Source organism: Dasypus novemcinctus, chromosome 20, assembly GCF_030445035.2.
Source record: "Dasypus novemcinctus isolate mDasNov1 chromosome 20, mDasNov1.1.hap2, whole genome shotgun sequence".
NCBI lineage: Eukaryota > Metazoa > Chordata > Mammalia > Cingulata > Dasypodidae > Dasypus > Dasypus novemcinctus.
In genome coordinates, this window is record NC_080692.1 from 161,350 (window position 1) to 305,528 (window position 144,179).

A 144,179-nucleotide genomic window follows, 5' to 3' on the forward strand; every position below is an offset into this window, starting at 1 on the left:
CTTAGAGTTGCATCTTAAACGATCAACCAAGCCTGAAGCCATCTATAGGAAATTATTCTCAGATAACTAAAAGAACTTCATTAATGCCACTTTTGGGAACCTGCACTAAATTCCTGTGACAGTTGACATCCTTCCATCTAAGCTCAGAAGCTTCCTGTGGACTAACAGTATGATGACTGGTCTCTAAAGGTAAGTTAATTCTTAAGCGGAAATACAATGGGTGTTTTAGGCAAAGTCCCCAAGGTGGTGACCCATTTGGGGATGAGACCTTATCCTGGGATTGCCCTTCATATATCTCTGCTTTGGGATCTGGCTTTGGCTGAGAAAATCCTGGGGAGGCCTGTGGAAGTAGGTTGGTAGGGGAAGACCATAAGATGGCCAGCCAGTGGCCACTATATGGGGCTGATGCCACTCTTGACCTGAGAACACAGAGACCACTGATTCCTAGATCTTGGTGAAGGGCAAATGGGAACCATCTGTGATCTTATGTATGCAATTGTCAGGGTTTCTGTTTATTAAGAATTAGTGCTGTATTTTGTCAAATGCTTTTTCTGCATCTGCAGATATGATCATGTGATTTTTTTCCTTCAATCTGTTTATGTGGTGTTTACATTAGTGTATTTTCTTATGTTGAACCATCCTTGCATACGAGGAATGAATTCCTCCTGGTCATGGTGTATAATTCGTTTAATGTGCTGCTGAATATGATTAGTAAGTATTTTGTTGAGGATTTCCACATCTATGTTCATTAGAGAGATTGGTCTGTAATTTTCCTTTCCTGTGGCATCTTTGTTCAGCTTTGATATTAGGGCAATATTGGCATCATAGTATAAGTTAAGCAATGTTCTTCTGTTTCAATTTTTTGGAAGAGTTTCAGCAAGATTGGCATTAGTTCTTTATGGAAAGTTTGGTAGAATTCACCTCTGAAGCCATCTGGCCCAGAACACTTATTAGTTGGGAGGCTTTTAATAACTGATTCTATATCTTTACTTGTGGTTGATTTATTGATAAATTTTCAGAACAGTGAAATTATTCTCTGTTATACTGGGATTGCAGGCATATGACATTATGTATTTTTCAAAACCCATTGAACTTGACAACATCCAAGTTCAAAAATAATCTAACTGTATTGTAAATGCATCAAATGCCCTATCTGAGGGGTATGGGAGTAAAAGATGCTGGATTAGTAATATTGGATATGAACAGTATCTGTAATATGAAATCAATGGGCACTGTACACAGGTATGCTACTCTATTTGATATTGTGTCCCATCAGGGTATGGGTTAACAAATTTTACTTTTATACATGTACACTGGAATTAAGCAATGAAGTAAATGAATGGAATATGGAAAATATGCTTCCCAACATGGTGTGGAAGGATTCAGATAAGCAAGGGGAGGATGTTAGATTGTTCTGTTAATGAGTTAGGGACAGACACATCAGTGTGAATTTGTGTGGAGGTAAATATAGTTACACAGGGTTGCATGTAGAAATATTTGCAGATATGTATATATACATAGAATTGTGTACACACATGTGTGTTCTTGTAATATCCATGGAGATGGCCCAGTAGCAAGGCACATATAGTGTCCAGACTTTAGATATTAAAAGCATTTTTGCAAGAAGAATTTTCTTGGAGAAATAGCTGCCTGCAGGACTAGGTCAAGAAATATACAAAAAGAGTCTGGAGTATCTCTTAGTACCAAAAAGTTAGAATGTGTTAAAATAAAACTGGTAATGTTGGGGATAATTTCAAATAGACACAGGACACAATGTTGCTCTAGGCCTTGTTCTTATTTTAGGCTTATCAGCTCACAAGCATAGTCATTAGTATCAGGGGCTCACTGTTGAACCCTCACTCTCTCCCGGTCCCCTCAAAACACATCTTACAGTCCATCTCCCTTAGTTGTACTACAGGAGCGCTAGTTGAATTTTTTTTTTAAGATTTATTTATTTATTTCTCTCCCCTTCCCCCCCCCCCCCCAGTTTTCTGTGTCTATTTGCTGTGTCTTCTTTGTTCGCTTCTGTTGTTGTCAGGGGCACGGGAATCTGTGTTTCTTTTTGTTGCATCATCTTGTTGTGTCAGCTCTCCGTGTGTGCGGCATCAATCCTGGGCAGACTGCACTTTCTTTCATGCTGGGTGGCTCTCCTTACAGGGCACACTCCTTGCACATGGGGCTCCCCTATGTGGGGGAACCTCCTGCTTAGCAGGGTACTCTTTGCGTGCATCAGCACTGCGCATGGGCCAGCTCCACACAGGTCAATGAGGCCCGGGGGTTTGAACCACAGACCTCCTATGTGGTAGGCAGACACTATAACAACTGGGCCAAGTCTGCTGCCTAGTTGATTTTCTGACTCCACCTTCTCCCAGACCAAATTTCCGATCCCAGCACTTTTAGGTAAATTGGGCTTCCTCGGCAGATTTGCCTTTCCTTTCTTCCCCAGTTTTCCCCAAGCCAGCTGGAATGCTCCTCAGCTCAAAAAAAAAGAGGGGGGGTGTCAGGACCTGAAAATTGAACCCCCATCTCATTTGGCTCCTCTGCACCTCCCACCAAAACCCTCCAACTCACAGAGTCACTCCAAAACTGAACGGCTAGTGTATTCCCTTACGGCAGGGAGCACTGGATTTGGCAGAGCGCTGGATTTGGGAGTGGGAAGTCTGGGATATTGTCCGCTTGGGGCCTGTGGGTCTGTGGAAAGTGGGCTGCGGTGGCTTAGCGGTCATGGACCTGGGGACCATTCTTCTGGGGAACACAGGGCTTGGGAATGTTGCCACACTACTAACAGTTCAGGGAATGCCCTAGGGGGAAGAGTCCCACCTCTCCACAACTTCTGACCTCAGTGTTAGAAACCCACAACTCTACCCTTAGCAAGCACGACTTCTGTTCCAGTCTCTCCAAATCAATGTCCAAACACTTCCTGCCTTGCAAGTCCCCAAAACAGCCCACTGCAGCAAGATTCCAACTGTACTCAGCCGGCCTTTTGCAGGAACAATTATGAAGTGCATTCACTCAGGTGCCATCTTGCCCCACCCATCAGCTATCATCTTTTAATATCTCCATTTGTTCATCCCAGCTTGTCCTTAAAGGGAAAGTACGTCTGCCTCATTATCTAAAAAAGATGAAGAAATGCACTTGCTAGCTGTTCTTTAATCCTCCCCTGGTTAGCCATGTATATCACTTTGGCTGCTTATATCCTCCCGACAGTGAACTCAGACACGTGGCCTTGCTGGATTTGGGCAGGATCAGGTCTCGAACCTAATGCCAGGTTGCCTAAGTTTGTTTTTGCCTTGTTTTTTTCCTCTGGGTGGGTAACAAAAGGAAGCATTTCTACCAACTACAAGGCACAAGGTAGAAAGTACAGTTAAGAGAATGCAGCACATATGCAGAGTATGTTGGAAAACCCAGTAACCCCCAAGCTCACTGACTCCAGGACATCAGACTGGGTGAAAGCAGCTTCAACTTAGTCTCTACAGACCCTTCACACACCTTCCATCCTGTGCAAGACACCTGGTCATTCTGAGAAAGGTGTGAAGATAAGTCAGCCTGGTTGTTGTCCACAGCCACCCTGCTAAGGCCAGCAAGGCAATCCTTAGTATTGTCTTAAAGTTCTTAAGAACTTCAGGGGTGCCATGCTAAAAGAACTTGTCTCACAGCTACTGGAAAATCTGGTGTGCTTGTGCTCCAAGTCACTTTACAGGATGGGGAGGACAGAAAATCTCCCAGTATGGGCTCAGCGCTCCTGCTCACACACCACCACTGGCCAGAACAAGCCCACCACACCTGAGCTTCCTCCCACTGTGGCCTTCAAGCTTGTCCACTTCTGGCATGGTCACAGGGTGCCCTGGTCCACTGTGCCTGTCCACTTCTGGCATGGTCACAGGGTGCCCTGGTCCACTGTAGCCTTCATTCTGTGGAAAGCATCTCCTCCAGTATGGCTCCTACACACCTAGGTTAACAAGAAGCCCAAACCATGGCCAGTGATAAAGTTTTCAGTGTTTGGTACTGTGAAAACTGGATAGCTCTTTGGGTTAAAAATAAACTTGTATTTTCCCACTTCATTGCAGACAAAAGAAAATTCTGGATGGATTTTAAAAGGTAAGTGAAAAAACAGCTCTAAGGGCCTTTTAATCATCAAAGCAATGGGGAGAAATCAAAAAGAAAATATCAAACACTTTGACTATATGCCTTAGTCAACAAAAGGGGTACTGATGCAAAGTACCAGAAATCTGTTGGCATTGACAAAGGGGGTTTATTTTGGGTAGAAGCTTACAGTCACAAGGCCATAAAGTGTAAGTTATTTCCCTCACCAAAGTCTGTTGCCAAAGGCTGCTGGTCTCTGTGAGGATTCAGCCTTCTTCTTCAGACTCCATGGTCCCAGCTTCTTCTGGTCTCAGCTGTAGGCTGGCATAAGGCTTGTCTCTCTGTCTGGGGCTTGTTTCTTTATGGGCTTGGCGGCTCTGGTGTTGCCACAAGGTCAACAGTAGTCCATCAGGTTCTCTCTCTTTCCAGGCCTCTGCCATGTCTATAGAGCCATCTCTGTTCCTCTGTGTTCTTCTCCTCTGTGTTTACTTCCCTGGGATCCAGCATCAAAACTCCAACTACTTCCTTTGCCATGTCATTTTCTTAGTGAGTCCCTGCCCACCAAGGGGGTGAAGACTCAATGTCCTACTGACATGGGCCATTTCAACCCCTGACCATAATTTAACAAAGTAAAAGTGAAACCTCTGAAGTTAATACAATCTATTATGCCCATAGGAAGAGACCAGTTTACAAACATAATCCAATATCTATGTTTGGAATTCATAAACAGTATCAAATGGCTATACTATATAAAAACTAAAGATATTTGAATTAAATCAAATAAAATCCAACATTTTAAGAAACGTAATGCACCAGGGAGAGATCACATTATCTTTAACATACATAACATAGGATGTTGATTGGCTGAGAGTCACCTCTTGCTGGCAGTGTTATGTCCTCTTGAAGGAAACTTTGTAGGTAAACCCCCAGATCAGAAGGCCCTTCAGGAACCCAAGGAAACCCAAGCATTCCACCCACTCTTCTGGGATGATACAAGGTCAATTCTCCAAAGGAGGAACTTGGTCTCCTGTCAGGGAAAGTTCTGGAATCCAGACCCTCCCCTCTGAGGTTCAGAGTTACTGCCCAGCCCACTTGAGGCCAGCTGGAAAGAAAAAAAGATAACATGGTCCCCATCACTCACATCACCTCCATATGCCTAGTAAATTAAGGACTTAGAATGAAGCTGGGCTCCTGATCATTCTGTGCCTTAAGTCCTTCCTGGCCAGCCCACCAGAGGAACACATGTGTGGCTGGAGAAGAGCCACAGGGTCCAACACATAGACCAGGCCTCCAGACACCTGGTGGAAAGGTGGGATGCACCTTCCTCTCTCACACCTGAAAGCCTGGTGCCAAAGGGGACAGGGCAGCAGGGCAGCCAGCAGGGGGCAGTGCTAACAGCAGGGGAACAAGGAAACAGAAGATCCTCATGGAAAAGACTGGGCTTGTGCTTCCTCTGACCCTTCTGAGCTGAGTTAACCCCTAGGGTTCTTATTCTGAGAGAAAGATCCTAAAGGGGAAGGATGGACTCAAGAACAGAACATGCAATCACCCTACACTGAATGTAAGAGCTAATGGCACTTTATTTTGTTCCCTAAGCTGGAGAAAACCAGCATAATAGAGTATGATATGCAACATTATTGAAATATGCCCATTTCTTTTCCTAATGAGTTCTAAAACTCTCTTTCAAGTAAGAATGATGAGTAAGCAGCAATGCCTGTCCCCCAAGCCCTGGATTAGTTACCAGGAGCCTATCACAGCTCAGAATAACTTTCCTTAGCAATGCTGGTGGATGTTATCACAATCTTAGACAGCTCTTCCTCGTGGGGATTTTGCATATTCAGAACTTTTGCAGAACAAAATGAAATTTTCTATCACAGAAAAATAAAGAAAAAAATATTCATCACCAGCCAGCCTCAGTTAGTAACATGACTATCCATTTCCAAAAACTAATCAAACTGAAAAATCTGCTTTTCCTTGATTTGTTTCACCAAGTTTTCTTCTTTCCTCTTTTTTTCTTTCACTACTTTATGGATTGAAGCAGAATGTCATTAATAAAACTGACTCAGATTTACATGCTACCACAAAACGGAGCTTCTGGGTTTATTGGTATTTCATTATTACCATTTCTCAAGGGATTTCTTGTTTCACACAGGATGTTGTTTTTAAAACACAAAGCAAAAAGAACACCACTTACTTTTCTCTCTTGATGTCCATTTGGCCCTTTGTGTTTTGAGTATTATTGAAATTCAGTGTTTTCTGATACTGGTTTGGACCTTGCTGTCTACCATCACTTTTCCCTCAGAAAATAGCTGAGGTGTGAACAAAGTGCAGGGTGACACAGAAGGAGGGTTGCTGAGGTTGTTGGTGCTGGGGTTAGGAAACAGACGTGACAGCGGAGGAGACCTTACTACTGCAGGTAGAGCTGCTGGCTGAGAAAGGGTACTTGGTAGGAGAAGCAAGGGCTTTCCATCAGTGGGAAATGGAGCCAGAGACACAACCCCAGAGCGTTGTTCAGGATCAGCTGAGTGGTAGATGGCACCAATAGCCAATTCTCCTCCACTCCTGGTCACCCACAGGAGTAACCGTCCCTGCTCCTCTGCTAAGTGCTTGCATGTGACCAAGGAGCCATGTGTGACTCTTCAGGCAGAAGCATGTAAGCACCCATGGCCAGGAGCTCCAGAGACTTCACACTGAAAGGACAACAGCCTGAGTGGTGGCCCTCCCTCCACCTGGGTTCCTGAGACTGGACTGGGCAGAGCCTCCCTGCCACATACACCCACACACACACACACACACACACACCTTGGCATGGGAAGTCTATCTTTACTTTTAGCCGCTGTCTCAGTTTGCCAGGGCTAGTCTGACAATGCCCCAGAACTGCTTATTTAAGCCCCCAGGTTGATGGTTCTATCATGTGCCTCTCTGACAGTGGTCAGATCAGGAAGGAAAGGCTTGGCCCAGTGGACCCAGTCCTTAGCAAAAGGGCACTGACCATCACTAGCCAAACCAATTAGTCTATGGGGTGCAGCAGTGCTCCAAAATTCACCAAATACAATGTATTCACCAAATACAATGAATGTGTCACACTAATGAAAGAGGTTGTTGATGTGGGAGGAGTGGAGTGAGGCGGTTGGGGGTATATGGGAACCTCTTATATTTTTTGAATGTAACATTTTTTGTGATCTATGTATCTTCAAAAAATACAACTAATAAATTGATAGGGGTGGGGGTGGGGAGTGGGGTATATGGGAACCTCTTATGTTTTCTAATGTAACATTTTGTGTGATCTATTAACTTTGAAAAAAGATAATTAAAAAATAAAAAAATCAAAACAAAACAGTAATTAGAGCTCCACCGACCCAGGGCTTACTGTGAGCCACTGTATGCGCACTAAGCACATTCATTCTCTTAAGTGGTCCATGAGGTCAGTTCTGTTTGATCTGTCCTAGAATGGCAAAGTGAGACAGAGAGGCTGTGACTTGTGAAGTCTCCACAGCTAGTCACCACAGAGCTGATACTTCCACTTGGGGCTCCTCAGCCTGGGCTGCTAACCAACACACTGACTACTGTTAACTGTGCTCCAAGGAAATTGATTTAGGAAGAATTTGATCAGCTTTAGTACAGAGTTTGATCAGCTATAGTACAGAATTTGCCCTCTTTATGACCAATGATCCCAAGGTCAGAGAAACTGCTCCTGGAGTCCTGGAGCTGATCAGATACCAGTGCCCATAATCCCAATACCATGGTGTGAACATTGGTTCAAATAGAATTTGAAATGCCTTTTGCTGTTCTTGTTGCTTTTAAGGCTCTTTTCTTTAGATTTTAATTAATATTTATTTCAGTTGCATAATTTCCTTTTGGCATGCACAAAGCCCCAGGACTTGAATTTGCCTGTAACCTCAGCTAACCAAAACTGCCCTGAAATGCTTTAAACACATAAAATCCCATTTGAATGCATGCATTCTAAAGACAGTTACCAGACATTGTATGTCCTCCCATGGCCCACTGGGTGGACTGTGGGAGAGTGTGGGCTATAATGGGGACCATTGACCATGAGGTGAAGCGGTGCTCAGAGATGTATTCACCAAATGCAATGAATGTCTCATGATGATGGAGGAGATTGTTGCTATGGGGGGAGGAGAGGGGTGAGGGGAATAGGGGGTATATGGGGACCTCATATTTTTTGAATGTAATATTAAAAAAATAAAGACAAAAATAAATAAATAAATAAAGACATTTCCCATTTTCCAGGAGGGAATAAGGCATTCGAGCAGCAGTCAGGGACTTTCTTTCTGGAGGGCCAGGGGGAAACTCTTCTGGCCCTGTGGGCTCTGCCGTTATCACTCAACCCCAACATCCTGCACAGGAACGTTAGAGAAATAAATGGGTGTGGGTGTGTTCTAATAAAACTTTATCAAAACAGGCAGGCGGCCAGATTTGGCCTGCAGGCCTTAGTTTGCCGACCCTGTCATATAGAAAAGTGTGCTTATGGCTCATTCCTGATGTTACACCAAGAGATAGAGCCCTGGTCACTTCTTACCTCGGGGCCCCTCTCTGGCCCTTGCTCAGTTAGCCCTGGAAGGTGGGGCTATTTATCAGACTGCCAAATTCTGGAAGGAGACACTGAGTCTTCAGGCTCACTCTGCCCTTCTCCCTCTTGGGCATGACCCGCAGGGGGCAGGGGCTCTGCTCTGCTTTTCCACCACATTTAAGCTTCAGAATCCACAAGCCCCACTGTGCAGTATTCAGCGGTACCTTCCATCATTGACATCCCATCGAGGAGCAGTCTATAGTCCACCTTATGGAAAGGGACTCCACAAAGGTACAAACAAAACGGTGTAGTGTGAACTGTCTGTTATTCGGAAAATCCAGATGAAATTTATATTCTCTAGATAAAGAAGATTTGAACAACTTCATACACCAAGAGTCTTGGCTTTTTGACTATTATCTCATGATGGCCACCAACTCACTGGCAGTATCATAGGTACCGTAGACTCAAAATGTAAACCCCACTTAGTAGTGAAACTATTTACAGTTGTTCAAAAGCTATTGCTCACAGGAAGAAAACAGATGAGGTGTGTGTTTACAGAAGGTCAGGAACCCTTCCGTTCCACCCCCCTCCTGTTTTAATGGCCAGCAGAGACAGGTACCTTGTCAGACGGCCCCAGAAGTTCCCTTCCTCCATCCAGTTCTTCCACATGCTAGAAGCCAGGCAGAGGGGTACCTCAGATGCAAGAGACATCCCGGGGGGCAGGCTGAGGGCCATGGTTGCTTCAACCGGAAACTACGCTTCTGTGTGTGAAGTGAAGCTCATGAGACTCAAGGGGCCGCCCATCAGTACTCGAGCGAGAGTTGACCTGAACTGGGGACTCACTGGGCACCACTGATTGTGCGTGGCTAGGAGAAGAGGAAGGAGGCATTTTGTGGGATTATTTTATACACCATTAACTTCCTTTCCAATGGAATCTGTGTTCCACGTTATGGTTTGAGCTGTGTACCCCAAAAAGATACCTTGAAGTCCTAATCCTGGGTACCTGGGAACACGAACTTTTTGCAAAAGCATTATTGCAAGCAGAATCATTTAAATTGAATGAGGCCGACTGCAGTGGGTGGACCCTTAGTCCAGGATGGCTGGTGTCTTTAGAGGGGGGGTGTGGACACACACAAAAGTGGGGGGCGGGAGCACCATGGGAAAAGAGACAGAGCAGGCCATAGGGTGATTGAGGAGGCACTGAAAACCCAAGGCTTGCTGGCCAAGGGACAGGTGCCCCAGTGGCCAGGACTGACCCACCAGCACGGCCCACGCATTTGCGGCTTCAGCTTGCCGGGCTGAGAGAGCCTTTTCTGGTGTTTTTAGCCACCCAGTTCATGGCACTTGTGACAGCAGCCTGAGAAAAGTGAGGTGTCCCTCTTCTGGCAGTCCCATCCCTCCAGGAGGCCTGAGGGATAGCCCAGGTGCCCAGCTGTCCGCCAGGCTGAGGGTCCCCAATCAAGGCTTTTACCTAATCAGATGCCCTGAGGAACACCCTGGGGACAGACAGAAACAATGTTGAAAAGAAAGGAATGGGTGACCTGGACAACTCTGAACACCGTTCTCTTCCTTCCTTCCGCCCTTTCTTGGGGGCTTCGGCTGCTTAGACCCCCGAGGTCTTCCCACCACGCACACCTTCCCAGAGGGGCCGGGCCAGAGGGTGCAGACCTATTCCTGGTTCTCCTTGTCGGTGGGAAGGCGGCCCCAGGGTTCCAGTGGCCCAGGACCTTCCATCAGCCTGGTTGCTTATTCACGGCCCGCGGGAACCACCGCACAAACTGCTCAGGGGGCCGCATCCTGCACACTGGATAGCCTCAGGGCTCCCTTTCTAGACTGTCCCGGCACCACCGGATTGCTGCAAGGCCCCTCCAGCCCGGGGGAGGGGTGCCTCTGTGTCTCGCAGTACTAAAAGCTCTGCTCTTTTGGGTCCAGGCGCCCATTTCACCGACCCTGCCCAGCAGCCCTTGCCCCCTCCACTCCCGGGCGCCCCATCGAGTCTTCCTCCCTGGTGAGCACTCCCTCCTTGCCCGCTCCCCACTTGACCTTCCCGGTAGCCCTTTCCCACTATGATGTCCTGCTCCCACCCCCACAGCAGCATCCCCCACCCTGCCCGGGTTCCGCCCCCACGCCCTTGCTTGGCCCCCAGATCCCTTCCACGCGGTGCCGCTGGGTGTCCAGTCCCCGCTCCGGGTGGGTGGCACAGCCCTGCCCCAGGCCCTCCCTGGCAGGGGAACCCTGCCCCCAGCACCGTCTCACCCCCGCCGCGCGGTGCAGCCCCTCCCGCCTCACCCGGGCCTGGCAGGAGAAGTAGCTGCGCTCCTTGGGGTCCAGGCGCCACTGCGGTAGCTGAAGGCGGACTGCGCAGAGATGGGCGGCGACCCTGGCGTGGCCCGCAGCGTGGCGGCGGTGATCTCCTCCTCATCCGCCAGGCCGCCTGCGTCCAGCTTCTCCGCCCAGGCCATGTCGGTCCCACCAGGCCGGGGGCCCCGCCCGAGTCCACCTCCCTGGCTGCCTGGCGCCCGCGTTCAGCAGTTGCCGGGGAACAGCGGCCTAGCGTCACAAAGCTGGGCCGTGGGCGCAGGGCTGGGGTGCAGGGTGCAGGGCGCAGCTGGGCTGGGGATGGGACCGTGCCCTCCCATCTCCTTGCGGGTCCCTGGAGGGCCCACTTGGGACACAAGGAGTCGCGTCTGCTGGACTGGGGGCCTGCGCCTGCTTGCCCTTGCCCTTGCCCTTGCACTCCCGGAGGGTTCCAAGCGGGCTGTCCGGAAGAAGAGCAGGCCATGGCAGCGCGGCTTCTGAAACCCTCCAGGAGCCGCGGAACACTAGTGGAAGACTCAGGTGGAATTCACTGCCATGGTATATTAACTCAGTGTGTCCGCAGCAGCATCTTGTCAATGTGCAACGACTCGGTTTTCAGCGCCTCGGTCACCACGAGCGGGCACCGCTCACGGTACTGGCAGGTGCTGTTGTGCAGCGGCACAAATCGAATCCATTCAAGTGGTATCTGGCAAAACTGAGCTGTTCCGCAGCGCTCTGCTGTGTCTTGAGTCAAATGCTGGTTCAAGAGGTGTGTTCCTTCTGTCGAAAATTCGCTTAACTCTAAAGCCTGGGATGTGTGTGTATCAGTGAAAAGGAAAAGGAGAACTAAACAGGCCTTGGGAATACTTTAACCAGGGCAGCTCTAGGAAGACTGGCTTGAAACATAAATGATAATGAGGGGCAAGACTTGTGAAATCTGGGGAACAGTCGGTCATTCCAGGCAGAGGGAAGAGCATCTGTGGTGGCCTTGAGGCCAAGCCCATTGATGTGCAGGTGGCAGAAAGGGAGGACAAGGGCGGTGCAGCTTTCAGAAGGGGAAGGCAGTAGGGAGTGCAGGTGGACAGGCAGGCAGGGGAGGGGGCAGTCTCAGGCCCGGACCAAGGAGCACCCCTCTCAGGAGGCTTCTTGCCTGTATGTCCTTGATTCAGGCAGAGGTTTCAGAGATTTTTCAGTACCATGTCCTTGATGCTAATTAACAAAAGCAATAACCACACACTTACAGTGGCACCCCTAGAAGTAGAGCACCCTAGAAATATGGCACCCCTAGAAGTACAGCACACCTAGCAGTAGGGAACCCTAAAATTATGGCACCCCTAGAAGTATGACCCAGCAAGCCAGTCTGTGCTCCTCCTACACCAACTTACACATGGACACAACCATTCTAAGGTCCACAGGATGGAGGAATAGAGTATGGATTGGAGTGGACTTACTGATATTTCTATTCATGAACTATTGTGATTAATAATTGAAGAAAATGTGGCATTGGTGTGGAGAAAGTGTCCATGTTGGCTGCTGGGGTTGGGAGTGGGAGGAAGAAATGTAAATGTGGGGGCATTTTCGGGATTTGGAGTTGTCCTGGGTGTTGCTGCAGGGACAGTTACTGGATATTGTATGTCCTCCCATGGCGCACTGGGTGGACTGTGGGAGAGTGTGGTCTATGGTGTGGACCATTGACCATGAGGTGCAGCGGTGCTCAGAGATGTATTCACCAAATGCAATGAATGTCTCATGATGATGGAAGAGATTGTTGTTATGGGGGTTGGAGTGGGGTGAGGGGGTGGGGGGTATAGGGTGTAACAGCGAGGGTCAAGAGAGCTCACAGAAGGCAGAAGTGACACTGGGCTTGGTCTGGGTACAAAGTGGGACTGTGGAAAGGTTTCCGAGGCATAGTATGATCCAGAATAGTGCTCAGGCCCAAAGCCATGAAATGCTCTAAGAACTGTAAGTGAGACCACTTCACAGGTTTCCCAGAGATGTGAGAATCCTTTTGGCCTGGCCCCCAGGTGAGCGGCAATTCACTTGGGTATATGAACACATCCGAATCGATTGCAGCTCTCTCCTGGTCAATCTTTCATTTGCTTCTATTTGTCTCATTCCTTCTCTGCAAAGAAGCATAAAATTTAAAAGCGAACTTAGAGCTCTAGAACTCATAGAGTTTCAATAACCTATGTTAAAGCTTAAAAAGCCTTAAAAAGTAAAGATAAAGAGATCTAAAATGTTACAGCATGACGGGGTCATGCGATGGTTAATCACCATCCAGTTGGTACCGAGTCATTGGATGATGCAAGCCCTGGCATGCCAGTGTGAGGGCATTCTGTAGGTGGCTTTAGACCATTAGGCAGGTGCAGCTATGGCTGATGACATCCACAAACAAGGGTGACTGCCTTCAGCAAGGACGGGAGTCCCATCACCCCAGCAGCTGGAGGTCTTAAAGCAGCACCAAGGCCCTCAGCAGTGGCAAATCCTTTCTCTCCTTCTCCAGCTTCTCCCAAGGAAGTCATCCCCTGTGCTGTCTCCAATGCATGGCCTGCCCTAGGAAATCTGAACTTGCCTATCCCCAGGGTCACTGAGCCAATTCTACTAACAAATCCCTCCCTATTTACCTATGGACCCATATCCTGTTGGCTGTTTCTTCAGAGAATCCTAATACTGGTAGAAATGCAGACATTACTAGCTAATATGTCCTGTGATTACTTTGTGGTGGGCCTTTTTCTAAATGTTTTTATGTGTATTAACTCATTTCATCCTTATTTTCTGATTAGCCATTTGGAAATGAGGCCCAAGTTCATACAATTTGCAAGAGAGTTTGAAATCAACCCCACGTGCCTGACTCCTGAACACAGATTCTCAGTCCTCTGTTACATTGCTGCTCAGACCAGGTTCAAGTCTCATCTTCACCCGTGGTTCTGTATCCAAGGCAGGCATTGACCATCTGTGAGCTTTGGAGAGGAAACACTGCCCAAGTCCAAGGCCCCATGAAATCATACAAGCCTGTGTTCAAGTGCTTAGCATAGAGCTCAGCACAGAGTGGGTGAAAAGTAATTGGAAGCTCCTTTCCCTGTCCAACGCCCCGGAACTAGCCAGAGGTAGAAACCCAGTCTCCAAACTCTGCAGCCCTTTCCACATCTGCCTGCCTTGTCTCACTTTCCCCTCAAGCTTTAACCTGACCGTAATTGGAGAGTGAAGCATCTGTACTTCACTAAATACAATGTAATTCATGCATGATTTACATTTTAGATTTTCCCCCAATCAAACCTGCCCCCTTACAACCCTACCTAAATTTACTTTACTTCATTGTATATTTTAAAAGAGAATACTCCGGAATATATATATACTTAAAGATTTTATTTTAATTTACCCCTCTCCCCGGTTGTTTGCACTTGCTATCTGCTCATCTTCTTTTTAGGAGGCACTGGGAACTGAACCTGGGGCCTCACATGTGGGAGGGAGGCACCTAATTACTCAAACCATCTCTGCTCCATTTGATATGTCTCATTCTGTTTCTTCACTGTGTCTCTTAGTTACATCACTCACTGCATCATCTGGTTGCATCAGCTCACTGTGTCACCTTGTTGCATCAGCTCACCAAGTCAGCTAGTCCTGTCAGCTTGCTATTTGGCTCATCATCTTTACGAGGCACTGGGAACTGAACCTGGGATCTACCACAGTGTGGGTACGAGTCCAGCTGCTTAAGACACATCCACTTCCCTATATTTTATTAAAGGATTATTTCTGTATAATTCTACAATTATAAATGTTATAGTAATCCAAAGTGCTGTCATCTGTTTTCCCATTGCTCCTCCTCACCATACATTACATCTGCTAACAAAGTACATCAGGAAATGGGAAAAAAAACATTTCTTATATTTGTAGGAGGAGGAAATGAAGGTTTCTAAAAAGCATACTCTTTTCACTTAGCAGATAGCTGTTACAAGATGGCAGATTTAAAAATAGTCATTCATTGTATTCATTTACTGTAATTGATCGATTCTGTTTGACATATAAAATCAAGTATCTATGATACTAATATTAAATTGAACTTTAATTTTAAATCAATCACTGACACTTGATATTCACGGTATAGGGAAAATAAAGGCTCCTTCCATGTCTCTGTAAGATCTAGACAGATCCTTTTCAGATCACCAAATAGTCCATAATTCTGCAAAATGGCTAATTCACAAATAAGGCTCTTTTTATGCTGAGACCCATAAAAACACAACTTCTTTCATGATCTGAGTTCTGAAGTCACTATTCCTTCTTCTCAGCACTGAACCCCGGGGTTCTGAGAAAACAATTTTCTTGATAAAGATTTGACAAATTCAAGCCTTGATTTTAGCATCTCAGCCTCATGAAAATGGATCTGTTAAGGGAAGAATAAAAAAAAAAAGGAACTGGCTAGTATAATCCTTCACAATTGAAATTACCGTGTTGAACTTGTTTGTCTCTAACAACCTGCCCACAAATGCTTGCACACACATAAGAATGGCAGCTCCTCAAGGGCAAAGTCACAGCTATCTTACTTGTGTACTCCCAGAGCCCAGAACAATGCTTAGTACATAATGAGAGCTCAATAAATATTAGTTGCTTAAATAAGAGGGATATTTAAAGGATCAAAGATGATTCCTGTCCTTGAAGACACAATCAATACTAGAAGTATGCAACAAGCCAATGCAGAGTGTGTGAAGAAAATCAACATTCCAGCCCTCAGAGGAGGTCAGGGTTTTAGGTTGTGGGGAAAGAAGAGACCTGAGTGGGGTATTGCTGAATGGACAGAATTTAGTCATGAGGAGATGCTGTCTGGAGGGAGAGGGGACACCTGGTCAAAGGAGCAAGGGGAGAGAGAATGGAGTGGGTTAGGTGGGAGGGAAGAGACCACCAGCTTGAAGACAGATAACAAGGTGCAGCCTCAGGGGATCCCAAAAGTCAGAGCAGAGGAGGTTCTACTGTATCCCGTGAGTAGGAAAGAAACAAGGTTTCTGATCACAGGCTGGCATGCTGAGGGTTTTCAGAAGATTAGTCTGGGGTGTGCAAGATGAACTGGACAAGAGTAAGCCAGAGAGGAAACCAGGGAGCAGACTAGCACCAATACCTTAGAGAAGTTGGGAAATTCATCTACATTCTAGTCACTCATCATCATAATGCCTTATTAAGTAACTTACAAAGGAAACAATAAGGTCTTAGACATTAGGTAGTGATGAAGATACTGGTTTTAGTGAGTCATCCTGTCCATTCTTACACTTACATCAGGGGGAAATTAAAACAGATATTCCAATAATTTAATAACTCTAAAAGCAGAGTTGAGCATATCTTATGAAGAATATAGGCATATTCTGCTTTTGGAAAACTGAAGATCAGAAAATTCTGTATTTCAAGGGAATCAGACTTGGCCCAGTGGTTAATGCATCTGTCTACCACATGGGAAGTCCACGGTTCAAACCCCGGGCCTCCTTGACCCGTGTGGAGCTGGCCCATGCACGGTGCTGATGCACGCAAGGAGTGCTGTGCCATGCAGGGGTGTTCCCCGCATAGGGGAGCCCCACACGCAAGGAGTGCACCCCATACGGAGAGCCGCCCACCATAAAAGAAAGTGCAGCCTGCCCAGGAATGGTGCTGCACACACGGAGAGCTGACACAACAGGATGACGCAACCAAAAGAGATACAGATTCCCATGCCACTGACAACAACAGAAGCAGACAAAGAAGATGCAGCAAATAGACACAGAGAACAGACAACCGGGGTGGGGGTTGGGAGGGGAGAGAAATAAATAAAATAGATAAATCTTAAAAAAAAAAAGAAAAATCTGTATTTCAAAACATAAGCCAAAGATTTATAAAAAATATCAAGTACACTGAAAAGCCTAATTAACAAAGTGGGTACTTCAATTAGAGATATAAGATTCTCACCCACTGTCCTAGCAGACTACTTAGGACCCTGGAAAAAGCAAGTATGAATGAGGGATTACTTTGGGGGGTGGAGGGAATGGACCCATACCTGGACAACTTGATAACCAAGTAAATGGAGTTGCCGTTGTTTAATAGCCTCTTTTCTTAGTAAATTTTTGCTGTTAAAACAAACTCTTTTGGGGCCATTAATGCATAGTGCTACTCTGGAAAAAAAATCAAAGAGAAATAAACTTAGTTTGTATAACAATCCAAAACATTATTTTTATGGCCAAAATTTACTCAAAATGTGGCTTTTCCTAATGGCCAATACTCTCACATCAATCATGAATGTGTTACTCTTTAGTCTACTGAAAAAGTACTTGGCTTAATTAATGATGGTATTAATAAAATATTACAGGGAATTTCCAGAAAACATATCCTGAAATGTAGTTTTAATTTCTGAAATCATCTATTTTTCTCACCTTTTTAAGAAAATGATCCTTTCCTATTCACCTCAACAGGCCTTTTAATATAAAAACTAGATCAATTTCTTTATCTTTTGTGTAAATCTTCATCCACTGTAAAAGGTAATACAAATCCTTCTTTATCTAATTTAATTTCAATATCTAGTGAGAGAAGGAAAAAATTCTTCATGTGATACCCTCACAAACACTATCTTCCTTTACTTCTTTGTTCTGTTTTGATTTCTTCCAAACTGTATTTACCAATAGGACAGAAGGCTGCAAAGTAATGACCACAACCAAATGAGGGTGAGGATGTTCACTCACTCAGCTTCAAGAACAAGCCTGTAAGCCTGAAATTAAGGAGGCTTCCTGGGCTAAAGCAAGGAGTAGGTCCTCAAATTAACAGCGGAAGAGTAGGAACCACACACTTTCTCCTTCTCCTTACAAATGGTGGCACACTTTCAATTCAGACAGTGAAGAAAATGTTCTTATTTCAGCAAAATTAGACAACTAAGCAGCTCAACACATCCCTCTCTTCCATGTCTCCTGACAGCTAATGCAGCCCATGACCATGGCACCCCATGACTGCAATATGTGGCCAAGGGGAGTGGCTGGTGTTCCCTTCCCAGCCCTCTGGTATATGCCATTCCTTCTGTATAAAGGGCCATGAAAGCAGGAGAGGTGGAACATGTGACCATTTGAAGCCTATCAGTGCAGGCCTAGACTATAAGAGTGGCTAAACAGACATGAGCACTTACTGTGTTATTCCCTCATTTATACCCTCTTACCATAAGTGTCTGCGGTCAATATTCTTCTTACTCACATTTTACAGATGAGGAAGCAAACAGAAAAAGGTTAAAAAGGGTAAGTACACTGTGCAAAGACATTCTGCTAATCTGTGGCAAGCTGGATTCAAATACAGTCTATATACTATATTCTACCATCTACACTCTAGAGCCTCATGTGGGGCAGGGAAGATTCCATTTTGCATTCTGTGGCTACTAAGCTCCACCTGTCTCCCAAAGAGATAACAGCCACTAAGGTTCTGTAAATAAATCCCCTGGTACTTACCTACTGTATACCAATAGTTTATTAACATTTTGGAAGCAAAGTAGGATCTTGCTCCTAAAAGGTCGATCAATTCAATTACCAGAGATTTATGAAAGTGAAAATCCACAGGGTTCTCCAGGGAATGGTATGGAGTAAAAAATGATTTCATTTGATATTTAGGAAGGAGTTTGGGATCCTAAAAATCATATATTCAATCATGAGAGAAAAATAAGATACAAAACCAGAGAATAAAGTGAAGGTAGTGAGTTACCTGTGTATAAAAGTTTGATACAAAATTCCTTTAACGAATGATATTTTTCTAGGACTTAGGACTGATATCTTTCTTAACACAGCAATGAAAAATATTCTTGTTATAGTTAAAGTGTAATAGCTCAAAATATTCTTAAAATGTGTCTTAAAAGTAGTCACTGAAAAAAGAACAATAAACATCATGACAATGCTGTCAAATTCAAGAAACATCTCTGAAACTCTCAGAATTGCTTTAAGGACCTGAAGGACACTCAGTTAAAATTTTTAATCCAAGAAGAAATGATAAAACTGACATCTCAATTCAATAAATAAAGGATTGCAATGGAACAACTAGTGCTGGAAAATTAGTTATCTGTCTAGTAAAGAAGAGTTAAACTCCTACCAAACATCAGACTATGAGCATATCTCCTTTTACTGAGTTTTGCTTTATTGTACTTTGCAGATATTGTGTTTGTTTTTTTAAATAAACTGAGGCTTTGTGGCAATCCTGTGTCAAGCAAGTCTATCAGTTCCAGTTTTCCAACAATGTGTGCTTTCTTTATCTGTGTCACGTTTTAATTGAGGTATATACATTTAAAAATAAAAATAATGCTTTTGCATACTGAAAAGGCTATAGTACACGTGCAGTGGGAAACCAAAACATGCATGTAACTCACTTTATTATGGTGGCCTGGATCTCACAGGTGGATTAAAGATCCAATGGGGAAAAATTAGTAAATATTTGCACTAACACATATTTGGTGAAATAATCTTATGCATGATGGAAAAGTCAGGAACCATTAAAAGACAGGTAGATTTGGTCACACAAAACTTAAAAACACAAAGCAATAGAAAGATGAATTAGGGAGCAGGAAGGCAATTCCTAGGAAATACAAATGGCCAATAACATTTAACAAAATGCTCAACTCCATTATGGCTCACTCAAAAGCAATTTAAATACATGACAAGACACCCTTTTCCACTGAACTGAGTGGCAAAAGCTAACAGGACTAAAAAAACACAGCCACGTTCACTCACTGCTGGGGAGGTGTTACATCTCCCATTCAGAGTCACTACCTACTGACGTTACACCACTGGTCCCACTCTTAACATTCTAGTCTGCAGTTTAAAGGAACATGGGTTGCAGTAGAATGACACACAAGGGTGTTTACTACAGCACTGCTGATAGAGACCAAAGTTGGAAAGAACCTGAAAGATCATAAGATGGGAAACTGGTAAGTCCCATAAAATACTGCACCACTTTGAGAAAGAACGTATTTGATCCACACACATTGGCCTTGAGGAAGGTCTATGTATACTGGACATAATGGTAAATTATATGATATACTGGACATAAAGAGAAAAGAAAATTGGTTTATATATTTGTGTATGTTGGGCATAGAAAGCACAGCTACAAATTTGTTATTTCAGGGAAGGGAGGTGTTTGGAGTTAACTAATTTTAGTGTTTATATGCCTTGGCATTGTTAAAAAATTTTAAAAGAAAAGAGTAACGGCTTTCCACTTCTTTACCTTTTACCAGAATATGATCCTGAGTCACGTTTGAAGGACAAAGCAGAAGGTGAGGAGGTCTGTTGGGACTATTTCCAATCACACAAAAAAGGTGTGCTGTGAAGTTTATGAGAGTGAATCTTTATAGCACAGATACCACCTAAAATAAAGTCTACCAGAGAAGAGTGAAATTTCTGACTTGGTTAGAAAACGCACTCAGAAATAATTAGGATTTGTAGAGTTCAGAGATTCAGACTTTTTAATCAAATGGCTATTGTGCGTGCTAAACCCTTTAAAACCCTTGAAGTGAATCAAGGAATATTAAGATTTGTATGCCTTCAACACTTGAAACCATCTAGAAATCTCACACAGCAGGAATTGGTCCTATAGGACAAGACAGAAATGGGGTCAATTTATCAAAGAAAAGGCCAGCTGTTGCACCTAGCTCCAAGTAAATGAAAGTTTTCCCTTTTAATAAAGTTACGGAGACAGGTCAAAAGAGAAAAGACTTAGTTTTCAGAAGTGGCACAAAAAAACTGTTTGCCCTCACTGAAATAATGCCATACACCTTTTGTTTTTACCTTATAGAAAGGATATTCTATGACTGAGAATAAGTAAAGTTGTGTCTGTTGTGCTAGACTCAGTCTGTCCAGATATGATTCTTCACCTGAAATGAAAACATCCCAATCAGTTATGCTTGAATTTTGGTACATGTAATGAAAAAAATCATGAACATCCAGCACTAATACATTCATTCCAGAAGTATGATGGATTTTTAAGTGACACTAGAAAATGAAGTTGTTAGAATTATGCCCTCATGCTTGCTTAACCAGTGACATCTTATTTTGACATCTACAAACCCAAGCTCCTAACTTCTGCCCCTTGTTGGGATTCAGGCAGTTACAGCAGCAGACCCCTGCTAATGGGAGCATCTCGATAATCCCCCACAGGAGCATGAATGGCCCATTGAGGTGCTGATGTCTTCCACCTATAGGAAGCACATCCACCAGCCTATCCAGCCACTGAATCATCACCATGGCAGCGCCAACCACGTGAGGGCTGACTTCTAAGGAAGAACGACATCCCCAGCATCAAGGCTCCTGGCTTTAGGTACTTTTCTCCAGCCTGATGGTCACCCCAGGCCCCAAAGGTCCAGGGGCTCCTTTCACAGGGGGTGGGGAACCTAGGGCCTTATATCCTGGTTCTGCTGACATCTAGAATCTGAAGAGATGCCCCCATCTGGCCTTATGGCGGGTACAATGAAAGACAAGCAGCTTCCATAAGGGGCCTTGGTCAAGAGCCTGGCAGACACCTTTAAGATGTAGGCACATCCAGCAGGTGGACTTTTACATGAGATTACTTCAGATTAAGTGATGCTGGTGACTCATTGACTCCAGGTACCTTCACAACATTAAAAATATCCCCCAACCTTAAGTGACTGGGATTTTTGTTCATGGATTCTCTGTGTTTGTATTTGGGGAGGGGTGTGCAGTTATTTTCCTAATAGTCACAGAAGCCACTACTACTACCTGATATTATCTCTAGTGTACCTAAAACAATGCTTGCATTTTAGTTTCTTCAAGAGGAAATATCAGGAAAGTTACATTTTAGCACAATTGAACTCTATATATACTGCAATGCACTTTCTTCCCAATGATCTGAACTGCAAAAAATGGAATTTTGTTCACTCGAGGACTAAAATCCCTAGGAGGATGGATGGCCCTAGTGGCCAGCATTTTCTGTTGTCACCCTGTAAGTGAGAAGCAGCTGAGGTCATGAGGAAAGCATGGGGCTTGGCATTCACCAGGGTTGGGTAAAATTCTGGCTCTTCCTTTTTCTAGCTCTGAGGTTTAGTGTAAGTCGTGTCATCTCTTTGAGCCTACATTCCCCCATCTTTACATTGGGGGATGCTAACCTCATCTGTCTGAGTCTCGCTGGTTGACTGTGACACATACCATACGCAGCAGGAATTTAGTATCTCAGGTTTTGGAGGCTAGACATCAAATCAAGGGATTAGCAGCCACACGGTCGTGCAGGGGGGCATCCTACTGGTGGCTCAACCTCTGGTCATCACATGGCCATCTGAATCCTGTGGTCTCCACTTCTGCACAGGGGTCCATCTGTCTAGATCCTCTTCTTGTGAGGTCTCCAGTCCTGTAGGACGAAGGCCCTCCTGGCTCAAATTGGTTTTATCTTAAAAGGATCTTTGAGATTCTTCCAAATAGCTCCCACCCACAGCACAAGGGACCAGGATTTGAATGTGTCTTCAGGAATATGAGTCAGTCCCCATCACTAATTCTGCGAGGGGCTTGGTGTGTTCCCAGAGTTGGTCATGAAACAGGTGGCCCTGTGGTACACCACCCTGCTCAACAATCGTGGTGATGATCATCAACTTTGGGTGGTTTTTAAGGCAGTCGCTTTTAACCTCATTTGGAAATGTTTACTTTGGATAGAATATGAGAAATTGTGCGAGTGTTAAGATACTATCTATATTTTTAATGAAGTGATCCCTTGGAAGAGATAATCCCTCATCTTTTGTGATTAAATTCTCCAGTTTAGTAGTTGAAAGGTAGGTGATTTAGTTGATTTCAACCCTGATTCCGCAATCATTGGTTTTATTGTTTTGAAGACCAGGTCATTCTCAAAGGACCCATGACATTGAATGACTGGTAATTTCAAGGCTGAGTGACTTCTAAATATGTCTTTATTAATTTGAAGCCAGCTTTTTTCACAATATGTGCCTTTTATTTTTTTCAAACAATTAACAATATTTTATTCAGAATGCCTTTGGGTCCATGATATCATATTGGTAATGCCATAAAAGAAAATATATAAAGTTTGGGTTATAGACATTTTTATAAATAACTCTTTCTTCAGTCTAGATTACCAAGAAAAACAATGCATCTGTGGGAGATGCCTTCATCTGAAAGTGACAGCAATAAATTAATTTCAAACTTAAGTTATTTTCATTTAGTTTAAATTAGACCTTTAACCTTTTAGTGCTTACTTTTAATAAGCAGTGTTTGAAATGGGCAAGATTTCAAAAGCTCTCATGTTTGTTAGACAGCTAGGGAAATTAAATGTATTTCTGTAGATGAGACATTTTCAACTTAAATGTGTTAAGTTTGCCCATTAAAGCCATATCAAGCAGAAAAATATTCTTAGATTAAAATAATTTGTTTTACTTAATCAGATATCCACCATTAGTCAAAAATGATTTTTCTATTGTTAGACATATCTAGAGCAAGGGGAAGTGGAGTGGTTGCTGGCTTTAAGAATTGCACATTGAGTTTGGAAAAAGAATAATATAGAGGATTCAAGACAAAGCCTAGTCATTTCTAAACAGATGATTTGAAATACTGGAATTTTAAAGGGTGTGGACTTAAAGTGTTTTTGTGTTTTCTAAAGATTTTATTATTTATTTATTTATTCATTTATTTATTTAATTTATCTCTATATTTCTCACCCTCTCATTGTTTGTACTCACTGCCTGCTCTCTATGTCTAGTTTTTTTTTTTTTGGTTTTGGATTTTTTAGGAGGCATCTGGAACAGAACCCAGGATCTCTCATATGGGTGGGAGGTGTTCAGCCACTTGAGATACATCTGCTCCCTGCTTGTAGCATATTTTGTAGTGTTTCCTCATTGTGTTGTCTCATTGTGTCATTTTGTTGTGTCAGCTTGCTGCACCAACACTTTGCATCAGCTCTCTGTATTGTTAGTTTTCTTTAAAAGACACTGGGAACTGAAGCCAGGCTTCCCAAGTGGTGCCCAACTGCTTGAGCCACATCTGCTTCCCCTAAAGTGTTTTTAATGAAAGAATACTTCCTACAAAGCTTAAGGGTTTAGAAGAACTTTGAGTATGGGCATTTTTACTCACTTATGGATGTCATTGTTCATTGGCTTGACAGAAGTGAACTCCAAGGCTTCTGATTTGCATTTTTAGCTCATAGAGTTGTTTTCAGTTGCCTGAAGCTTTGCGTAGGTTTTACTCTGTCTTAGAATTCAGGGAAGAGGCAAATTTCCATTCCATTCTTGCCTCAGCCATTGGCCAACTGTGAAAATTTGGAGAAGTCCCTTATCCTCTCTGCAACTCAGTTTTGTTTTTGTAAAATACAGGGGCTGGTCTAGTGCCTGGACTCTCAGCCACAGGGTCTCAAGATTGACCTTGAATCAGAGTCTCCTGGACAACTGTTAACTAAAACAGCCTGCCCCATCCCTGGAGTTTCTGATTCAGCAGGTCTGGATCTGGGTCTGAGAATTTGCATTTCTAACAAATTCCCAGGTGATGCTGTGACTGCTGGCAGGTGGGTTGGGGGAACCCCTCTCAGCCAGGCCCTTGTATGCACAGAGTTTCATCAGGTAGACTCTGATCATAATGCTGATTGCTTTTAAGGCCTATTGGTTAGAAAGACTGCTGATAAAGCCTCAGGAAAGAAAAATCTTCCTTTTGTGTTCTTTTTGCCATAAAGGCCAAATTGAGATAATCTCATGGGGGTAGATGGGAGGGACCATATTTAAGAGAATTTAGCAATCACTGGCTGTGGACATTTCCATGGGCTAGCAAAGGGGAAGCCTGTGCTACCTCAGGAAGGTCTCTAGGGCATGGGCAATGGGTGGGAGGCTCTTTGTCTCTTCAGAGATAACTTAAACTGTCTGACTTGTGGTGTGAAATGGTAAGAGGCTGCAGTCCTGCCCTTGGTGACAATGGCAATATCTTCAGTACCAGGAAACAGTTTAACAATGCAAGGTCTATAAACTTTAAGTCTTTAGGGGAAATGCAAACCAAAAATGCTAAAAGCTTATCTAGAATGTATGAAGTCCATGCTAAAACCTAACCTAGGATGTGGAAGATATATATGCTAATTCAAGCCTATTGAGAAATGAAACAAAGGGACCATTTAATGTTTCCTCCATATAAAAGGGATTCAAAAATCTTGTTGGGGGCTCAGGATGAAACAAAAAGCTCCTGATTCCAACCAGTCGTCAATAAACCATTTTTCCTTCTCAAAATCATTCCTGATTCCTGGCCTCTCTATACACAAATAATTGAACCTCTCTCAAATTCTACAACAATATGATACTATTTTCTGTCTTTTTACCATTTATTTCACCCTTTGTAATAATCTTCATTTCAACACTATTCTCCAAGTCTCTCTCTTTTTTTTCCCTTTCAGGATGCAGTAGTCCCTTTTTTATCTCTTGTAAGTCTTTTGGTAACATTCTATTAGTGTTCGTTTTTTTTTCCTGTGAAAACTTTGGACTCACCCTCATTTTTGAAGTTCAGCTTTGCCAGATACAAAATTCTTGGCTGATGGATTTTTCTTTTTAAGTACATTAAGGACTTCATACCACTTTCTTCTCTTCTTCATGGTTTCAGATGTGAGGTCAGCACTTAATCTTACTGAGGTTCTATTGCACGTGATTCTTTTCTTTTGCTGCTTTCAGAATTCTTTTTTTCTCTTATGTTTGTCATTCTGAATAGCAGGTGTCTCAGAGTAGGTCTATTTGGATTTACTCTACTCCTTGTGCATTGTCCTTCTTGGATTTTGATATTTATATCCTTCATAAGTGTTGGGAATTTTCCACTTGCTATTCCCTCAAATATTCTTTCTACCCCTTTTCCATTCTCTTCTTCAGGGAAACCAATAGTGTAAATTTGTGCACTTTGCATTGTTTTTTGATTTCTTGAACACTTGTTTCACTTTTTCCACTGTCTTCTCTTTTACTTTCCTGTCTTTTTCAGTTCAGGTGTTCTGTCTTTGAAATTACTAATTCTGTCATTGAACATTGCAAAGCTGCTTTTATTGCCTCTAATGTATTTTTAAATTCATTGAACTATATCACTCATACATAAACATACATAAACAGTAAGTGTATAATAGTTGTAAACTTTCAAAACATATATAACATCAAACAAACATATATAATATCTCACCCTACCACCAATAACTTGTATTATTTTTAAAAATTTTAACCAATAAAAAGTATTGTCAAAATATTACTACTAAACAATTTCCCCCTAACCAATCCAATTATTATCTTTATATCATTCATATATGAGCATACATAAACAATTAAGTGTATAGTATAAGTTGTGAACTTACAAAGCAAACCTGCATAACATCATACAGGGGTCCCATACATCAACCCTCCACCAACACCTTGCACTGTCATGAGACATTTGTTACAAATTATGAAAGAATATTGTCAAAATCTTACTATTAATCATAGTCCTTATGTTACATTTGTTGTGTTTTCCCCCAACCCACCTCATTATTTTTTAAATATTTTCTATGACAGAAGTTGTAACCTTATAAAAAATCATGCACATGTGCAGAATTCCCAAACAACACCCCTCCATCAACACACCACAATGTGGTGTGTCATTTGCTACAGATGAAATAATATCAACTGATTGTTACCATGTCCATAGTGTACACTTGGCTCACTTTTCCTGTACTGCCTCAGTACCAACACAGTACATCTTTCATACAGATGCAAGAATATTATATTATTACTACTAACCACAGTCCATAGCTGACTCCAGCTGTGTTTTTCCCATCCTTCTCCACATTCCCAACACCCTGCAGTAGTGATCTACATTTGTTTTACCTAACAAAGGACACTCTTGCATCTGTATCATCAATCACAATTCTCACCCACCTCTTAGTTTACTATGCTACTTAGTTCCTAGATTATTTCCTAGCATTCTGTCAATTGGCATTTATATAACTAGACTACCATTTTCAGCCACATCCCCATTTATAAACCAGCTGTTACTCACTGTGTGTTACCATCCACTCTATACATTTCCATACCTTTACAGTAAAGCTAATTAAAAATTCTACATACATTAAACATCAGTGCGGTCACCCCTTGGGCTGAAGTGTGGTTTGCTGGCCTGGCGGGGGAGCAGTCGCGGCAGGCCAAGCCGCTGCCCCCATAATAGGGTGGCTGGTTGGACTCACTGCCACCCCTGAAGGAAGCTCGGCATGGGCGCAGAGTGCCCTCGGGTCTCCCCTTCTCGGCAGCCATGCTTCCGCGGCCGCCCCTCCTCCCAGATGGCACCACACGATGCCTATGGGGTGGCACCCTTCTTCTTCTTTCTCCCTGCGCAGGCGCAGGGCTGAAAATTCCAGTCTGCCCTTTACCCTCCCCCGACAGGAACAGCCAGGCGTGGGCAGAAAATTCCAGTCTGCCCTTTTCCCCTCCCCCGACAGCGGCAACAGCCAGGCGTGGGCAGAAAAATCCAGTCTGCCCTCTTCCCTTCCCCCGACAGCAGCAACAGCCAGGCATGGGTGGGAAACTCAAGTCTGCTCTCCACCCCAGCAACAGCAGCCACCAATCCCTAAACCCTGCCCCTTCCCCCAGCAACAGGGACAGCCAATCCCTAACCACCACCCCTCCCCCATCCACTACCGCCCACTGACCTTTCGCCAGCAACCAATCAGAATAGGGTGTGGCTTCGACCAATCAGCCTTCCCCAGCCCCTATAAAACTGTTGCCTCTCCCTCAATAAAGCGGACTTGCGTGTTTACCTTGTCTCCGCGGTAGTTCTTCTGCCGTGCGCCCTCCAGTCCTGAGAGTCCCCGACAAGGGCCTGGCCTCCCTTGTCCCCAGTTCGTCGCCTGCTTCTCCAGGCGACCCCTTCATCGCCTGCTTCTCCGGGCGACCCTTCGTCGCTGGCTTTGCCGGGCGACCCTGTCAGCCGAACCGCGCAACCCCTGTGAGACCGAGCCCTCGTCTGCTGCCAGACCGAACCCTCGTCCCAAGTGAGACCGTCCCCTCGTCCCGAGCGAGACCGACCCCTCGTCCAGAGCTGGACCGACCCCTCGTCTGCAGCCAGACCGCACCTCTACCGACCGAGCAAGCTGCCGCAGTTGGCGCCCAACGTGGGGCAGGGCAACCCCACCTCTACCGACCGAGCAAGCCGTCGCACATCAGTAGTCCACTCAGTCCTTCTCTTATCTCTTCTAAGAATCCACCACCCACCACCAGGTATTGAAGATATTTTCCTAAAATTTCTTCTATAAGTTTTATTGTTCTTGCTTTTATTTTCAGTTTGCGATATATTTTGAGTTAATTTTTGGATAAGGTGTGAGATAGGAGTCCTCTTTCCTATTGTCAGCTATGGATGTCCAATATTTTCAGTGCCTTTTGTTGAGTGGATTGTTCTGTCCAAGGTGTGTGACTTTGTCAGGCTAGTAAAAAATCACTTGAACATATATGTGAGTCTGTTTCTGAACCATAAATTTGATTCCATTGGTCTATTGTGTCTGTCTTTAGGCTAGAACCATGGTATTTTTACCACTATATGTATGTATTATGATTTAAAGTTTGGAGATGAGGGCTTGCTTTTCCTTTTTATGATGTTCCAGCTATTCAGGACTCCTTACCATTCCAAATAAATTTAATAATTGTGTTTTCAATTTTTTCTTTAATGCTGGTGGAATTTTTATTAGGATTGCATTAAGTCTATATATCAACTTGAGTAGAATTGACATCTTGATGATATTTAGTCTTCCAATCCATGAGCATGGAATGTTCTCCCAGTTATTTAGGCCATTTTTTGAATTGTTTTAACACTGAGTTGCAGTTTTCTGAATACAAGTGCTTTGCAACATTGGTTAGGATTATTCCTGACTATTGAGTTTTATCTGTTATATTGTATTTTCACCACTCTTTTGACACTATTAGTTACTTTTATTGATATAATCTTCATTTCTATACTTTCTTCCAGGCCCCTCTCTCCTGTCTTTTCTTTTCAGCCTGTAGCACACCCTTTAGTATTTCCAAAAAATCTGGTGTCTTGCTTAGAAATTCTCTCAGTTTCTGTTCATCTGTGAATATTCTAATCTCACCCTCATTTTTGAATGACAGACTTGCTGGATATAAGATTCTTGGCAGGAAGTTTTTCTCTTGTAGTATCTTAAATATATCAGACTACTGTCTTCTTGCCTCCATGATTTCTGGTGAGAAATCAACACATACTCTTATTGGATATCCCTTATGTGTTATGTATTTTTCTCTTGTTGCTCTCAGAATTCTCTGTCTTTGGCCCTTGACATTTTGATGAGTATGTGTCTCGGAGTTGGTCTATTTGGATATTTTTTTGGATGGAATTACATTGTACTTCTTGGACAGGGATCTGTCTTTCAATAAGGTTGGGAAATTATCTACCATTTTTTCTTCAAATATTTCTTCTGTCCCTTTTGCTGTCATTTCTTTCCCCAAGACCTTGTTCAATTTTTTTTCATTCTTTTCTTCATCTGTTCTTTTGTATGTTCACTTTCAGAGGCCATTTCTTCAAGTTCACCAATCCTTTCTTCTGCCTCCTCAAATCTGCTCTTATATGATTCCAAAGTTTTTTAAATTTCATTGATTGCACCTTTTACTCCCATAAGATCTGCTATTTTTCTATGTATGCTTTCAAATTCTTCTTCATGCTCATCCAGTGTCTTCTTTTTTTTTTATTTTTGTCTTTATTTTTATATTTTAATATTATATTCAAAAAATATGAGGTCCCCATATACCCCCCACTCCCTCACCCCCTCCCCCCATAGTAACAACCTCCTCCATCATCATGAGACATTCATTGCATTTGTAGAACATATCTCTGAGCACCACAGCACCTCATGGTCAATGGTCCACATTATAACCCACACTCTTACACGTTCAATCCAGTGGGCCATGGGAGGACATACAATGTCCAGTAACTTTCCCTGCAGCATCACCCAGGACAACTCCAAGTCCCAAAAACACCTCCACTGTCTTCTTAATATCCTTAATCTCTTGGCCATCTCATTGAATTTATTAAGAAGATCTCTTTGAAAACCTATAATTTGTTGTCTCAACTCCTTTATGTCATCTGGAGGCTTATCTTGTTCCTTTAACTGGGTCTTAGCTTCCTATTTCTTGGTGTGGATTGTACTATTTTTGTTGGTGTCTTGGCATCTGTCTTACTAGAGTATTTATTCTGGGTGCAGTTTTTCTCTTTAGTTTAGGGCTTCCTATAATTTTCCCTTGCTGGTTGAGCAGAAGGAGCCAAGCATGTAGTTGGTGCTGTAAGCTATGGAGGCTCAAGCTGCCCTCATTGTGCCAGGGGCCAATGAAGCTTCTTCCAATTTTCTCCTTTGCCAGGGGTAGGGACAGAGTCACAGCTATGTAGAATAACCCAAGTGCAGGCCTAGACTGTAGTTGCCCAGAGAGACTGATGAAGCTTCATAACTTTTTCTCCCCTGCCTGGGACAGGGATGGAGCTGCAGGTATGGGCAGCAATCTATGCAGTGCAGGTCCAAGATGACTGCAGTTGCCCTGGTAGACTTCTGACTTTTCAGTCTTTTACACCCAAAGTTACCTGCAGTTACCTGTATAGGATGGTGCAGGGCTCCTCAGGCTTCTCCCTGCCAGAGGCAGGGCTGAAAGCCTAGATGGGCTGCAGGCTGATCTGCATGAAAGAAACTGATTCCTGCTAACACTGATAATTTCAGTCAGCCTGGCTTTCACTCAGACTGGAGGTGAAGTCAGAACAGTGGCTACTGGCCTCTTTTTGACTTGGGCTGGTTCACACCCCAGCTGTTCCCAGGGTTATATCTTAGCCAGCTGAGTCTACCAATCAGCAGCCCAAATTGGCAGCCAACTGTCTCCTCCTTCCCTATTTCTGGGAACTGGAGCTTCCAATTCCAGCCACAGAATAGCCTCTGGGGTGGCTCCTGCAGCCAGAGTAGGATAGTCACCAGCCTCCATGGCTTGGCTGGTAATTTCCCAGAGAGGCTGATGCAGGTCTCTGCAGCTTCCTCCCTGCTGGATATGGCACTGGGGCCTAGGCTTGAGCTGTAATATGATCTGGGTGGGAAGAAGCCGGTCCCCACCAGCACTGGGATCCTCGGTCTGCCCCGCTTCCTGCCGTGCCAGGCGCAGAGTTAAGTTGGTGGCTACCCACCTCTTTCTGACTTGAACAGGCTCAAACTTTAGCTGTTCTCAGTATTATACCATAGCACACTGAATTTACTCATCAGTAGCTGAAATTCGTGCCCAACTGACTCTTCCTCCCCCATTTTGGGGAAGTGGAGCTTTCAGTTCAGCCATGGAACAGCTCCCAGGGTGGCTTGAGCCTCCAGTTGATGATAAGCACCGACCTCCGTGGCATGGAATACTCTACTTATGAGTCTTCTCTGAAGATTCATCTTCAGATGAATCTTCTACTCCTTCAAGGACATTGCAGGATGCTCTTCGGGCTTCCTGGAGCACCCAAACAGGTGCTTCAGCTAGCTCCAGAGAGCTCTTTGTGTTTACTAACTGCCCTGTAGCAGGAGCTGACTCTAGGAGCTCCTTACTCTGCCACCATCTTGCTGGTTCCTCTAATATATATTTTATATATATATAAATATTTTAAAGATACATAGATTACACAAAATGTTACATGAAAAAATATGGGAGGTTCCCATATGGCCCACCCCCACATTCCCCACTTTTCCTTCATCAACAACTTCTTTCATTAGTGTGGTGCATTCATTGTATTTGCTGAATACATTTTAGAACACTGCTACACAGCATGAATTATAGTTTATGGTGTGGATTACACTACCCCAGTCCACCTAGTGGGTTATGGCAGGATATAAAATGTCCTTCATCTGTCCCTGCAATATCATTCAGGACAACTCCATGTCCCCAAAATGCCTCATATCACACCTCTTACTCCCTCTCCCTGCCCTCAGTAGCTTCCATGACCACAATCTCCACATCAGTGACATAATTTTCTTCCATTGCTAGAGTCACAGTGGTTCTATAGTAGAATACCAGCAAGCCCATTAAAATCTGTAATATATTCCTCCATCCTGTGCAACTTGGGATGGAGATGTCTACTCCATCTCTAAATCAAGAGGGGGCTTAGATCCCACATGACTGATGGATGCAATTCTCCTGCTTGCAGTTGTAGACATTCTTGGTTGCCTGGTGTGGTGGTTGACCATTATACTTCCCCATCAGTTGATCTGGGTAAGTCCAATGAAACACAGAGTAGGTGTTCCAACTCTGTTGAGGTTCAGGGCCCAGATGACACATGGACCATCCAGAGATTCAAGTCTTCTGAGCATACACAAACTGCAGCATCAGTCACAGGTTCAGTAAAAATGACAGAAGAGTCATATGTAGAGAGGTCACATCTGAGTCCAACTCCATCACAGTAAGGAGCACAAATTCCAAAGTAAGGCCCACTGCAAAGCAATGAATTCCACAGTCATCTGTCATGACTATAGGACCTGTGTGTCTCTGTAGCCCTCAGAAGCACCAGTATCTGGGGTTGTATCTACTTTGGCTGTCTTTCAGATCCTACTGAGATGTGCATAAGTGTAACCCCTCTGATGACCTTCCAATTCATTTTGAAATCTCTTAGCCATATAAATTAATTTGTCTTTACCACTTCCCCCTTTGATTTAAGGAATTTTTCTAGTTGCATCACCAGCAGGTGATTGGTAGCAATCCATCAGCACTAGGTAGGCTCATCCCTGGGTGTCATGTCCCACGCTGGGGAGAAGGCAGTGCATTTACATGCTGAGTTTAACTTAGAGAGTGGCCACATTTGAGCAACATGGAGCCTCTCAGGAGGTAACTCTTAGGCACACTGCAGCTAAAGGCCTAGTTTAAATATCAAGCACAGAAGCTCATAAGCATAGTCATCAGTACAAAGGGCCCATCATTGGACCATTCTTCTTCATGGGTCTTTTCCCTTGCACCTGGGGGATTATGCTCTTCCACTGGGGGATGCAACAGAGCTGCCCAGGATGGGAACTCAGCACTCCCTCAGTTGTCATGTGTAACTCTATTCACTATGACAATATCCAATGAACATCTGAACATATCTATATATCCTATATGCATACCCTGGAGAACTCCCTCCCACCCATGCATTCCCTTTCAATGACACCACTCACCAGTACTCTTGCCCTGTCATAGTGGATCCCCTCTGTGATCCAAAATTTCTTCAAAAATTAAGTCTAATATATTGCCAAATCCAATTAGAAGGATAAAGAAACAGTATTGGCATGCTTATAGATTAGACATAGAATTTATAATAATTTAGAAAAACTAAAATAAAGAAATAAATTGGGGTATTAAAAAATGAAAAATATCATAAAACTTTGTTCCTGATATTCTGTGTTTCATCATTGTAATAGGTGTTGCCCTGCAAGTACAGTGGCAAGGCAATCTCTTCCATTCCTTCTGCAGTATCTACATCATTAAAAAAAATTTTAATTTTAACTTCTAAAGTTTTAGATCACAGTAAAATCATATATACAATTAGGTGACTCCCATATACCCAATATCAAACCCTTTTCCCCCTTCCTCAGCAATGATCTTTTTACATGTGCATGTTGCACTTGCTACAGCTGATGTACCGATATTTAAATATAACTACTAACTGTGATTCCGTTATGGCTTACATTATGGCTTATATTTTAGACTGTATACTTTTTGGTTACTGTATTGTAGCTGAGCGAGAGGGTTTCATCCTCGCTCAGGCCCAAGAGTCAGGGGGCCTTGCTCCTGCTGAACCACCGGTGGGGGGTGCCCCAAGAGGGAGCACCGGTTCTCCAGGCGTGGGGGACGCGCGGTTGGGGAAAAACCACGGAGACCGCTTGAGCGCAAGAACGGGTCTGCTTTATTGCGGAAGTACACTTGGTTATATAGGCAGGGAAGGGGGTGGAGTATGAAGGGGAGGGCAGGGCGGAGGGGTGGCTGCGGATTGGCTAAAACTGGGGAGGCAGACCTCTGGTAATACGCCTTAAGCAGTTACTGGGGAAGAGGGCAGATTGTAGGTTGGTAATATGGGCGGGACTGGTGGGACGGGTGGCGGGGGCTGGAAGGGGAGGAGGGGCGGAGAAAGGTGGCAACACTGTATAGTTTACATTATGTTTTACATTTTTGACTATTCACTTTTATATATTTTTGTTGAAATTTAACAGGGCTTACATCCATTTTTGTAAGATCTTGTGGAACACTTCCATTGCCCTCCAGTAACCCCCACTTCCATCTATTCTATTCCTCTCTCCCACTCCCCTCAAGGCCCACAGTGACAACCAAGCTTCACTGCTTGGAGAACAAGATTCATAGATACTTACAACAATGCTGAGGGCTTGACACTCTAGTCTATCCTCCCCCTTTGGGAACCACCCATGCTCTTGAGAGACACCCTCTCCTCTGTTTGAGAATATCAGGCCTCCCCAGGATGGGGGTACAATAACTTCCCACTCATTGTACATATCTCCACCCACTAATAAAACACAATATGAGAACATGAACCCTCACACACTCCCTAGCATCTGTCCCAGGTACATCCTGTGCCAAATGTTCCCCATCAAACACCTTAAACAAGTATCCTTTCCTTAATATATTTTCTAAAGAGTTTTCTCAACATATAGTTTTAATCACATACCTGACAATCTCCCATGTTTTTCCCCTCACCCAACCCTTCTCCTCAACTACATGGGCCAGCTGACCCACCCTCCCAACCCTAACCCCCCAAGCCTTCAAAGTCCCACCCAATAGTATACCTATGTCATCATCTTATCCCTTCACTCCACAAAAACTTACCCACATTTTATCATAGATTTCTCTCATGTAGACATCAGCTCACACACATACCCTCCCCATTTCCTATAAGCATATCGTCCAGTCTCTAGCTCTCTGAAACAGTCTGATTTGCTTAATTCATGTCAGAGAGGATATATAGTATTTGTCCTTGAATGTCTGGGTTACTTCACTCAACATAAGGTCCTCAAGGTTCATCCATGTTATCCCATGTGTTAGTACTGTATTCTTTCTTACAGATGAGTAGTATTCTGTTGTATGTATATACTACATTTTGTTTATCCATTCATCTTTTGATGGGCATTTGGGTTGATTCCAACTTTTGGCAAAAGTGAATAATGCCACTATGAACATTGGTGTGCATGTATCAGTTTATGTCCTGGTTTTTAGTTCTTCTGGGGATATACCCAGCAGTAAAATTGCTGGTCATATGGCAAATCTATAGCTAGTTTTTGAGGAACTGCCAAACTGCCCTCCAGAATGGCTGGATTCTTCTACATTTCCACCAACTTTGGATAAGGGTTCCCATTCATCTGCATCCTCTCCAATACTTGTAGTTCTTTATTTCTTTAATAGCCTCAAGTCTAATTGGTAAGATGGTATCTCATTGTAGCTTTGCTATGTATTTCTCTAATAGGTAGTGATGTTGAGCATCTTTCATGTGTCTTTTATCCATTTGTACTTCTTCTTTGGAGAAGCATCTGCTCAGATTTCTTGCCCACATTTTGAATGGGTTGTTTGTCTTTTTATTTTTGAGAAATAGGATTTTTTATATATGTTGGATATTAGGATCCTATCAGATATATGATTATTAAATATTTTCTTCCATTGGGCAAGTTGTCTTTTTACTTTCTTGATAATCGCCTTTGAGGTGCAAAATGCTTTAATTTTGAGGAGGTCCCATTTATCTATTTTTTCTTTGACTTTTGTGTTTTGGGTTGAAGTTCATGTAGCAATTTCCTATTACAAGTTCCTGTAGATGCTTCCCTACATTGTCTTCCAAGGTCTTTATGGTCTTGGCTCTTATATTTAGATCTCTCATTTATTTGAGTTGATTTTTGTATAAGGCATGAGTTGGTAATCCTCTCCTTCTTTTGCATATGGATATCCAGTTCTCCAAGGACCATTTGTTTAAGAGGCCATTCTTCCCAGTTTAGTGGGCCTTGTACTTTCTTGAATATCAGATGACTGTATATATGAGGATGTGTGTCTGAACTCTCAATTCAGTTTCATTGGTCAGTGTGTCTATCCTTCTGTCAATACGATGTTGTTTTGACCACTGTAGCTTTATTGTATGATTTAACATCAGGTAATATTTTTCCTCACATTTCATTTTTCGTTTTCAAATGTCTTTGACTGTTTGGGGCCACTTTCCCCTCCAAATAAATTTCATAGTTAGTCTTTCCAGTTCATTAAAAAATTCTGTGTTGATTTTTATTGGGTTTGCACATTAACTGTGTAGATTAGTTTGGATAGGATAGTCATCTTAATGATGTTTATTCTTCCTATTCAAGAACAGGGAGTATTCTTCCATTTATTTAAGTGTTCTTTTATTTCCTTTAACAATGTTGTGTAGTTTTCTCTAATATAAGTCCTTTACATGTTTAAATTTATTCCTACTGATATATGGCTGACAGGGAGCTGTACAGAACATATGTCCAGGGTGCATGGTAATGTTTGGATATACTCATAGTGGCAACAATTAAAAACCACAGCATGGGAGGTACTGGGTTCCTGGCCAGTGGTGCTCTGTCGTGGTCCCTAGGGGAACAGCAGTGGCGGGGACCGGGAGGGAGTGAGGTTTCAACAGTGAGCCCCTGACGCTAATGACTATGCTTGTGAGCTGATAAGCCTAAAATAAGAACAAATCCTAGAGCAGCATTGTGCCTGGGAATTTCCTCCTGTCAGCCATCATGTTACTCAAATGTGGCAGGCTCGAAGCCAAACTCAGCATGTAAATGCAATGCCTTTCCCCCAGCGTGGGACATGACACCCGGGGATGAGCCTCCCTGCACCAAGGGATCACTATCAACTACCAACTGATGATGCAACTGGAAAATGACCTTGTACAGAAGGTTCAATGCGGATCAGCAGAATATCCCTGTCTACATAAAATAACATGACTTTAAAATGCTGTTTGACCTAATGGAAGGGGTAAATGGAAAGGAGAAATGAGTTTATATGGCTATGAGTCTCTAAAAAAGAGTCTGGAGGCTGGCAGAAGGATTGCCCTTATTCACAACTGAGCAGAGTCTAAGAGACAGATAAAGCTGATACAACCCCCAGGGTATTGGTTCCTTTGAGGACTAAAGAGACCCATGGGTGTTATGGTCATGGCAGATGGGGCTAACTACCAGGTCAGATGGCCCCTCTTTGGAAGCGGTGTTTATATGTGATCAATCTGGGCTCAGATGGGAGCTCTCTTCATAAGACTTTCATGCTAATGTCCTGGAGTTGCAGTTAGTGTTGGTGTTTAAGATATATTTAGGGGATTTGAATCTCTGGACTGACAATGTGATAGCCAGGTCCTGAGCCTCAACAGACTCCAGCACCTACAATCTGATTTATTGGACTCAGCACACTCAGCTAAGATGGAGTTGAGGAAGGACAACCACCACACCATGGAGCCTAGAGTGCCTACAACTGAAAGCAGGAGGATTGCATCCAGTATCCATGTGGAATCTGAGCCTCGTCTTGACATAGAGATGCCATGGACATAACCAATCAAAGCTCCACAGAGAAAAGTTGGCATTGGAGTGGAGTGGAAAAAGTGGACAGGGTGGCTGATATGGGTATGGGGAATGGCAGGAAGAGATGAGATGTGGAGGCGCCTTTGGGACTTAGAGTTGCCCTGGATGGTGCTGCAGGGGCAATCACTGGACATTGTAAATCCTGCCAGGGCCCACTGGATGGAATGTGGGAGAGTATGGGCCATGATGTGGACCCTTGACCATGAGGTGCAGTGGTGCCCAAAGATATACTTACCAAATGCAATGGATGTGTCATGATGATGGGAATGAGTGTTGCTGGGGGGGGAGAGGTGGGGTGGGGGTGGTGGGGTTGAATGGGACTTCATATATATATATATAGTTTTAATGTAATATTATTACAAAGTCAATGAAAAAAAATAAATAAATTTATTCCTAGGTATTTGATTTTATAATTGGTATTGCAAATGGTATTTTTTTCTTGATTTCCTCCTCAGATTGTTTAATATTGGTGTAGAGAAATCCTACTGATTTTTACACTTTGGTATTATACACTGTGACTTTACTGAACACATTTATAAATGCTAGAAGCTTTGTTTTAGATTTCTCATGGCTTTCTATGTAGAGAATCATGTCATCTGCAAAGAGTGAAATTTTACCTCTTCCTTTGCAATTTGGATGCCTTTTATATCTGTTACTTGCCTCATGTCTGACAAGGTACTTCTAACACAATTTTAAATGGGAGAGGTGATAATGGGTATTCTTGTCTTGTTCTTAATCTTAGAGGGAAAGATTTTACAATTTCAGCATGTATATGATGTTAGATGTGTGTTTTTCATATATATCCTTTATCCTGTTCAGAAAGTTTCCTTCTATTCTTATCTTTTGCAGTATTTTTATTAGGAAAGGGTGGGTATTTTGTCAAATGCTTTTTTCTACATCTATAGATATGATCATGTGATTTTTATTTTTATTTGACCTGATTATATGGTGTATTACTCTGATTAAGTTTCTTATGTTTAGATTTCATTGCATACCAGGGATGAAATCCACTTTGTCATGGTGGATAATTCATTTGATGTGTTGCTGAATACAATTAGCAAGTATTTTGTTAAGGATTTTAGTATATAGGTTCATTTGAGAGTTTGGTCTGTTAATTTTCTTTCTTGTGGTGTCTTTGTTTGCCTTTGGTATTATGGTAATGTTGACATCAGAGAATGAGTTACACAATGTTTCTTTTATTTCAATTTTTTGTAAGAGTTTAAGCAGAATTGGAGTTAGTTCCTTCCAGATGTTTGGTGGAAGTCACCTGCGAGGCTGTCTGACCCAGGGCTCTCCATAGTTGGGAGGATTTAATGACAGGTTTTTTCTCTTTACTTGTGATTGGTTTGTTGAGATCATCAGTTTCTTCCTTTGTTAATGTCAACTGCTTATGTGTTATTGTTGGTATATAGTTTTTCAAAATATCCTCCTATGATTCTTTTTATTTCTGTGGGTTCAGTGGTGATATCCCCTTTCTCATTTCTTATTTTGTCTATTCACATCTTTGTTCTTTTTTCTGTGTTAAACAAACACAGGAAAAAGCTAAGGGTTTGTCAATTTTATTGGTTTTTTCAAAGAACTAACTCTTTGTTCTGTTTATTTTTTCTAGTGCTTTCTTATTTTCTTTTTCATTTAGTTCTGCTCTGAAATTTGTTCTTTCTTTCTTCATCCTTTAGGGTTATTTATTCTTTCAGTAATTCCTCTAAATGTGCAGTTATTTGTTTGATTTTAGCTATTTTTCTCTTTTTATATATGAATTTATGGCTAAAAATTTCCCTCTCAGTACAGCTTTTGCTGCATCCCATAAGTTTTAATATGTTGTGTTATCATTTTCACTTATTTCAAAGTAGTTGCTGATTTCTTTTGAGATTTCCTCCTGGGCCCACTGTTAGTCTAAGAGTGTGTTGCTTAACTTCTATATCCTTGTGCCTAATCTGGTTCTCCAGCCCTTGCAGACTTTCAGTTTCATCCCACTGTGGTCAGAGAAATTATTTTGTATGATTCCGATCTTTCTGAATTCATTGAGACTTTCTCTGTGGCCTAGCCTGTGGTCTATCTGGGAGAATGATCCATATGCACTTGAGAAGAATATATTTATGCTGTATTTTGTTGTAGTGTTCTGCATATGTCTATTAGGTTCAGATTCTCTAATAAATTATTCAAATCTTTGTTTCTTTATTGATTCTCTGTCAAGATGTTCTGTCTAGTGATGATAATGGTATATTAAAGTCTCCCACAATGATTGTGGAGTCATCTATTCCTCCATTTAGTTTATCCAGTGTTTGCCTCATGTATTTTGAGGCACTCTGATTAGGTGCATAAATATTTATGATTGTTCTTTCTTGATAGATTACCACTTTTACTAATATGTACTGCCCATTTTTGTCTCTCACAATAGTTTTGTTTTTAAAGTCTGCTTTGTCTGATATTAGTATAGTTACTTTTGCCTTTTTTGGTTATTAGTTGCTTGTAATATGATTTTTAAGCTATTTACTTTCAACCTTCTTGAATCACTGGGTCTGTGGTGAATTTCATATAGACAGCATATAGATGGGTCACATTTCCTTATCCATTCTGCCAATCTGTGTCTCTTGACAGGTGAGTTTAATCCATTAACATTCAGTGCTATTACTCACAAGAAATTACTTACATTAGCCATATTTTCTTTGAATTTGTGTGTGTCATATGTTGTTTTTATTTTTTTTTGTCTTTTTTGTTCATCTTAAACTGTCCTCCAAGTCTGACTTCAGTTTTTTTCTTTCAAGCTACAGAATTCCCCTTAGTATTTCTTGAAGAGCACATTCATTATTGGCATACTCTGTTAGTTTCTGTTTATCTGTGAATATTTTGAGCTCTCCATCAACTTTGAATGCCAGTTCTACTCAATAGAGTATTCTTGGCTGGAAAATGTTTTTTTTAGTATCTTGACTATGTCATACCACTGTCTTCTTGCATCCATGGTTTCAGATGAGAAATCAGCATTTATTTCTTACTGAGCCTCCCTTGTGTTCGATGGTTCTCTTTTCTCTTGCTGCTTTCAATATTTTCTCTTTTTCTTGAGCATCAGATAATTTCACAGATATGTTTTGGACTAGGCCTTTTGGGATTTATACTGTTTGGGTTGTGCTGTGATTCCTGGGCATGTACCATCCATCTCCCTCAGTAAGTTTGGGAATTTTTCAGCCATTATTTCCTCCAAAAAACTTTCTGTCCCCTTTCCCTTATCTTCTCCTTCTGAGATATTTGTGCATTTTGTGTTCTCATTCAGATCCCTAAGTCTCTATTGGATTTCTTCTAACTTCTTATCTAATAATTCTACTCTTTCTTTGATTTCAGATTTAATGCTTTCCACCTCAATAATTCTTTCCTCTGCCTATTCAATTCTGCTGTTATTTGCTTAGAGTGTTTTTTTTTTAATTTTTTTTATTTCTTGGATTGTGCCATTCATTACCAACAATTGTTATCTTTTTCCATATGTTTACAATTTCTTCAGTACGCTCTGCAAGTGTTTTCTTAATATCCTTAATCTCTTCTTTCACTTCATTATAATGATCCATGGTATTAGTTTGGACATCTTTGTTTAGTTGTTCAATGTTCTGCTTCTCTTCCTGGTTTTAAGTTTTTTCATTGGTGTGGGCCAAGTCTTCCTGATTATTGGTATGTTTTGTAATTTTTTGTGGCTCTCTGCTCATCATTTTATCTTGATGGGTTTCTTCATTTGTTTATGTCCTCCATGTAGTCTCAGGTTTTATTTAGTTGCTGTTTTTGTAGGTGTATTAAGTTTTCTATTTTACACTTTTTTCTTATTTTATTTCCTTGTTGTTGTCTAAGTTCCCTTGAATGAAAAAGTTTACATCCAGGGGAAGCAAAAGAAGTGAAAAAAAAAGATTTAATAGTAATATTGATAGTAAATGTTAGCAGAAGAATCATATAAGACCTAAGGGATTGGATATTAAACTCATGTAACTGTGTAGAAATACAGGAATAAAAAAGTGGTGCATCTCCAAAGAAATGGGGTACTGAATATCAAAAAGAATATAGTGTGAATTAACAGGTCAGTATGATGAAGAGAGAGGGAAAGAGAAAAGAAAGGATAAAAATAGAAAGTTAATAAAGGATAGAAAACCAAACGGTTAGAATTAAAAAGTCAGAAAAATTGGGGACTAAACAAAGGTAATTGGAATGTAAGGACAACAACAGAAGGTGGAAGTTAGAAAGATGCAGGAGGGAAATGAGACAGCATTGATTGCCAAAATAAGTACACACAGAAATGAGAAAATCAAGAAAGTGGAATCACACCAATCAAGAAACAAGCTGGCAGCATCGAAATGACTCTCAGTCTCTTTGAAAGAGAGCACCCACACCTTGCTGGGAACCCTAAATATGCTCATGGAAGCTTATTAAGCACTTCCTACTGTCCCCCTCCCTTAGAGGAGTTGTACCGGACTAGTTAATTGCCTGGCTCCACCTTCTCCCAGACTAATTTTCCCTATCCCAGGGAGGTTAGGTAAATCAGACTGCCTCAGCAGATTTACCTCTCCAGAGGCCAGCTGGTATACTTCTGAAAGCTAAAAAAAGGGGGGTCCAGATCATAGAACCCACACTCAGGGGACCCCTCTCCACTTTTCACCAGAACCTTCCCACTCTCAGAATTTGTCTCTTCTAGCTGACTGACTGGCAAGAGTCAGGGAATGCTGTGGCTTCCTGCCCTGAGGGAGGGGCTCAGCTGTCCAATAGCTCCTGCATGAAGCATCAGAAACCCATGGTTTCACCTTGCACAATCATTCTTTTTGTTATGCTCTCTGCAGATGGATGCCCTTAAGCCTCCTGCTTTTTGGGTTCCCAAATCAGCTCAGTCAGGAAGGATTTTGCTGCACTCAGTTGTTTTATTTAGGCGAGATGATGTAGGTGTACTTAATCTGTCACCATCTTGCCTCTCTCCATTTTTTTTTTTCTTGATTGAATTCTTTATGCTGTGGCGGCTTGCTCAGTCGGTAGAGGTGGGGTCTGGCTGTGGAAGAGGGGTCGGTCCAGCTCTGGACGAGGGGTCGGTCCCACTTGGGATGAGGGGTCGGTCCGGCAGCAGACGAGGGGTCGGTCTCACAAGGGGTTGCATGGTTTGGCTGACGGGGTCGCCCGGCGAAGCCGGCGAAGAAGGGGTCACCCGGACAAGCAGGCGACGAACTGGGGACAAGGGAGGCCAGGTCCTTGTCAGGGGCTCTCAGGACTGGAGGGCGCACGGCAGAAGAACTACCGCGGAGACAAGGTAAACACGCAAGTCCACTATATTGAGGGAGAGGCAACAGTGTTATAGGGGCTGGGGAAGGCTGATTGGTTGAAGCCATGCCCTGTTCTGATTGGTTGCCGGCGAAAGGTCAGTGGGCACTACTGGATGGGGGAGGGGTGGTGATTAGGGATTGGCTGTTGCTGTTGCGGGGGGAAGTGGCAGGGTTTAGTGATTGGTGGCTGCTGTTGCTGGGGTAGAGGGCAGACTGGATTTTCCCGCCCACGCCTGGCTGTTGCTGCTGTCAGGGGAGGGGAAAAGGGCAGACTGGATTTCTCCACCCATGCCTGGCTGTTGCTGCTTTCGGGGGAGGGGAAAAGGGCAGACTGGAATTTTCCACCCTGCACCTGCATAGGGAGAAGGAAGACGAAGGGTGCCGCCCCACAGGCATCGTGTGGTGCCATCCGGGAGGAGGGGCGGCCGCGGAAGCATGGCTGCCGAGAAGGGGAGACCCGAGGGCACCCTGCGCCCATGATGAGCTCCCTTCAGGGGTGGCGGTGAGTCCAACCAGCCAGCCTATTATGGTGCAGCGGCTTGGCCTGCCGTGGCTGCACCCCCGCCAGGCCAGCAAACCACACTTCAGCCCGAGGGGTGACCGCATTATGCAAAGTCTTTGTTAATTTCAGAAGAATATAAGTTAATATAGGAAGGATGAGAAGTTGGGAAGAGTGCTGGTGAAGGAAGGGATGGGTTAGTGTGAAAGGACCTTTGTGCAGGAATGCCAAACCCAGCAACTAGACAGGGTGAAGGACATGTCACTGCTATTTGATAGGATTTGTCACCTTGTTGGTGAATGAATTGCAATTGCTTAAAGAATTTTATCATATCACAGTTTACATAATGATTTCAAGTACTTTTCACAAGTGAATCAATTTTCTCAGTTTATTCAACTATTTTAAAAGCAGAAACCTGGGAATGATATCTACCCTTTCCCCCCACATACCATCTAACTCTGTAGGGCACAGCTTTCTACTGGGATTCCCTCATTTTTGTCTGGAGCCAGAACCCTCAGCCCAGAAGAGAAGTGGCTCTTCTCATTCAAGACGCCCAGCACTTGCCCTCTGAATTTGAGTCATTTTCTGGTTGCATAGCAAACAGGAAATCTGGTTCTCCTCCCTTGGGTCTGAACAAGGCCACCAGACATTGAGCAGTGGGGCCAGGACTGATGAGACCACAGTAAGCAGTAGCCATGTTTAAGGGTAAAGAAAACATGTTGAGGTCTGGACCTCAGAAATTCAGGGTCACCCCATTCCTCTCTGAACCCCACCTTGGTCTGCAGGCAACATCTTCAGACTATTACACATAGCTTCAGAGAGAGGTAACCTGCCCCATTCCCCACAGACAAAACACCAAAGGTCAGTCCTGAATGTGAAAGAGAGCCCAGTGCTGACCCTGGTTCTCCCTTGCCTCTTCAGGTTTATGGGTCTTGCTCTGTCCCTTTCCTTCACATGGCCTCAGTGTCCCCATCCCTAAATGAGGGCCTAGGACACATATGTCAATTGTAGAATTGGAATAGAGCCTGAGGGAGCTTTTGTTGATTCACTATCTTTTACCTTATTTATCCTTGAATAAGCCAACATAAGCAAATTATGTCTAGAATTAAATTCATGATCATCTTTGGAAATGGTTATTATGAAAAAGAAACTAATATTTTAATCACAGATATTTTTTGGTTTAAAAATTATTTCAAAGCTGTTTTGACTCTTGACCCCTAACTGAAATCCTAAAATGACTGGGCATAAATAAGACATTAACAGAGTAAGGGATTTATTGTTTTTTTATTATTCTCCCAATTACTGTGAACAATTAAAAGAATCAGGGAGTTATTGTTAAGTAAAAACAGTTCAGGAGAGTGACTGTGGCTTACGTATTGAGTGCCTGTCTCCGAAATGGGAGATTCTGGGTTTGGTTCCTGGTGCCTTCTGAAAAACACAACAAAAAAGAAACACCAAGGAAACAAATGAAAAAAAAAAGCCTCAGGGGATAAGTGATGATTTCTCACTTAAAACGTCCCAGGTTCAATCTCTGGCCCTGGGACCTCAAAAAAACCCACCACATCACAAAAATTCAAAGCCCCTTACCTGGCAGATCCAGTCACAGAAATTCCTCTATTGTTTTATTTTTCCATAAATAATATAACACCAGTTTGTTATTTCATTTATGTACCAAACTCTCCTAACTGGCTCTCCTGTTCATAGAAATCCTTTAAATAAAATACATACCAAGAGCTAAAAGCATCTGTAAGTAGTTAAGATTTCTACTTTGAAATCATCATCAGAGCTAACAGGGATGCCTAGGTTTGCCATGACCCTGGACCACCACGTGGCATTAATCTGCATCTTCTGCCCACAGGATCAGAGCTGTGAAAGGGGGGCTGTGTATCTGTGGGTCTGGGGCCCAGGAGGAACAGGACTCAGAGAAGGTGACCACTCAGGGGATGGCTGGTGGGGAAAGACAGAGAATGAGCAGGATTCTGCTGACCAAAAACAGCATTGTTCCTGAGCTTATGGAGGAATGGAAGGGTTAGGGACTACATAAAAAGGACAGGGAGGGGGAAAGGAGTTGTCTTAAATTGTCATGTTTCCATGCAAAAAAAAAATCATGTACAATTGTGTCAAAGCACCTGTAAACAGAGTGATAGAGAGGGTTTATTGCGTACTTTTAAGTTAATATGCATAGACATATCTAAATAGGTAGACATTAATATTGGTGTGAATGTGTCTGTAGGTAAATATAGCCACAGTTAGTTTGGCCCTCACAGGCCCCAGGGCCTATAGTCAGTCTTATTTAGGCAACTGCCTGAGTAGGAAACAGGGTTGTGGTCTGTAGACCAGGACAGAAAGTGGTCATAAGAGACCCAGGTGGGACTTTGCCTTGATTTAGGCATCCCCATGTGAGTTTACTTTAAGAAAGTCAGTTGACATTAAAAAAAGAATCAGGAAGCCATTATAAATGGCATTACATGGCCTAGAATTGTCTCTTAATAAACAAACATCTATCTGCTGTTATAGATTAGTGATATTGACCAGACTCAGACTTTGAATAAAGTTCCAATTGAGAGCTTCATTAGCTGCGCAGTGACTCTCTCATTCTATGCTGAGGAGACAGCAGCCCTGAGTTAAGGGAAGAGGTGTTTTTATAGCCTTTGAGGATGGGGTGGTGGGAGTTACTAGCAAGCAAGCAGGCACGGAAGCAGAACACTGTGGTTAGCTGAAGATAGTGTATCTATTTTTTTCTTTTTTAAAAGCCCTTTCTTGTGAGCAGTCCCATGTTATTTTTTGGCCCTTTTCTTGGGGACAGCCCTAAGTTATTTATTAACACTCTCCTTGGAGACAGCCTAAGTTATTTATTTATCTGAAGGTACTTGCAATTCCTATTGCCTAATGTAGTTCTATTCCTATTGTCTCAATGTGGCCTTACCCTTACACTACCAAGAAATGAAAGACCTTCCAAATGGTGTGTTTGACTCTTATGAGGATTGTCATCCTGTGCAGCAGCCCTTGGGGATGCATCCCTAGGAGGAGGCTTGCCTAGGAATCCCTCCACATTGAAAGCCCTCAGCACAGGGTCAGGGACAAATCATTTGTCAGAGGGGCTTAGCAGTGTTGGGAATGCTGATGAGTCATTTCAGATATAATAGCTTTAAAACTCTCATGACTGGCTTGCCTAGCTGTCACTTTTGCAGAAAATCCTCTTGAGAAAATACCTGTGAAGAAATAAATTTATTTTGAGATCTTTGGGGTGCAGCTAAACTCAAATAATTACACGTATAATTGTCTTAAAATTAGCCCAATAAACATTTTTTAGCCATTTAGCATTAACTGGCTTTGCATAACCCAGGAAATTAGCCCAACATAGGCTCTCAATTTGTAGGTAAGCAGGGATGTTTATATGGTCCCAAGCTGCCTTGGCACTCCTTGCCCTCCTTCACCTTCGGGGACTCCTTCCCACCTGTGGCCTTTGGAAGCTTTTCTGTAGGGGTCCATCCTACAAAACAGTCAACACCATGTCCGATGAATAGATTGTCACTGCCATCTGGTGGTTATGTCTTCTGGGTCAATGACAAAATCCTCCATTTAAATTCCCAACAGTTGCACATCCTTTTAATGTGCTTCCTGTGTTCCCTGAGCATGTGAATTGTGGAATTTCCTTTCTGACCCAAAAAGGGGCTTCACCTGGTGTTCCACTGCTTTTTCTTTAGCTGCCCCAAGGGCAGAGAGGGAAGCTGTGGAAGGGGAGCAGATACCTGGATCCTGGCCCCAGATTTGGACAGGAGTATGTCCCAACTGGGAAACATGTCATGGGGAGTCAAGAAGGAGGAACAGGTGCCAGAGAGCACCCTCCCTTCACTCAGACTCTTCTCTCCATATTTTACCCCAGCTCTAGCTGTCACGCCCAGGCTTCGATTGTAGCACCGGGGACATCTTGATCAGATATATGTGATGTTACACTGGGCCACCATTTCACATCACCCTCCTCCCCCCAGGTGCTTGGCTCCCTCCATGGAGTCCCCATACTCTGAGTCCTCCCTCTCTTATGCCCATCAACTCTCTGCTGTGTCCTTTTAGGAAATGTCCACAGAGATCTAGAAAGTTCATCTGGGTAGAAGCTAAATGTCTGCTTCCATGCCAGTGATTCTCTAATAGGGCTAGGAAAAGTGAGGAATGGGATTTGCCCCAGACTGGGGAGTGTCCCAGAGGCCCTCCAATTTTTACCCTGCCACCTGGGCAGGAGTAGTTGAAAGAAGCCTGTGGCTATATCCCATACTGCATTTACACTGATGCTTCTAGCTTTCAGAATGTCTGCATTTGAAAGAATTGATTGAAATCTGCTATGGGTTTGGGAGCAAAGGTAAGGGATTGTATCATTTTTTTCTATCTGGTTGCACCATCCTCTTTTTGGTGCTTCATTTTGCATGTGGGGGCAGGGGCTGCACCTCACTGCACAGGTCTGGGATGCCTTTATTTTTTAACAGGAGGTTCCAGGAATTGAACCTGAGTCCTACATATGGTAAATGGGAGCTCAATTGCTTGAGACACAGCTGCTTCCTTAGAGTTGCATCTTAAATGATCAACCAAGCCTGAAGCCATCTATAGGAAATTATTCTCATATAATTAACAGAACTTCATTAATGCCACATTTGGGAACCTGCACTAAATTCCGGTGACAGGTGATACCCTTCCATCTAAGCTCAGAAGCTTCCTGTGGACTAACAGTGTGACGACTGGTCTCTAAAGGTAAGTTAATTCTTAAGCGGAAATTCAATGGATGTTTTAGGCAAAGTTCCCAAAGTGGTGACCCATTTGGGTATGAGACCTTATCCTGGGACTGCCCTTCATATATCTCTGCTTTGGGATCTGGCTTTGGCTGAGAAAATCCTGGGGAGGCCTGTGGAAGGAGGTTGGTAGGGGAAGACCATAGGATGGCCAGCCAGTGGCCACTATATGGGGCTGATGCCACCCTTGACCTGAGAACACAGAGACCGCTGATCCCTAGATCTTGGAGAAGGGCAAATGGGAACCATCCGTGATCTTATGTATGCAATTGTCAGGGTTTCTGTTTATTCCAGGCAAGGTGTTAAAACATCAATAACAATACTACGGGAAGTAAGACCAATAGAAATGACTACTAGTCACTGCTCTCGGATAAAAATTGTTCCAATAGTCACAATTCCTCAAGAGGCAGGGGACTGGGCTTTTTATACAGGAGGAGGAGGCAGGGACCCTTCTGTAAAGGGGTGTGTGGACCCATGTAGAGTGGGTGCCTGGGTTTGATCTGTGACTGATGTGTGACCCTCCCTCCTGCTGATAGCTAACCTGGCCCAAGGCTTGCTGGCAGTAGGAGCCTTGGTTGATCCAGATTGCCTGGTAACATGGGCAGAGGGATTTCCTCACAAAAAAATGTTCCATGACTGTGTCAAAGGGGCCTCCCCAAGGCTGGAGATATACTCAGGGTATCTTCTATCACAAGGCTCAAAGAAATTTCTGTCCATAGCATCATCTCCATCTTTTTATGTAAAAACCTGGCCTTATGAATTGTTGGTGGGTATCTGCCTTGTCTATCAGCCAGCTCTGCAGAGATCTGTCTCCCTCCTTTTGCACATAAATAGAGGAGGGCCTCAGAGTCTTTAGTGTTAGGAGTCAATTGCCTCTGTCTCTTTTCTTTTCTTGGATGAGAGGGGCCACTCACACCCCCAATTACACTTACAAGGCTGCCCTTTCCCCTCATTCCCCTATTTTTCACCCTGTTCATGATCATTTTTATTTTTTTTTTTTGAGTTCTTGTGACCAAGAAAACAGCTGCTTAAAGATTTGTGTACAAGATTGTATGTGGAAATATTTTCCATTCTCTTGAGTAAATATGTACAAGTGGGGCTAAAGTACTATTTGTTAAGTGTATGATTTACTTTAGAAGAAACTGATATTATATTCCAAAGTGGCAGTTTTGTTTTGTTTGGTATTCATATGAGTAAAACATATGAGTTCCTGTTGTTCTGCATTCATGCCACTATTTGATATTCTCATTTTATTTCAAAGTAGTGGTAGTGGTGTCTTAGGAGGTTCTAATTTGCATTTCCCTCATGGCTAATATGTAGAACTTTTTTTCATATATTTTTTCCTACCTATGTATTTTTTTAAAAGGTACCATTAGGATCACTTAGGTATTTCTAAAATTAGAATGTTTGTATTCTTTTTTTTTAATTTTTTAATTTTTTATTGACTTTGTAATAATATTACATTAAAAATATATATATATGAGGTCCCATTCCACCCCACCCCCCCACCCCCCCTCTCCTCCCCCCCCAACAACACTCGTTCCCATCATCATGACACATCCATTGGATTTGGTAAGTACATCTTTGGGCACCTCTGTTTGAGGTTTTTTCTAATGGTCAAAGAAGCTTCCTTCCTTCATTTTTCTCCCCATTGAAAGTAACTGTGACATTCAGAACATAGCCTGCTGCAAACACACAATGAGACATTTAATCATGAGCTGTACTAGGTTAGACATGCTTATGATTAACCAGGAAAATAAATTCATGTGTTATGATTCATTGTTAACTCTCCATCAAGGCTAGAAACAGGAGAATATATATGGTTGAGTTTTGAGTATTCTTTGTATATATCTCTAAGGAAGAAATACAAATGGCCAAAAAGCACATGAAAAGATCCACAGTTCTGTGGTAACCACTCTGGTCAAGGGCAGTCTGGGGCACCTCCCTGAAAAAAAACTCTCTTCTGAGTCCCGAGCTTATACCGACCTGCTTAGGTTAAGAGGCGCCTTGTGTTCCCACAAGGGACACAGCTTGGGATGGATGAAACAAAAGGCCGAGTGAGTGTTGTGCAGTGTCAACACACAGAGGAAATGTGGGAAGCACACAAAGTAGGACCCCATTAAGTTATAAGCAGAAAAACTTTCCCTTAGTTTTCTGCAAAGATGTGGCATAAAGTACTAGCCAGGAAATGTTAGAATGCTTTGTGAACTACAATGGCTGGCTTTTGGCATGGGCTGGCCCCAGGAGGGCACCTTTGACCCCGGATCATCTGTAAACTCCATGAGATGTTAACAAGAAAACCAGAGTGCCCAGACCAGTTCCCCTACATTGATGCCTGGCACAGGGACCAGGAGGGAGTGAGGGTTCAACAGTGAGCCCCTGACACTAATGACTATGCTTGTGAGCTGATAAGCCTAAAATAAGAACAAGGCCTAGAGCAGCATTGTGCCTGGGAATTTCCTCCTGTCAGCCTTCATGTTACTCAAATGTGGCCAGTCTCGAAGCCTAACTCAGCATCTAAATGCAACGCCTTCCCCCCAGCATGGGACATGACACCCGGGGATGAGCCTCCCTGGCACCGAGTGACCACTATCAACTACCAACTGATGATGCAACTGGAAAATGACCTTATATGGAAGGTTCAATGCAGATCAGCAGAATATCCCTGTCTACATAAAATAACATGACTTTAAAACGCTGTTTGACCTAATGTAATGGGGAAATGGAAAGGAGAAAAGAGTTTATATGGCTACGAGTCTCTAAAAAAGAGTCTGGAGGCTGTCAGAAGGATTGCCCTTATGCACAACTGAGCAGAGTCTGAGAGACAGATAAAGCAGGTACAACCCCCAGGTATTGGTTCCTTTGAGGGTTAAAGAGACCCATGGGAGTTATGGTCATGGCCGATGGGGTTAACTACCAGGTCAGATGGCCCCTCTTTGGAACTGGTGTTTATGTGTGATGAATCTGGTCTCAGATGGGATCTCTCTTCATAAGACTTTCATGCTAATGTTCTGGAGTTGCAGTTAGTGTTGGGGTTTAAGATATATTTAGGGGATTTGAATCTCTGGACTGACAATGTGATAGCCAGGTCCTGAGCCTCAACAGACTCCAGCACCTACAATCTGATTTATTGGACTCACCACACTCAGATAAGATGGAGTTGAAGAAGGACAACCACCACACCATGGAGCCTAGAGTGATTACAACTGAAAGTGGGAGGATTGCATCCAGCATCCATGTGGAATCTGAGCCTCCTCTTGACATAGAGGTGCAATGGACACAACCAATCCAATGTCCACATAGAAAAGGTGGCATTGGATTGGGAAAAGTGGACATGGTGGCTGATGGGTATGGGGAAAGGCAGGAAGAGATGAGAGGTGGAGGTGTCTTTGGGACATGGAGCTGCCCTGGATGGTGCTTCAGAGGCAATCACCGGACATTGTAAATCCTCACAGGGCCCACTGGATGGAATGGAGGAGAGTATGGGCCATGATGTGGATCATTGATCATGAGGTGCAGAGGTGCCCAAAGATGTACTTACAAAATGCAATGGATGTGTCATGATGATGGGAACGAGTGTTGCTGGGGGGGAGAGGTGGGGTGGGGGTGGTGGGGTTGAATGGGTCCTCATATATATATATTTTTAATGTAATATTATTACAAAGTCAATAAAAAAATTTGCAGTAATTAAAAAAAAATCATTGATGCCTGGCAGGACACTGCGAGTCAAAGTCCGCCCTAGTTAAGGAAATGTACGAGTAAGGAAGCCAGGATTTGCCCACAGGTGCTCTCTCAGGAACCAGGCCAAACAGGTGCCTTGCAAAGGGTCCAGAGAAAGTAAGCCCCAAATCTAGTGACAACCCACCCATTCTAGAAGGGCCACCACCTTATGAGATTGTTCCTACAGTGCCAGTGCCGAGGAGTGAGGATGAGCCAATTTTCCCAAGCAATGCAACCTCGCTGCCCTGACGGCCATCTCCACTGCCGTCCTCCCTGAGCAGTATGACATCGCTACCCTGACAGCTGTCTCCACTGCCATCCTTCCTGAACAGCATGACCTCACTGGCCCCACACCCACCATCCTCCCTGAGCAGCCCTTCCTCGCAGCCATTCCTGCAGCCACTTCCACTGTCATTCCCACAGCCGATTCTGCAGCTGCTTTCTCCAAGCAACACAGCCCAGCTGTTCCTACAACCACTCCCACAGTCCTTTCAACAGCCGGTTCAGTTCCACGGCCGCTTTCTCCAAGAAACAGGAGCCAGCTGCTCCTGCAGCTGTTTCCACAGCCGGTTTCGCAGCTGCTTTCTCCAAGCAACACAGCACAGCTGCTGCTGCAGCTGCTCCCACAGGAGGTTCTGCAGGCAATTTTTCCAAGCAACATGGCCCAGCCACTCCCGCAGCCGCTCCCACAGCCGCTTTCTCCAAACAATGCAGCCTCTGCACCTCTGCAATGGCTGTTTCCACCAATCTTGACCACTGGCCGCATAGTGCTGGCCATCACTCAGGAAGGAGTCCCTGAAAGATGACAACTCAGACCACGAGTAGCCCCAGGGACAGGTGGAGCAGGGAGAAGGGCCACCTTACAACTACCTCTCTCTGAAGCCTGGGCTCCAATTTATTATGATGCTGATGACCATATATAAGGAGGACACTTCACTACTACTGATCTCTTTATCTGGAAAAGTCACACCCCACATACCTGCAGAAGCCTCAGGTCATGATGGACCTCTTCCAGTCCATCATTCAAACCTGCAAACCCACCTGGGCTGACTGCCTGTCCTTATGAGGACTGCAGCTCCTTATGACCTTACTCAACTTCAAGGAGAGAATGTGAGTCACAAAAGGAGTTTTCACCTGGCTCAAGGAGCACCCATCTGGGGGAAGCCTGGACGGGGATCAATATGCCCACACTAAGTTCCCAGGTAAGGACCCCCGATGGGATCCCAATGACATGACCAGGCCCAACTGATTAGAAACTTTCCATTGGGCCTTAGTTGAAGGGTTCAGAGCTGGGAGCCAAAAGGTAGTAAACATGGCAAAGACCACCCAAGTCCTACAGACTCTCGAGGGAAGTTGGCTCAATTCTGACAGGATTGACTCCTGACATTTATTTCAAACTTTGGGGTGTGATACAATACTACTTTTGTTGTTGATTTTCAATTTGTTCTACTTTTTAGCCATGGTAGATCTTTGCAGTGCATCCTATTGCTCTTTACTATAACCCTATCATTGAGGGGTTTATTTTACATCTATTTACTTTTTGGTACTGCAAAATATTCCAGATCCTTCTTGCATATTTGTTTTCTAGAAAGAAAAATTTCTCTAAGAAGGCATTTATTGGAGAATGGTTTTAAAACCTGAAGTCTGGGCATTATCTCTGCTCATTGTTACTGCAGCCTTGAGGGCCTCTCTGCAGAGAGTTTAAGGAAATATATGTTTATATACTAAGATGTGTACATGCACATATCTAGAACAAGAAACCCTCCCTTCAAGAAATTCTAAAGAGAATTCTGCAGGAAGAAAGGAAAAAACAGGACAGGCAGAGTTCGAGGAGAGTGTAAGAGCAACAAAAAAGACAAAAAGACAAGGGACCCAACATGTGGCTCTTCTCTACATGTTATTTACATAAAGCCATGTGTTGGCACTATCCTTGTTAAATACATGAGCCAGAGCATTATGTTTTTGGTCTGTTCATGTGCCAGTTGAACGCTTAATCTAAGCAGTTTCAACACTTACTCTCCAGTTCATTGGACCTATGTAGAACAACTAATAAGGAGATGCTAATGGACAACACCTATCCCAAGGAGCAAAGAATGGCTGCACCTCTAAGTAAGCTAGTTCCACCCATATATCCCAAGGGATCTAAGCCCCCTCTCAGTTAGAAACAGTGGGCATCACCATCACAAAATCCTGAAGATTGGGGAATGAACAATGGACTAAAGTAGACATTATTTTTATATTATAGACTTATTATTCTAGCAATGGAAGAATGTTTATCATTGATATAAAGGCCATGGACACCAGAGATTCTGAGAGGAGGGAGCAGGCAGAATAGGTGTAATATCAGGGCATTTTCAGGACATTGGGATTGTTCTGCATGATATTGCAATGATGGATACAGGCCATTATATGTTTGTCATTACCTAAAATTGTGCAGGACAGGCTCTTAACTATAATATAAACTATAATTCATGGTTAGCAGCATTGTTTCTATATGCGTTCATCAATTGTAGCAAATGTACTATACTAATGAAAGATGTCGTTACTATGGGAAAGAGTGGGAGGGTGAAGGGGTGGGACATATGGGTTCCCTCTATTTTTTATGTAACATTTATGTAATAAAAACCTACTTTAAAATTTTAAAAATTTAAATAAATAAATGAATAAATAAACTCATTAAAAAACTTTTAAAAATTAAACATCATCTGTCATTAGGGAATTGGCAGACTATGAACACGATAATATATGACCACATGCTTGTTAGAAGAGATAAAAACCTAAAAACTGAGAATACCAATTGCTGTTGAGTATATGGAACTATGGAGCAATACATCTCTCATTCACTACTAGTGAGAACACAAAATGGTTCAGCCAGAAGACAGTTTCTTTTAAAACTAAACATTGTCTTACCATACAATCCAGCAGTTTTGCTTTTAGGTATATATATATGATATGAAAATTAGAGTCCATACAAAAGTCCACACATGAACGTTTACAGCAGCTATATTTGTAAGCTCCAAATCTGAAAGCAAACAAAATGTTTGTCAACCACCACAACAGGGAACAGAGAGAGTCCACAACTGCAAGCAGAATTCCATCCATCAGACATGTGGGATCTAAGGCCCCTCTTGATTTAGAGGTGGAGTGGTCATCACCATCCCAAGATCCTCAAGATAGAGGAACAAAATAAGAATTAGAGTGAACTTAATGGTATTCTACTATAGACTTATTGTGACTCTAGCAATGGAAGAAATTGTGTCACTGTCATAGAGACAGTGACCACTGGAGTTGTTGAGTGCAGGGAGAGGGAAGAAGAGGGTGTGATATGGTGGCTTTTTTGGGGACTTGGAGTTGTCCTGAAATATATCACATGGACAGATGCAGGATATTATGTATCCTATCATATCACACTGAATGGACTGGAAGAGAGTGTAAACTAACATGTAAACAATAATCCAAGCTTTGTAGCAATGATCCAGAAGGTATTCATTAAATAAAAGGAATGAGCCACACTGATGAAAGGTTATTAATGTGGGAGGATGGGGAATTTAGGGAGTGGGGTATATGGGATGTCATATTTTAAAATGTAAAATTTAGTGTGATCTATGTATCTTAAAAAAAGAAGACCGTAATAATTTTTGCTAAAGAAATCTCATAGCGAATTTATAAAAACAAACAATAAAAATCTTTACCTCTCAGTGAACATACTCTAATAATGACTGAAGTAATAAATGCACAATTATGTGATTATGGCAAATACAACAAATTTTACATGTCACGGGAATTGTTTGCTTTTTAATATGTATCAATAAAGTTGATTTCTTTTTTAAAGAGAACTATTTTTAAAACCTCACCGCATTATTGACTTCATATTTGTGTCCATGTCATCTCTTCTTCATGTACTTCTATCCTTTTCTCCTTCTGAAATTACTCTAAATCCTCCTTCAAGCCTTATTACAATTAAAATCTCCCTTGTGATGCCTTTACTAACCTCCCCAGGATGAGTTTGTAATTTTTGATCCACTTCAGCAGAATTCCAGAGCCACATATATTGAATGACTAAAAGAAAAAAAAATGATAAACACAGGTAAACAGATAATTTCTACAAGTGTAGAGAAAGAAGAATAAGTGAAACAAGGAAACAATGCTTCTGAGAGAGGGAAGACCCAAGAGTAAGAGATCAGAGGAAACAGATTGGGAAAAAAATCTATTTTAGTTTATCTGCTATTTTCACTCAGGCTTTTTAATAAGACAGAACTTTGTGTTTTAAGCTTTCTCTGTGGTCATAATCTGCTGATTTCCTTAAAGCTTCTACCAATAAAAGGTGTTCATGGAGTCAAAAATATATTCCCCCAGTACCTGTGAAGATTCTGTAAGTCGCTCTGAAATTATCAAGGCAGGGTCTAAGTTCACCAATGCAGGTTCTTCCTTGAATGATGAAAGAAGTTGGAAGCTCTGTTCCCAAGAAGTGAAGTGGGATGGAACGAGTCATAAGGTCTGTAGAAGAAAATTGTGTTTTCTTTGATATAGTGAAGGAGAAGCACTAGATTATCTGAGCAATTAGGGATTCCATTCCCATGAACCACATTAATGAAGTATTCTTTTGTCTCAATCTCCCTGAGATAATTATTTCTCTGGAGATAAGAAAAGAAAACACAATGCAAATTTGCACCAGTTTAGTCCCTTGTGACCGCTTTGGAGCTCCATGTTCATCTCTTATCCCTGTGGACACCTACCTCCCAGGAGGAGGTCACCCTTATTAAGGTGTGGGCTCTAGTCTTGTCAGGTTTCCCATACTGATTTCCCTCTTGTTGCTTCTGGAGAAAGATTCTGAATACACTAAACTGTCTTATTTCCCAATTTTTCTCCTCTGGAGTTGGCTGTCATGAATGGAGACACCCACTCACAAGTGAATTTCCTCTTCTCTCACTGCTTCTCCTTTCTCCCCCATAATTAGCAATATCTGTTCAACCCACACAACCATCTGGTTTCTCAGTCATTCAACAATATTTATTCAGCAATACTGTATGGTAAATCCTAAAGTACATTCTGCGAATGAAGAGAAGACAAAGGTACTGTGTTTCCTAACAAACTGTTCACAATTTTAAAAAGCCAAGAAATGAGCACTCACACAATCCTTAGAAGCCTGCCCCTGGTGCACCTTGTGCCAGATGTCCACCATCCAATACCCTAAAACAGTAACCCTTCCTTACTATATCATCTACAGTGTTTTCTCAAGGATGGATATAAGACATTTAAAATTACACAAAAATATATATAGGGGCTGATAGGCTAAATATAAATCATAATGTAAAACATAAGATAACTAAAAATATAGAAAATTGTATAGTCTAAAATATAAACCACAATGTAAACACAAATGTTACCTTATTTGAAAGCTATTGTCTCATATCTGTACATCAGTTTTAGTAAATATGGTATGAATATGTTAAAAGATTACTGCTGTGGAAGGGAAAAGATATTATGTTGGATATGTGGGATTACTGTATATTGTATATATGAATTACTGTGATCTAAAACTCTTGTGAAGATAAGCTTAATAATTAGAAAAAAGAAAAGAAAAAGATAGGATGTTGCATTTTTCCAAATTAATATGTACTCTATATCTAACCTTTAAACTCATCATTATATTCCATTTTACTATTAAGGGAACCTGGCAATATATTGGGCTTCACTTTTCAGGAAGTTTTGGATCACAGAGAGGTTCAACAATGGCAGGGGAGGAATACTGCTGTGGGATGTTATTGACAGGGGACACATGGTTGACAGGGAATTCTACAGGGCATATATCCAAGGTACATAAAAATGTTTGGATATTTTCATAGTGGAAACAATTAAAAACAACTGAGGGAGTGCTGAGTTCCTAGCCAGGGGAGCTCTATCACAGTCCCTAAAGGAACAGCAACCATCCCCCAAGTGCAACAACAAAGACAAATAAGAATGAAGGTCCAACAATGAGCCCCTGCTACTAATCACTATGCTTGTGAGCCTGTGCACCTGAAATAAGAACAAGGCCTAGAGCAGCAATGTGCCTAAGAGTTACCTCCTGAGAGCCTCCATGTTACGCAAATATGGCCGGTCTTGAAGCCAAACTCAGCATGTAAATTTGTTGCCTTCCCCCCAGTGTGGGACATGAATCCCAGGGATAAGTCTCCCTGGTGCCAAGGGATTAATACCAAGTACCAGCTGATGATGTAACTAGAAAATGACCTTGAATAAAAGGTTCAACTCGGACCAGCAGAATATCTCTGTCTACATATAATGACAGGAGTTAAAATGTTTTTTCACCTAAATTAAGGGGGAAATGGAAAGGGCAAATGAGTTTATATGTCTATGAGTCCAAAAAAGAGCTGGGAGATTATCAGAGGGGTTGCCCTTATGCACAACTCAGCAGAGTCTTAGAGACAGATAAAGTAGATAGAACCCCAGGTATTGTTTCTTCTGAGGGCTACAGAGACCCACAGGTTTTATGGTCATGGCAGATGGAGTTCAGTGCCATATCAGTTGGCCCTTCTTTGGAGTTTGTGTTTCTGTGTGATGGAGCTGGACTCAGATGTGATCTCTTTTCACAAGCCTTTCCTGTTACTTTACCAGAATTGTAGTTGGTGCTGGGGGTTAATATATACCCAGGGGATCTGAATCTCTGGACTGACCATATGATAGCCAGGCCCTGAGCCTCAACAGACTTCAGCTCCTACACTCTGGTTTATTGGACTTACCCCAGTCAGAAGTTGAAGAAGGTCAACCACCACACCATGGAGTCAAGAGTGCCTACAACTGAAAGCAGGAGAATTGCATCCAGCATCCATGTGGAATCTAAGGCCCCTGTTGACATAGATGTGGAATGGACACAACCAATCCAAGGTTCACAGGATGTAGGAATAGAATATGGATTAGAGTGGACTTACTGATATTCTATTCATGAACTATTGTGATTAGTAATTGAAGAAAATGTGGCATTGTTGTGGAGAAATTGGCCATGGTGGCTGCTGGGTGTGGGGAATGGAATGAAGAGATGAGATGTAGAGGCATTTTGGGGACTTGGAGTTGTCCTGGGTGGTGCTGCGGGGACAATTAGCGGACATTGTAGGCCCTCCCATGGCCCACGGAATGGAACATGGGAGAGTGTGGGCTATGATGTGGACCATTCACCATGAGGTTCAGCGATGCTCAGAGATTTATTCACCAAATGCAATGAACGTGTCATGATGATGGAGGAGAATGTTGCTATGGTGGGAGTAGTGGGGTGAGGGGGGTAGGAGGTATATGGGGACCTCGTATTTTTTTAATGTAATATTAAAAAAATGAATAAAGACCAAAAAAAGTGAAAATATAATAAAGATGCAGAATCAGGATTATAGTAAAAAAAAAAGTGTTTTCTCAACATTATAATATCAACCACGCACACATCAATCCTGCGTGTTCACCTTTCCACCCCGAACATACCCACAATTCCATGGACCATCTGACCCAGTGTATTATATTCGTGGGTGTAGAGCAATACAATGAGCAAGAATTGTTGTACACCGATAATGGAGAGGACACATAGATGTTCTCAAATAGAGGAGAGAGTATCTCTCAAGAGCAAGGCTGGCTCCTAATGGGAGAGGATAGACCAGTTTGTCAAGCCCTCAGCACTGTTGCAAGTATCTATGAATCTTGTCCTTCAAGCAATGAAGCTTGGTTGCCAATGTGGTCCCCAAGGAGAGGGAGAGAGAGAGAAAATAGATGGAAGAGGGTGTAACTGGGGGTAAATGGAAGTGTTCTGTATGATCTTGCAATGGTGGATACAGGCCATGATAAATTTCAACAAAAATTTATAAAAGTGTATGGTCTAAATTGTAAACCATATTGTGTACTACTGAGCATGTTTGGTAGCTATCCAATATTTGTACATCGGTTGTAGCAAATGTAACATCCACATGTAAAAACATCATTGGTGAGGAAGAGGGAGGATTTTGGGTATATGGGAGATACCTATATTCTGTGCATGACTTTACTGTGACCTTAAACTTTTTTGAAGATATAATGAAAAATAAAAGAGGCAAGACACTGAGGAAGAAATGGAAGAGATTGCCTTGCCACTATATATACAAGACAACACCTATTAGAGTGATGAAAGGCAAAACCTTAAAAAAAATTTATAAAATTTTTCATTTTTGTTTTCTTTATATGAGGTCCTCATATATCCCCTCTATATGAGGTCCCCATATACCCCCCACACGCTCACCACACTCCTCCCCCCATAACAACAATCTCCTCCATCATCATGAGGCATTCATTGCATTTGATGAATACATCTCTGAGCACCACTGCACCTCATGGTCAGTGGTCCACACCATAGCGCACACTCCCACATTCCACCCAGTGGGCCATGGGAGGACATACAATGTCTGGTAACTGTCCCTGCAGCACCATCCAGGACAACTCCAAGTCCAAAAATCGCCCCCACATCTCATCTCCTCCCACTTCCTATCCCCAGAAGCCACCATGGCCACTTTCTCCACACCAATGCCATATTTTCTTCGATTACTAATCACAATAGTTCATGAACAGAATATCAGTAAGTTCACTCTAATCCATACTCTATTCCTCCATCCTGTGAACCTTAGAACGGTTGTGTCCACTCCACTTCCATATCAAGAGGGGGCTTAGATTCCACATAGATGCCGGATGCACTTCTCCTCCTTTCAGTTGTAGGCTCCCTTGGCTTCCTGGTGTGGTGGTTGACCTTCTTGACCTTCATGTTAGCTGAGTGGGGTAAGTCCAATAAACCAGAGTACAGGGGTTGCAAGTCTGTTGGGGCTCAGTGCCTGGCTATCAGATGGTCAGTCCAGAGATTCAGGTCCTCTGGGTATACACTAAACCCTAGCACCAACTACAGATCCAGTAAAAGCAACAGGAGAGGCTTGTGGACAAAGAACACATCTGAGGTCAGCTCCATCACACAGAAACACAAACTCCAAAGTAGGGCCATCTGACATGGCACTGAACTCCATCTGCCATTACCATAAAACCTGTGGGTCTCTGTAGCCCTCAGAAGAACCAATACCTGGGGTTCTATCTACTTTATCTGTCTCTGGGACTCTGCTGAGGTGTGCGTAAGGGCAACCCCTCTAATAAGCTCTCAGCTACTTTGGAGCCTCATAGCCATATAAACTCATTTGTCCTTTCTATTTCCCCCTTTTATTCAGGTCAAAAAACCTTTTAACTCCTGATATTTTATGTAGACTGATATATTCTGCTGGTCTGAGTTGACCCTTTTATTCAAGGTCATTTTCTAGTTACATCATCAGCTGGTACTTGGTAGTAATCCCTCGGTGCCAGGAAGGCTCATCCCCAGGAGTCATTTCCCACGCTGGGGGGAAGGCAACACATTTACGTGCTGAGTTTGGCTTTGAGACTGGCCACATTTTAGCAACACGGAGGCTCTCAGGAGGTAACTCTTAGGCCCCCTGCAGCTCTAGGCCTTGTTTTTATTTCAGGTGCACAGGCTTAAGAGCATAGTCATTAGTATCAAGGGCTCATTGTTGGACCTTCCTTCTGTTTTGGTCTTTGCCATTACACTTGGGGGATTGCTGCTGTTCCTTTCAGGACTGTGATAGAGCTCCCCTGGCTAGGAACTCAGCACTCCCTCAGTTGTTTTTAATTGTAACCAGTATGAAAATATCCAAACATTTTTATGTACCCTGGATATATGCCCTAGAAAACTCCCTCCCAAACGTGCATCACCTGTCCATAACATCCCACACCAGTATTCCTACCCTGCCATTGTTGAGCTTCTCTGTGATCCAAAACTTCTTCAAAAATGAAGTCCAATATATTGCCAGGTCCATTAATAGTAAAAAGGAACATAGTGATGAGTGTAAAGGTTAGATATAGAATACATATTAATTTAGAAAAAATAACGTACAAATAAATTGGGGAATCAAAAAATTAAAAAATTCAAAGCTTTGTTTTTGATGCTCTGTTTTCCATCACTGCAATAAGTGTTGCCCTGTATGCAAATTGGCAAGGCAACTTCTTCCATCTTTTCCTCACTGTCCATGTCCTTTCTTTTTCTTTTATTTCCTAATTATTAAGCTTACCTTCACAAAAGCTTTAGCGCACAGTAATTCACACATACAATATACAGTACTCTCACATATCCAACATTAAACCCTTTTCCCTTTCACAGCAATAATTTTTTTTACATATTCATACTATATTTACTGAAACTGATGTACAGATATTGACACAATACTTTCAAACAAGGTAACATTTGGGTTTACATTGTGGTTTATATTTTAGACTATACAATTTTCTAAATTTTTAGTTATCTTATGTTTTACATTATGATTTACATTTTAGCCTATCAGCCCCTATACATTTTTGGTGTAATTTAACATGTCTTATATCCATCCTTGTATAATCTTGTGGAACACTTCTATTGCCCACACAGTTATATTGGTTCCATCTATTCAATACTTCTTTCCCCCTCCCATCAGGACCCACAGTGACAATCAATCTTCACTGCTTGAAGGGCCATGTACGGAGATACTTGCAACAGTGTTGAGGGCTTGACATGCTCAACTGCCCTAATGCATTGGGTGCCACCATTTCTCTCAAGAGATACAATTTCTTCTATTTGAGAACATCAGTCCTCCCCAGGATGTGGGTATAACTTTGCTCTCATTATATGGGCCTCTATCCAATGATATAACCCACTATGGCAAAATGAGCACTCACACACTCCCTAGAAGCCTGTTCTGCATCAGATTATCACCTTTGAGCATCTTAAATAGGTAACTTTCCTTATTATATTTTTGAAAAAGTTTTCTCAGCATTGTATTCTCAACCAAATACTTGACAATCTCCTATGTTCCTATGTTCCCCCACCGTCCTCCTAATTTCTTGGGCAATATTACCCATCCTCCCATTGCTAGCCCCCCTCAAGCCCACAAAGCCCTACCCAAATTTAGCCCTATGTCCCATTTTACCCCTTCCTTGTGCAAATATCTTCAGCTTATATAGATTTCTCCCATGTAGGTGTCAGCTTACATCTTTCCTCTACCCCCCAATATTCTTTAAACCTATCATCCAGTCTCTAGCTCTCTGAGGCAGCTTGGTTTACTTATATCATTGAGATCATGTAGCATTTGTCCTTCAATGCTTGGGTTGTTTCACTCACTATAAGGGTCTCAAGATTCATCCATGTTATCACTTGTGTTTGTAGTGTATTCATTCTTAAAGCTGAGTAGTATTCCATTGTATGGATATACCACATTTTATTTATTTATTTAGCCATTCATCTGTTGGTGGGCATTTGGGTTGATTCTAACTTTTGGCAATAGGAAACAATGCTGCTATGAACATTGGTTTGCATATATCGGTTTGTGTCCTTGTATTCAGTTCTACTGGGTATATACCCAGCAGTGGAATTGCTGGGTCATATGGCAAATCTATAGCTAGTTTTTGAGAAACTGCCAAACTGTCCTCCAGAATGGCTGGATCCTTCTGCATTTCCACCAGCAATGGCTGAGTGTTCCCATTCCTCCACATCCTCTCCAGCACTTGTAGTCCTCAGTGTTTTTGATAGCTGCCAGTCTCATGGGAGTAAGACGATATCTCATTGTAATTTTGATTTGCGTTTCCCTAACATCTAGTGATTTTGAGTATTTTTCATGTGCTTTTTAGCCGTTTGTATTTTTTATTTGGAGAAGTGTCTGTTTAAGTCTTGCCACTTTTTAAGATGGGTAGGTTGTCTTTTTATTTTTTGAGATATAGAAGTTCTTTATATTTGAAGGATAGTAATCTCCAATCATATACATGGTTACCAAATATATTTCCCATTGGGTAGGCTCTCTTTTCATTTTCTTGACAAAGTCCTTTGAGGTGCAAAAGGCTCTAATTTTGAAGAAGTCTCATTTATCTATTTGTTCTTTTGCTGCTCTTGTTTTGGGTGTGAAATTCATGAAGCCATTTCCTATTACAAGGTCCTGTAGATGTTTCCCTACATTGCTTTCTAAGGTCCTTATAGTCTTGGCTCTTATATTTAGGTCTTTGATTCACCTTGAGTTGGTTTTTGTATAAGGTGTGAGTTGGTAATTCCCTTTCAGTGTGTTTGGTGGCCTCGGAATATCATGTGTCTGTATCTATGAGGATCTATGTCAGAATTTTCAAATTGGTTCCATTGATCAGTGTGCCTCTCATTGTGCCAATACCATGCTGTTTTCACTAGTGTACTATGTTTTGAAGTCAGGTAGTGTGATTCCTCCAATTTCATTTTTCTTTTTCAATATATCTTTGGATATTCGTGGCCTCTTTCCTTTCCAAATAAATTTCATAGCTAGTTTTTCTAGTTCTTAAAGAATGCTGTGTTGATTTTTATTGGGATTGTATTGAATGTGTAGATCAGTTTTGGTAGGATAGACATCATACGAATATTTAGCCTTCCTATCCATGAACGGGGAGTATTCTTCCTTTTGTTTAAGTTTTCTTTGGTTTCGTTGAATAGTGTTGTGTAGTTTTCTGTGTATAAATTTTTTACATCTTTAGATAAATTTACTCCTAGGTATTTGATTTTTTTATTTACTATTATAAATGGTATTTTTTTCTTGATTGCCTCCTCACTTTTTTCATTATTGGTGTACAGACATGCTACTGATTTTTGCGCATTGATTTTATAGCCTTCAACATTACTGAACTCATTTATAAGTTCTAGAAGTTTCGTTGTAGACTTCTCAAGGTTTTCTATGTATAGGATCATATCATCTGCAAATAGTAAATTTTGACTTCTTCCTTTCCAATTTGAATGCCTTTTATGTCTGATTCTTGCTTCAATGCTCACCCAAGTACTTCTAACAAATATTAAATAGAAGGGGTGATAATGGTTTCCTTGCCTTGTTCCTGATCTTAAAGGAAAGATTTTCAGATTTCAAAATTGTAAATGATGTTAACTGGAGGTTTTTCATACATATCTTTAATTATGTTCAGAAAGTTTTCCTCTACTCCAAACTTTTGCAGTGTTTTTATTAAGAAATAGTGCTGTATTTTGTCAAATGCTTTTCTGCATCTATAGATATAATCATGTGATTTTTTTCCTTCAATCTGTTTATGTGGTTTTTACATTAATGTATTTTCTTATGGTGACCAATCCTTGCACACCAGGAATGAATTCCACCTGGTCATGGAGTATAATTGATTTATGGTGCTGTTGAATATGATTAGTAAGTATTTTGTTGAGGATTTCCACATCTATGTTCATTAGAGAGATTGGTCTGTAATTTTCCTTTCCTGTGGTGTCTTTGTTTGGTTTTCATATTAGGGAAATTTGGCATCATAGTACGAGTTATGCAATGTTCTTCTGTTTCAAATTTTTGGAAGATTTTCAGCAAGATTCGTGTTAGTTCTTTATGGAAAGTTTGGTAGAATTCACCTGTGAAGCCATTTGGCCCAGGGCTCTTAGTTGAGAGGTTTTTAATGACTGATTCTATCTCTTTACTTGTGATTAGTTTGCTGAGATCATCAATTTCTTCTTTCATCAATATAGGCTGGTTATGTATTTCTAGAAATTTATCTATTTCCTCTGAATTGTCATTTTTGTTAGAATATAGTTTTTCAAAGTATCCTCTTATGATAGTCTTTATTTCTGTGGGGCCAGTGGTGATATCTCCTTTGTTATTTCTTATTGTGTGTATTTGCATCTTCTCTCTTTTTTTCTTTGTTAGTCTAGCTAAGGGTTGGTCAATTTTATTGATCTTCTCAAAGACCCATCTCTTGGTTTTGTTTATCGTTTCAAGTGCTTTCTTATTTTCTATTTCACTTAGTTCTGCTCTTATCTTTGTTATTTCCTTCTTTCTTCTTCCGGCGGGGTTACTTTGTTGTTTTTTTTTCTAATTCCTCCAAATGTGCAGTTCGTTCCTCAATTTTCCCTCTTTCTTCTTTTTTGATGTATGAATTTATGGTTATAAGTTTCCCTCTCAGTACTGATTTTGCTGCATCCCATAAGTTTTGGTATGTTGTGTTATAATTTTCATTAGTTTCAAGGTAGTTATTAATTTCTTTTGAGATTTCCTCTTTGACCCACTGTATTTCAAAGAGTGTGCTGTTTAATTTCCATATCTTGGTGTGAAACCTGGGCCTCTGGCCCTTGCAGATTTTCAGCTTGATAGTGGTGTATTAAAGTCCCCCACTATAATTGTAGAGACATCTATTCCTACCCTTAGTTTCTCCAGTGTTTGCCTCAGATATTTGGAGGTACCCTTGTTAGGAGCATAAATGTTTATAACTGTTGTTTCTTTGTGAATGGTTATCCCTTTCACTAATATGTAGTGTCCATATTTGTCTTTCACAATTGTTTCGCCTTTAAAGTCTGTTTTTTTCTGATATTAACATAGTTACTCCTGCCCATTTTTGGTTATTATTTGCTTGTAAGATTCTTTTCCAGCCATTCATTTTGAACCTCCTTGAATCCCTGGGTCTAGATGTTTTTCATGTAGACAACATATAGATGTATCATACTTTCTTATCCAATTTTCCAGTCTGAGTCTCTGGACAGGTGGGTTTAATTTATTGACATTCAGTGTTATCACTTTCAAGGAATTATTTATATTAGACATTTTTTCTTTGGATTTGTATTTGTTATATTTTGTTTTTTTTTTTTTTTGTCTTTTTAATTGTTCTTACACTCTCCTCCAACTCTGTCTCTCCTGTTTTTTTCTTTCCTCCTATAGAATTTCCTTTAGTTTTTCTTGAAGGGCAGGATTCTTGTTGGCATACTTTATTACTTTCTGTTTATCTGTGAATATTTGAACTCTCTATCATATTTGATTGTTAGTTTAGCTGGAAAGAGTATTCTTTTTTGGAAATTTTTTTTCATTTAGTACCTTGACTATGTCATACCACTGCCTTCTTGCCTCTATGGTTTCAGATGAGAAATCAGCATTCAATCTTATGAAGCCTCCTTTGTATGTGTGTTTTTTTTCTCTTGCTGCTTTTAGAATTTTCTCTTTGTCTTGAGCATTGGATAATTTGACAAGTATATGTCTTTGGGTAGGCCTGTTGGGATTTATGCTATTTAGGGTGCATTGTGCTTCCTGGATGTGGATGTTCATCTCCCTCACTAGGTTTGGGAAGTTTTTATCCATTATTTCCTCCAACACCCCTTCTGTTCCCTTTCCCTTCTCTTCTTTTTCTGGGATGCCTATAATGCATATGTTTTCACATTTTGCATTGTCATTCAGGTCCCAAAGTCCGTGTTGAATTTTTTTTCTCTTTTTATCTATCAATTCTACTAACTTTGATTTCAGATGTACTGTCTTCCACATCACTAGTTCCTCTCCCTCTTCAAATGTGCTGTTATTTGCTGAGAGTGTATTTTTTATTTCTTGGATTATACTGTTCCTTCCCATCATATCCGTTGTCCTTTTTTTTTTTTCATGATTGCAATTTCTTCTGCATGCTCTCCAAGTGTTTTCTTCATATTCTTATCTCTTACTTCACCTCATTAAATTGGCCCCTATTAAATGTTTTGAGAGTTTTATTTACTTGTTTGATGTTCTGCTCTTCTTCCTAATTTTAATTTGTTCACTGGATTGGGTCATGTTTTCCTGATTATTGGTTTGGTTTGTAGTTTCTTGTTGCTGTCTGGTCATCATTTTATCTTGTTGGTTTGATTAACTTCTTTGTCTAGTCTCAGGGATAACTAGTTGTTTTTGCGTGTGTGTTAAGTCTTCTCTTTGCCACTTTGTTCTTCTTATTCTATTTCCTTGCTCTTGGCTAAGTTCACTTGAAGGAAAATATTAGGGCAAGTGAAAACAAAACAAGTAAGAAAAGAAAAAAGTAGAATAGTAGTATTGATAGTAAATGTTAGCAGAAGAACCATGTGAGAGCTAGGAGAATGGGTATTAGACTCATGTAAGCTCTGTAGAGTTAGAACAATAAGAAAAATGGAGTATCTATAATGAGACAGTAAACTGAATATGGGGAGAAATATAGTATGAATTAAAAGACCAGTGTGGTCAGGAACGTGGGAAAGACAAAGGAAAAGACAGTAATATAGAGAGTGAATAAAAGACAAAACCACACAAAGGTTTTAGAAATGAAAATTGATGGCTAAATTAAGAGCAGTGGAATGTAAGAGAAACACTAAATGACGGAGGATAAAAAGATGTAGAGGAAAGGGGTTAGCATTGGTAGCCAAAATCAGTACACACAGAAAAGAGGAAATCAAGGATGAGGAAACACAGCAAATGTGAATCAATTCCTGCCACACCTAATATAAAAAAAGAAGAGAAAGGAAAAAAGGGGGGAAAGGGGGGAAAGCTGGGGTGGAAATGCAAGCTAGAAAAACAGAAAGATGAAGAAAAAGAAGAAGAAGAGGAGGAGGAGGGGGAAAGGGCTGTGGGGGTATAAAGAGGAAGGAAAAAATAAACCAATAAAAAATACCAAAATTTCAAGCAAGGAATCCTTTCTGCATTTAAATAAAATGCTTAGGAGTCTGACATTCCCCCTTTCTCCCTTTCTCCCTTCCCTCTCTCCTAGGGCAGCAGGGAAGTTGTGTGAGGTGTCCAGTAGGAGATTCAAGTGGGTCCTTGGTGTACCAAATCACCAGAGAAAACAATGTGTCTTAATTTCCATAGAGAGAGTGCCCCCACCTCAGCAGGAACCCCAAATATGCTAATGGGAGTTTTCAAAACACATCTTAGAGTCTATCTCCCTTAGGTGTGCTACAAGAGGGCTAGTTGATTTTCTGACTCCACCTTCTTCCAGACCAAGTTTCCTAACCCAGCATTTTTAGGTAAATAGGGCTTTCTCAGCAGATTGTCCTCTCCTTTCTTCCCCAGCATTCCCTAAGCCAGCTGGTATGCTCCTCCAAGTTCAAAAAAAAAAAAGGGGGGGGAGGCAGGACCTGAAAATTGAACCCGCACTCATTTTGCCCCTCTGCACCTCCCACCCAAACCCTCCAACTCACAGAGTCAGTCCAAAACTGAAGGGCTAGTGTATTCTTTTACTGCAGGGAGCTCTGGATTTGGGAGTGGGAAGTCTGGGATATTGCAGACTTAGGGTATGTAGGTCTGTGGAACATCAGCTGTGGTGGCTTAGCGGTCATGGACCTCGAGACCATGCTTCTGGGGAACACAGAAGCCACCACACTACTGACAGTCCAGGGAATGCCTAAGGGGGAAGAGTCCCACCTCTCCACAACTTCCGACCTCGGTGCTAGAAACCTACAATTCTACCTTAGCAAGCATGATTTCTGTCTCTCCAAATCAATGTCCAAACACCTCCTGCCTTGCAAGTTTCCAAAACAGCCCACTGCAGCAAGTTTCCAACCCTACTCAGCCACTCTTCTGAGGGCGCAATCATGAAGTGCATTCACTCAGATGCCATCTTGCCCCACCCATCAGCTATCATCTTTTAATATCTCCATTTTTTCACCCCAGCTTGTCCTTAAAGGGAAAGTACATCTGCCTCATTATCTAATAAAAGATGAAGAAATGCACATGCTAGCTGTTCTTTAATCCTCCCCTGGTTAGCCATGTATATCACTCTGGTTGCTTAGATACTCCCAACAGTGAACTCAGACACTTGTTCTTGCTGGATTTCGGAAGTATCGGGTCTCAAACCTAATGCCAGGTTGCCTAAGTTTGTTTTTGCATTACTTTTTTCCTCTGGATAGTAACGCTAGGAAGCATTTCTACCAACTGCAAGGCACAAGGCAGAAAGTACAGTGAACAGAATGCAGCACATATGGAGAATATGTTGGAAAACCCAGTAACACCCATGCTCACTGACTCCAGGAACTCAGACTGGGTGAAAGCAGCTTCAAATGAGCCTCTACAAACCCTTCACACACCTTCCATCCTGTGCAAAACACCTGGTCATTCTGGGAGAGGTGTGAAGATAAGTCAGCCTGGTTGTTGTCCACAGCCACATGCTAAGGCCAAGAAGGCAATCCTTAGTATTGTCTTAAAGTTCTTGAGAATTCCAGGGGTGCCATACTAAAGGAACTTGTCCCACGGCTGCTGGAAATCCTGGTGTGCCTGTGCTCCAAGTCACTTTACAGGATGGGAAAGACAGAAAACCCACAGCATGGGCTCAGGGCTCCTGCTCCCACACCATGGCTAGCCGGAACCAGCCCGCCATACCCGAGCTTCCTCCCACTGCTGCCTTCAAGTTTGTCCACTTCTGGCATGGTCACAGGGTGCCCTGGTCCACTGTGGCCTTGACCTCTGTGGAAAGCATCACCTCCAGTATGGCTCCTACACTCCTAGGTTAACAAGAAGCCCAAACCATGGCCAGTGATAAAGTTTTCAGTGTTTGGTACTGTGAAAGTTGGATAGCTCTTTAGGTTAAAAATAAACTTGTATTTTCCCACTTCATTGTAGACAAAAGAAAATTCTGGTTGGATTTTAAAAGGTGAAAAAACAGCTCTAAGGGTCTTCTAATCATCAAAGCAATGGGGAGAAATCAAAAAAAAAATCAACCACTTTGACTATATGTATTAGTCAACAAAAGGGGTACTGATGCAAAGTACCAGAAAGCTGTTGGTATTTACAAAGAGGGTTTATTTTGGGTAGAAGCTTACAGTCACATGATCATAAAGTGTAAGTTACTTCCCTTACCAAAGTCTGTTGCCACATGTTGGAGCAAGATGGCTGCTGGTCTCTGTGAGGATTCAGGCTTCTTCTTCAGACTTTATGGTCCCAGCTTCTTCTGGTCTCAGATGTAGACTGGCATAAGGCTTGTCTCTCTATCTGGCACTTTTTACTTTATGGGCTTGGCTTCTCTGGTCTCTCCACAAGGTCAGCTGTAGACCCTCAGGTTATCTCTCTTCCCAGGCCTCTGCCATGTCTATGGAGCCATCTCTATTTCTCTGTGTTCTTCTCCTGTGTGTTTACTTCACCAGGTTCCAGCATCAAAACTCCAACTACTTCCCTTGCCATGTCTTTTTCTTGCCGAGTCCCTGCCCACCAAGGGGGTGAAGACTCAATGTCCTACTGACATGCACCATTCAAACCCCTGATCATAATTTAATACGTAAAAATGAAACCTATGAAGTTAATACAATCTATCATGCACAGAGGAACAGACCAGTTTACAAACATAATCCAATATCTATGTTTGGAATTCATTAAACAATATCAAATGGCTACACTATATAAATATTAAAGATATTTGAATTAAATCAAATAAAATCCAACAGTTTAAAAAACGTAATGCACCATGGAGAGATCACATTATCTTTAATATACATAACGTAGGATGTTGATTGGCTGAGAGTCACCTCTAGCTAGCAGTGTTATGTCCTCTAGAAGGAAACTTTGTAGGTAAGCCCCTAGACCAGAAGGCCCTTCAGGAACCCAAGGAAGCCCAAGCACCCCACCCACACTCCTGGGATGATGGAATGTCAATTCTCCAAAGAAGGAACTTGGTCTCCTGTCAGGCAAAGTTCTGGAATCCAGAGGTTCTGAGTTACTGCCCAGCCCACTTGAGGCCAGCTGGCAAGAAAGAAAGATAACATGCTCTCCATCACTCACACCACTTCCATATGCCCAGTAAATTAAGGACTTAGAAGGGAGCTGGGCTCGTGGTCATTTTGTGGCTTAAGTCACTCCTGGCCAGCCCACCAGTGGAACACATATGTGGCTGGAGAACACATAGACCAGGCCTCCAGACAACTGGTGGAGAGGTGGGAGGCACCTTCCTCTCTCACACCTGAAAGCCTGGTGCCAAAGTGGATAGGGCAGCAGGTCAGCCAGATGGGGGCAGCACTAACATCAGGGGAACAGGGAAAGGGAAAATCCTCATGGAAGAGGCTGGGCTTGTGCTTTCCTCTGATCCTTCTGGGCTGAGTAAGCCCCTAGGGTTCTTATTCTGAGAGGGAGATCCTAAAGGGGAAGAAGGGACTCAAGAACAGAACATGCAATCACCCTACACTGAATGTGAGAGCAAATGGCACTTTATTTTGTTCCCTAAGCTGGAGAAAACCAGCATAATAGAGTATAATATGCAACACGACAGAAAAATGCCCATTTCTTCTCCTTCTAATTAGTTCTAAAACTCTCTTTAATGTAAGAATGATAAGAAAGCAGCAATGCCTGCCTCCCAAACTCTGGATTAGTTACCAGGAGCCTATCATAGCTCAGAATAACCTTCCTTAACAATGCTGGTGGATGTTATCAGAATCTTAGACAGCTCTTCTTTGTAGGGATTTCATGTCTTCAGAACTTTTGCAGAACAAAATGAAATTTTTTTATTACAGAAAAATAAAGAAAATAATATTCATCACCAGTCAACTTCAGTTAATAACATGGCTATCCATTTCCAACAACTAATCAAACTGAAAAATCTGCTTTTCCTTGATTTGTGTCATCAATTTTTCTTCTTTCCTCTTTTTTTTTTTTTCACTACTTTATGGATTGAAGCAGAATGTCACTAGTAAAACTGATCCAGATTTAAATGCTACCACAAAACGGAGCTTCTGGGTTTATTGGTATTTCATTATTGCCATTTCTCAAGGGAGTTCTTGTTTCACACAGGATGTTTGCTTTTAAAACACAAAGCAAGGCTATACTCAGGTAAGACGGCGTCTGAGTGAGCACACCTTATAACCGCTCCTGCAAAGAAGCAGCTGAATAGGGTTGGAATTTTGCTGGACCGGGCTGTTTCAGGCATTTGCAGGGCAGGAGGTGTCTGGATATCAAATTGGTGGCACGGTGAAAAAGAAGATTCGTGTATAATGTAGAATTTTGGGTCTCTTTCATGGAGATTGGGGTTGCTCGCACGAAGATTCCCCCTGGGGTGGGCAGTACTGGAGACTTTGCTGCACCAGGGAATTCCCAAGACCTGAGAGGGCTATTCAGGGGCTTGCAGGGAGGGAGGTGTCTGGAAGTCAATTTGGTGAGACAGAGACGGAGGCATTCTTGCGAGACATGGAATTTTGGGTTTCTGACACAGAGATCAGAGCTTCCAGCTAGAGCCCCTCCCACTAGAGCAGACAGCCCATCTGCGGCATCACCAAACTGCTTGGAGTACAGCGGTGCCCCCAGCAGGCTGTTTCAGGGGCTTGCAGGGTGGAAGGTGTCTGGAGGCCAATTAGACAAAGATGGAGATTTTTGCAAGATGTGGAATTTTGGATTTCTGACATGGAGCTCAGAGCTTCCGGCTAGAGCCCTTCTTGTAGGGCTGGTGGCCCATCTGCGGCAGTCCCTGAATTGTCTACAGTACAGTGGCATCCCCAGCAGGCTGTTTCAGGGGCTTGCATGGCAGGAGGTATCCTGAAGTCAACTTGGTGAGACAGTGACAGAAGAGACTCTTGTGAGAGGGGGAATTTTGGGTTTCTGACAGGAGGTCAGAGTTTGTGGGTGTGACCCCTCCCCATAGGGCTGGTGCCCAGCTGCAGGGATCCCTGAAGGCTGTGTTGCACTGTGGTGCTCCCAGGCTCCCTGTTAACTGGATTCGTGGTTCCCAGGTCTGTGCCCCCTAAACCCTGGTGGCTCACACCCCAGAGACTCACACCTCTTGAGTCTGCAATATCACAGACTTCCTATCCCTGAATCCTCCATGCCCTGAGGGCCATCAGATGTCCTTGACTGTCCTAGCCCTCAGCGTTTGTAGGTATTTTTTTTTCCTTTTTTCCTTTTTCTTTTTTTAAATTATCTTGGTTGCTAATATTGCATTATCTCCTGGTCTTTTCTCCCATTGTATCCTCCAAGGTCCTTTTTTGTTTATTGGGGTTTTTTTTCTGTCTTCTTTTTTTTTCTTGCTTGTTTCCCTCTCTTTTCTTTGCCCACCCCCCTTTTTTCCTTCTCTTTTTTTCTTTTCTCTCTTTTCCTTCCTATTTTATATTATTTTATTTACACAATAGGTGCTACAGGGAGCGCTTCACATTTGCTGTGTTTCCTCATCCTCCATTTACTCAGTTCGGTGTGAATTGATTTTGGCCACCTACACTAACCCCTTTCCCCCACATCTTTCTATCCTCCACGATCTACTGTTTCTCTTACATTCCACCTCCATTTCTTTGGTTCCCAAATTGTCTAACTTTTATTTTTTAATACCTTTGTTCTGTTTTCTGTCTTTTATCCACTCTTGATACTATTGTCTTTCTTTTCTCTTTCCTCTCCCATGAAACACTGGCCTTTTAATTCATACTATATTCCCCCCATAATCAGTTGACTGTCTCATTATAGGTACTTTAATTACTGTTATAACTCTACACAACTTACATGAATCTAATATCCATTCTCCCAGATCTCATATTGTTGCTCTGTTAACATTTATTACCAATACTACTTTAAACATTTTCTTCTCTTACACAATTTCCTTTCCCTGGCCCTAATATTTTCCTTCAAAGTGAACTCATCCAGCAACAAGAAATTAGAATAAGAACAAAGTTACAAAGAGAAGATATGACCCTTATGCAAAAACATCAACTAATTAATCCCCTAGACTAGACAAAGAAACTAAGGATGATTAAACTCATGAAGATAAAACGATGGCCAGACAGTGAAAAAAAGATACAAACCAAAAGAATAATCAGGAAAACATGCTGAATCCAATGAACAAACTAAAAACCAGGAAGGGGCAGAACATTGGACAAGTAATTAAAGATATTAAAGATCTCAGAACATATATTAGAGACCAACTTAATGAAGTAAAGGAAGAGTTTAAAAATATGAAGAAAGCACTTGGAGAGGAAATTGCAGACATACACAAAAAGATAACAGATATGATGGGAATGAACACCACAGTTCAAGAAATCAAAAATACACTTGCAGCAAATAGCAGCAGATTAGAAGAGGCAGAGGAGAGAATTAGCAACATGGAAGGCAGTACATTGGAAATCAAACAGGTATTAGAATTCATTGATAAAAAGATAGAAAAAATCCAGCTAGGACTTAGGGACCTGAATGACAATGCAGAATGCACAAACATACGTATTATAGACATCCCAGAAGGAGTAGAGAAGGGGGAGGGGTCAGAAGGGGTGTTGCAGGAAATAATGACTGAAAATTTCACAAATCTACTGAGAGAGACAGATGTACATATCCAGGAAGCACAATGCACTCCAAACATCATAAATCCCAACAGGCCCACCCCAGGACATATACTTGTCATATTATCCAATGCTCAAGACAAAGAGAAAATTCTAAAAGCAGTAAGAGAAAAGAAAACAATCACATACAAGGAGGGTCCATAAGATTAAGTGCTGATTTCTCATCTGAAACCATGGAGGCAAGAAGGCAGTGGTATTCTATAGTCAACGTACTAAAAGAAAAAATTCCAACCCAGAATACTCTACCAAGCTAAACTAGCATTCAAAAATGATGGAGAGTTCAAAATATTCACAGATAAACAGAAATTGAAAGAGTATGCCAACAAGAAACCTCCCCTTCAAGAAATACTAAAGGGAGCGCTGCAGGAAGAAAGGGAAAAACAGGAGAGACAGAGTTTGAGGAGAGTGTAAGAGCAACAAAAAAGACAAAAAGAGAATAAAAAAACAAACAAAATATGACAAACACAAGTCCAATCAAAATATGGCTAACATAAATAATTCCTTGAAAGTAATAACACTGAATGTCAATGGATTAAACTCACCTATCAAAAGATTCAGACTAAGACATTGGATAAGGAAATATGACCCATCTATATGCTGTCTACAAGAAATACATCTTAGACCCAGGGATTCATGGAGGCTGAAAGTGAATAGTTGGAAAACAATCTTACAAGCAAACAATAACCAAAAAAAAAAAAAAAAAGCAGCAGTAGCTATATTTTTATCAGACAAAATGGACTTTAATTGCAAAACAATTGTGAAGAGACAAAGAAGGATACTACATATTAGTGAAAGGGACAATGTCTCAAGAAGAACGAACAATCATAAATATTTATGCTCCTAACAAGGGCGCCTCCAAATACATGAGGCAAACACTGGAAAAACTAAGAGAAAGAATAGATGCCTCTACGACTATAATGGGAGATTTTAATACACCACTATCAACTTTGGACAGAACATTTCAAAACAGAATCACTAAAGAAACAAAATATTTGAACAGTATATTAGAGGAGCTGGATCTAATAGACATATACAGATCATTACACCAGAATACAGCAGGATATACATTTTTCTCAAGGGCACATGGATCATTCTCCAAGACAGCCCATACGCTAGGCCACAAAGAAAGGCTTAATGAGTTCAGAAAGACTGAAATCATACAAAATAATATCTCTGACCACAGTGGAGTAAAGCTGGAAATCTTCAAGGGCCAGAGGCCCAGATTTCACACCAAGATATGGAAATTAAACAGCACACTTAGAAAAACAGTGGGTAAAAGAGGAAATCTCAAAAGAAATTAATATCTACCTTGAAACTAATGATAATGATAACAAAACATCCCAAAATTTATGGGATGCAGCAAAAGCAGTACTGACAGGGAAATTTATAGCCATAAATTCATACATCATAAAAGAAGAAAGAGCAATAATTAAAGAACTAACTGCACATTTGGAGGAATTAGGAAAAAAACAACAAAGTAAACCCATAGGAGAAGAAAGAAAGAAAGAACAAAGATAAGAGCAGAAATAAATGAAATAGAAAATAAGAAAGCACTTGAATAGATAAACAAGACCAAGAGCTGGTTATTTGAGAAGATGAATAAAAATGACAAACCCTTAGCTACTCTAACAAAGAAAAAAATAGAAAATATGCAAATACACAAAATAAGAAATGAGAAAGGAGATATCACCCCTGACCCCACAGAAATAAAGACTATCATAAGAGGATACTTTGAAAAAGTATGTTCCAACAAAAATGACAATTCAGAGGAAATGGAGAAATTCATAGAAACACATAAGCAGCCTATACTGATGAAAGAAGAAATTACTGATCTCAACAAACCAATCACATGTAAAGAAATAGAATCAGTCATTAAAAACCCCCCAACTAAGAAGAGCCCAGGGCCAGACAGCTTCACAGGTGAATTCTACAAAACATTCCGGAAAGAACTAACACCAATCTTGCTAAAACTCTTCCAAAAAACTGAAACAGAAGGAACATTTTCAAACTCATTCTATGATGCCAACAATACCCTAGTACCAAAGCCAAACAAAGACACCACAAGAAAGGAAAATTACAGACCAATTTCTCTAATGAACTTAGACGCAAAAATACTTAACAAATACTTGCTAACCATATTCAACAAAACATTAAACTAATTATACACCATGACCAATTGGGATTCATTCCAGGTATGCAAGGATGGTTCAACATAAGAAAATCCATCAATGTAATACACCATATAAACAGATTGAATGAAAAAAATGACGTGATTATATTTATAGATGCAGAAAAAGCATTTGACAAAATACAGCACACTTTCATGATAAAAACACTGCAAAAGATTGGAATACAAGGAAATTTTTTGAACATGATAAAGAGTATATATGAAAAACCCACAGCCAACATCGTTTACAATGGTGAAATCCTAAAATTCTTCCTCTAAGATCAGGAACAAGACAAGGATGTCCACTATCATATCTTCTATTAAACATTGTCTTAGAAGTACTTGCTCAAGGACTGAGGCAAGAACCAGATATAAAAAGCATTCAAATTGGAAATGAAGAGGTCAAAATTTCATTATTTGCAGATGACATGATCCTATACATAGAAAACCCCGAGAGGTCTACAACAAAGCTTCTAGAACTCATAAATGAGTTTAGTAAAGTCGCAGGTTATAATATCAATGTGCAAAAATCAGTAGCATTTCTGTACACCAATAATGAGCAAGCTCAGGAGGAAATCAAGAAACAAATACCATTTACAATAGTCAATTAAAATATCAAATACCTAGGAATAAACTTAACTAAAGAGGTAAAGAACTTATACACAGAGAACTACACAAGATTGTTCAAGGAAATCAAAGAAGACCTAAATAAATGGAAGAATATTCCCTGTTCATGGATAGGAAGACTAAATATTATTAAGATGTCTATCCCACCAAAACTGATCTACACATTCAATGCAATCCTAATAAAAATCAACACAGCATTCTTTAAGGAACCAGAAAAACTAACTGTGAAATTTATTTGGAAAGGAAAGAGGCCCGGAATAGCCAAAGACATATTGAAAAAGAAAAATGAAATTGGAGGAATCACACTACCTGACTTCAAAACATACTACAAAGCTACAGTAGTGAAAACAGCATGGTATCGGCATAAGGAGAGACACACAGACCAATGGAACCGAACTGAAAGTTCTGACATAGATTCTCATATATATAGCCATATAATATTTGATAAAGCCACCATACACTCTTAACTGGGAGAGAATGGCCTATTCAACAAATGGTGCCTGGAGAACTGGATATCCATATGTAAAAGAATGAAAGAGAATTACCATCTCACACCTTATACAAAGATCAACTCAAGATGGATCAAAGACCTAAATATAAGTGTCAAGTAATAGGAAATGGATTCATGAACTTCACACCAAAAGCACGCACAGCAAAAGAACAAATAGATAAATGGGACTTCCTCAAAATTAAAGCCTTCTGGACCTCAAAGGAGTTTGTCAAGAAAGTAAAAAGGGAGCCTACACAATGGGAGAAAATATTTGGTAACCATATATCGGATAGGAGACTTATAACTTGCATATATAAAGAAATCCTATATCTTGAAAATGAAAAGATAACCCATTTAAAAAATGGGGGAAAGGTTTAAACAGACACTTCTCCAAAGAAGAAATACAAATGGCTAAAAACTACGTGAAAAAATGCTCCAAATCTTTAGCTATCAGGGAAATGCAAATCAAAACTACAATGAGATCCCATCTTACTCCCATAAGATTGGCAGCTATGAAAAAAAACAGAAGAATACAAATGCTGGAGAGGATATGGAGGAATGGGAACACTCATCCACTGCTGGTAGGAATGCAGAAGGATCCAACCATTCTGGAGGACATTTTGGCTGTTGCTCAAAACTAACCATAGATTTGCCATATGACCCAGCAGTTCCACTGCTGGGTATATACACAGCAGAACTGAAAACAAGGACACAAACCGATAGATGCACACCAATGTTCATAGCAGCATTGTTCACTATTGCCAAAAGTTGGAATCAACCCAAATGCCCATCAACAGATGAATGGACCAATAAAATGTAGTATATACATACAATGGAATACTACTTGGCTTTAAGAACAAACACACTACAAACACATGTGATAACATGGATGAATCTTGAGAACCTTATGTTGAGTGAAGCAACCCAGGCATTGAAGGACAAATACTACATGACATTAATGATATGAAATAAGTAAACACAAGGTGCCTTAGAGAGCTAGAAACTGGATGATAGGCTTACAGGAAATCGTGGTGTAGAAGAAGGATGTAAGCTGACATCTACATGGGTGAAATCTGTGATAAGCTGGAGGTAAATATGTGTACCCAGAAGGTATAAAATTGGGGAATAGGGTTACCTTTGGGTGGGGCTTTGTGGGCTTTAGGGGGGCTAGGGATAGGCAAATGGGTAATATTGCCAAGAAATTGGGGGGAGGTTGGGGCAACATACGAACATAGGAGATTGTCAGGTATTTGGTTGAGAGTATAATGCTGAGAAAACCTTTCAAAAGTATAATAAGGAAAGTTACCTGTTTAACATCCTTAAAGGGGATAATCTGATGCAGGAGAGACTCCTAGGGAATATGTGAATTCTCATTTTGCCAGAGAGGGTTATATCACTGGGTAGAGACCCATATAATGTGAGTGAAGGTATACCCACATCCTGGGGAGGACTGATGCCATCAAATAGAGGGAACTGTATCTCTCAAGAGAAATGGTGGCTCCCAGGGCATTAGGGCAGTTGAGCATGTCAAGCCCTCAACACTGTTGCAAGTATCTCTGAACATGGCTCTTCAAGAAATGAAGATGTACTGTCATTGTAGGCCCTAAGGGGAGGGGGAAATAGGTATTGAATAGATGGAACCAACATAACTGTGAGGGCAATAGAAGTGTTTCATAAGAGTACACAAGGATGGATATAAGACATGTAAAATTACACCAAAATTACATAGGGGCTGATAGGCTAAAATGTAACTCATAATGTAAAACATAGGATAACTAAAAATTTAGAAAATCCTATAGCCTAAAGTATACACCACAATGTAAACACAAATGTTACCTTGTTTGAAAGCTATTGTCTCAATGTCTGTACATCATTTTCAGTAAATATAGTATCTATGTTAAAAGATTATTGCTGTGAAAGGGAAAAGGTTTTATGTTGGATATGTGGGAGTACTGTATATTGTATATATGAATTACTGTGATCTAAAACTCTTGTGAAAATAAGTTTAATAATGAGAAAAAAGAAAAGAAAAAGATAGGATGTTGAATTTTTCCAAATTAGTATGTACTCTATATCTAACCTTTAAACTCATTACTATATTCCATTTTACTATTAAGGGAACCTGGCAATATATTGGGCTTCACTTTTCAGGAAGTTTTGGATCACAGAGTAGTTCAACAATGGCAGCAGAGGATTACTGGTGTGGTATGTTATTGACAGGGACATGTGGTTGGCAGGGAGTTCTACAGGGCATATGTTTGGATATTTTCTTAGTGGAAACAATTAAAAATAACAACTGAGGGAGTGCTGAATTCCTAACCAGGGAGCTCTATCACAGTCCCTAAGGGAACAGCAACAATCCCCCAAGTGCAATGGCAAAGACAAAAAAGGAATGAAGTTCCAACAATGAGCCCCTGATACTAATGACTATGCTTGTGAGTCTGTGCACCTGAAATAAGAGCAAGGCCTAAAGCCGTAGTGTGCCTAAGAGTTACCTCCTGAGAGCCTCCGTGTTGCTCAAAAATGGCAAGTCTCGAAGCCAAACTCAGCATGTAAATGCATTGCCTCCCCCCCCCCCCCCAGCATGGGACATGACTCCTGGGGATGAGCCTCCCTCGTGCCGAGGGATCACTACCAAGTACCAGCTGATGATGTAACTAGACAATGACCTTGAGTAAATGGTTCAACTCGGACCAGCAGAATATCCCTGTCTACATATAATAACAGGAGTTAAAAATGCTTTTTGACCTAAATCAAGGGGGAAATGGAAAGGACAAATGAGTTTATATGGCTATGAGTCTCTAAAAAAGAGCCTGGAGGTTATCAGAGGGTTTGCCATTATGCACACCTGAGCAGAGTCTCAGAGACAGATAAAGTAGATACAACCGCAGGTATTGGTTCTTCTGAGGGCTACAGAGACCCACAGGTCTTATGGTCATGGCAGATGCAGTTCAGTGCCATGTCAGTTGGCCCTTCTTTGGAGTTTGTTTCTGTGTGATAGACCTGGACTCAGATGTGATCTCTTTTCACAAGCCTTTCCTGTTACTTTATCAGAATTGTAGTAGGTGTGGGGGTTTAAGATATTTCTAGGGCATCTGAATCTCTGGACTGACTACGTGATAGTCAGGCCCTGAGCCTTAACAGACTTCAGCTCCTACACTCTGGTTTATTGGACTTACCCCAGTCAGATAACATGGAGTTGAAGAAGGTCAACCACCACACCATGGAGCCTAGAGTGCCTACAACTGAAAGCAGGAGGAATGCATCCAGCATCCATGTGGAGTCTGAGCCCCCTGTTGACATAGATGTGGAATGGACACAACCAATCTAAGGTCCACAGGATGGAGGGTTAGAAAATGGATTAGAGTGGACTTACTGATATTCTATTCATGAACTATTGTGGTTAATATTCAAAGAAAATGTGGCATTGGTGTGGAAAAAGTGGCCATGGTGGCTGCTGGGTGTGGGGAATGGGAGGAAGAGATGAGATGTGGAGGCATTTTCGGGACTTGGAGTTGTCCTGGGTGGTGCTGCAGGGACAATTACTGGACATTGTAGATCTTCCCATGGCCCACTGGATGGAACATGGGAGAGTGTGGGCTATGATGTGGACCATTGACCATGATGTGTAGCGATGCTCAGAGATGTATTCACCAAATGCAATGAATGTGTCATGATGATGGAGGAGAATGTTGCTATGGGGGGAGTAGTGGGGTTAGGGGGATGGGGGGTACATGTGGACCTCATATTTTTAATGTAATATTTTAAAAAATGAATTAAAAAAAATAAAAACACAAAGCAATGCAAACTCCATTTACCTTTCTCTCTTGATATCCATTTGGCCCTTTGTGTTTTGAGTATTGTTGAAATTGAGTGTTTCCTGATACTGGTTTGGCCCTTGTTGTGTACCATCAGTTTTCCCTCAGGAAATAGCTGAGGTGTGAACAAAGTGCAGGGTGACACAGAAGGAGGGTTGCTGATGTTGGTGGTGCTGGGGGTAGGAAACAGACGTGACAGTGGAGGAGACCTTGGTACTGCAGGTAGAGCTGCTGGCTGAGGAAGGGCACTTGGTAGGAGAAGCAAGGGCTTTCCAGCAGTGGGAAATGCAGCCAGAGACCCAACCCTGGAGGGCACTTCAGGATCAGCTGAGTGGTAGATGGCACCAATAGCCAATTCTCCTCCACTCCCGGCCACCCACAGGAGTAACCGTCCCTGCTCCTCTCCTAGGTGCTTGCATGTGACCAAGGAGCCATGTGTGACTCTTCAGGCAGAAGCATGTAAGTACCTATGGCCAGGAGCTCCAAAGACTTCACACTGAAAGGACAACAGCCTGACTGGTGACTCGCCCTCCACCTGGGTTCCTGAGACTGGACTGAGCAGAGCCTCCCTGCCACATACACAAACACATACACACACACACACACACACACCTTTTGGCATGGGAAGTCTATCTTTACTTTTAGCCACTGTCTCAGTTTGCCAGGGCTGGTCTGACAATGCCCCAGAACTGCTTATTTAAGCCCCCAGGTTGATGGTTCTATCATGTGCATCTCTGACAGTGGTCAGATCAGGAAGGAAAGGCTTGGCCCTGTGGACCCAATCCTTAGCAAAAGGTCACTGACCATCACTAGCCAAAGACAATTAGTCTATGAGGTGCAGGAGTGCTCCAAAATGTATTCACCAAATACAATGAATGTGCCACACTAATGAAAGAGGTTGATGATGTGGGAGGAGTGGGGTGAGGGGGGTGGGGGTATATGGGAACCTCTTACATTTTTTTAATTTAACTTTTTTTGTGATCTATGTATCTTTAAAAAATACAACTAAAAAATTGATGGGAGTGGGGAGTGGAGTATATGGGAACCTCTTATGTTTTTTAATGTAACTTTTTGTGTGATCTATTAACTTTAAAAAAAGATAATTAAAAAATTAAAAATTAAAAACAAAACAGTAATTAGAGCTCCACTGACCCAGGGCTTACTGTGAGCCACTGTATGCATGCTAATTACATTCATTCTTATAAGTGGTCCATGAGGTCGGTTCTGTTTGATCTGTTCTAGAATGGCAAAGTGAGACAGAGAGGCTATGACTTGTGAAGGCTCCATAGCTAGTCACCGTAGAGCTGATACTTCCACACAGGACTCCTCAGCCTGGGATGCTAACCAACACACTGACTACTGTTAACTGTGCTCCAAGGAAATTGACTTAGGAAGTAATTTGATCAGCTTTGTTAGGGGCTGAAAGTACCTGCAATGAATTTTGGGGCAGTTTGGTCCTTCAGCAAACCTGTAGTACATAATTCACCCTCTTTATGAACAATGATCCCAAGGTCAGAGAAACTGCTCCTGGAGCCCTGCAGTTGATCAGATACCAGTGCCCATAATCCCAGTACCATGGTGTGAACATTGGTACAAATGGACTTTGAAATGCCTTTTGCTGTTCTTGTTGTTTTTAAGGTTCTTTTCTTTAGATTTTTTTATTGACTTTGTAATAATATTACATTAAAAATATATATGTGAGGTCCCATTCAACCCCACACTCCCACCCCCCCTCTCCCCCCCCCCCAACAACACTCGTTCCCATCATCATGACACATCCATTGGATTTGGTAAGTACATCTTTGGGCACCTCTGCACCTCATAGACAATGGTTCACATCATGGCCCATACTCTCCTCCATTCCATCCAGTGGGCCCTGTGAGGATTTACAATGTCCGGTGCTTCCTCTTAATATTTATTTCAGTTGCATCATTTCCTTTTGGCATACACAAAGCCCCAGGACTTGAATTTGCCTGTAACCCCAGCTAATCAAAACGGCCATGAAATGCTTTAAACACATAAAATCCCATTTGAATGAATGTATTCTAAGGACAATTCCCATTTTCCAGGCGGCAGTAAGGCATTAGAGGACGAGTCAGCGACTTTCTCTGTGAAGGGCCAGGTGGGAACTCTCCTGTCCCAGGGGCTCTGCCACTATCACTCAACCCCAACATCGTACACAGGGAGGCTAGAGAAATGAATGGGTGTGGCTATGTTCTAATAAAACTTTATCAAAACTGGCTGGGGGCCAGATTTGGCCCACGGGTTTAGTGTGCCAACAGTGTCATATAGAAAGGCGTGCTTATGGCTCATTCTTGATTTCCCTCCAAGGGGCAGAGCCCCAGTCACTTCCTACCTCCAGGCCCCTCTCCGGCCCTTGTTCAGTCAGCCCTGGAAGGTGGGACTGCTTATCAGACCGGCAAATTCAAAAAGGAGACACTGAGTCTTCAGGCTCACTCTGACCTTCTCCGTCTTCGGCCTGGCCCACAGGGGGCAGGGGTTCTGCTCTGCTCTTCACCACATTTGAGATTCAGAAGCTACAAGCTCCACTGTGCAGTCCTCAGTGGTACTTTCCACCAGTGACACCCTATCAAGGAGCAATCTACAATCCACCTTAGGGTGCTATGGAAAGGGACTCCTCAAAGGTACAAACAAACCGGTGTAGCATGAACTCTCTTTGTTATTCTGAAAAGCCAGATGAATTTTATATTCTCTCGATAAAGAAGCATTGAACAACTTCAGACACCAAGAGTTCTGGCTTTTTCACTATTATCACATGATGGCCATCAACTCACTGGCATTATCATAGGTACCGTGGACTCAAAATGTAAACCCCACTTAATAAGTGAAACTATTTACAGTTGTTCAAAACCTATTGCTTACAGGAAGAAAATAAACGAAGTGTGTGTTGGCAGAAGGTCGGGAACCCTTCCGTTCCACCCCTCTCCTGTTTCAATGGCCAGCAGAGACAGGTACCTTGTCAGATGCTCCCAGAAGTCCCCTTCCTTCCTTCCTCCATCCAGTCCTTCCACATGCTAGAAGCCAGGCAGAGGGGTACCTCGGATTCAAGAGACATCCCGGGGAGCAGGCTGAGGGCCATGGTTGCTTCAACTGGAAACTATGCTTCTATGTGTGAAGTGAAGCTCATGAGACTCAAGAGGCCTCCCACTAGTACTCCAGCAAGAGTTGACCAGAACTGGGGACTCATCTGGGCACCACTGATATTGGGTGGCTAGGAGAAGAGGAAGGAGGCATTTTTTGGGATTATTTTACACACCATTAACTTCCTTTCCAAGGGAATCTGTGTTCCACGTTATGGGTTGAGCTGTGTACCCCAAAAAGATACCTTGAAGTCCTAATCCCAGGTACCTGGGAACATGAACTTTTTGCAAAAGCATTATTGCAAGCAGAATCATTTAAACTGAATGAGGCCGACTGCAGTGGGTGGACCTTTAGTCCAGGATGGCTGGTGTCTTTAGAAGGGGGGTGTGGGCACAGATAGAAGGGGAGGGCGCCATGGGAAGAGAGACTGAGCAGGCCATAGGGTGAATGAGGAGGCACTGAAAACCCAAGGCTTGCTGGCCAAGGGACAGGTGCCCCAGCGGCCAGGACTGACACACCAGCACAGCCCATGCACTTGAAGCTTCAGTCTGCAGGGCTGAGAGAGCGGTTCCTGGTGTTTTTAGCCACCTAGTTCTTGGCACTTTTGACAGCAGCCTGAGAAAAGTGAGGTGTCCCTCTTCTGGCAGTCCCATCCCTCCAGGAGGCCTGAGGGATAGCCCAGGTGCCCAGCTGTCCTCCAGGCTGAGAGTCTCCAACCAAGGCTTTTATCTAATCAGATGCCCTGAGGAACACCCTGGGGACAGACAGAAACAATGTTGAAAAGAAAGGAATGGGTGACCTGGACAACTCTGAACACCCTTCTCTTCCTTCCTTCTGCCCTCTCTTGGGTGCTTCGGCTGCTTAGACCCCAGAGCTCTTCCCACCACGCACACCTTCCCAGAGGGGCCGGGCCAGACGGTGCAGACCTATTCCTGGTTGTCGGTGGGTGGGAAGGCGGCCCAAGGGTTCCCGTGGTGGCACAGGACCGTCCATTAGCCTGGCTGCTTATTCACAGCCCCGGGAACCACCGCACATACTGCTCAGGGGGACGCATCCTGCACGCTCCCTTTCTAGACTCTTCGAGCACCCCCGGATTGCCTCGGGGCCCCTCCAGCTCTGGGGGGAAGGGGTGTCTCTGTGTCTCTCAGTACTAGAAGCTCTGCTCTTTCGGGTCCAGGTGCCCGTCCCAGCGACCCCGCCAAGCAGCCCCTGCCCCCTCCACCCCCGGGCGCCCCATGGAATCTTCCTGGTGAGCACTCCCTCCTTGCCCCCCACCCCCCCACCGTCACTTGACCTCCCCGGTAGCCCTTTCCTACTATGATGTCCTGCTCCCACCCCCACAGAAGCATCCCCCACCCTGCCCGGGCCCCGCCCCCACCCCCTGCCTGGTCCCCAGACCCCTTCCACGCGGTGCCGCTGGGTGTCCAGTCCCCGCTCCGGGTGACACAGCCCCGCCCCAGCCCCTCCCTGGCAGGGGACCCCTGCCCCCAGCCCCGCCTCACCCCCGCCGCTCGATGCCGCCCCTCCCTTCTCACCCTGGCCTGGCGGGAGAAGTAGCTGCCCTCCTCGGGGTCCAGGCGCCGCGGCGGGAAGTAGCTGAAGGCGGACAGCGCCGAGGTGGGCGGCGGCCGGGGCTTGCCCCGCAGCGTGGCGGCGGCGATCTCCTCCTCCCCCAGGCCGCCCCGATCCAGCTTCTCCGCCCAGGCCAGGTCGGTCCCACCCGGCCGGGGGCCCCGCCCGAGTTCGCCTGCCTGGCTGCCCAGCGCCCGCGTTCGGCAGTTGCTGGGAAACCGCAGCCTCACGTCACAAAGCTGGGCGGGGAGCGCAGGGCTGGGGCGCAGGGCTGGGGCGCAGGGAGGGCGCAGCCGGGCTGGGGATGGGACCGTGCCCTCCTGTCTCCCTGCAGTTCCCTGGAGCGCCCACTTGGGACGCGAGGAGCCGCGTCTGCTGGACTGGCGGCCTGCGCCGGCTTGCACTTGCCCTTGCCCTTGAGCTCGGGGAGGGTCCCAAGCCGGCTGTCTGGAAGAAGTGCAGGCCACCCGCGCGCTGCATCTGAAACCCTCCAGGAGCCGCGGAACAGTAGTGGAAGAAACAGGTGGAATTCATTGCCATCGTATATTAACTCTGTGTCCGCAGCAGCATCGTGTCAACGTGCAACGAATCAGTTTTCAGCGCCTCGGTCACCGAGAGGGGTCACCGCTCACGGTACTGGCAGGTGCGGCACGAATCGAATCCAGCCAAGTAATATCTGGGAAAACAGCTGTTCCGCAGCCCTCTGCTGTTTCTTTTTTTTTTTTTTAAAGATTTATTTATTTATTTAATTTCCCCCCCTCCCCTGGTTGTCTGTTCTTGGTGTCTATTTGCTGGGTGTTCTTTCTTTGTCCGCTTCTGTTGTCGTCAGCGGCTTGGGAAGTGTGGGCGGCGCCATTCCTGGGCAGTCTGCTCTTTTCTTTTCACACTGGGCGGCTCTCCTTACGGGGCGCACTCCTTGCGCGTGGGGCTCCCCGACGCGGGGGACACCCTTGCGTGGCAAGGCACTCCGATGGGAGGTCCGCGGTTCAAACCCCGGGCCTCCTTGACCCCTGTGGAGCTGGCCATGCGCAGAGCTGATGCGCGCAAGGAGTGCCTTGCCACGCAAGGGTGTCCCCCGCATCGGGGAGCCCCACGCGCAAGGAGTGCGCCCGTGAGGAAAGCCGCCCAGCGTGAAAAGAAAGAGCAGCTTGCCCAGGAATGGTGCCGCTGACGACAACAGAAGCGGACCATTGACTATGGGGTGCAGTGATGCCCAGAGACGAACTTACCAGGTGCAATGGATGTGTCATGATGATGGGAGAGAGTGTTGCTGTGGGGGGAGTGGGGGGAGTGGGGGGAGTGGGGGGCGGTGGGGTTGAATGGGACCTCATATTTTTCATAATGTAATTTGAAAAATAATAATAAATAATAAAAAAAAATAAAACAAACTGATTGCCAAAAAAAAAAAAAAAAAAAAGAAACAAGACGCAGCAAATAGACACCAAGAACAGACAACCAGGGGAGGGGGGGAAATTAAATAAAATAAATAAATCTTTAAAAAAAAAAAAAAAGAGGTGCGTTCCTTTTGTCGAAAATTCACTTAATTCTAAAGCCTCAAATGTGTGTGTGTGTATCAGTAAAAAGGAAAAGGGGAACAAAACTGGCCTTGGGAATACTTTAACCAGGGCGGCTCTACGAAGACCGGCTTGAAACATAAATGATAATGAGGAGCCAGACTTGTGAAATCTGGGGAACAGTGGGTCATTCCAGACAGAGGGAAGAGCATCTGTGGTGGCCCTGAGGCCGAGCCCATTGATGTGCAGGCGACAGAAAGGGAGGAGAAGGGGTAGGCAGCAGGGAGTGCAGGTGGACAGGCAGGCAGGGGAGGGGTAGCTCTCAGGCCGGGACCAACGAGCACCCCTCTCAAGGGGCTTCTTGCCTGCAGGTCCTTGATTCAGGCAGAGGTTTTAGAGATTTTTCAGTACCATGTCCTTGATGCTAATTAACAAAAACAGTAACCACACATTCACAGTGGCACCCCTAGAAGTAGAGGACCCTAGAAGTATGGTACCCCTAGAAGTACAGCACACTAGCAGAAGGGAACCCTAGAATTATGGCACCCCTAGAAGTATGACCCAGCAAGCCAGTCTGTGCTTCTCCTACCCTTCCTTACATGTACCCTCACCAAAAGCTGTGTCAATAAAATTTGACTGGAAAAGAAAGCACCCTAGCACCTCTATGAGAAGCGACGATAGCACCTGCCATTGACTAAGCATTCCCTTCACTGTTTGCCAGGTGCTGCCCTAAGCAATTCCATGGCATGTTTCATTGACTATCCTACAATATTTAGACTACACTTGTTTGAAATTTTGGGGATATTTCAGCCTCCAGAGGTGCTCAGTTCACCAATGAGCCAAAATCCCTTCTGGATTTGTGGCCCAAGCCCTTGTGGTGTGGAGTATTTTTGGAGGGAACTGACTGCTCTTCTTCCCCAGGACTATCTCAACTACACTGATTTCTGCTCCTCCCTAGTCCTCCTTCCATCTGACAAGCATTCCCCAAGTTCCCTATGCACCAGCCTACGAAGGCTTGGAAGGCAGCAACTTTTAGGACCACACACTCCACAGGCACCTCTCCCAGCAGCACCATCCCTCTGCTTCCAGGCCTGGCTCAGGCAAAGTGCTTCTTCACTGGGAGGAAGGTAAGCAGTGCAAGAGAAACTGCTCCCCTTTTGCTCAGCCGGAACGGTCACTGTACCCTTCTGCAGCTACTGCTCTGCCCAGCAATTACAGGATCCAGGGACCATCCAGAATTTCAAGGGTGGCCAATAAATCTACTAAGTTTTGCTGCCCTCTACTGACCAGAGAATACCTCCATTGCTTAAGAGGTGATGCTCACAAGTACAGCTCTTTTTAATCATTTTCCTTTCTCTGCTTTAATTTTGAAGACTAATGGCAAGAAGATGCTGTGTTCAAAATTATCTTCAAATGCATGGCTCCAATACTTCCCACAGGGACACTGGGAAATGTTTTGCTAATCTCTAACCATTTATGTGAATGTCACCTCAAATTCTTCAGGGTCATCATCAGAGACCAGTGCTACGCAGTGAATACTAAAATGGTTTGAATATTGGTTTCACTTGCTACTAGATGTCACCTGCTTTGTCTAACACCACTACAGAGTTGGTCGGCAGAGTATATGAGGAAGTCAGATGGCCCCAGCATTATCGCCCATTTGGCTTGTGTCTGTAGAAACATTAGAATTAGATATACATGAGGATTCGGGTCGTAAGGACTGGACTTTGAAATCCAACAACTTGTCAAATCCCTCCCCTTGTAGTGGGATGGTTAGTGAATGCAGCAGTCATGTACTCAGTAGCTTAAATTTTTCATAACAAGCACATGCATTCTTGCAGGATGAAACATTTTAAGCAGTTGCAGAGGGATCGCCAGCCCCGTGGCCTGACTTTGCTTCATGCTTTGCACAGTGTGCTGCAGCCGGCGCCATGTCTCAGATGCTCCCCATCCACGGCAGCCTGCAACTCAGGAACCCACCCAAGGGCCTCCTCTCACTCCCTGGGTTGGCCTGAAGTCTCCTGCACTCCCGCAGAGGTTTGCACATGCTTCCAGAATGCTGGCTGCACATCACTGGAATGTGGACTCACTTATCTCTTTGTCCCACACAACTGCTAAGGCAAGCACAGGGGGTCTTTTCTCCTTTACCCTGGAGCACTTAGCACAACACCTGCAAGTGGGAATCCCTTATATGATAGATGTGTGAAGTGGGCAGGGGGAGGCCAGATGAGGCAAGGGCTCCACGGAGGAGGGAACTGAAAGAGCAATGCAGGAAAAGGCCATGATGGATGAGGACCTGAGTGGAGAGGGTGGAGGAATGTTCTAGGCTGCACGTTTTCTTCACAGTATTCACAACCACATTACCAATGTGCATGGCAATGTAGTCAGGTCTCCCCTCTTTAAACTCTAAACTCAGGGTTTACTTTCATACCAAGGGTGAGCTGAGAAACAAGGAGGATGGACTAGAGTTGTGGGGTGGTGGGGGAGGGTTGCAAGGTGAGGCAGAGAAGGACAAGAGAACTCACAGAAGGCAGACGTGACACTGGGCTTGGTCTCGGTAGCAAAGAGGGACTGTGGAAGGGTTTCTGAGGCATAGAATGATCCAGAACAGGGCTCAGGCCCAAAGCCATGAACTGCATGAACTGTAAATAAGTACCGCTAAGAACTGTAAATGAGACCACTTCACATGTTTCCAAGATGTGAGAGTCCTTTCAGCCTGGCCCCCAGGTGAGTGGCAATTCACTTGGGCATATGAACACATCCGAATCGATTGCATCTCTCTCCCGGTCAATCTTTAATTTGCTTCTATATGTCTCACTCCTTCTCTGCAAAGAAGCATAAAATTTTAAAGGGAACTTAGAGCTCTAGAACTCATAGAGTTTCAATAACCTATGCTAAAGATAAAAAAAAAAACCTTAAAAAGTAAAGATAAAGAGATCTAAAAAGTTACATGTGATGGTTAATCACCGTCCAGTTGGTGCCGAGTCATTGGATGATGCAAGCCCTGGCCTGCCACTGTGAGGACATTCTGTTGGTGACTTTAGCTTATTAGGCAGTTGGTTGCATCTAAGGCTGGTTACATCCACAAACAAGGGTGACTGCCTTCAGCAAGGAGGGGAGTCCCATCACCCCAGCAGCTGGAGGTCTTAAAGCAACACCAAGTCTCTCAGCAGTCACAACTCCTTTCTCTAATTCTCCAGCTTCTCCCGAGGAAGTCATCTCCTGTGCTGTTTCCAATGCATGGCCTGCCCTAGGAAATCTGAACTTGCCTATCCCTAGGGTCACTAAGCCAATTCTACTAACAAATCCCTTCCTATTTACATATGGCCCCATATCCTATTGGCTGATTCTTCAGAGAACCCTAATACTGGTAGAAATGCAGATATTACTAGCTAATATGTCCTGTGATTACTTTGTGGTGGGCCTTTTGCTAAATGTTTTTATGTGTATTAACTCATTTCATCCTTATTTTCTGATTAGCCATTTGGAAATGAGGCCCAAGGTTATACAATTTGCAAGAGAGGTTGAAATCAATCCCACGTGCCTGACTCCTGAACACAGATTCGCAGTCCTCTGCTGCATCGCTGCTCAGACCAGGTTCAAGTCTCATCTTCACCCGTGGTTCTATATCCAAGGCAGGCATTGACCATCTCTGAGCTTTGGAGAGGGAACATTGCCCAAGTCCAAGGCCCCTGGAAATCATACAGGCCTGTGTTCAAGTGCTTAGCATGGAGCTCTGCACAGAGCAGGTGCAAAGTAAATGGCAGCTACTTACCCTGTTCAAGGTCCCAGAAATAGCCGGAGGTAGAAACCCAGTCTCCTAACTCTGCAGCCCTTTCCACACCTGCCTGCCTTTTCTCACTCTCCCCTTAAGCTTTAACCTGACCGTAATTGGAGAGTGAAGCATCTGTACTTCACTAAATGCAATGTAATTCACTCATGATTTACGTTTTAGAAGATTTCCCCCACAATCAAACCTGCCCTCTCACAACCCTCCCTAAATTTACTTTACTTCATTGTACATTTAAAATAAAAGCTCCTGAATACATATATACTTAAAGATTTTATTTTAATTGACCCCCCCCCAGGTGTTTGCACTTGCTGTCTGCTCATCTTCTTTTTAGGAGGCACTGGGAACAGAACCTGGGGCCTCCCATGTCGGAGGGAGGCTCCTAATTACTCAAAGCACCTCTGCTCCATTTGATATGTCTCATTGTGTTTCTTCACTGTGTCTCTTAGTTACATCACTCACTGCATCATCTGGTTGCATCAGCTCACTGTGTCACCTTGTTGCATCAGCTCACCAAGTCAGCTCGTCCTGTCAGCTTGTTATTTGGCTCATCCTCTTCAGGAGGCACTGGGAACTGAAAACGGGACCTACCACATTGTGGGTAGGAGTCCAGCTGCTTAAGACACATTCACTTCCCTGTATTTTATTAAAGGATTTTTTTCTGTATCGTTCTATAATTATAAATGTTATAGTAGTCTAAAGGGCAGTCATCTGTTTTCCCATTGCTCCTCCTCACCATACATTATATCTGCTAACAAAGTACAACAGGACATGGGGAAAAAATGTTTCTTATATTTGTAAAAAGAGGAAATGAAGTTCTCTAAAGAGCATACTCTTTTCATTTAGCAGATAACTGTTACAAGATGGCAGATTTAAAAATAGTCATTCATTGTATTCCTTTATTGTACTTGATCAGTTCTGTTTGACATATAAAGTCAAGTATCTATGATACTAATATTAAATTGAACTTTAATTTTAAATCAATCACTGACACTTGGTATACACAGTATAGGGAAAATAAGGGCTCCTTCCATGTCTCTGTAAGATCTGGACAGATCCTTTTCAGATCACCAAATAGTCCATAATTCTGCAAAGTGGCTAATTCACAAATAAGGCTCTTTTTATACTGACTCCCATAAAAACACAACTCCTTTCATGATCTGAGTTCTGAAGTCACTATTCCTTCTTGTCAGCACTGAACCCCAGGGATTTGAGAAAAGAATTTTCTTGATAAATATTTGACAAATTCAAGCCTTGATTTTACCATCTCAGCCCCATGAAAATGGATCAGTTATGAGAAGAAGAAAGAAAAAAGGAACTGGCTAGTATAATCCTTCATAACTGAAATTACCATGTTGAACTTGTTTGTCTCTAACAACCTGCCCACCAACACTTGCACACACATAAGAATGGAAGCTCCTTGAAGGCAAAGTCACAGTTTTCTTACTTGTTTACTCCCAGAGACCAGAACAATGCCTGGCACATAATAAGAGCTCAATAAATATTTGTTGGTTAAATAAGAGGGATATTTAAAGAAGGATCAAACATGATTCCTGTCCTCAAAGACACAATCAATACTAGAATTATGCAACAAGCCAAAGCAGAGTGTGTGATGAAAATCAGCATTCCAGCACTCAGAGGAGTTCAGGGTTTTAGTTTGTGGGGAAAGAAGAGTCCTGAGTTGGGTGCTAATGAATGGACAGAATTTAGTCACAGGGAGATGCTGTCTGGAGGGAGAGGGAGCACTGGGCAAAGGAGCAAGGCAAGAGAGAATGGAGTGGATTAGGTGGGAGGGAAGAGACCACCAGCTTGGACCTAGGTAACAAGGTGCATCCTGCAGGGGTCACAAAAGTCAGAGCAGAGGAGGTTCTACTGTATCCTGTGAGTAGGAAAGAGACAAGGTTTTTGATAACAGGCTGGCATGCTGAGGGTTTTCAGAAGATTAGTCTGGGGTGTGCAAGATGAACTGGACAAGAGTAAGCCAGAGAGGAAACCGGGGAGCAGACTAGCACCGATACCTTAGAGAACTTGGGAAACTCATCTACATTCTAGTCACTCATCATCATAATGCCTTATTAAGTAACTTACAAAGGAAACAATAATGTCTTAGGCATTAGGGAGTGATGAAGATATTGGTTTTAGTGAGTCATCTTGTCCATTCTTTCCCTTATACCAGGGGGAAATTAAAACAGATATTCCAATAATTTAATAACTCTAAACACAGAGTTGAGCATAGCTTATGAAGAATATAGGCATGTTCTGCTTTTGGAAAACTGAAGGTAAGAAAATTCCATATTTCAAAACAGAAGCCAAAGATTTATAAAAAATATCCAGTACCCAGAAAAGCCTAATTAACAAAGTGGGTATTTAAATTAGAGATATGAGATTCTTAGACCACTGGGCTAGCAGACTACTTAGGACCCTGGAAAAAGCAAGTTTGAATTAGGGATTACTTTGGGGGTGGGGGAAATGGAACCATACAAGGACAACTTGATAATCAAGTAACTGGAAGTGGCATTGTTTAATAGCCTCTTTTCCTAGTAAATTTTTGCTGTTAAAATCTTTTGAGGCCATTAATGCGTAGTGCTACACTGAAAAAAAATCAAAAAATAAACTTATTTTTTATAACAATCCAAAACATTCTTAATATTTTTTGGCCAGTGTTTACTCAAGATTTGGCTTTTCCTAATGGCCAATACTTTCACGTCAATCACAAATCTGTTACTCTTTAGTCTACTGAAAATGTACTCGGCTTTATTAATGATGCTATTTATAAAATATTATAAGGAATTTCAAAAAGAAATATCCTGAGAAGTAGTTTTAATTTCTGAAATCATCTATTTTTCTCACCCTTTTAAGAAAATAATCCTTGCCTATTCACTTCAACAGGCCTTGTAACGTAAAAACCACAATAGTTTCTTTATCTTTTGTGTACATCTTCATCAACTGTAAAAGGTAATACAAATCCTTCTTTATCTAATTTAATTTCAATATCTGGTGAGAGAAGGAAAAAAGTCTTCATGTGATACCCTCACAAACACTATCTTCCTTTACTACTTTGTTCCATTTTGATTTCTTCCAAACTATTTATCAATAGGACAGAAGGCTGCAAAGAAATGACCACAACCAAATGAGGATGTTCACTCACTCAGCTTCAAGAACAAGCCTATAACCTGAAATTAGGGAGGCTTCCTGGGCTAAAGCAAGGAGTAGGTCCTGAAATTAGCCAGGAGCAGTAGGAACCACCCACTCTCTCCTTCTTCTTACAAATGGTGGCACACTTTCAATTCAGACAGTGAAGAAAATCTTCTAAGTTCAGCAAAGTTAGACTCCTAAGCAGCTCAACCCATCCATCTCTTCCATGCCTCCTGGCAACTAATGCAGCCCATGACTGCAGCACCCCATCACTGCAACATGTGGCCAAGGGGAGTGGCTGGAGTTCCCTTCCCAGCCCTCTGGTGTATGCCATTCCTTCTGTAGAAAGGACCATGAGAGCAGCAGAGGTGGAACATGTGACATGAAGCCTATCAGAGATGGTCCTCTTTGAGCTGACTTTTTAACTGATGAAAGGAAGGATTTGGACTTGAAGTCACCATAGTCCAGTAGCTATTTCCGGGATGATTCATGTGCTTACATCTGTGCTAATGTGGTAGCCACCAGCAATGGGAGGCCTTGGAGCACTTGAAATGTGATATATGACTAGGGAAATGAATTTTAAATTTTACTTATGTTTAATTTAAATTTAAGTAGCCATCTGCACTAGTGGCTACTATACTAAACAGCACAGGCCTAAACTATAAGAGCAGCTAAGCAGACATGGGCACTTCTTGTGTTATTCCCTCATTTATACCCTCTTGCCATATGTGTTTGAGGTCAATATTCTTCTTACTCACATTTTACAGATGAGGAAGTAAAGAAAAAGGTTAAGAAGGGTAAATACACTGTGCAGAGACATTCTGCTGATCTGTGGCAAGCTGGATTCAAATACAATCTATACACTATATTCTACCATCTACACTCTAGAGCCTCATGCGGGGCAGGGAAGATTCCATTTTCCATTCTGTGGCTACTAAGCTCCACCTGTCTCCCAAAGAGATAACAACCACTAAGGTTCTGTAAACAAACTCCCTGGTACTTACCTATTGTATACCAATAGGGTGTTACATTTTGGAAGCAAAGTAGATCTTGCTCCTAAAAGGTCAACCAATCAAATCACTAAAGATTTATGAAAGTGAAAATCCACAGGGGTCTCCAGGGAATGGTATGGAATAAGAAATGATTTCACTTGATATTTAGGAAGAAGTTTGGGACCCTAAAAATTATATATACAAACATAAGAGAGATAAACAAGATACAAAACCAGAGAATAAAGTGAAGGTACTGAGTTACCTATGTATAAAAGTTTGATACAAAATTCCTTTAATAAATGATGCTTTTCCAGGACTTAGGACTGATACCTTTCTTAACACAGCAATGAAAAATATCCTCGTTATAGTTCAAGTCTAATAGCTCAAAATATCTTTAAAATGTGTTTTAAAAGTAGTCACTGAAAAAAAGAAGAATAAACATCACGACAATGCTGTCAAGTTCAAGAAACATCGCTGAAAATCTCAGAATTGCTTTAAGGACCTGAAGGACACTCAGTTAAATTTTTTAATCCAAGAAGAAATGATAAAACTGACATCTCAATTCAATAAATAAAGGATTGCAATGGAACAAATAGTGATGGAAAATTGCTTATCTGTCTAGAAAAGAACAGGTAAACTCCTACCAAACATCAGACTATGGGCATATCTCCTTTTACTGAGTTTTGCTTTATTGCACTTTGCAGATATTGTGTTTGTTGGTTTTTTTAAATAAACTGAGGGTTTGTGGCAATCCTGTGTCAAGCAAGTCTATCAGTGCCAGTTTTCCAACAACGTGTGCTTGCTTCATCAGTGTCACATTTTATTTTGCCCGTTTTCCAACAACATGTGCTCGCTTCATCTGTGTCACATTTTAATTGAGGTATATGTATTTAAAAATAAAAAATAATGTTATAGCATACTTAAAAGACTATAGTATATGTGCACTGGGAAACCAAAACATGCATGTAACTCACTTTATTATGGTGGTCTGGAACTGAACCTGCCAAATCTCTGAGGTATACCTATATAATAAATCCCAGGTGGATTAAAGATCCAATGGGGAAAAATTAGTAAAATATTTGCACTAACACATATTTAGTGAAATAATCTTATGCATGATGGGAAAGTCAGGAACCATTAAATGACATGTAGATTTGGCCACACAAATCTTAAAAACACAAGGCAATAGAAAGATGAATTAGGGAGCAGGAAGGCAATTCCTAGAAAATACAAATGGACAATAAACATTTGACAAAATGCTCAACTTCATTATTGCTCACTCAAATGCAATTTAAATACATGACAAGACACCCTTTTCCACTGAATTGCGTGGCAAAAGCTAACAGGACAAAAAACTGTACAGTGGAGGTGGGGGTGACCAGCCACCTTCACTCTCTGCTGGGGAGGTGGGACATCTACCATTCAGAATCACTATCTACTGACATTACACTAGTAGTCCCACTCTTAGCATTCTAGTCTGAGGCTTGAAGGAGCATGGGCCCCAGTAGAATGACATGCAAGGATGTTTACTACAGCATTGTGGATAGAGACCAAAGATGGAAAGAACCTGAAAGATTATAAGCTGGGGAACTGGTGAGTAAGTCCCATAAAATACTACACCACTTCGAAAAAGAACGTATTTGATCCACACATATTGGTCTTGAGGAAGGTCTATGTATACTGAACATAACGGTAAATTATATGATACACTGGACATAACAAAGAGAAAAGAAAATTGGTTTCCATATTTGTGTACGTTTGGCATAGAAAGCACAGTTACAAATTTGTTATTTCAGGGGATCGAGGTGATTGGGGTTAACGAATTTTAGTGTTTATCTTTATAGGCCTTGGCATTGTTAAAATTTTTTTAAAAGAAAAGAGTAATGACTTTTTATATATTTAGCTTTTTACCAGAATATGATCCTGAGTCAAGTTTGAAGGACACAGAAGAAGGTGTTGAAGTCTGTTGAGACTATTTCCAATCACACAAAAAAGGTGTGCTGTGAAATTTATGAGAGGGAATCTTTATAGCACAGATACCACCTAAACTAAAGTTTCCCAGAGAGGAGTGAAATTTCTGACTTGGTTTAAAAATGCACTCAGAAATAATTAGGATTTGTAGAGTTCAGAGATTCAGACTATTTAATCAAATGGCTATTGTGTGTGCTAAACCCTTTAAAACCCTTGAAGTGAATCAAGGAATACTAAGACTCATACACCTTCAACACTTGAAACCATCTAGAAATCTCATATAGCGGGAACTGGTCCTATAGGACAAGACAGAAATGGGGTCAATTTACCAAAGAAAAGGCCAGCTATTACACATAGATCCAAGTAAATGAAAGTTTTCCCTTTTAATAAAGTTATGGAGAAAATTCAAAAGAGAAGTGACTTAGTTTTCAGAAGGGGCACAAGAAAACTGTTCGCCCTCAGTGAAATAATGCCATACACTTTTTGTTTTTACCTTATAGAAAGGATATTCTAGAACTGATGATAAGTACAGTTGTGTCAGTTGTGCTAGACTCAGTCTGTCCAGACATGATTCTTCACCTGAAATGAAAAGCATCCCAATCAGTTACATTTCAATTTTCCTACATATAATGAAAAAAATCATGAACATCCAGCACTAATTCATTCATTCCAGAAGTGTGATGGATTTTTAAGTGACACTAGAAAATGAACTTGTTAGAATTATGCCCTCATGCTTGCTTAACCAGTGACATCTTATTTTGACTTCTACAAACCCAAGCTCCTAACTTCTGCCCCTTGTTGGGATTCAGGCAGTTACAGCAGCAGACCCCTGCTAATGGGAGCATCTCGATGATCCCCCACAGGAGCATGAATGGCCCGTTGAGGTGCTGATGTCTTCCACCTATAGGAAGCATATCCACCAGCCCATCAAGCCACTGAACCACCACCATGGCAGCGCCAACCACGTGAGGGCTGACTTCTACAGGAAGAACAACATCCCCAGCATCAAGGCTCCTGGCTTTAGGTACTTTTCTCCAGCCTGAGGGTCACCCCAGGCCCCAAAGGCCCAGGAGCTCCTTTCATGGGGGAGAAGGGACACCTGGGGCCTTAAATCCTCATTGTGCTGACATCTCGAAACTGCAGAGATTCCCCCATTTGGCCTTATGGTGGGGACAATGAACGACAAGCAGCTTCCCTAAGGGGCCCTGGTTAAGAACCTGGCAGACACCTTTAGAATGTAGGCACATCCAGCAGGTGGATTTTTACATGAGACTATTTCAGATTAAGTGATGCTGGTGACTCATTCACTGCGGGCACCTTCACAACATTAAAAATATCCCCCCACCTTAAGTGACTGGAATTTGCGTTCATGGGCTTTCTGCATTTGTATTCTGGGAGGGGTGTGCAGTTATTTTCCTAATAGTCACAGAAGCCACTACTACCTGATATTATCTCTAGTGTACCTAAAACAATGCTTGCAATTTACTTTCCTCAAGAGGAAATATCAGGAAAGTTACATTTTAGCACAAATGAACTCCAGATATACTGCAGTGCGATTTCTCCCCAGTGGTCTGAACTGCAAATAATGGGATTTTGTTCACTCGAGGACAAAAATCCCTAGGAAGGATGGATGGCCCTGGTGGCCAGCATTTTCTGCTGTCACCCTGTAAGTGAGAAGCAGCTGAGGTCATGAGGAAAGCATGGAGCTTGGCATTCACCAGGGTTGGGTAGAATTCTGGCTCCTCCATTTTTTAGCTCTGAGGTCTAGTGTAAGTCTTGTCATCTCTCTGAGCCTACATTCCCCCATCTTTACAGTGGGGAATGCTAACCTTGTCTGTGTCTGAGTCTGAATTCAGTGTCTCAGGGTTTGGAGGCTAGACATCAGATCAAGGGATTAGCAACCACACAGTCCTGCAGGGGGCATCCTGATGTTGGCTCAGCCTCTGCTCATCTCATGGCCATCTGAATCCTGTGGTCTCCACTTCTGCACAGGGGTACATCTGTCTAGATCCCCTCCTTGTGAGGTCTCCAGTCCTGTAGGATGAAGGCCCTCCTGGCTCAAAATTTGGTTTCATCTTAAAAGGATCTTTGAGATTCTTCCAAATAGCTCCCACCCACAGCACTAGGGACCAGGATTTGAATGTGTCTTGGGGGATATGAGTCAGCCCCAATCAGTAAGTCTGTGAGGGGCTTGGTGAGCTCACAGAGTTGGTCATAAAACAGGTGGCCCTCTGGTACACCACCCTGCTCATCAATCGTGCTGAAGATCATCAACTTTTGATGATTTTAAAGCAGACTGCTTTTTTTTTCAAATTCTACTCAGTTTATTCATTTTTTTTTTTTTAAAGATTTATTTTATTTATTTAATTTCCCACCCTCCCCCGGTTGTCTGTTCTTGGTGTCTATTTGCTGCGTCCTGTTTCCCTGTCCGCTCCTGTTGTCCTCAGCGGCACGGGAAGTGTGGGCGGCGCCATTCCCGGGCAGGCTGCTCTCTCCCTTCAAGCTGGTCGGCTCTCCTCACGGGCGCACTCCCCGCGCGTGGGGCTCCCCCACGTGGGGACACCCTTGGTGGCACGGCACTCCTTGCGCACATCAGCGCCGCGCATGGCCAGCTCCACACGGGTCAAGGAGGCGCGGGGCCCGAACCACGGACCTCCCATATGGTAGACGGACACCCCAACCACTGGGCCAAAGTCCGTTTCCCGAGTTTATTCATTTTTTAACAAGATATTACATTAAAAAAATATGAGGTCCCCATTCACCCCCACCGCCCCCACCCCACCACTCCCCCCACAGTAACACTCTCCCCCATCATCATGTCACATCCATTGCGTCTGGCGAGTACATCTCCAGGCATCGCTGTACCCCATGTCCTGTATTCCACACCATAGCCCACACTTTCCTACGTTCCATCGGGTGGGCCATGGGAGGACAAACATCTGGCAATTGTCCCTGGGGCACCACCCAGGACAACTCCAAGTCCCGAGAATGCCTCCACATTTCTTCTCTTCCTTGCCTTCCCCGCACGCAGCAGCCACCATGGCCACCTTTTCCTCATCAATGCCACATTTTCTTGATTATTAACCACAATAGCTCATAAATAGAATATCATTAAGTCCACTCTGATCCTTACTGTATTCCTCCTTCCTTTGGACCTTGGCTTGGTTGTGTCCATTCCACATCAATGTCAAGAGGGGTTTTAGATTCCACATGGATATTGGATGCAATCCTCCTGCTTTCAGTTGTAGGCACTCTAGGCTCCATGTTGTGGTGGTTGACATTCTTCAACTCCATGTTAGCTGAGTGGAGTAAGTCCAATAAATCAGAGTGTAGGAGATGTAGTCCGTTGAGGGCAGGGCCTGCCTATCATATTGTCAGTCCAGAAATTCAAACCCCCAAGATATATCTTAAGCCCCAGCACCAACTACAATTCCAGTAAAGTAGCATGAAAGGCTTGTGAAAAGAGATCCCATCTGAGTCCAGCTTCATCATGCAGAAACACCAGTTCCAAAGAAGGGCCAACTGACATGGCAGTGAACCCCATCTGCCATGACCATAGAACCTGTGGGTCTCTTTAGGACTCAAAAGGACCAATATCTGGGGGTGTATCTACTTTATCTGTCTCTAAGACTCTGCTCAGGTGTGCATATGGGCAATTCTTCTGACAACCTCCAGACTCTTTTTTAGAGACTCATAGCCATATAAACTCATTTGTCCTTTCCATTTCCCCCTTAATTTAGGTCAAACAGAATTTTTAACTCCTGTTATTATATGTAGATAGGGATATTCTGCTGGTCTGCATTGAACCTTTAATTCAAGGTCATTTTCTAGTTGCATCATCAGCTGGTACTTGGAAGTGATCCCTCAGTGCCAGGGAGGCTCATCCCCGGGTGTCATGTCCCACATTGTTGGGAAGGCATTGCATTTACATGCTGAGTTTGGCTTCGAGACTGGCCACATTTGAGTAACACGGAGGCTGTCAGGAGGGAACTCCTAGGCACAGTGCTGCTCTAGGCCTTGTTCTTATTTCAGGCATATAGGCTCACAAGCATAGTCATTAGTATCAGGGGCTCACTGTTGGACCCTCATTCCTTCCTGATCCTTACCGTTGCACCTGGGGTACTACCGCTGCTCCCCTCCAGACAACGGCAGAGCCCCCACTGACCAGTAACCCAGTACCCCCCCAGTTGTTGTATTTAATTTTTTCCACTATGAGTATATCCAAACATTTCCATTCCCTCTGGACGTATGCCCTGTATAACTCCCTGTCAATCATATATCACCTGTCAATAACATCCCATACCAGTATTCCTCCGCTGCCATTGTTGAACCACTCTGTGATCCAAAACTTACTGAAAAGTAAAGCCCAATATAATGTCAGGTTCCCTTACTAGTAAAATGGAATATAGCAATGAGTTTAAAGGTTAGCTGTAGAATGCATATTGATTTGGAAAAATACTACATCTTATCTTTTTCATTTCTTTTTTCCTAATTATACAGCTTCTCTTCAGAGGAGCCCCAGATCACAGTAATTCATATATACAATGTATAGTACTCCCACACATCCACCATAAAACCTTTTCCCTTCCACAGCGATAATCTTTCAACTTAGTCATATCATATTTACTTAAACTGATGTACAGAATCTGAGACAATAGCTTTCAAACAAGGTGACATTTGTGCTTACATTGTGGTCCATACTTTAGGATATACAGTTTTCTAAATTTTTTAGTTATCCTTTGTTTTACATTATGGTTTACACTATTAGTCTGTCGTCCCCTATATGTTTTTGGTGTAATATTACATGTTTTATATTCATCCTTGTGTACTCTCACGAAACTCCTCTCTTGCCCCCACATTTACATGGTTGCATCCATTCAACATCCATTTTCCCCTCCCCTTGGGGCCCACAGCGACAGCCAATCTCCATTTCCCAAGGAGCCACGCCCAGATATACTTGCAACAGTGCTCAGGGCCTGACTTGGTCAACTGACCTAATGCCCTGGGAGTCATCCTTTCTCTCGATTGATACAGTTCCCTCTATTTGATGGCATTAGTCCTCCCCAGGGTGTGGGTCCACCCCCACTCTCACTACTTGGGTCTCTACCCAATGGTACAACCCACCCTGGCAAAATGAGCATTCAGACATTCCCCAGGAGTCTGTCCCGCATCAGACCATTCCCTCCAAGCATCCTAAACAGGTAACCCTCCTAATTATATTTTGATACGGTTTTCTCTGCATTTTACTCTCAACCAACACCTGACACTCTCATTTGTTCATATGTTGCCCCTCCCTCCCCCAATTTTTTGGGCAATATTACCCCTCCGCCCATCCCCAGGCCCCCTCAAACCCCCAAAGCCCCACCCAAAGGCAACCCCTTGCCCCCATTTTATCTCTTCTTTGTGCGCATACTTTCCGCCAGATCATCATAGATTCCACCCCTGCAGACGTCAGCTAACATCCTTCCTCTACCCCCCGATTTCCTGTAAGCCTATCTTCCAGTCTCTAGCTCTCTGAGACAGCTTGCTTATTTCATATCATTGAGGTTCTGTAGTATTTGTCCTTCAATGCCTGAGTTGCTTCACTCAATATAAGGCTCTCAAGATTCATCCATTTTATCACGTGTGTTTGTAGTGTATTTGTTCTTAAAGCTGAGTAGTATTCCACTGTATATATATACCATATTTTATTGATCCACTCATCTGTTAATGGGCATTTGGGTTGATTCCAACTTTTGGCAATAGTGAACAATGCTGCTATGAACATTCGTGGGCATATATCTGTTTGTGTCCTTGTTTTCAGTTCTTCTGGGTATATACCTGCAGTGGTATTGCTGGGTCAAATGGCAAACCTATGGTTAGTTTTTTGAGAAACCACTAAACTGTCCTCCAGAATGGTTGGATCCTTCTGCATTCACACCAGCAGTGGATGAGGATTCCCATTTCTTCACATCCTCTCCAGCATTTGTATTCTTCTGTTTTTGTTCATAGCTGCCAATCTTAAAGGAGTAAGATGGTACCTCATTGTAGTTTTGATTTGCATTTTCCTGATAGCTAAAGATTTGGAGCATTTTTTCATGTCCTTTTTAGCCATTTGTATTTCTTCTTTGGAGAAGTGTCTGTTTAAACCTTTCCCCCATTTTTTAAATGGGTTGTTTATCTTTTTATTTACAAGATATAGGAGTTCTTTATATATGCAACTTACTCATCTCTTATCAGATATATGGTTGAAAAATATTTTCTCCCATTGTGTAGGTTCCCTTTTTACTTCCTTGACAAACTACTTTGAGGTGTAGAGGGCTTTAATTTTGAAGAAGTCCCATTTAACTATTTGTTCTTTTGCTGCTCGTGCTTTTGGTGTGATGTTCATGAACCCATTTCCTATTACAAGGTCTTGTAGATGTTTCCCTACACTGCTTTCCAAGGTCTTTATGTTTTTGGCTCTTATATTTAGGTCTTTGATCCCTCTTGAGTTGATCTTTGTATAAGGTGTGAGATGGTAATCCGCTTTCATTATTCTACATATGGATATCCAGTTCTCCAGGCACCATTTGTTGAATAGGCCATTCTCTCCCAGTTGAGACGGTTTGGTGTCTTTATCGAATATAATATGGCTATATATATGAGGTTCTATATCAGAACTTTCAATTCAATTCCATTGGTCTGTGTGTCTCTCCTTATGCCCATACCATACTGTTTTCACTTCTGTAGCTTTGTAGTACGTTTTGAAGTCAGGTAGTGTGATTACTCCAATTTTAATTTTTCTTTTTCAATACGTCTTTGGCTATTCGGGGCCTCTTTCCTCTACAAATAAATTTCATAGCAAATTTTTCCAGTTCCTTATAGAAGGCTGTGTTGATTTTTATTGGGATTGCATTGAATGTGTAGATCAGCTTTGGTAGGATAGACATCTTAATAATATTTAGTCTTCCTATCCATGAGCAGGGAATATTCTTCCATTTATTTAGGTCTTCTTTGATTTCCTTGAACAGTCTTGTATAGTTCTCGGTGTATAAGTTTTTTACCTCTTTAGTTAATTTTATTCCTAAGTATTTGATTTTTTTCTTTACTATTGTGAATGGTATTTGTTTCTTGATTTCCTCCTGATCTTGCTCATTATTGGTGTACAGAAATGCTACTGATTTTTGCGCATTGGTCTTGTAACCTGCGACTTTACTAAACTCATTTATGAGTTCCAGAAGCTTTGTTGTAGACCTCTCAGTGTTTTCTATGTATAGGATCATGTCATCTGCAAATAATGAAATTTTGACTTCTTCCTTTCTAATTTGAATTCCTTTTATATCTGGTTCTTGCCTCAGTGCTCGATCAAGTACTTCTAAGACAATGTTTAATAGAAGGGAAGACAGTGGGCATCCCTGTCTTGTTCCTGACTTTAGAGGGAAGGATTTTAGGATTTCTCCATTGTAAACAATGTTAACTGTAGGTTTTTTCATATATACTCTTTATCATGTTCAAAAAATTTCCTTGTATTCCAATTTTTGGAGTGTTTTTATCAAGAAAGGGTGCTGTATTTTGTCAAACACTTTTTCTGTATCTATAGATAAAATCATGTGATTTTTTTCCTTCAGTCTGTTTATATGGTGTATTACATTGATTGATTTTCTTATGTTGAACCATCCTTGCATACCTGGAATGAATCCCACTTGGTCGTGGTGTATAATTCATTTAATGTGTTGTTGAATATGATTAGCAAGTATTTTGTTAAGTATTTTTGCGTCTAAGTTCATTAGAGAAATTGGTCTGTAATTTTCCTTTCTTGTGGTGTCTTTGTTTGGCTTTCGTACTAGGATAATGTTGGCAAGAAAGAAGGAGTTAGGTAATGTTCCTTCTGTTTCGATTTTTTGGAAGAGCTTCACCAGGATTGGTGTTAATTTTTTCCGGAATGTTTCATAGAATTCACCTGTGAAGCCATTTGGCCCTGGGCTCTTCTTAGCTGCGAAGTTTTTAATGACTGATTCTATCTCTTTACTTGTGATTGGATTGTTGAGATCATCAATTTCTTCTTTCATCAATATAGGCTGCTTCTGTGTTTCTAGGAATTTGTCCATTTCCTCTGAATTGTCATTTTTGTTGGAATATAGCTTTTCAAAGTATCCTTTTATGATAGTCTTTATTTCTGTGTGGTCAGTGGTGATATCTCCTTTCTCGTTTCTTATTTTGTGTATTTGCATCTTCTCTCTTTTTTCTTTGTTAGTCTCACTAAAGGTTTGTCAATTTTATTCATCTCAAAAATACAGCTCTTGGTCTTGTTTATCTTTTCAAGTGCTTTCTTATTTTCTATTTCATTTAGTTCTGCTCTTATCTTTGTTATTTCCTTCCTTCTTCTTCCTGTGGGATTACTTTGCTGTTTTTTTTCTAATTCCTCCAAATATGCAGTTAGGTTTTCAATTTTTGCTCTTTCTTCTTTTTTGATGTATGAATTTATGGTTATAAATTTCACTGTCAGTACTGCTTTTGCTGCATCCCATAAATTTTGGTATGTTGTGTTATCATTATCATTTGTTTCAAGGTAGTCATTGATTTCTTTTGAGATTTCTCTTTGACCCACTGTTTTTCTAAGAGTGTTCTGTTTAATTTCATTATTTTGGTGTGAAATCTGGGCCTCTGGCCCTTGCAGATTTCTAGCTTCACTCCACTGTGGTCAAAGATTTTATTTTGTATTATTTCAATATTTCTGAATTCATTAAGCCTTTCTTTGTGGCCTAGCATAGGTCTATCTTGTAGAATGATCCATGTCCACTTGAGAAGAATGTATATCCTGCTGTGTTTGGGTGTAATGATCTGTATATGTCTATTAGACTAGCTCCTCTAATAAATTGTTCAAATATTTCATTTCTTTAGTGATTCTGTTTTGAGATGTTCTGTCCAGAGTTGATAGTGGTGTATTAAAATCCCCCACTATAATTGTAGATGTGTCTATTCTTTCACTTAGTTTTTCTGGTGTTTGCCTCACGTATTTAGAGGAGCTCTTGTTAGGAGAATAAATATTTATGATTGTTCATTCTTCTTGACAGATTGTCCCTTTCACTAATATGTAGTATCCTTCTTTGTCTCTCACAATTGTTTTGCATTTAAAGTCTACTTTGTCTGCTATTAATATAGCTACTCCTGCCCTTTTTTTTGGTTATTGTTTGCTTATAAGATTGTTTTCCAACCATTCATTTTCAGCCTCCATGAATCTCTGGCTCTAAGATGTGTCTCTTGTAGATAACATATAGATGGGTCATATTTCCTTATCCAATCTCCCAGACTGAATCTTCTCATAGGTGATTTTAATCCATTGACATTCAGTGTTATTCCTTTCAAGGTATTATTTATGTTAGCCATATTTTGATTGGACTTCTGTTTGTCATATTTTGTTTTTTTTCTTCTTCTCTTTTTGTCTTTTTTGTTGCTCTTACACTCTCCTACAACTCTGCCTGTCCTGTTTTATCCTTTCTTCCTGCAGAACTCCCTTTAGAATTTCTTGAAGGGGAAGTTTCTTGTTGGCATACTCTTTCAATTTCCGTTTATCTCTGAATATTTTGAACTCTCCATCATTTTTGAATGCTAGTTTAGCTGGATAGAGTATTCTTGGTTGGAAATTTTTTGCCTTTAGTACTTTGACTATATCATACCACTGTCTTCTTGCCTCCATGGTTTCAGATGAGAAATCAGCACTTAATTTTATGGAGCTTCCCTTGTATGTGATGGTTTTCTTTTCTCTTGCTGCTTTTAGAATTTTCTCTTTGTCTTGAGCGTTGGATAATTTGACAAGTATATGTCTTGGGGTGGGCCTGTTGGGGTTTATGATGTTTGGGGTTCACTGTGCTTCTTGGATATGTACATCTGTCTCTTTCAGTAGATTTGGGAAGTTTTCAGCCATTATTTCCTCCAACACTCCTTCTGACTCCTTTCTCTTCTCTTCTCCTTCTGGGATGCCTATAATACGTATGTTTGTGCATTTTGCATTGTCATTCAGGTCCCTAAGTCCTAGCTGGATATTTTCTATCTTTTTATCAATCAATTTTCTATCTCTTTGATTTCCGGTGTACTGTCTTCTACATCACTAATTCTCTGCTCTGCCTCTTCTAATCTGCTGCTATTTGCTGCAGGTGTATTTTTGATTTCTTGAACCGTGGTGTTCATTCCCATCATATCTGTTATCTTTTGGCATATGTCTGCAATTTCCCCTCCAAATGTTGACTTCATATTGTTAACCTCTTCCTTTACTTCATTATATTTGTCTGTGATATATGTTCTGAGATCTTTAATTACTTGTGCAAAGTTCTGCTCCCCTTCCTGATTTTTAGTTTGTTGATTGGATTCATCCATGTTTTCCTGATTACTGGTTTGTTTTGTAGTTTTTTGTTGCTGTCTGGTCATCATTTTATCTTGATGGGTTAATCAGTTTCTTAGCTTCTTTGTCTAGTCTTGGGGATTAGTTAGCTGTTGTTTTTGTGTAAGTGGTATATCTTCTCTTTGTCACTTTGTTCTTCTTATTCTAATTTCTTGTTGCTGGGTGAGTTCACTTTGGAGGAAAGTATTAGGGCCAGGGAAAGGCAATTGTGTAAGAAAGGAAAATGTGTAAAGTAGTATTGGTAAGAAATGTTAACAGAGCAACAATATGAATTCTGGGAGAATGGATAATAGATTCATGTATGTTGTGTAGAGTTATAGCAGTAGGTAGAGTACCTATAATGAGGTAGTTGACTGAATATGGGAGGAATATGGTATGAATTAAAAAGTTAGTAATTTTGAGAGAGAGGGAAAGAGAAAAAAAGGCAATAGTTTCAAGACTGGATAAAAGACAGTAAACAAAACAAAGGTATTAGAAATTAACAGACAATTTTGGGGATCAAAGAAAGGGAGGTGGAATATAGGAGAGACAATAGATGATGGAGGATGTCAATATGTGGGGAAAAGGAGATAGTGTAGGTAGCCAAAATCAATTAATACAGACTTGAGGCAGTGGAGGATGAGGAAACCCAGTAAATGTGAGGTGTTCCCTCCAGCACCTATTGTATAAGTAAGATAAAATAAGAAGAAAATGAGTGACAAGAGAGAAAGAAGAAAAAAAAAGACCTTGGGGGATACAATGGGAGAAAAGATTAGGAGGTAATGCAATGTTAGCAATCACTACAATAAAAAATTTTTAAAAAAATTAAAAAAAACAAAACAAAAAAACAAAAAAGAAAAAACACAAATGTTGAGGGCTAGGACATTCAATGACATCAGATGTACCACAGGGCGTGGGGGATTCAAGGAAGGAAAGTCTGTGATATTGCAGACTCAAGAGGTGTGATTCTTGGGGTGTAGGCCACCAGGGTTTAGGGTACACAGACCTGGCAACCTCAAATCTGGTTAACAGGGAGCCTGGGAGCACCGCAGTGCAACACAGCCTTCAGGGATCCCCACAGCTCAGTGCCAGACCTATGGGGGAGATCACATCCACAAACTCTGACCTATGCTTCAGAAACCCACATTTCACCCTCTCACTAGTGTCTCCTCTGCAGCTGTATCACTAATTCGACTTCAGGACAGCTCCCGTCCTGCAATCACCTGAAACAGCCACCTGTGAGTCCCTCTACACTGCAGCCAATTTAATGACGCTGCAGATTAGCAGCCAGGCCCAGCCGGCATGGCTCCAGCCAGAAGCGCAGATATCAGTGTCTGAACCTGAAATTTCCATGCCTTGCAAAATATTCCCCTAATCAGCTTCCAGACATCTCCCACCCTGCAGGCCCCTGAACCAACCTCCTGGTGATGTCTCTTTTTTGTGAGCAATTTAATGCTGCTGCAGATTGGCAGCCAGCCTTGGGGATGGGGCTCTAGCCAGAAGCACTATTATTCATGTCACAAATAAAACATTTCCCCACCTCACACAAAACTTCCGTCTGTCTCCCAAAATTGGTCTGCGAAGGCCTCCTGCAGCTCCGCCCACCCCAGGAGGGAGCGTCCCACATGCAGCCCCCACCACCGTGTAAAAGAGCCTCAATTTTATCTTATACATGAATTTTCTCTATTGCCTTCCCACCAAATCAATGTCCAGACACCTCCTGCCCTGCAAAATCTTGAAACAGCCTGGTCCTGAAGAATTTCCAATGCTGCCCAGTTGCTTCTATGCAGGAGAGACACTCAGGTGCACTCACTCAACCACCATCTTGCCCCATCCCTCTCCCCCTGCCTTTGAATTCAGCCCCTTGCCCTCCAGCAAGTGTGAGGGAGGAACAATTCTTATCCAACAGTGGCCCCTAGTGGTGGTAGTTTTGCCTCTGACTTTCCACCACAGAGCCACTTTCTTTTTCCTGTAGCTTCTTCTGCCTCTTTTCTTCCCATCAGACATACATGAGAGAACTGTCCAGGACACAAGAGCAGAGGTTCTCTTCTCACAAAATGATTTTAAGAGCCAAAGATGGGTTCCATATATTAGTAAAAGGGGTAAACTTTCAGGAAGAAAGAACAAAAATAAAGATTTATGCACCTAAGCATGAGGCTCAAAATACATGAGGCAAACACTGGGAAAATTAAGTGGAGAAATAGATGCTTATACAAGTATAGTGGGGTAATTTAATACAAAATTATTATGACTAGACAGAACATCTCAACAAAGAATCAATAAAGAAACAAAGACTCTGAATAATACATTAGAGGATCTGGACCTAATTGACATATACAGAACAATACACCCAAATACAGTGGGATATACTTTCTTCTCAAGTGCACATGGACCATTATCCAATATACACCACATACTAAGCCACAGAATAACACTCAAAGAATTAAAAAAGATTGAAATTATACAAAGTAATTTCTCTGATTATAATGGTATGAAGCTTGAAATTAGCAGGGGCCAGAAAACTAGGTCAGACACAAATATATGGAAATTAAACAACACACTCTACAACAAACACTGGGTCAAGGAGGAAATTACAAAAGAAATCAGGAAATACCTTGAAATGAATGAAAATGACAACAATTCATATCAAAACTTATTGGATTCAGCCAAAGCTGTACTGAGAGGGAAATTTATAGACATAAATATATAAATGAAAAAAAAAAAGAAGAGCAAAAATCAAAGACCTAACTACACACCTGTAGGAATTAGAAAAAGAAAAACAAACTAACCCCAAATGAAGTAGAAAGAACTAAATAAAGATTAGAGTAGAAATAAATGAAATAGAAAATAAGAAATCACTAGCAATATTAAGAAAACTAAAACATGGCTCTTTGAGAAGATCATTAAGATTGAAAAACACTTAGCTCTATCAACAAAGAAAAAAGGAGATAAGATGTAAATACACAAAATAATAAATGAAGAAGGGGATATCACCATTAACCCCATAGAAATAGAGTACCAGAAAAGGACACTTTGAGAAATTATATGTCAACAAGAAGGATAATTTAAAGGAAATGAACTAATTCTTAGAAACACACAAGCAGCTTACATTGACAAAAGAATTTGATGAACTCAACAGACCAATCACAAGTCAATATGGAATCAGAACCTCCCAAATAAGAAGAGTGCAGGATCAGACAGCTTCACAGGTGAATTCTACCAAACATTCCACAGAGAACTAACACCAATCCTGCTTAAACTCTTCCAAAAAAAAAAAAAAACAAAAGTAGAAGGACCATTGCCTAGCTCATTCTATGATGCCAACATTACCCTAAAAACAAAGCCAAACAAAGACACCACAAGAAAGGAAAATTACAGACTAATTTCTGCAATGTCCAGATGCTAAAATCCTCAAAAAAATACTTGCTAATCATATTCAAAAGCACATCAAATGAATTATATACCATAACCAAGTGAGTTTCATCCCAGGTATATAAGGATTATCCAAAAAAAGAAAATCAATCAATGTAATACACCATATAAACAGATTGAAATAAAAAATTCACATGATCATATCTACAGATGCAGAAAAGCATTCACCAAAATACATCACCCTTTTCCTGATAAAAATCCTTCAAAAGAGATAGTAATAGGAGGAAAATTTTTGAACTGGAGTATATATGAAAAAGCCACAGCTAACAACATGTACAATGGTGAAATCCTAAAACCTTTCCCACTAAGATCAAGAACAAGACAATGATCTCCACTGCCCCTGCTTCTATTTAACATTGTGTTAGAAGTACTTACTCAAGCACTTAGGCAAGAAAAAGATATAAAATGCATCCAAATTGAAAGGAAGAAGTCAAAATTTCACTATTTGCAGATATCATGATCCAATGTATGAAAGGCCATGAGAAATCTACACCAAAACTTGTAGAACTTATAAATTATTTCAGTAATGTCATAGGTTATAATATTAATGCACTAAAGTCAGTAGCATTTCTGTACACTAGTAATGAGCAATCTGTGAAGGAAATCATGACAAAAATCCAATGTACAAGAGCAAATAAAAGAAACCAATACCTAGGAATAAACTTATTGAAAATGTAAAGGATTTCTACACAGAAAACTACACAGCCCTGTTAAAGTAAATCAAAGAAGCCTTTTTTAAAAATGAAGAATATTCTATTTTCATGGATGGGAAGACTAAACTTCATTAAGATGTCCATCCTACTGAAAATGATCTACACATTTAAAACAATCTCAATAGAAATCAACACATCATTTTTATTGAATTGGAAAAACTAAATATGAAATTTAAATGGAAGGGCAAGTGTCCCCAAATAGCAAAAGATATATTGAAAATGGAAAATGAAATTGGAGGAATCACACTTTTTGACTTAAAACATTCTATAAAGCTACAGTGGTCAAAACTTCATGGTATTGACACAAGGATAAACATACCAACAAATTGAGCCAAATTGAGAGTTCTGATATAGAATCAGATATTCAAAAAGGCCACCAAACACATTCAACTGGAGAGAATGGCATCTCCAACAAATTGTGCTTGGAAAACTGGAATCCATTTCCAAAAGAATTTGAAAGAAACACCATCTCACACTATATACAAAAATCAACTCAGGATTAATCAAAGATCTAAATGTAAGAGCAAACAGCATAAAGACCTTGAAAGATAATCTAGTGGAACATTTACAGGACCTTGTAATAGGGAATATTTTTTCATGTCTTTATTGTTTTTAATGTTACATTAAAAAAATATGAGGCTTCCATATAGACCCACCACCCTCACCCCACTCCTCCCACATCAACAACTTCTTTCATCATTGTGGGATATTCATTGCATTTGGTGAATATAATTTGGAGCACATGGAAAATGGTTTACATTGTAGTTTACACTCTCCCCCAGTCCACCTAGTGAGCCATGGCAGGACATACGTTGTACAGTGTCTTTCCTTGCAGTACCACCGAGGACAACTCCAAGTCCTGAAAATGCCCACACATCATATTTCTTCTTCCCTCTCCCTAACCTCAGCAGGTACTGTGGTCACTTTCTCCACATCAATGCTACAAATTCTTCCATTACTAATCACAATAGTTCCATAGTAGAATGCGGTCACCCCTCTGGCTGAAGTGTGGTTTGCTGGCCTGGCAGGGGAGCGGCCATGGCAGGCCAAGCCGCTGCCCCCATAATAGGGTGGCTGGTCGGACTCACCGCCACCCCTGAAGGGAGCTCGGCATGGGCACAGAGTGCCCTCGGGGCTCCCCTTCTCGGCAGCCATGCTTCCACGGCTGCCCCTCCTCCCGGATGGCACCACACGATGCCTGTGGGGCGGCACCCTTCTTCTTCTTTCTCCCTGCGCAGGCGCAGGGCGGAAAATTCCAGTCTGCCCTTTTCCCCTCCCCCGACAGCAGCAACAGCCAGGCGTGGGCGGAAAAATCCAGTCTGCCCTTTCCCCCCCCCCCGACAGCAGCAACAGCCAGGCATGGGCAGAAAAATCCAGTCTGCCCTCTTCCCTTCCCCCGACAGCAGCAACAGCCAGGCGTGGGTGGGAAACTCAAGTCTGCCCTCCACCCCAGCAACAGCAGCCACCAGTCCCTAAACCCTGCCCCTTCCCCCAGGAATAGCGACAGCCAATCCCTAATCACCACCCCTCCCCCATCCAGTACCGCCCACTGACCTTTCTCCAGCAACCAATCAGAACAGGGCATGGCTTCGACCAATCAGCCGTCCACAGCCCCTATAAAACTGTTGCCTCTCCCTCAATAAAGTGGACTTGTGTGTTTACCTTGTCTTCGCGGTGGTTTTTCTGCCGTGCACCCTCCAGTCCTGAGAGCCCCCGACAAGGGCCTGGCCTCCCTTGTCTCCAGTTCGTCGCCTGCTTCTCCAGGCAACCCCTTCATTGCTGGCTTCACCGGGCAACCCCGTCAGCCAAACCGCGCAACCCCTGTGAGACTGATCCCTCGTCTGCTGCCGGACTGACCCCTCATCCCAAGCGGGAACGACCCCTTGTCCTAAGCTGGACCGACCCCTCGTCCACAGCCAGACCCCACCTCTACCAACCGAGCAAGCCGTCGCAGCTGGCGCCCAACGTGGGGCAAGGCAACTCCACCAGACCGATCCCTCGTCTGCTGCCGAACCGACCCCTCATCCCAAGTGGGACCGACCCCTCGTCCCAAGCGGGACCGACCCCTCGTCCAGAGCTGGACTGACCCCTCGTCCACAGCCAGACCCCACCTCTACTGACTGAGCAAACCGTCGCAGTAGAATATCAGTGAGTTTACTCTAATCCATACTCTAATCCTCCAGCCTGTGGACCCTGGGATGTTTATGTCCAGTCCACCTCTATATTGCAGGAGCTTAGGTTCCACATGGATGAAGGATGCAATTTTCCTGCTTGCAGGTGTAGGCACTCTTGGCTCTGTGGTGTGGTGGTTGACCTTCTTCACCTCTCTGTTAGGTGGCCAGGGTAAGTCCAATAAACCAGACAGTATAAGTTGCAAGTCTGCTGAGGCTTAGGGCCTGACTATCACATGGACAGTCCAGAGATTCAGGTCTCTTGAATATACACCAACTCCAGTGCTAACCACAGGTCCAGTAAAAGTGACAGAAGAGGCATGTGTAGAAAGGTCATATGTGAATCTAACTCCATCACACTCAGGAACACAAACTCCAAAGTAGTGCCCACTGACATGGCACTGAACTCCGGAGCCATCTGCCATGACCATAGAACCTGTGGGTCTCTATAGCCCTCAGGAGAACCAGTACCAGAGGTTGTATCTACTTTGGCTGTCTCTGGGACCTTGCTGAGGTGTGTGTAAGCACAACCTCTCTGATGACCTCCTGACTCTCTTTTAGAGACTCATAGCCATATAAACTCATTTGTTCTTTTCATTTCCCCCTTTTATTCAAGATCATAAAGCATTTTTTAACGCCTAATATTACATATAGGCTGAGGTATTCTGCTCTTCTCAGTTGACCCTTTTATTCAAAGTCTTTTTCTAGTTACATCACCAGCTGGTGCTTGGTAGTAATTCCTCAGCACCAGGGAGGGGCATCCCTGGGAGTTGTGTCCCATGATGGGGGGAAGGTAATGCATTTACATTCTGAGTTTGGCTTGAACTTCACATCCAAATCCCAAGCAGTGAAAGAAAAAATAGATAAATGGGAACTCCTCAAAATTAAAACTTTTACACCTCAAAGATGTGATGGAAGAAAATATTTGGTAATTATATATCTGATAGGAGCCTAACATACAGCATATATAAAGAAAACATATCTAAAAACAAAAGACAAACAGCCCTTTTAAAAATGGGGAAAAGAGAAAGACAAAGTAGATACAACTCCAGGTATTGATGCTCCTGAGAGGTATGGAGACACACAGATTCTACGGTCATGGCAGATGTCTCTGGAGTGGGCCTTACTATGGAAATTGTGCTCCTGAGTGTGATGGAGTTGGACTCAGATGTGACCTTTCTACACATGCCTCTTTTGTCACTTTTACTGAATTTGTAGTTTTTCACTGGGGTTGGTGTATCCTAAGAAGACTTGAAGCTATGGACTGGCCATGTGGCAGCTGGGCTCTAAGCCTCAGCAGATTTGAACCTCCTATTCTCTGGTCTGTTGAACCTCCTATTCTCTGGTTTGTTGAACACCGGCCAGCTAACAGGAAAGTGAAAATGGCTAACCACCACACCAGGGAACTGAGATTGCCTACAACTTTAAGTAAGAGAATCACATCCACCAACCATGTTGGAATAAGTCCCCTCTCAGTATAGAGGTGGAATGGACATCACCAACCCAGGGTCTACAGGATAGAGGAATAAATTATGGAATAGTGTGAGCTTAATGGTATTCTACTGTAGAATCATTTTGAATGGTAAGGGAAGCAGCTGTAGCATTGATCTGGGGAAAGTGGCTATGGGAGTTGCTGAGGGAAGGGAGAAGGAAGAGTTGAGATGTGGGACATTTTTGCTACTTGAGGTTGTCCTAAATGATATTGCAGGGACAGATGCTGGACATTATATATCCTGCCATAACCCACTGAATGTACTGGGGAGAGTGTAAACTACCATGTAAACTATAACCCATGCAGTCTGGCAGCGCTCCGAAATGTAGTCACCAAGTGCAAATAATATGCCACAATGATAAACAAGGTTTTTGATGTGGGAGGAGTGGGAGGGTGGTGTGTGGGAAATGGAAGAACCTTTTACTTTTTTTAATACAACTTTATTTTGTGATCTATGTATCTTTAAGAAACATACAATTTAATAAGTAAAAAGAAAGAATACGAAACTAGCTCATGGAATAACATGGATGAAACTTGAGGTCCTTATGTTGAGTGAAGCAAGTCAGACATTGAAGGACAAATATTACATGACTTTTGATATAAATTAAGCAAATCAAGAAGACTCAGAGAGCTATTGTCTGTAAGAGATATTTAGAGGAAATACAAATGGAGAAGTTTGTGAGCCAATGCCCATATGGACCAAATCTATGATAAGGTGAAAGTGTGTCATTGGGTAGTGAAGGACTATGACAAAATATTGGTGATACTATTGGGTTAGGCATTGCTGGTTTGACAGGGGTGGGGTAGTGAGGGTAGGTTGGACGGCTCATGGAATTGGGGGAGGGTTGGGCAATGGACCATGTGAACACTGGGAATTGTCAGGTATGTGGCTGAAAGTAAAAAGTTGAGAACACTCCTATGGCAATATGACAAGGGAGGGTTACTGCCTTATGGTGTTGGATGGGGAGCATTCAGGACAGGGTGCACCTGGTGCAGGCTTCCAGGGAGAGTGTGAGAGATCATTTTGTCATAATGTTTTGGGTCGGTGTGTGGAAACCCACATAATGAGTGGGAAGCTGTTGAACTCCCATCCTGGGGAGAACCTATATCTTCTCAAACAATGGGACAGGAGTCATTTGAGGGCATAGGTGATTCCTAGGAGGGGAGGACAAACCAGAATGTCAAGACTTCAGTGTTGCAAGTAACTATGAATCTTATCCAAGTAGTGAAGCCAGATGATCAATATTGGCCCCAAGGGGAGGCAGAGGGAGCACATAGAGTACATGAAAGAGGGGTATTTATTGGGCAATGGAAGTGTTCTACATGATCTTACAATGATGGACACTGGTCATGTTAAATGTCATCAAAATTTATAAATGTATGTGCTGTAAAATGTAAACCACAATATAAACCATTGACCGTGGTTAGTAGCTATGATTTACTGCTTGTATAACAGTTGAAACAAATGTACCATCCACATATAAAACGGTATTAACATGGGAAGGGGAAAATGTGGGAGGATGTTGGGTATATGGGAGTCCCCTATATGCTGTTTGTGACTTTTCTGTGAACTAAAACTTCTTTGAAAACAAAATTTTATAGTTTTGTTTAATGGAATAAAAAATGGAGTAAATGGAAGGAAATGTCAGTATACACACAGTACAATATATATTAAACTGATGAAAGAAAAAAAATTTAAAAAAATAATAGTTTTCATTATTTTGTAATATCCCAAATTTTAAATTTTATTTTAAATTTTTTCTGTATTTTATTTTTAATATTTAACCTATCATTATTATTTGATTTTCCTAATAATTGTATTTGGCTATTTTATTGGCTTCATTTTTGAAGAAGCTTTGGATCACAGAAGAGTTACAATTGGTGAAGGGGAGAATCATTAGTGTGGAGTGTCAGTAATGAGGGATACATGGGAGGAATTTCACCTGGAAATACACATAAGGTATATAAATGTTTTCAAATATTCATGTGGCATTGCCCCAGTGGATGGAGAGACACACAATAACTGAGAGAATATTGAATTCTAATCCTGGAGAGCTCTGCTACATTCTCTAATGGAACAGCAGCAATCCCCCAAGTACAGGGGCAATGACTAGTGAAGAAAAATGGCCCATTGATGGACCCTTGATATTGATGACTGTGCTTATGATCCTTTGCTCTTGAAATTGAAACTTAGCCTTGTGTTTAGGGTGCCTAAAAGTTACCTTCTGAGATCCTCCTTGTTGCTCAAATGTAGCCTCTTTCTAAGACAAATTCAGCATACAAATGCGTTGTCTTCCCCCCAGAGTAGGACATGACTCCTAGGGATGAGCCTTCACCAATCACATAGCAGGGTAACTGGAAAAAGATGTAGAAGAAAAGGGGGGGAATGCAAAGACAAACGAGTTCATAAGGCTGAGAGACTTCAAAGTGAATTGGGAGGTCATTTCAGAGGTAGCACTTATGCACATCTCAGCAGGATCTCATAGACTGCCAAAATAGATACTACCCCAAATAGTGAGTCTCCTGAGAGCTCTGGAGACACCTAGGTCCTATGGTCATGGTAGATAGGTCAGGAATTTGGTGCCTTCCCAGTGGGCCTAACTTGGGGTTTGTGCTCCCCATTGTGACAGAGTTGGGACTCAGTTATGACTTCCCTACACATAGCTCATCTGTCCCTTCTATTTGAACTTATACTTGGTGATGGTGTTAGTAGATGTACACCCAAGAAACTTAAGTCTTTGGACTGCCCATGTGCCAGCTGTGCCCTGAGCCTCAGTGGAGTTGCAACACCTACTCTCCAGTTCATTGGACCCACCCAGGGCAATTAACAAAGTGGTGAGGATGGGCAACCACTATACCAAGGAAATAAGAAAGCCTATAACTGCCAGCAAGAGCATCCCATCCATATATGGGATCAAACTCCCCTCTCAATTAGAGGTGGATTGGGCATCACCATCCCAGAATCCTTAAGAATGGGAAAGAACTATGGACTAGAGTGGACTTACTGGTATTCTTCTATAGCCTTATCGTCTATACTTATTGTTACTTATTGTAATTCTAGCAATGGAAGAAATTATAACATTGGTATGGAGGCAGTGATCGCTGGAGGATCTGAGGGCAAGGAGAGGGAAAAACAGTTGTAACATGGGGGCGTTTTGGGGACTTGGAGTTGTTCTAAATGGCTTTGCAATGACAGATAAAGGCCATTATATGGTGGCCAGTCTCGAAGCCAAACTCAGCATGTAAATGCAATGCCTTCCCCCCAGCGTGGGACATGACACCCGGGGATGAGCCTCCCTGGCAACGAGGGACCACTATCAACTACCAACTGATGATGCAACTGGAAAATGACCTTATACGGAAGGTGCAATGCGGATCAGCAGAATATCCATGTCTACATAAAATACCATGACTTTAAAATGCTGTTTGACCTAAAGTAAGGGGGAAATGGAAAGGAGAAATGAGTTTATATGGCTACGAGTTTCTAAAAAAGAGTCTGGAGGCTGGCAGAATGTTTGCCCTCATGCACAACTGAGCAGAGTCAAAGAGACAGATAAAGCAGATACAACCCCCAGATATTGGTTCCTTTGAGGGCTAAAGAGACCCATGGGAGTTATGGTCATGGCCGATGGGGTTAACTACCAGGGCAGATGGCCCCTCTTTGGAAATGGTGTTTATGTGTGATGAATCTGGACTCAGATGGGATCTCCCTTCATAAGACTTTCATGCTAATGTGCTGGAGGTGCAGTTAATGTTGGGGTTTAAGATATATTTAGGGGATTTGAATCTCTGGACTGACAATGTGATAGCCAGATCCTGAGCTTCAACAGACTCCAGCACCTACAATCTGATTTATTGGACTTACCACACTCAGCTAAGATGGAGTTGAAGAAGGACAACCACCACACCATGGAGCCTAGAGTGATTACAACTGAAAATGGGAGGATTGCATCCAGCATCCAGGTGGAATCTGAGCCTCCTCTTGACATAGAGGTGCAATGGACACAACCAATCCAATGTCCACATAGAAGAGGTGGCATTGGATTGGGAAAAGTGGACATAGTGGACGAAGGGTATGGCGAAAGGCAGGAAGAGATGAGAGGTGGAGGCGTCTTTGGGACATGGAGCTGCCCAGGATGGTGCTTCAGAGGTAATCACCGGACATTGTAAATCCTCTCAGGGCCCACTGGATGGAATGGAGGAGAGTATGGGCCATGATGTGAACCAATGTATATGAGGTGCAGAGGTGCCCAAAGATGTACTTACCAAATCCAATGGATGTGTCATGATGATAGGAACAAGTGTTGTTGGGGGGGGAGAGGAGGGGTGGGGGTGTGGGTTTGAATGGGACCTCACATATATATTTTTAATGTAATATTATTACAAAGTCAATAAAAAATAAAAAAAATTAAAAAAAAATAAAGGCCATTATATGTCTTCCCATAACCTACAAAATTATGTGGGAGAGAGTGTCAACTACAATGTAAACTATAATCAATGCTCAGTAGCAATATCCTGAAATGTGTTTATCAATTGCAATGAAAGTATGTCCCTAATGAAAGATGTTGTTTATGTGGGAGAATGTGGGAGCTACGAGGAGCAGGGCATATAGAAATTCCTACACATTTTATGTAACATTTATGTAATCTAAGTACCTATAAAATAATTTTTAAAAAAATATTTTTTAAAAAAGAAACCAGTCTAAGTAGGATAAGACAAAATAGCAGAGATATTAGAATGATCACTGTTTGCCCAGGCCTTAGGCAGAGGGAGGTACATTGAGTAGGTGAAGCTCAGAAATTTTCAGAACACTGAAATTATTCTCTGTTATACTGGGATTGCAGGCATATGACATTATGTATTTTTCAAAACCCATTGAACTTGACAACATCCAAGTTCAAAAATAATCTAACTGTATTGTAAATGCATCAAATGCCCTATCTGAGGGATATGGGAGGAAAGGATGCTGGATTAGTAATATTGGATATGAACAGTATCTGTAATATGAAATCAATGGGCACTGTACACAGGTATGCTACTCTATTTGATATTGTGTCCCATCAGGGTATGGGTTAACAAATTTTACTTTTATACATGTACACTGGAATTAAGCAATGAAGTAAATGAATGGAATATGGAAAATATGCTTCCCAACATGGTGTGGAAGGATTCAGATAAGCAAGGGGAGGATGTTAGATTGTTCTGTTAATGAGTTAGGGACAGACACATCAGTGTGAATTTGTGTGGAGGTAAATATAGTTACACAGGGTTGCATGTAGAAATATTTGCAGATATGTATATATACATAGAATTGTGTACACACATGTGTGTTCTTGTAATATCCATGGAGATGGCCCAGTAGCAAGGCACATATAGTGTCCAGACTTTAGATATTAAAAGCATTTTTGCAAGAAGAATTTTCTTGGAGAAATAGCTGCCTGCAGGACTAGGTCAAGAAATATACAAAAAGAGTCTGGAGTATCTCTTAGTACCAAAAAGTTAGTATGTGTTAAAATAAAACTGGTAATGTTGCGGATTATTTCAAATAGACACAGGACATAGCCAAAAGTGTTCCAAAGGTCAAAACTGGAATAAACTCTAAAACAAAATAAAGTAGTACTGTATCACAACCCAAAGTAAGAAATAAATGTCATGAGGCAATCCTAATATAAATAATTGATTTTTAAAAGATACATATTTATTGTGAAGATGAATTCCATAATATATGGAGATATTTTTCTCTCAAGGCAGTGGCACAAACATCACACTCCTGAATGTGGGCTTCACGTATTAATTTCATTCCAAAAGCCATATATGGAAATGCAGAGAATTGATGAGTATTGGGGAAGCTGGGGAAGCTCCAAACACTGTTGATCAAGGTCAACATCAAGAGTGTTAAGTCATGTTGATAGGATGCACCCTAGATATGATGCAATGAAAATAACACATTATCCTGGGATCTTCCTCCAAAATCCCATTAACCCTGTCTAAACATGAGAAGAATATCAGGCAAATTCAGAGTGAGGGGCACTTTACAAAATACCCGACCTACACTCCTGAAAAGCATACAACTCATAAAACATGAGGAGAAAATCTGAGACGTTGTCACTGCCTGAATGGCTTAAGAATTTTTGAAAATAAATATAATTTGCTATTCTGGCTTGGAGGTGTTAAGATGTTGGAAAAGTATGTGAGAAGTTCTTGAAAATCCTCTCTACTATCCTTGCAACTTTTCTGTAAATCTAACACAGTTTTAAAATATTAATGTTATTAATAAATAAGTTATTAGTGAAGTGCAAAATTCCAGAAACTTTGAACTCCAAGGTTCAATCAATAACAATTACATTTACATATCTTGGATAAGAATATAGCATTGCTGCCTCACATTATTCTTTCATTAAATCAGAATAGTGAAAAATAATTTCATGGAATAATTGAATTAAATGAAATAATGAATACAAAATGCCTGACACTGTGCTTAGGATAAAAATGAATATTTTTCTTTGTAGTCCAAGCCCACACAGATTCACTTCCCACTACAATTGTGCTATTTCCATCCCTCATCCTCTCTGTAGGGTTTTGGCAACAGCGATCGTCATGTTGACTGAGAGTAAGCTTTCATCATGGCAAGTAATTTCACGACCATCACCTTCTATAAACCTGCCCTGACTCTCAATAATTTAAAACATAAATATCCATGTTCTGCACAAAACACCAGGCTCTCTACACTATGGCTACTGCCAAACTGGTCAGGCTGCTTATCCCCTTTTCACATCCTACCCCTTCATTATTCATCAGATAGCAAGAACTAATTTTAAAACCTCACCACACCATATGGTTATCTTGATTGGATTGTTTCCCTCTTGTTTCTTCTTGGTGTGCTTCTACACCTTTCTCCTCTTGAAGTTACCCCAATCTCTACTTTCAGTGTCAGTGCAGTCATCTCCCTTGTGAAGCCTTCACTTGTCTCCACAGAATGAGCATAAACTTTTAGATCCACTTCACCAGGATGTCAGTGCCATCTCAGGGTATTTCATGTAGTCACTACTATTTTTGCTTGCACATAATCTCTATAAGATGTGGAAGAATATTTTACTTATCTCTTTATTCACAAAATATTATTTAGTAACTTCCATGATGTGTTTGATGACTAAATGGTTGTTGAATGACTAAAATTAAAAATGAATGAGGGATGTGCAGAAAGGTCACATCTGAGTAAAATTCCATCATACTCAGGAATACAAACTCCAAAGTAGGGCCCACTGATATGGCGCTGAACTCCAGAGCCAGCTGCCATGACCACAGAACCCGTGGTTCTCTGCAGCCTTCAGGAGAACTAGTACCTGGGCTTCTATCTACTTTGGCTGTCTCTGGGACCCTGCTGAGGCATGCATAAGCACGACCCTTCTGATGACCCCCTGACTCTTTTTTGGAAACTCATAGCCATATAAACTCATTTCTCCTTTTCATTTCCCCCTTTTATTCAATCAAAAAACAGTATTTAACAACTGTTATTACGTTATTACGTGAAGGTTGAGATATTCTGCTGGTCTGAGTTGACACTTTTTTTCAAAGTCTTCTTCTAGTTACATCATCAGCTGGTGCTTGGTAATAATCCCTCAGCACCAGAGAAGCTCATCCCTGGAAGTCATGTCCCATGCTGGGGGAAAGTAATGCATTTTCATGCTGAGTTTGGCTTAGAGAGTGGCCACATTTGACCAACATGGAGGATCTCAGGAGGTAACTCTTAGGCAAACTGCACCTCTAGGCCTAGTTCATATTTTAGGCACACAGGCTCATAAGCATAGTCATCAGTATAAAGGGCTCATTGTTGGACCATCCTTATTAGTCTTTGTCATTGCATTTGGGGATTGATGCTGTTCCATTGGGGAATGTGATAGAGCTCCCTAGTTTAGGAACTCAACATTCCCTTATTTGAAGTTTTTAATTGTAACCACTATGAAAATATCCAAACATTTTTTAGTACCCTACATACATGCCTGGAGAACTCCCTCCCAGCCATGTGGCTCCCATCAATAACATCCCACACAGTGTTCCTCCCCTGCCAGAGTTGAACCTCTCTGTTCACACTGAGACTATTTTAATACTTACTCTTTGAAATCTAAATGTGATTTTGAAAATAATTGATTCTTCCTTCCAATGTACAATATATAGTCAAAATAACCTGCTGGATATTGATTAAATTTAGAATATTAAAATTTTGTTCAACACACACACAAAAAAAAAACTTCTTAAAAAATGAAGCCTAATATATTGTCAAGTTCCACAAATAATAAAGTGGAAGATAGTGATGGATTTAAAGGTTAGATATAGAATACATAGTAATTTAGAAAAACTAAAGTAAAAATAAATTGGGTATCAAAAAATGAAAATGCTTCATTTTTGATGTTTTGTCTTTCATTAATGCAATAGGTGTTGCCCCGTATGTACAGTGGCAAGGCAATTTCATTTCTTCCTCAGTGTCTACATCCTTTCTTTTTTTCTAATTATTTGTTTTGTCTTCACAAAATGTTTATATCACAGTAATTCACATATATAATATAGGGTATTCCCACATATCCAATATCAAACATTTTGTCCCTTCCCTAGCAATGATATTTTTACATGTTCATATTGTGTTTGCTGCACTTGATGTACAGATATTGAAACATAAATTTCAACCAAGGTTCCATGTTGGCTTACATTATGATCTATATTTTAGACTATACACTTTTCTAAATTTTTAGTTATCTTATATTTTACATTATAGTTTACATTTTAACCTATAGACTTTTATACAATTTTGGTGTAATTTAACATGTCCTATATCCATCATTGCATGATATTGTGGAACACTTCCATTACCCTACAGTTACCCTGATTCCATCTATTCAATACCCCTCTACCCCTCCCCAGAGCACCCACTGTGACAATCAGTCTTCATTACTTGAAGGACCATATTCAGAGATACTTGCAACAGTGTTGATGGCTTGACATACTCGACTGTCCTAACCCATTTAGAGCCACCAGTATTCTTGAGAGACACATTTCCCTGTTTGAGAACATCAGTCCTCAGGATGTGGGTATAACTTCACACTAATTGTATGGATCTCCACCGAGTGATATAACCCACTATGACAAAATGAGCATTCACACACTCCCTGGAAGCCTGACCTGTGTAAGATGTCCCTGCTTAAGCATCTTAAACAGGTAAACTTCCTTATTATATTTTCTAAAAAGTTTTCTCAACATTACAGTTTCAACCACATACCTGACAATCTACTATGTCCAAATATTTCCCCACCCTCCCCCCAATTTCTAGGGCCATCTGACCCTTCCTCCCATCCCTAGCCCCCCTCAAGCCATCAAAGCTCCACCCAAGGCATCCCTATGCCCCCATTTTATCCCTTCCCTCTACAAATATTTACATACAGCTTATCATAGATTTCACCCATGTAGGTGTTAGCTCTCTTCCAAACTTTCTTTAAGCCTATCAACCAGTCTGTAGCTCTCTGAGACAACTTATCATGTAATATTTGTGCTTCAATGCCTGGGTTGCTTCACTCAACGTAAGGTTCTCAAGATTCATCCATGTTATCACATGTGTTTGTACTGTATTCCATCTTATAGCTGAGTAGTAGTCCATTGTATGTATATGCCACATCTTATTTATCCATTCATCTATTGATGGGCATTTGCATTGATTCCAACTTTTGGCAATAGTAAATAATGCTGCTATGAACATTGGTGTGCATATATCAGTTTGTATCCTTGTTTTCAGTTCTACTGGGTAAATCCCCACCAGTGGAATCGCTGGGCCATATGGCAAATCCATAGCTAGTTTTTTTTTTGACAAACCACCAAACTGTTCTCCAGAATGGCTGTATCCTTCTGCATTTCCACCAGCGTGAGTGAGTGTTCCCATTCCTCCACATCCTCTCCAGTACTTGTAGTCTTCTGTGTTTTTGATAGCTGCCAGTCTCGTGGGAGTAAGATGGTATCTCATTGTGGTTTTGATTTGCATTTCCCTAATATCTAGTGATTTTGAGCATTTTTCATGTGATTTTTAGTCATTTGCATTTCTTATTTGGAGAAGTTTCTATTTAAGTCTTGCCACTTTTTAAAATGGGTGGGTTGTCTTTTTATTTTTGAGATATAGGAATTCTTTATATTTGAAGGATATTGGTCTCCTATCAGATATATGGTTACCAAATATTTTTACCCATGGGGTAGGCTCTCTTTTCATTTTCTTGACAAAGTCCTTTGAGGTGCAAAAGGCTTTAATTTTGAAGAAGTCTCATGTATCTATTTGTTCTTCTACTCGTGCTTCTGGTGTGAAGTACGTGAAGCCATTTCCTATTACAAGGTCCTGTAGATGTTTCCCTACATTGCATTCTAAGGTCCTTATGGTCTTATGGTCTTGGCTCTTATATTCAGGTCTTTGATCCATCTTGAGTTGATTTTTTTATAAGATGTGAGTTGGTAATCCTCTTTCAGTGGGTTTGGTGGTCTTGTGAATATCATATGACTGTATTATTGAGGAGCTATATCAGAATTTTCAAATTGGTTCCATTGGTCAGTGTGTCTCTCCTTGTGCCAGTACCATGCTGTTTTCACTACTTTACTATGTTTTGAAGTCAGGTAGTGTAATTCCTCCAATTTTGTTTTTTTTTCTTTTTCAATATGTCTTTGGCTATTCGGGGCCTCTTTCCTTTCCAAATAAATTTCTTAGCGAGTTTTCTAGTTCATTAAAGAATGTTGTGTTGATTTTCATTGGGATTACATTGAATGTGTAGATCAGTTTTGGTAGGATAGGCATCTTAATAATATTTAGCCTTCTTATCCATGAACAGGGAGTATTCTTCCATTTATTTAAGTCTTCTTTGATTTCCTTGAACAGTGTTGTGTAGTTTTCTGTGTATAAATTTTGTACATCTTTTGTTAAATTTATTTCTAGGTATTTGATTTTTTAATTTACTATTGTAAATGGTATTTTTTATTGATTTCCTCCTCAAGTTTTTCATTAGTGTTGTACAGACATGCTACTGCTTTTTGCGCATTGATCTCATAACCTGTGACATTACTGAACTCATTTATAAATTCTAGAAGCTTTGTTGTAGATTTCTCAGGGTTTTCTATGTATAGGGTCATATCATCTTCAAATAGTGGAATTTTGACTTTTTCTTTTCCAATTTGAATGCCTTTTATGTCTGGTTCTTGCCTCAGTGCTCAGGCAAGTACTTCTAACACAATATTAAATAGAAGGGGTAATACTGGGCATCATTGTCTTGTTCCTGATCTTAGAGGGAAAGATTTTCAGATTTCAAAATTGTAAATGATGTTAACTGGGGGTTTTCCATATATATCTTTTATCATGTTCAGAAAGTTTCCATCTACTCCAATCTTTTGCAGAGTTTTTATTAAGAAATAGTGCTGTATTTTGTCAAATGCTTTTTCTGCATCTGCAGATATGATCATGTGATTTTTTTCCTTCAATCTGTTTATGTGGTGTTTACATTAGTGTATTTTCTTATGTTGAACCATCCTTGCATATGAGGAATGAATTCTTCCTGGTCATGGTGTATAATTCGTTTAATGTGCTGCTGAATATGATTAGTAAGTATTTTGTTGAGGATTTCCACATCTATGTTCATTAGAGAGATTGGTCTGTAATTTTCCTTTCCTGTGGCATCTTTGTTCAGCTTTGATATTAGGGCAATATTGGCATCATAGTATAAGTTAAGCAATGTTCTTCTGTTTCAATTTTTTGGAAGAGTTTCAGCAAGATTGGCATTAGTTCTTTATGGAAAGTTTGGTAGAATTCACCTCTGAAGCCATCTGGCCCAGAACTCTTATTAGTTGGGAGGCTTTTAATAACTGATTCTATATCTTTACTTGTGGTTGATTTGTTGAGGTTGTCAGTTTCCTCTTTCATTAATATAGGTTGCTTATGTGTTTCCAGGAATTTGTCCATTTTCTCTGAATTTTCATTTTTGTTGGAATATAATTTTTCAAAGTATCCTCTTATGATAGTCTTTTTTTCTGTGGGGTCAGTGGTGATATCCTCTTTCTCATTTCTTATTTTCTGTATTTGCATCTTTTTTTTTTCTTGTTAGTCTAGCTAAGGGTTTGTCAATTTTATAGATCTTGTCAAAGAACTGCCTCTTGGTTTTGTTTATTTTTTCAGGTGCTTTCTTATTTTTTCATTTAGTTCTGCTCTGATCTTTGTTATTTCTTTCCTTTTCCTTTGCGTTTAGTTTGTCATTGTTTTTTTTACTAAATCCTCCAACTGTGAAGTTAGTTTTTCAATTTTAACTCTTCTTTTATCACGTGTGAATTTATGGCTATAAATTGCCCTCTCAGTACCACTTTTGCTGCATCCCATAAGTTTTGATATGTGCATTATAATTTTCATTTGTTTCAAGGTAGTTATTGATTTCTTTTGAGAGTTCCTCCTTGACCCAGTGTTTTTCTAAGAGTGTTTTATTTAACTTTCATATCTTGTTGCCAAATCCAGGTCTCTGACCTTTGCAGATTTCCAGCTTCATTCCACTGTAGTCAGAGAAATTATTTTGTATGATTTCAAACTTTCTGAATTCACTGAGACTTTCCCAGCAACCTATCCTGTTGTCTATCTTGGAGAATGTTCCATGTGCACTTGAGAAGAATGTTTATCCTGCTTTATTTGGGTGTAATGTTCTGTATATGTCTATTAGGTCCAGTTCCTCTAATATATTGTTCAAAGTCTTTTCTTCTTTATTGATTTTCTTTTGAGATGTTCTGTCCAAAGGTGATAGTGGTGTATTAAAGTCCCCCACTATAACTGTAGAGGCATCAATTCCTTCCCTTAGATTCTCCAGTGTTTGTCTTACATATTTGTAGGCATCCTTGTTAGGAGTGTAATGTTTTTTGTTTGTTTTTGTTTTAGTTGTTAACGATGTATTTATTTATTTCTCTCCCCTCCCCCCCACACTAGTTGTCTGTTCTCTCTCTTTTTGCTGCATCTTCTTTGTCCGCTTCTGTTGTCAGTGGCATTGGAATCTGTGTTTCTTTTTGTTGCATCATCTTGCTGTGTCAGCTCTCTGTGTGTGCAGTGCCATTCCTGAGTAGGCTGCACTTTCTTTCACACTGAGCAGCTCTCCTTACAGGGTGCACTCCTTACGCTTGGGGCTCCCCTACACGGGGACACCCCTGCATGGCACAACAATCCATGTGCGCATCAGCACTGTGCATGGGACAGCTCCACATGGGTCAAGGAGGCCCCAAGTAGGTCCAGGGTTTGAACCGCGGACCTCCCATGTGGTAGACAGATGCCCTAATCACTGAGTCAAGTCTGCTTCCCAGGAGCATAAATGTTTATACCTGTTCTTTCCTTTTTGAATGATTATCCCTTTCACTAATATGTAGTGTCCATATTTGTCTCTCACAATTATTTTGCATTTAAAGTCTATTTTGTCTGATATTAACATAGTTACTCCTGCCCATTTTTGGTTATTATTTGCCTGTAAGATGTTTTCCAGCTATTCACTTTCAACCTCCTTGAATCCCTAGGTCTAAGATGTTTTTCATGTAGACAACATATAGATGGATCATACTTTCTTATCCAATCTTCCAGATGAGTCCCTTGACAGGTGAGTTTAATCCATTGACATTCTGTGTTATCACTTTCAAGGAATTATTTATATTAGCCATATTTTCTTTGGATTTGTGTTTGTTATATTTTGTTTGCTTTTTTACTTTTTTTTTTGTCTTTTTATTGTTCTTACACTCTCCTCCAACTCTGTCTCTCCTGTTTTTTATCTCTCCTCCTATAGAACTTCCTTTAGTATTTCTTGAAGGGCAGGATTCTTGTTGGTATAATCTATTAATTTCTGTTTGTCTGTGAATATTTGAACTCTCTATCATATTGAATGTCAGTTTACGTGGACAGAGTATTCTTTTTTGGAAATTATTTCTTTTAGTACTTTGACTATATCATACCACTGCCTTCTTGCCTCCTTGGTTTGAGATGAGAAATCAGCACTTAGTTTTATGAAGCCTCCTTTGCAAGTGATGTTTCTCTTTTTTCCTGCTGCTTTTAGTATTTTCTCTTTGTCTTGAGCATTGGATAATTTGACAAGTATATGTCTTTGGGTAGGCCTGTTGGGATTTATGCTATTTAGGGTGCATTGTGCTTCCTGGATGTGGACATTCATCTCCCTCAATAGGTTTGGGAGGTTTTCACCCATTATTTCCTCCAACACCCCTTCTGTTCCCTTTCCCTTCTCTTCTTATTCTGGGATGCCTATAATGCATATGTTTTCACATTTTGCTTTGTCATTCAGGTCCCAAAGTCCCTGTTGAATTTTTTCTCTCTTTTTATCTATCAATTCTACTGTCTGTTTGATTTAGGATGTACTCTCTTCCATAATAGAAGACAGTACATCACTAGTTCTTTCCTCTCCCTTTTCAAATCTGCTGTTATTTGCTGAGAGTGTATTTTTGATTTCTTGGATTGTGCTGTTACTCCCCATCATACCCATTGTCTTTTTTTTGCATGATTGCAATTTCTTCTGTATGCTCTCCAAGTGTTTTCTTCATAGTCTTATCTCTTCCTTCACCTCATTAAATTGGCCCCTATTAAATGTTTTGAGAGCTTTAGTTACTTGTTTGATGTTCTGCTCTTCTTCCTACTTTTTAGTTTGTTCATTGGATTGGGTCATGTTTTCCTGATTATTGGTTTGGCTTGTAGTTTTTTGTTGCTGCCTGGTCATCATTTTATCTTGGTGGGTTGATGAGCTTCTTTGTCTAGTGTCAAGGTTTAATTAGTTGCTGCTTTTCATGTGTGTTAAGTCTTCTCTTTGCCATTTTGTTCTTCTTATTCTATTTCTGTCCTGTTGGCTAAGTTCACTTGAAGGAAAATATTAGGGTAAGTGAAAGCAAAAAGAGTAAGAAAAGAAAAAAGTATAATAGTAGTATTGTTAGTAAATATTAGCAGAAGAACCATGTGAGATCTAAAAGAATGGGTAGTAGACTCATGTAAGCTGTGTAGAGTTATAACAGTAAGAAAAATGGAGTATCTATAATGAGACAGTAACCTGAATATGGTGAGGAATATAGTATTAATTAAAAGACCAGTGTGGTCAGGAAAGTGGGAAGAGAAAGGAAAGGACAATAATATAGAGAGTGAATAAAAGACAGAAAACAGTACAAAGGTATTAGAAATAAAAATTGGGGGCTAAATTAAGAGCAGTGGAATTTAAGAGAAACACTAAATGATGGAGGATAGAAAGATGTAGAGGAAAGGGGTAAGTATTGGTAGCCAAAATCAGTACACACAGAAAAGAGGAAAGAGAGGATGAGGAAACAGAGCAAATGTGAATCACTCCCTGCCACACCTAATATAAAAAATATAAAAAAAGAAGAGAAAGGGAAAAAAGGGGGAAAAGTGGGGGTGGAAATTCAAGCAAGAAAAGGGGGATGAAGAAGAGGAGGAGGAGGAGGAGAAGGAGGAGGGGGAGGAGGAAAGGGCTGTGGGGTTATAAAGAGGAAGGAAAAACAAAAAAATAAACCAATAAAAAAGACCAACATTTCAAGCAAGGAATCCTCTTTGCATTTAAATAAAATGCTTAGGAGTCTGACCTTCCCCCTTTCTCCCTTTTTCCCTTCTCTCTCTCCCAGGGCAGCAGGAAAGCTGTGTGAGGTGTCCAGTAGGAGAATCAAGTGGGTCCTTGGTGAACCAAATCACCAGAGAAAACAATGTCTTAATTTCCAAAGAGAGGGTGCCCACACATCACCAGGAACACCAAATATACTAATAGAAGTTTTCAAAACACATCTTACAGTCCATCTCCCTTAGTTGTACTACAGGAGGGCTAGTTGAATTTTTTTTTAAAGATTTATTTATTTATTTCTCTCCCCTTCCCCCCCCCCAATTTTCTGTGTCTATTTGCTGTGTCTTCTTTGTTCGCTTCTGTTGTTGTCAGTGGCATGGGAATCTGTGTTTCTTTTTGTTGCATCATCTTGTTGTGTCAGCTCTCCGTGTGTGCGGCATCAATCCTGGGCAGACTGCACTTTCTTTTATGCTGGGTGGCTCTCCTTACAGGGCGCACTCCTTGCACATAGGGCTCCCCTACGTGGGGGACCCTCCTGCTTAGCAGGGTACTCTTTGCATGCATCAGCACTGCGCATGGGACAGCTCCACACAGGTCAACGAGGCCCGGGGGTTTGAACCGCAGACCTCCTATGTGGTAGGCAGACACTATAACAACTGGGCCAAGTCTGCTGCCTAGTTGATTTTCTGACTCCACCTTCTCCCAGACCAAGTTTCTGATCCCAGCATTTTTAGGTAAATTGGGCTTTCTTGGCAGATTTGCCTTTCCTTTCTTACCCAGTTTTCCCCAAGCCAGCTGGAATGCTCCCCAGCTCAAAAAAAAAAGGGGGGGTGTCAGGACCTGAAAATTGAACCCCCATCTCATTTGGCCCCTCTGCACCTCCCACCAAAACCCTTCAACTCACAGAGTCACTCCAAAACTGAACGGCTAGTGTATACCCTTACCGCAGGGAGCACTGGATTTGGGAGAGCGCTGGATTTGGGAGTGGGAAGTCTGGGATATTGTCGGCTTGGGGTCTGTGGGTCTGTGTAATGTGGGCTGTGGTGGCTTAGGGGTCATGGACCTGGGGAGCATTCTTCTGGGGAACACAGGGCTTGGGAATATCGCCACACTACTAACAGTCCAGGGAATGCCCTAGGGGGAAGAGTCCCACCTCTCCACAACTTCTGACCTCAGTGTTAGAAACCCACAATTCTACCCTTAGCAAGCACGACTTCTGTTCCAGTCTCTCCAAATCAATGTCCAAACACTTCCTGCCTTGCACGTCCCCGAAACAGCCCACTGCAGCAAGATTCCAACTGTACTCAGCCGGCCTTTTGCAGGAACAATTATGAAGTACATTCACTCAGGTGCCATCTTTCCCCACCCAGCAGCTATCATCTTTTAATATCTCCATTTGTTCATCCCAGCTTGTCCTTAAATGGAAAGTACGTCTGCCTCATTATCTAAAAAAGATGAAGAAATGCACTTGCTAGCTGTTCTTTAATCCTCCCCTGGTTAGCCATGTATATCACTTTGGCTGCTTATATCCTCCCGACAGTGAACTCAGACACGTGGTCTTGCTGGATTTGGGCAGGATCAGGTCTCGAACCTAATGCCAGGTTGCCTAAGTTTGTTTTTGCCTTACTTTTTTCCTCTGGGTGGGTAACAGAAGGAGCCATTTCTACCAACTACAAGGCACAAGGTAGAAAGTACAGTTCAGAGAATGCAGCACATATGCAGAGTATGTTGGAAAACCCAGTAATCCCCAAGCTCACTGACTCCAGGAACTCAGACTGGGTGAAAGCAGCTTCAGCTGAGTCTCTACAGACCCTTCACACACCTTCCATCCTGTGCAAGACACCTGGTCATTCTGAGAAAGGTGTGAAGATAAGTCAGCCTGGTTGTTGTCCACAGCCACATGCTAAGGCCAACAAGGCAATCCTTCGTATTTTCTTAAAGTTCTTGAGAATTCCAGGGGTGCCATACTAAAGGAACTTGTCCCATGGCTGCTGGAAATCCTGGTGTGCCTGTGCTCCAAGTCACTTTACAGGACGGGGAGGACAGAAAACCTCCCAGCATGGGCTCAGGGCTCCTGCTCCCACACAACGGCTAGCCAGAACCAGCCCACCACACCCGAGCTTCCTTCCACTGCTGCCTTCAAGCTTGTCCACTTCTGGCATGGTCACAGGGTGCCCTGGTCCACTGTGGCTTTCACTTCTGTGGAAAGCATCACCTCCAGTATGGCTCCTACACTCCTAGGTTAACAAGAAGCCCAAACCATGGCCAGTGATAAAGTTTTCAGTGTTTGGTACTGTGAAAACTGGATAGCTCTTTGGGTTAAAAATAAACTTGTATTTTCCCACTTCATTGCAGACAAAAGAAAATTCTGGATGGATTTTAAAAGGTAAGTGAAAAAACAGCTCTAAGGGCCTTTTAATCATCAAAGCAATGGGGAGAAATCAAAAAGAAAATATCAAACACTTTGACTATATGCATTAGTCAACAAAAGGGGTACTGATGCAAAGTACAAGAAATCTGTTGGCATTGACATAGGGGGCTTATTTTGGTTAGAAGCTTACAGTCACAAGACCATAAAGTGTAAGTTACTTTCCTCACCAAAGTCTGTTACCACATGTTGGAGCAAGATGGCTGCTGGTTTCTGTGAGGATTCAGCCTTCTTCTTCAGACTCCATGGTCCCAGCTTCTTCTGGTCTCAGCTGTAGGCTGGCATAAGGCCTGTCTCTCTCTCTGGGGCTTGTTTCTTTATTGGCTTGGCTGCTCTGGTGTCTCCACAAGGTCAGCTGTAGACCATCAGGTTCTCTCTCTTTCCAGGCCTCTGCCATGTCTATAGAGCCATCTCTGTTCCTCCGTGTTCTTCTCCTGTGTGTTTATTTCCCTGGGATCCAGCATCAAAACTCCAACTACTTCCTTTGCCATGTCTTTTTCTTAGTGAGTCCCTGCCCACCAAGGGGGTGAAGACTCAATGTCCTACTGACATGGGCCATTTCAACCCTTGGTCATAATTTAATAAAGTAAAAGTGAAACCTCTGAAGTTAATACAATCTATTATGCCCATAGGAAGAGACCAGTTTACAAACATAATCCAATATCTATGTTTGGAATTCATAAACAGTATCAAATGGCTACACTATATAAAAACTAAAGATATTTGAATTAAATAAAAAAAAATCCAACATTTTAAGAAACATAATGCACCATGGAGAGATCACATTATCTTTAACATACATAACATAGGATGTTGATTGGCCGAGAGTCACCTCTTGCTGGCAGTGTTATGTCCTCTTGAAGGAAACTTTGTAGGTAAACCCCCAGATCAGAAGGCCCTTCAGGAACCCAAGGAAACCCAAGCATCCCACCCACTCTTCTGGGATGATACAAGGTCAATTCTCCAAAGGAGGAACTTGGTCTCCTGTCAGGGAAAGTTCTGGAATCCAGACCCTCCCCTCTGAGGTTCAGAGTTACTGCCCAGCCCACTTGAGGCCAGCTGGAAAGAAAAAAAGATAACATGGTGCCCATTACTCACATCACCTCCATATGCCTAGTAAATTAAGGACTTAGAATGAAGCTGGGCTCCTGGTCATTCTGTGCCTTAAGTCCTTCCTGGCCAGCCCACCAGAGGAACACATGTGTGGCTGGAGAAGAGCCACAGGGTCCAACACATAGACCAGGCCTCCAGACACCTGGTGGAGAGGTGGGAGGCACCTTCCTCTCTCACACCTGAAAGCCTGGTGCCAAAGGGGACAGGGCAGCAGGGCAGCCAGCAGGGGGCAGTGCTAACAGCAGGGGAACAAGGAAACAGAAGATCCTCATGGAAAAGGCTGGGCTTGTGCTTCCTCTGACCCTTCTGAGCTGAGTTAACCCCTAGGGTTCTTATTATGATAGAAAGATCCTAAAGGGGAAGGATGAACTCAAGAACAGAACATGCAATCACCCTACACGGAATGTAAGAGCTAATGGCACTTTATTTTGTTCCCTAAGCTGGAGAAAACCAGCATAATAGAGTATGATATGCAACATTATTGAAAAATGCCCATTTCTTTTCCTAATGAGTTCTAAAACTCTCTTTAAAGTAAGAATGATGAGTAAGCAGCAATGCCTGTCCCCCAAGCCCTGGATTAGTTACCAGGAGCCTATCATAGCTCAGAATAACTTTCCTTAGCAATGCTGGTGGATGTTATCACAATCTTAGACAGCTCTTCCTCGTGGGGATTTCGCATATTCAGAACTTTTGCAGAACAAAATGAAATTTTCTATCACAGAAAAATAAAGAAAAAAATATTCATCACCAGCCAGCCTCAGTTAGTAACATGACTATCCATTTCCAAAAACTAACCAAACTGAAAAATCTGCTTTTCCTTGATTTGTTTCACCAAGTTTTCTTCTTTCCTCTTTTTTTCTTTCACTACTTTATGGATTGAAGCAGAATGTCATTAATAAAACTGACTCAGATTTACATGCTACCACAGAACGGAGCTTCTGGGTTTATTGGTATTTCATTATTACCATTTCTCAACGGATTTCTTGTTTCACACAGGATGTTGCTTTTAAAACACAAAGCAAAAAGAACGCCACTTACTTTTCTCTCTTGATGTCCATTTGGCCCTTTGTGTTTTGAGTATTATTGAAATTCAGTGTTTTCTGATACTGGTTTGGCCCTTGCTGTCTACCATCACTTTTCCCTCAGAAAATAGCTGAGGTGTGAACAAAGTGCAGGGTGACACAGAAGGAGGGTTGCTGAGGTTGTTGGTGCTGGGGGTAGGAAACAGACGTAACAGCGGAGGAGACCTTGCTACTGCAGGTAGAGCTGCTGGCTGAGAAAGGGTACTTGGTAGGAGAAGCAAGGGCTTTCCATCAGTGGGAAATGGAGCCAGAGACACAACCCCAGAGCGTTGTTCAGGATCAGCTCCTCCACTCCTGGTCACCCACAGGAGTAACAGTCCCTGCTCCTCTGCTAAGTGCTTGCATGTGACCAAGGAGCCATGTGTGACTCTTCAGGCAGAAGCATGTAAGCATCCATGGCCAGGAGCTCCAGAGACTTCACACTGAAAGGACAACAGCCTGACTGGTGACCCGCCCTCCACCTGGGTTCCTGAGACTGGACTGGGCAGAGCCTCCCTGCCACATACACCCACACACACACACACACACACACACACACACCTTGGCATGGGAAGTCTATCTTTACTTTTAGCCGCTGTCTCAGTTTGCCAGGGCTAGTCTGACAATGCCCGAGAACTGCTTATTTAAGCCCCCAGGTTGATGGTTCTATCATGTGCCTCTCTGACAGTGGTCAGATCAGGAAGGAAAGGCTTGGCCCAGTGGACCCAGTCCTTAGCAAAAGGGCACTGACCATCACTAGCCAAACCAATTAGTCTATGGGGTGCAGCAGTGCTCCAAAATTCACCAAATACAATGTATTCACCAAATAAAATGAATGTGTCACACTAATGAAAGAGGTTGTTGATGTGGGAGGAGTGGAGTGAGGCGGCTGGGGGTATATGGGAACCTCTTATATTTTTTGAATGTAACATTTTTTGTGATCTATGTATCTTCAAAAAATACAACTAAAAAATGATTGGGGTGGGTGGTGGGGAGTGGGGTATATGGGAACCTCTTATGTTTTCTAATGTAACATTTTGTGTGATCTATTAACTTTGAAAAAAGATAATTAAAAAATAAAAAAATAAAAACAAAACAGTAATTAGAGGTCCACCGATCCAGGGCTTACTGTGAGCCACTGTATGCGCACTAAGCACATTCATTCTCTTAAGTGGTCCATGAGGTCAGTTCTGTTTGATCTGTCCTAGAATGGCAAAGTGAGACAAAGAGGCTGTGACATGTGAAGGCTCCACAGCTAGTCACCACAGAGCTGATACTTCCACTTGGGGCTCCTCAGCCTGGGCTGCTAACCAACACACTGACTACTGTTAACTGTGCTCCAAGGAAATTGATTTAGGAAGAATTTGATCAGCTTTAGTACAGAGTTTGATCAGCTGTAGTACAGAATTCGCCCTCTTTATGACCAATGATCCCAAGGTCAGAGAAACTGCTCCTGGAGCCCTGGAGCTGATCAGATACCAGTGCCCATAATCCCAATACCATGGTGTGAACATTGGTTCAAATAGACTTTGAAATGCCTTTTGCTGTTCTTGTTGCTTTTAAGGCTCTTTTCTTTAGATTTTAATTAATATTTATTTCAGTTGCATAAATTCCTTTTGGCATGCACAAAGCCCCAGGACTTGAATTTGCCTGTAACCTCAGCTAACCAAAACTGTCCTGAAATGCTTTAAACACATAAAATCCCATTTGAATGCATGCGTTCTAAAGACAGTTACCAGACATTGTATGTCCTCCCATGGCCCACTGGGTGAACTGTGGGAGAGTGTGGGCTATAATGGGGACCATTGACCATGAGGTGCAGCGGTGCTCATAGATGTATTCACCAAATGCAATGAATGTCTCATGATGATGGAGGAGATTGTTGCTATTGGGGGAAGAGAGGGGTGAGGGGAATAGGGGGTATATGGGGACCTCATATTTTTTGAATGTAATATTAAAAAAATAAAGACAAAAAAAAAAAAATAAAGACATTTCCCATTTTCCAGGAGGCAATAAGGCATTTGAGCAACAGTCAGCAACTTTCTTTCTGGAGGGCCAGGGGGGAACTCTTCTGGCTCTGTGGGCTCTGCCGTTATCACTCAACCCCAACAACCTGCACAGGAACGTTAGAGAAATGAATGGGTGTGGGTGTGTTCTAATAAAACTTTATCAAAACAGGCAGGCGGCCAGATTTGTCCTGCAGGCCTTAGTTTGCTGACCCTGTCATATAGAAAAGTGTCCTTATAGCTCATTCCTGATGTCCCACCAAGAGATAGAGCCCTGGTCACTTCTTACCTCGGGGCCCCTCTCTGGCCCTTTTTCAGTTAGCCCTGGAAGGTGGGGCCATTTATCAGACTGCCAAATTCTGGAAGGAGACACTGAGTCTTCAGGCTCACTCTGCCCTTCTCCCTCTTGGGCCTGGCCTGCAGGGGGCAGGGGTTCTGCTCTGCATTTCTACCACATTTAAGCTTCAGAAGCCACAAGCCCCACTGTGCAGTCCTCAGTGGTACCTTCCATCAGTGACACCCCATCGAGGAGCAGTCTACAGTCCACCTTATGGAAAGGGACTCCTCAAAGGTACAAACAAAATGGTGTAGTGTGAACTGTCTTTGTTATGCTGAAAATCCAGATGAATTTTATATTCTCTAGATAAAGAAGATTTGAACAACTTCATACGCCAAGAGTCTTGGCTTTTTGACTATTATCTCATGATGGCCATCAACTCACTGGCAGTATCATAGGTACCGTAGACTCAAAATGTAAACCCCACTTAGTAGTGAAACTATTTACAGTTGTTCAAAAGCTATTGCTCACAGGAAGAAAACAGATGAGGTGTGTGTTTACAGAAGGTCAGGAACCCTTCCGTTCCACCCCCCTCCTGTTTTAATGGCCAGCAGAGACAGGTACCTTGTCAGACGGCCCCAGAAGTCCCCTTCCTCCATCCAGGTCTTCCACACGCTAGAAGCCAGGCAGAGGGGTACCTCAGATTCAAGAGACATCCCAGGGGCAGGCTGAGGGCCATGGTTGATTCAACTGGAAACCACGCTTCTGTGTTTGAAGTGAAGCTCATGAGACTCAAGGGGCCTCCCATCAATACCCCAGCGAGAGTTGACCTGAACTGGGGACTCACCTGGGCACCACTGATTGTGGGTAGCTAGGAGAAGAGGAAGTAGGCATTTTGCGGGATTATTTTATACACCATTAACTTCCTTTCCAATGGAATCTGTGTTCCACGTTATGGGTTGAGTTGTGTACCCCAAAAAGATACCTTGAAGTCCTAATCCTGGGTACCTGGGAACACGAACTTTTTGCCAAAGCGTTATTGCAAGCAGAATCATTTAAATTGAATGAGGCTGACTGCAGTGGGTGGACCCTTAGTCCAGGATGGCTGGTGTCTTTAGAGGGGGGTGAGGACATAGACAAAAGTGGGGGGCGGGAGCACCATGGGAAAAGAGACAGAGCAGGCCATAGGGTGACTGAGGAGGCACTGAAAACCCAAGGCTTGCTGGCCAAGGGACAGGTGCCCCAGCGGCCAGGACTGACACACCAGCACGGCCCACGCACTTGCGGCTTCAGCCTGCCGGGCTGAGAGAGCCGTTTCTGGTGTTTTTAGCCACCCAGTTCATGGCACTTGTGACAGCAGCCTGAGAAAAGTGAGGTGTCCCTCTTCTGGCAGTCCCATCCCTCCAGGAGGCCTGAGGGATAGCCCAGGTGCCCAGCTGTCCGCCAGGCTGAGGGTCCCCAATCAAGGCTTTTATCTAATCAGATGCCCTGAGGAACGCCCTGGGGACGGACAGAAACAATGTTGAAAAGAAAGGAATGGGTGACCTGGACAACTCTGAACACCCTTCTCTTCCTTCCTTCCGCCCTCTCTTGGGGGCTTCGGCTCCTTAGACCCCCGAGGTCTTCCCACCACGCACATCTTCCCAGAGGGGATGGCCAGACGGTGCAGACCTATTCCTGGTTCTTGGTGGGTGGGAAGGCGGCCCGAGGGTTCCCGGGACCCAGGACCGTCCATCAGCCTGGCTGCTTATTCACAGCCCCGGGAACCACCGCACATACTGCTCAGGGGGCCCACCCTGCACACTGGATAGCCTCGGGGCTCCCTTTATAGACTGTCCGCGCACCCCCGGATTGCCGCAAGGCCCCTCCAGCCCGGGGGAGGGGTGCCTCTGTTTCTCGCAGTAATAAAAGCTCTGCTTTTTCGGGTCCAGGCGCCCATCTCACCGACCCCGCCGAGCAGCCCCTGCCCCATCCACCCCCGGGCGCCCCATGGAGTCTTCCTCCCTGGTGAGCACTCCCTCCTTGCCCCCCCCGCACTTGACCTTCCAGGTAGCCCTTTCCCTCCATGCTGTCCTGCTCCCACCCCCACAGAAGCATCCCCCACCCTGGCCGGGTCCCGCCCCCACGCCCTGCCTGGCCCCCAGACCCTTCCACGCGGTGCCGCTGGGGGTCCAGTCCCCGCTCCGGGTGGCACAGCCCCGCCCCTCCCTGGCAGGGGACCTCTGCCGCCAGCCCCGCCTCACCCCCGCCACGCGGTGTCGCCCCTCCAGCCTCACCCGGGCCTGGCGGGAGAAGTAGCTGCGCTCCTTGGGGTCCAGGCGCCACGGCGGGACTTAGCTGAAGGCGGACTGCGCGGAGATGGGCGGCGGCCCTGGCGTGCCCCCCAGCGTGGCGGCGGTGATCTCCTCCTTGTCCGCCAGGCCGCCGGAGTCCAGCTTCTCCGCCCAGGCCATGTCTGTCCCACCAGGCCGGGGGCCCCGCCCGAGTCCGCCTCCCTGGCTGCCCGGCGCCCGTGTTCGGCAGTTGCCGGGGAACCGCGGCCTCGTGTCACAAAGCTGGGTGGGGGGCGCAGGGCTGGGGCGCAGGGCCAGGGGCGCAGGGCGGAGGGCGCAGCTGGGCTGGGGATGGGCCCGTGCCCTCCCGTCTCCTTGCGGGTCCCTGGAGCGCCCACTTGGAACACAAGGAGTCGCGTCTGCTGGACTGGGGGCCTGCGTCTGCTTGCCCTTGCCCTTGCCCTTGCGCTCCCGGAGGATTGCAAGCGGGCTGTCCGGAAGAAGAGCAGGCCATGGCAGCACGGCGTCTGAAACCCTCCAGGAGCCGCGGAACAGTAGTGGAAGACGCAAGTAGAATTCACTGCCATCGTATATTAACTCAGTGTGTCCGCAGCAGCATCGTGTCAACGTGCAACGAGTCGGTTTTCAGCCCCTCGGTCACCACGAGCGGGCACCGCTCACGGTACTGGCAGGTGCTGGTGTGCAGCGGCACAAATCGAATCCATTCAAGTGGTATCTGAGAAAACTGAGCTGTTCCGCAGCGCTCTGCTGTTTCTTGAGTCAAATGCTGGTTCAAGAGGTGTGTTCCTTCTGTCGAAAATTCACTTAACTCTAAAGCCTGGGATGTGTGTGTATCAGTAAAAAGGAAAAGGAGAACTAAACAGGCCTTGGGAATACTTTAACCAGGGCGGCTCTAGGAAGACTGGCTTGAAACATAAATGATAATGAGGGGCAAGACTTGTGAAATCTGGGGAACAGTGGGTCATTCCAGGGAGAGGGAAGAGCATCTGTGGTGGCCCTGAGGCCGAGCCCATTGATGTGCAAGCGGCAGAAAGGGAAGACAAGGACAGTGCAGCTTTCAGAAGGGGTAGGCAGCAGGGAGTGCAGGTGGACAGGCAGGCAGGGGAGGGGGCGGTCTCAGGCCCGGACACAACGAGCACCCGTCTCAGGAGGCTTCTTTCCTGTATGTCCTTGATTCAGGCAGAGGTTTTAGAGATTTTTCAGTACCATGTCCTTGATGCTAATTAACAAAAGCAATAACCACACACTTACAGTGGCACACCTAGAAGTAGAGCACCCTAGAAATATGGCACCCCTAGAAGTACAGCACCCCTAGCAGTAGGGAACCCTAGAATTATGGCACCCCTAGAAGTATAACCCAGCAAGCCAGTCTGTGCTCCTCCAAACCTCCTTACACATGGACACAACCATTCTAAGGTCCACAGGATGGAGGAATACAGTATGGATTGGAGTGGACTTACTGATATTTCTATTCATGAACTATTGTGATTAGTAATTGAAGAAAATGTGGCATTGGTGTGGAGAAAGGGGCCATGTTGGCTGCTGGGGGTGGGACTGGGAGGAAGAAATGTAAATGTGGGGGCATTTTCGGGATTTGGAGTTGTCCTGGGTGTTGCTGCAGGGACAGTTACTGGATATTGTATGTCCTCCCATGGCGCACTGGGTGGACTGTGGGAGAGTGTGGGCTATGGTGTGCACGATTGACCATGAGGTGCAGCGGTACTCAGAGTTGTATTCACCAAATGCAATGAATGTCTCATGATGATGGAAGAGATTGTTGTTATGGGGGTTGGAGTGGAGTGAGGGGGGTGGTGAGTATAGGGTGTGACAGGGAGGGACAAGAGAGCTCACAGAAGGCAGAAGTGACACTGGGCTTGATCTGGGTAGCAAAGAGGGACTGTGGAAGGGTTTCCGAGGCATAGTATGATCCAGAATGGTGCTCAGGCCCAAAGCCATGAAATGCTCTAAGAACTGTAAGTGAGACCACTTCACAGGTTTCCCAGAGATGTGAAAATCCTTCTGGCCTGGCCCCCAGGTGAGCGGGAATTCACTTGGGTATATGAACACATCCGAATCGATTGCAGCTCTCTCCTGGTCAATCTTTCATTTGCTTCTATTTGTCTCATTCCTTCTCTGCAAAGAAGCATAAAATTTAAAAGTGAACTTGGAGCTCTAGAACTCATAGAGTTTCAATAACCAATGTTAAAGCTTAAAAAGCCTTAAAAAGTAAAGATAAAGAGATCTAAAATATTACAGCATGATGGGGTCATGCGACGGTTAATCACCGTCCAGTTGGTGCCGAGTCATTGGATGATGCAAGCCCTGGCCTGCCAGTGTGAGGGCATTCTGTAGGTGGCTTTAGACCATTAGGCAGTTGCAGCTATGGCTGATGACATCCACAAACAAGGGCGACTGCCTTCAGCAAGGAGGGGAGTCCCATCACCCCAGCAGCTGGAGGTCTTAAAGCAACACCAAGGCCCTCAGCAGTGGTAACTCCTTTCTCTCCTTCTCCAGCTTCTCCCAAGGAAGTCATCCCCTGTGCTGTCTCCAATGCATGGCCTGCCCTAGGAAATCTGAACTTGCCTATCCCCAGGGTCACTGAGCCAATTCTACTAACAAATCCCTCCCTATTTATGTATGGGCCCATATCCTGTTGGCTGTTTCTTCAGAGAACCCTAATACTGGTAGAAATGCAGACATTACTAGCTAATATGTCCTGTGATTACTTTGTGGTGGGCCTTTTGCTAAATGTTTTTATGTGTATTAACTCATTTCATCCTTATTTTCTGATTAGCCATTTGGAAATGAGGCCCAAGGTCATACAATTTGCAAAAGAGGTTGAAATCAACCCCACGTGCCTGACTCCTGAACACAGATTCTCAGTCCTCTGCTGTATCGCTGCTCAGACCAGGTTCAAGTCTCATCTTCACCCGTGGTTCTGTATCCAAGGCAGGCATTGACCATCTGTGAGCTTTGGAGAGGAAACACTGCCCAAGTCCAAGGCCCCTGGAAATCATACAAGCCTGTGTTCAAGTGCTTAGCATAGAGCTCAGCACAGAGTGGGTGAAAAGTAAATGGAAGCTCCTTTCCCTGTCCAAGGCCCCAGAACTAGCCAGAGGTAGAAACCCAGTCTCCAAACTCTGCAGCCCTTTCCACATCTGACTGCCTTGTCTTGCTCTCCCCTCAAGCTTTAACCTGACTGTAATTGGAGAGTGAAGCATCTGTACTTCACTAAATACAATGTAATTCACGCATGATTTACATTTTAGATTTTCCCCCAATCAAAACTGCCCCCTTACAACCCTACCT